This window comes from Coregonus lavaretus, assembly GCF_964263955.1.
Source record: "Coregonus lavaretus genome assembly, chromosome: 37".
Taxonomy (NCBI): Eukaryota; Metazoa; Chordata; class Actinopteri; order Salmoniformes; family Salmonidae; genus Coregonus; species Coregonus lavaretus.
Window position 1 is genome coordinate 26,168,924 of NC_140024.1, and position 143,013 is coordinate 26,311,936.

At 44.7% G+C, this 143,013-nt stretch overlaps 7 protein-coding genes and 1 pseudogene across 12 annotated transcripts in view; 4 read left to right on the top strand and 4 right to left on the bottom strand.

Annotated features, from left to right (window-relative positions):
- The first annotated feature begins 1,784 nt into the window (after nt 1-1,784).
- tp53bp1 (tumor protein p53 binding protein, 1) lies at nt 1,785-30,252 on the top strand. 2 transcript variants are annotated; one of them, XM_084154562.1, is made up of 29 exons: nt 1,785-1,837; nt 2,171-2,391; nt 3,478-3,565; nt 4,174-4,228; nt 4,566-4,633; nt 4,834-4,962; nt 5,343-5,403; nt 7,886-8,061; nt 8,320-8,446; nt 8,719-8,813; nt 8,910-9,097; nt 9,936-11,373; nt 12,041-12,157; nt 13,023-13,214; nt 14,303-14,369; nt 15,090-15,194; nt 18,290-18,647; nt 19,252-19,320; nt 19,782-19,934; nt 20,205-20,428; nt 21,209-21,379; nt 23,128-23,519; nt 24,309-24,668; nt 25,668-25,859; nt 27,286-27,474; nt 28,203-28,297; nt 28,640-28,836; nt 29,370-29,506; nt 29,786-30,252. In XM_084154562.1, exons 2-29 carry the CDS (start codon nt 2,209-2,211, stop codon nt 29,980-29,982), a joined length of 5,823 nt encoding a protein of 1,940 aa, XP_084010688.1. In that variant the 5' UTR covers nt 1,785-1,837; nt 2,171-2,208; the 3' UTR covers nt 29,983-30,252. The 2 variants fall into 2 exon arrangements, with proteins under 2 accessions (XP_084010688.1, XP_084010687.1); XM_084154561.1 differs by lacking the exon at nt 1,785-1,837 and having other exon boundaries at nt 2,141-2,391; nt 4,834-4,977.
- Nucleotides 30,251-58,072, bottom strand: LOC311111748 (gamma-tubulin complex component 4). Its single transcript, XM_084154563.1, has 18 exons — nt 57,911-58,072; nt 57,402-57,530; nt 55,482-55,604; nt 55,338-55,391; nt 54,766-54,822; nt 54,012-54,091; nt 53,434-53,635; nt 52,679-52,844; nt 52,090-52,214; nt 51,847-51,897; nt 51,517-51,622; nt 51,019-51,126; nt 49,220-49,364; nt 47,645-47,822; nt 46,932-47,066; nt 46,464-46,580; nt 44,339-44,478; nt 30,251-30,631 (listed from the first exon to the last, which is right to left on the bottom strand). Exons 1-18 carry the CDS (start codon nt 57,986-57,988, stop codon nt 30,625-30,627), a joined length of 2,001 nt encoding a protein of 666 aa, XP_084010689.1. The 5' UTR covers nt 57,989-58,072; the 3' UTR covers nt 30,251-30,624.
- A 251-nt stretch (nt 58,073-58,323) lies between these two features.
- Nucleotides 58,324-63,534, top strand: LOC311111441 (protein CDKN2AIP homolog A-like). Of its 4 annotated transcripts, XM_084154161.1 has the most exons (5): nt 58,352-58,393; nt 58,913-58,949; nt 59,221-59,470; nt 60,027-60,142; nt 60,759-63,534. In XM_084154161.1, exons 3-5 carry the CDS (start codon nt 59,223-59,225, stop codon nt 61,301-61,303), a joined length of 909 nt encoding a protein of 302 aa, XP_084010287.1. In that variant the 5' UTR covers nt 58,352-58,393; nt 58,913-58,949; nt 59,221-59,222; the 3' UTR covers nt 61,304-63,534. The 4 variants fall into 4 exon arrangements, with proteins under 4 accessions (XP_084010285.1, XP_084010287.1, XP_084010288.1 ...); XM_084154159.1 differs by lacking the exon at nt 58,913-58,949 and having other exon boundaries at nt 58,324-58,393; XM_084154162.1 differs by lacking the exon at nt 58,913-58,949 and having other exon boundaries at nt 58,379-58,407.
- Nucleotides 63,535-76,307: 12,773 nt separating this feature from the next.
- LOC311111926 (cocaine- and amphetamine-regulated transcript protein-like) lies at nt 76,308-77,043 on the bottom strand (the record flags this gene model as incomplete). Its single annotated transcript, XM_084154850.1, has 3 exons — nt 76,308-76,415; nt 76,661-76,744; nt 76,879-77,043. The coding sequence occupies 3 exons, from the start codon at nt 77,041-77,043 to the stop codon at nt 76,308-76,310; spliced, it is 357 nt and encodes a 118-aa protein (XP_084010976.1).
- A 543-nt stretch (nt 77,044-77,586) lies between these two features.
- Nucleotides 77,587-78,480, bottom strand: LOC311111138 (cocaine- and amphetamine-regulated transcript protein-like; annotated as a pseudogene). The gene is made up of 3 exons: nt 78,158-78,480; nt 77,940-78,023; nt 77,587-77,694 (listed from the first exon to the last, which is right to left on the bottom strand). The product of its transcript is annotated as a cocaine- and amphetamine-regulated transcript protein-like (transcript).
- A 32,897-nt stretch (nt 78,481-111,377) lies between these two features.
- LOC311111393 (uncharacterized protein) lies at nt 111,378-113,246 on the top strand (the record flags this gene model as incomplete). The annotated part of the gene is made up of 2 exons (XM_084154109.1): nt 111,378-111,509; nt 112,986-113,246. 2 exons carry the CDS (start codon nt 111,378-111,380, stop codon nt 113,244-113,246), a joined length of 393 nt encoding a protein of 130 aa, XP_084010235.1.
- A 7,207-nt stretch (nt 113,247-120,453) lies between these two features.
- On the bottom strand, nt 120,454-123,959 carry cartl (cocaine- and amphetamine-regulated transcript-like). The gene is made up of 3 exons (XM_084153825.1): nt 123,722-123,959; nt 122,600-122,677; nt 120,454-120,975 (listed from the first exon to the last, which is right to left on the bottom strand). The coding sequence occupies exons 1-3, from the start codon at nt 123,863-123,865 to the stop codon at nt 120,868-120,870; spliced, it is 330 nt and encodes a 109-aa protein (XP_084009951.1). The 5' UTR covers nt 123,866-123,959; the 3' UTR covers nt 120,454-120,867.
- Nucleotides 123,960-125,702: 1,743 nt separating this feature from the next.
- The window catches only part of iqgap1 (IQ motif containing GTPase activating protein 1), a 75,355-nt gene continuing 58,044 nt past the window's right edge, over nt 125,703-143,013 (top strand). The window contains exons 1-2 of the mRNA XM_084154302.1: nt 125,703-125,961; nt 128,247-128,349. Coding sequence (XP_084010428.1) covers nt 125,916-125,961; nt 128,247-128,349 — 149 coding nt within the window. The 5' untranslated portion in view covers nt 125,703-125,915. The remainder of the gene's footprint in view (nt 125,962-128,246; nt 128,350-143,013) is intronic.

Below are 143,013 nucleotides of genomic sequence, written 5' to 3' on the forward strand. Positions count from 1 at the left end.
TCAACCTTCACAGGACAAAGCTCCTCATCCTTCACAGAACATGGCTCCTCAAACTTCATAAGACATGGCTCCTCAACCATCACAGTACATTGTTCGTTCATACCATTTGATTTAGCCATGCTTGACACTTCTCTCACTGCATGTGTTTCATTGTCTCTGTCTGTAAAGGTGTCAACAAAGAGAGAAGATTGAGATGCGTTCTCTTTGTAAAAGTCTCTCTCCGCCCTGAGATTGACAGCTTCGACTTGCAGAGCATCATGTCTGGACTGCAAATCATTTAAGGCCTTCCTCATGACATCACACGATACACAAGTGCCCAGGTCCTGCTCTTCAGTTTCTTCTGCGGTGTCAGCGTCACTGTCCCTCAGGTCAGCACCTCCAACCTCACTCAGGTCAAGGCACTTGTTTTTCACTGCCCTGTCATAGCTCTGCAGTGTTCTTTTGCCTTCTGTCTGAGCTGCGTTCGGACTCGAGGCATAGTCCTCTGGGCGAAGGAAGAGGGAAGGGGCAAAGTCAGGGTGGTCCGGATCCAGGTTTGGTTTCTCTGAAATAAATATGAACTCAAATTTGATTTCAGTCTCTTCAGACAGACACTTCAATTATTTCACTGGAAATGTGGTGTTCTATGCAGTTGCCTGTGTGCATGATGGTTCACCTGTCTTTGACAGTTTACCATACATAACTTCCTTCATGAAAACTCTGTAGCTAGCTAGCTCTTTGTCAGGAAGCCAACCACTGTTAGGGAATGCATCAAACTGACTGGCCAGCAGATCCGACCCGCTTGCTTACAGCTGTACTAGGGTAGGACAGTCTTCCTGTGTAGATTAGTTATGGTTTGGAAAATATACCTCAATCCAGGGATGCGAAATGAGTTGTATTCCGAATTGTCCCATTATCCCAACTGTTACACAGAGAAGATCGAACAACTGCTAGTTTTTTTAATGAGTTGTATTCCGAATTGTCCCATTATCCCAACTGTTACACAGAGAAGATTGTATGACTGCTAAAAACTAGCAGTTGTTCAATCTTCTCTGTGTAACAGTTGTGATAATGGGACAATTCGGAGAACGCATTTCTCATCCCAGGATTGAGTTACGTTTTCTGAGCCATATCTCACGCCGCCTCAGTGGCGTCTTAATCTACACCGGAAGCCTGTCCTACAGTTGTCAGTAAGCGGGTCGGATCTGTTGGCTACGAACTGACCATCAACTTACTTAAACCAAAGTGCCTCCCGCAAATGCGAGAGGAGGTAGTAGGGTGCCAGTCGTTTCCCATTTGGAGTACCAATCTACCACCACCATGGGAACGCAGATCTGGTTCGGGGTCTTCTCTCTTCACCCTTTGTATCCAAGCTTTCCTTTGACTTTGAGCAATTTCATTCTCTCCAGTGGGGAATCGGAAAAATCCTAACCCCGCTCCTTTCCGATATTGGGCCTTGCACCCCCAAACACAACATTGCATTTTGAAGGTCCGTAGCTAGTTGTCCACTTCTGGATAACGTCGACGTTAAGTTAACTAGCTAGCTAACATTAACTAGTTAGCCGATTTCCGAAGTTATACTGCCAGAACAGCCTTGTTAACAAATATTATGATTTCGTGAAATATAGCTAGCTGTAGAGTATGAAGCAAGTTGTTTTATGTTTTACTCCGCAAGCGTCTCACACAGCGTCTTCAAAATGCCAGAAACGTCCTGGACCAATCACATCCATCCTTATGTGTAGTTTTACAGCGAATGGGAGAAAGGGGGATGGGCTTATGGAATTATTGGGGTAGTATTTGGACGACCACGGTAGCTAGCTATACCAAAAGGACGCTAGCTCATATTGTGGTTGCAATCGTAATTATGAAATATAATTTTTTAGCAAACTAGCTAGTTAAGTAAACCATTATTATGCATGGCAATTTTTTTAATGGACTAGCTAGTTGGCTCAACGTTTTGCTCTCAGTCATGTGCTGTGCTCGAGTCTCACTTCATAAATGTAGCTAGGCTAGCTAGTTAGACTAGCAAATTCTGTTGTGGTGTTCTAGCTAGCTAACTATTTATCGGCAGGTGGACTGCAAGTCCATGGCACCACACAGATCGATTCAGTCGTATTATATTGATCAGCTTTACCTAACAGTCGGGCAGTTGTTGCTATAATATCTGCCTTTGCTCTTTGTTTTGGCGCAGCAGCTACGCTACCTGCTGTCCTTGCATGCCATATTCCGATGGATCCTGGCGGAAGTGACCTGGATTCGAGTCTGCCCCATCCCGAGAACCCGTGCCTGATCGTGGAGGACTCCCAGCCCGATAGTGCAGCACTGGAGGACGACCCGGACAGCAGCTACCGCGCCCTGCTCGCCCGCCGCTTGTCCAGCCTGCAGCCCGCCACCTCCCACAGCCCTGTACTGGTGAGTAGCACGGTGTAGCGACAGATCAAGGTAACAAGTGGACATGGGCTTGAACCAGCGACTGTGGTTATGCGGAGAGTACAGTTACAGTAAACCTCCTGTGCCATAATGATCCATGTCTACTGGCAGGAGTAGTACCATAGATGAAGAGAAAGAGCCATAGATGAAAAGATCTCTAGGATATATATGCCTGGGAGGTTGCCCATCTGTACAATTACTTTGCCCTACTTGCACCAATGTCACTTGATGTATCCATAATTCTATGCAAAGATGGTAATTTCTGTGATTGACATACTGCAGCGTGGAAATCAGGAGAGTAGCCACTGAGGACAGACAGCCAGAGCAGGGCTCGAACCAGCGACTCAGAGGGCAAGTACACTAACGTTACATCCTGTAACATAAAGGTCTAGAGACCTTTTGAGAGGCGGTAATATGCTTTCTGGACATACAGGGAGGGGAGACGATAGGAGTATTGTTTTTGTCAATTCCTCCTAGCCTGGTCCCAGATCAGTTTGTGTTTTTGCCTACTCCATTGTCAAGCAAGAGAGCAGAAATGGACTGGCACCCAGGCAAAGATCCTCCTACTACCTTAGAGCAGGAAGAGACTGGCACCCAGGCTAAGATCCTCCTACTACCTTAGAGCAGGAACAGACTGGCACCCAGGCTAAGTTCCTCCTACTACCTTAGTTTGTTGTCTGATGACCTCAAAGGAACTTTGGGGCATATCATCTTAGGTTGGGACATGACATTACTTACCTCTATAAGTCTTAACAACTGATCTAGGACTTGTTTTGTTGTGAAGCTCATATTCATCAATGTTAGAAGTGTGAGGATAACAGATCTCAAGTCAGTTGTCAAGAGCAGAATATCACTTGGCCCAATTTGAATCCTTTGAAAATACATCTCTCCATCCTGCATGCCATGGAGTCAATACTGACACAATTGGATAGGTGACAGCAAGGGTTTCATCACATAGCTTTCACCAATCCAGTCATGTCAGGTCAGTAATTGTCCTACTTCATGGGAATGAGTGATGCCTGTTGTAATTTGAACAGGGCCACTGAATCCAGCCGTCTCTCTCCCCAGGAGCTGATCTCCTCTCCGGCAGGAAACAGATACTCCGAGACAGACAGCCAATCAGAGAGGATCCAGAACAACAATCACAACGGGCCAGGTTGGTCTCTCACTCTGTGACCATAAAGGACAGAGATTGGATACCTGGGGCCGTATGATCAGTTCCCCCTTCCATGTAATTCTATTCACTGTGATCTAAAAGGCCAAACTGATCCTAAATCAGCACTCCTACTCTGATATGTTTGATACATACGGCCCCTCACCATTTGAAGCTGTGGTTCTCTGTATGTGACTGCTGTGATGAGTAACCTTGCCTGGGACCCGAAGAGTTGCATTGGCTCCCCAAGACTATGCTTTGGTTTAGTGGTCTAATGCACTCTTCTGGCGTGCAGGAAACCCGGGTTCGAACCCCATCGCTTACGTAGATTTGGAACATTTAGTGGGGTGTTGGTCACTCCCGATACCAAATGAATGTACCCTCCGAAGCACTAAAAGTCCAGGCCGCTAAGTTTAGGGCACAGCAAAGAGTAAGTGTGGAATTTAAACCCTGGTTTCAACCATTGCAGCTTTTTTCTGAGTAATAACATGCATATAGCCTATTGATAACACTGGTTTCTCTGTGATAGCATTGAAAGCAGTTGATAGCATTTGTCTCCCCATAGCAGACATTGTATTCTGTCTTAAACCTGTTGAATTCATTTTCTTTAGTCAACCAGGAGGAAAGTCAAGTCCTAGAAGTTTGTTCGCTCCCCAATACAAGGAGGTAGGTACTAGGTAAACATCGTCACCAAGATGCAGTGAATTGAAGCATTTGTAAGAGCATTGAGATGTTTGAGGAGTAGGCTGCATTCCAAATGGACCCTGGCCCCTGCCTACTACCTAGACACTCCTGTAGATCTGAGAGGATTGGATAGGTGGATGCAATATGCCGACATTTCCACCTAGCCAATCAGAAGGCAAGATGACGCTATAACACTTATATCTATCCAATCACCTCCAATCTACAGAGGCAGCTATGATGTAAGGGGCAGGCTAGGGGTCGGTTTGGAATTCAGCAAAAATCTGCTTTACGTTGACATCTTGATCCCTGAAACCATCAGGTGTGCTACAGGAGGCATGGCCATGGAGTCTGGGGCGGACTCCACTACACAATGCGCCCAGTCTGAAGGTACAAGCAGTTTTTAACAGAGAAATAAATAACCATCTGAGACATGTCTGAGACAATATACTGTAGCTGTGTAAGCTTTGAAATGCTCCTTGTTGGAAACATTATTTTTAGGCTATACCACTTCTTTGTCATCACCAGTTCAATATTGCATTTCATGAATCATGATTTTGAGCTGTTTATGTTGTGTGTGTGTGTTTTAGGAGGAGTGTCCCAGTTTGGTTTTCTGGATCTTTCTGGGAGCCAGGGTCTGGGTGAAGTGGTGGGGAACAGTCAGGAGGAGGAGGGGCCTACTGCTGCCCAGACAGACAGCCAGAGACACAACAAGCCAGGTAACAATACTACCGGTAGGTCATCTTTACTTCACCTGAGTCCAGGGTCGTGTTTAGTAGGTGGAAAACGTTTGAAACTGGGAGAAATAGGGGGGTAGTACCTGGGTCGTAGTCATTAGGCAACAAACTGAAGTTCTGAGGAAAACTGAGAGGGACTACCTGAACTTGTCCAGTAAGAAATTTGCTTTTATGTCGTTTTCCATAGCAAAATGTTTTGCTACATTGTGCCTAATGAATACGACCCTGAACATGTTCATTAAGAATAAGAACACAGACATTTTTTCCCCCCGTTGCTAAATGTTTTGCTGCAGTGAATAGGACCCAGTTAAAATCAAAGTGAAACATATTTTGTTGACTTGTCATTGTTTTGTTGTCACCAGGTGAACAGAAGAATATGACAACGGGCTTACCTTCAGGCAGTCAGGACAGCAAATCCAAGAGGTGAGAATATCCATCGGTAGGATGCATACCTACAAGATCATATTTTGTCATAAAACCTCAGTGTACCACAAGGGCTCGAGAGTCAAGCTTTAAAGGTCCAGTGCAGTCAAAAACGTGATTTTCCTGTGTTTTATATATAGTACCAGTCAAAAGTTTGGACACTCCTACTCATTCAAGGGTTTTTCTTTATTTTTACAATTTTCTACATTGTAGAATAATAGTGAAGACATCAAAACTATGAAATAACACATATGGAATCATGTAGTAACCAAAAAAGTGTTAAACAAATCAAAATATATTTTATATTTGAGGTTCTTCAAATAGCTACCCTTTGCCTTGATGACAGCTTTGCACACTCTTGGCATTCTCTCAACCAGCTTCACCTGGAATGCTTTTCCAACAGTCTTGAAGGAGTTCCCACATATGCTGAGCACTTGTTGGCAGCTTTTCCTTAACTCTGCGGTCCGACTCATCCCAAACCATCTAAATTTGGTTGAGATCGGGGGATTGTGGAGGCCAGGTCATCTGATGCAGCACTCCATCACTCTCCTTCTTGGTAAAATAGCCCTTACACAGCCTGGAGGTGTGTTGGGTCATTGTCCTGTTGAAAAACAAATGATAGTCCCACTAAGCGCAAACCAGATGCGATGGCATATCACTGCAGAATGCTGTGGTAGCCATGCTGGTTAAGTGTGCCTTGAATTCTAAATAAATCACAGACATTGTCACCATCAAAGCACCCCCACACCATAACACATCCTCCTCCATGCTTTACTGTGGGAAATACACATGAGGAGATCATCCGTTCACCCACACTGCGTCTCACAAAGACACAGCGGTTGGAACCAAAATTCTCCAATTTGGACTCCAGACAATGGACACATTTCCACCGGTCTAATGTCCATTGCTCCTGTTTCTTGGCCCAAGCAGGTCTCTTCTTCTTATTGGCGTCCTTTAGTAGTGGTTTCTTTGCAGCAATTCGACCATGAAGGCCTGATTCACACAGTTTCCTCTGAACAGTTGATGTTGAGATGTGTCTGTTACTTGAACTCTGTGAAGCATTTATTTGGGCTGCAATTTCTGAGGCTGGTAACTCTAATGAACTTATCCTCTGCAGCAGAGGTAACTCTGGGTCTTCCATTCCTGTGGCGGTCCTCATGAGAGCCAGTTTCATCATAGCGCTTGATGGTTTTTGCAACTGCACTTGAAGAAACTTTCAAAGTTCTTGAAATGTTCCGTATTGACTGACCTTCATGTCTTTAAAGTAATAATGGACTGTCGTTTCTCTTTGCTTATTTGAGCTGTTCTTGCCATAATATGGACTTGGTCTTTTACAAACCTTGTCACAACACAACTGATTGGCTCAAACGCATTAAGAAGGAAAGAAATCACACAAATTAACTTTTAAGAAAGCACACCTGTTAATAGAAATGCATTCCAGGTGACACCTCATGAAGCTGGTTGAGAGAATGCCAAGAGTGTGCAAAGCTGTCATCAAGGCAAAGGGTGGCTATTTGAAGAATCTCAAATATAAAATATATTTTGATTTGTTTTAACACTTTTTTGGTTACTACATGATTCCATGTGTTATTTCATAGTTTTGATGTCTTCACTATTATTCTACAATGTAGAAAATAGTAAAAAATAAAGAAACACCCTTGAATGAGTAGGTGTGTCCAAACATTTGACTGGTAGTGTATATTACCACATTATCTGGTTTGAATAATACAGACATTGTGAAAATTATGATAATGCCCTTTTAGCGTAAGAGCTGTTTGAAAAGACCGCCTATAATTTCTTCCTGTTTTTTGGTGGGATGGAGTTTTGGCCTGCCTGGTGACATCACCAGGCGGTTAATTCGTTAATAGACCAATAAGAAAGAGAGTTCCAAACCTGTTTGCCATTAACAGCTAGTTTTCAGTTTTTCCCTCCCCACTTTTTCACTCCCAGACAGTCCTAGCTGGGAAGTTGCTGTTTTCAAAGAAGCTATTTTTGTTTCTTTTGACCATTTTAATTGAAAACAATCACAGTAAGATACTTAATTGTTACCCAGAATGTATTTGATATTGAGATAAAAACGGCTGCATTGGGCCTTTAAAAAGAAGGCTGAAAATGAAAACCTTAATTGGAAGATTCACGTGAATCACACATTGATGTCAGTGGGACATTGGTAGTCGTTTATAAAGCTAGGATTCGGCCCCAAAATGATCGATCCATACCTCACAGATTTACACATGTTAGTTCTGTTGCTCAATCCCAAATCGATTCCTAGACGCTATCTTATGCACCTGTGGAGATCTGGGAGGATTTGATAGATGTAAGCAATATGGTAATGAGTCTATCTTGCCCAATAGCGTAGGTGGAATTTTCATCATATTGCTTTCACATCAACTTCTCTAAGATCTCCAGAAGTAAATGAAAGGCCTAAGAGTTGATTTGGAATTGGGCATTAGTTAAATGAAGTGTCTGGTTCTTCCCCCAGGTCGGAGGTGAGCTCTAGCAGCTCGTCGGAGTCCCTGGGTCGGGCCGGCCGGGAACTGAGTGTCCAGGCTTTGCTCCACTCCCAGGGCCTGCAGGCCTCAGAGGACCAGGATCCCAAAGGGGACGACTCTGAGCTGCTGTCCTCTCAGGAGGACCTCTTCGACGCTGACAGGACAGGTGGGTCATCCATCTATCCACTCACCCAAACTATCTCTCTGTGTTAAAGATATATACTGTCAGGGCTTACAGTACTTCTCCAGTTGGAGCAGCTCTTGTTGGAAGAGGTTAAAAAAGTGTAGTCAGTTGTTCACAAAACAATTTCAAGGAGAGCAGTTATCAACAGTTGACATGAACAACTGATCACAAAATGGACAGGTGTTAATGGAGTTCTCTCTCTCTCTCATTCTCTCTCTCTCTCATTCTCTCTCTCTCTAGGCACAAGGGTGGACAGCACAGTGTCAGAGCCAGAGAACCAAGCCGTGCCCACCCTTACCCCCGCCAACACCCTGCGTCTGCTGCACCTCTCTGGGCAGGGCACCCTGGTGCAGGAGAGCCTATCCCAGTAAGACAACTCTCGCCTCAACACTATACTGCACACTCCCACTGAGTAGTAGTCCTGTTGTTTGGGTTGGCCTGGGTTGTGTTCAGTAGGACAAGGCGTACCAAAGCGTTTTGCAACGAAAAAGGAAAATCTGTGTTAAAATTGGACAAGTTGAGGTAGCACTTTATTGTTTCAAATCGTTTTGTCCCTACCGAACACATCCAGCAATTCTGTGTTGTCCTCCTCAGAGGAAGAATGATTGTTGCATTCATCTTTGCCTTCTCTTCCTATAGGAACTCTGTTGACTTTGTAGCACCCACCCAGGAAAATTTGAGCCAAACACCTTTTATCGTCCCCAGTTCACCGACAGGACAAGAAAATGAAATGGGTAACTAAACTTTATTTTATCCAGTTGACATGTCAGTTGTTTTAGTGTCTATGCTGAAAAATAGAACTCAGTGATACACTTCTGGTAACCCCGCAGGTGCCGATGAACCAATGGACACGTCTATGCCTCCGGAGGACCAATCGGATGGCAAGGAGGAGGAGCCAATGGACATGGACCCAGCTCCTAAGTCACGCCCCTCGGCGTCCACCCCAGTATTCCAGAACTCCCCAGATTTTGTGTTGGAGAGGACCCTCTCTCTGCCTACCCAGCCTGAGTTCTCTCATGTATGTATCTTTACTCCATTGACCAGACAGTGGAAAAAATCTATTCAGTTAGCACTGAACTCAATGGCCGTGTCCGGTTACCCGTTTTTGTGTCCTAAATAGTAGGCTGTTTGGGAATGTGAAAAATAGAATGTTTTATTATATGTGGAATTTCGAAAACGTTGTTTGCTTTAAATGCCTGTATGTCATACTCATGGATTTCCATGTAGTAGGAACTCTCAGACCGATGTGTGTTTGACAACAGCTGATAATCAGATAAGGGGTCGGGCTGTACCAAAATGAAAGAATGGCGGGGGAACAACCAAATTGTGCATTAGATGACGCCTTCTCAGTATGGATGAGCCTAGTATTACGTTTTGACAGTTTAGTCATTTAGCAGACGCTCTTATCCAGAGAGACTAACAGTTAGTGCATTCATCTTAAGATATCTAGGTGGGACAACCACATATCTCAGTCATAGTAAGTACATTTTTCCTCAATAAAGTAAAGTCTGACACACAGTATGTTGATATTTGTTGCTTACTGCTTATGTTTTTACTAAACAGTTTGTTCTAAATAGTATGTAGTATGGTTAGTACATAGTATATACTTTTAGTAAGTAGTAGGCAAGAGCGAGGTCTTTACGTTTCTGTACTGACATTTTACAAGTACACAACTTTCACAGTTTGAATGTATCAATATATGGAGACCAGGGACCTACCTTTACCTCCCCTTATTCTTCACTCATTATGGATTATATTGGTTTATTATGATAATCAAGAATCTCAGTATTCAATCAGTCCTTCTATAGGTTCATAAAACACCATCAATTTAGTGTCTTATTTTTCTCTTTCCAAAGGATGTATTTGTCCCAACCCAGAGCCAAGAGGCTGGAAGCAGTAGCACAGCTCCACAAGAGATGAACAGCAGGAAAGTGACGTCATCATCCCAACCCACATCACTGGAGTCAAGCTCATCCAAAATGGCCGCCGCAGCCGCCCAGCCCAAAGCACCTACAACAACTGACCATGCACGCTCTGTGACGGATTCTTTCCAACTGGAGCTGTCTGTGAATACTCAGAGCTGTAGTCTGGCCCAGCAGGCTTCAATGCAGGCTGGGGGGAAGGATGTCGAGGAGGACAGCCAGGCTACACAGATAGAAGAAGGTCTGGACGGACCCCTACGGAAAGACACCAGTGACTCTGTAATGTCACGTAACAGCCAGAAGAGGGAAAGTAACGGGGTCCCCTCCGACCCAAAAACCTCTGCTATTTTTCCTAAAGTTCCTCAGGTGCCTGACTTGCTGAAGACTAGCGGGGAAAGTGCCAGGAGAGAGGAATGTAACACATCACAGAAGTCTGATACGCACAAACAGACAACCTTGAATGTACGCAGTGTGAATGTAGGTCACGATGGTATCAATGTGACCAAAACAGATAGTTCTCAGAAGCAGACTGCCAAGGCCTCTTCCCCCTCTCCCTCCTCCCAACAGAAGCTTGAAACCATAGACTTGTTAACCCCTAGCAGCTGTGTGCAGGAGACGCCTTCTTCCTCCAATAGCACTCCCTGTAGTTTGGCCTCCCTGTCTCAGTCTCAAGCCCAGTCTGTTTTCTCACAGATGTCTCGCGTGGGCTCAGTGAAGGCTCTCTCGCCGAGTCCAGGTGTTTCTGTAGACTCTAGAAGAGATGGAGGAGGAAGGAGAGAAGTAGGAGAAGCCGGAGGAGGGGGAGTGGGAAGCCCGATAAGCTCACAGAAAAACCAGGACCCGGCTAAATCCAGACAGTCTTTGTCACAGGAGCGTGGAGGCACTGCTACCAACAGCCCCAAGGAGAAAAACATAGCAGATGAAGAAGAGATGGAGGAGGAGGAGGGAGAGAAGCAGCAGGACAGCACATTGGGGCCCGAGGGCTCAGGCCTCTATCTGTCTCTCTCTCAGAGCCAGGTGCTTTCTCCAGAGCCCATGGAGGAAGGAGGAGAGGAGGAAGAAAAACAAGGGAGGTTCCCTGTCTCGCACTCCAGGAGCGAGGGAGGAGGAGAGGAGGAGAGCTGCGGCAGCGTCATTGTGCTGGAGGAGAGCGAGAGGAGCTCCCAGCTCCTGGAGAAGGAAGTGACGTCGCCGTCGAAGATGGGCACGTCTCAGCCAGTGGCAAGCCGGCGGGGGTCGGTGTCGTCAAATGGCACGGGGTCACAGCTGAAGGACACCCAGCGGGTACCAATCGGACTCTCCCAGACTGAAAAGGGAGGGTCTAGGGAAGCAGAGGGGGTCCGTGACAAGAGCCTCAGTGACAGCTCTGGAGGTGAGACGCCTAGATGCCTGTGGAGATATAGGGTGACTCAACAGTGCTTTCTTGATTCCTTTTTTTCCTTCTCAAAACACATTGTAGGAAAAGATCAGAGGGGAGGAACCTCAGACCTTCTTCCCTCAGACCTCCTCCAGTGCGTTTTGAGGAGAGAGGACACGAGGAATCGAGGAAAGACTATTAAGAATCAATGAAGTAGATAGAAGTTTGTTTTTGTCCAATATATTGTGTGTAGACCGAGGTTGGGAGTGGGTCACCAGGGGTATATTTGGGATGGGATGGGATGGGGGGTGTTCCATAAAAAAAAAAGGGTATTCTTATTGATTTAACAGCTTTTGAAGTGATTCAATTAATTAGTAGATCTCCCCCCCCCCAATGTGCTTGCCTTTCTGACCACTGATAGGTGAAAATACTTGATAGGTTTTCATCCACTTGCTTTCATGTGTCCTAGTCCCTTCAGATCAGTGGCCATGAAGGGAAGGCAGTGATGAAAGACTATTGGCCAACTCTATTTAAGTGTATTGTCCCTGCAGTGAATCCATTGGGCTACCAGGACTATATAATCCTTAGTTTTCTATGGCCGATAACTTGTCATTTTGAAGCTATTACATTCAGTTCAGAGATTGTAATGGTTGTTGTTTGTATTAATATTTGTCCTCTGCAGAGATCCCATTCCACTTCACTCTCCCCAAAGAAGGCGAGCTGATTGGCCCTCCTGTGAGTGCCACTCCCCCTCTGATCAGCCAGTTGAAGCAGACACCGAGACACAGCACTCCGATTGGTGGGTTTCTCCCTCTCAGGAAATATTATTTACATTTTACATTTTATTCATTTAGCAGACGCTCTTATCCAGAGCGACTTACAGTTAGTGAGTGCATAAATTTTTCATACTGGCCCCCCGTGGGAATCGAACCCACAACCCTGGCGTTGCAAGCGCCATGCTCTACCAACTGAGCTACAGGAGGCTATTATCACCTGGCTCTCTCCACAGCCAGATTTACTGTGTGAACTGAAGCAAAGTATTCTAACCAACCACCTATACATTCTCACACCTCACTTTACACTCACTCTCTATCCCACCTACCTACCCACACACACACACACACACACACACACACACTCGCCCTCACACATAAACATACAAACTCACCCTCTCTCTCCTATTCACCCACTCAGGTACACACACACACACACACTCTCTCCCACCTACTCCTTTACACAAACACTGTTGTTCTCCCACTCACCTCCACTCATCATTCCAGTATCATGGTTCACTACTAGAATCCCCCAGAGAGGCTCTGATCTGATCCGGAGAGGTTCTGATCTGATCCGAAGGGGCTCTGATCTTATCCGGAGGGGCTCTGATCTGATCCGGAGGGGCTCTGATCTGATCCGGAGAGGATCTGATCTGATCCGAAGGGGCTCTGATCTTATCCGGAGGGGCTCTGATCTGATCCGGAGGGGCTCTGATCTGATCCGGAGAGGATCTGATCTGATCCGGAGAGGATCTGATCTGATCCGGAGAGGATCTGATCTGATCCGGAGAGGATCTGATCTGATCCGGAGGGGCTCTGATCTGATCCGGAGAGGCTCTGATCTGATCCGATTACATTGTGGTGGTCGTTGGCTCTTTTTGTTTTCCTCAGAGATGACTTTCTTCTCTGAGAAGTCTGCGGCGGCGGGTGACATTTCCACGGAGACAGCGATGGCGACCAGCGAAATCATGGCGGGGGAGAGTGGCGAGGACACGGCCGAAGGGGATGATGGGAAACTGAGTTTGCGGATGAAGCTGGTGACGCCTGTGGAGGAGGGCAGCTCAGAGCGCTTCAGCTTGCAGAGTAAGAGCTGTTATAGGCCGCTAATTAATGTGTTATTACCACGTTATTACCTCATTTTTCAAATAACAGAAATAGGACAGCACTCCGGTAAATAAACTTAAATTGACATATTTTTATTGCCGCACAAACATTTCGGGTATGAGCCCTTCTTCAGCGTGCAAGGCAATGGCAATCAGTGTCACAACAAAAACAACACACAGGTGGGCATAATTATAAAATCCCAGTCAGTTTTTATTTATTTTTTATTTTTATTTATTTTATTATTTTACCTTTATTTAACTAGGCAAGTCAGTTAAGAACAAATTCTTATTTACAATGACGGCCTACACCGGCCAAACCCGGACGACGCTGGGCCAATTGTGCGCCGCCTTATGGGACTCCCAATCACGGCCGGTTGTGATACAGCCTGGAATCGAACCAGGGGGTCTGTAGTGATGCCTCAAGCACTGAGATGTAGTGCCTTAGACCGCTGCGCCACTTGGGAGCCCAATGGATTGGCCCAATCAAGAGATCCAAGCAGAGGGAGCTGAGGGGGAAACATGACAATCAAATAAAGATAGACACACAATACATATACATTATGATGTCATTACCTAAAAAAAACTAGAGAAATAACATTCCTCATTAAGGCCTGCTGGGTTACCACGTTATTACCACTGGAATAGAAATGATAGCTGTTGTAATGGTTTATATTACAATGCCTGCTTATAAACAGGTTATGACCACTGTGACATGATATGACCACGTATGTTACCTTTTGGTTTGCCTGTGGATGTTCAAGAGATCTGTATGTTATTTTCTTATGATTCTGTGTGTTGATGCCATAGAGGGGCAAGTGACTATCTTTCAAATGGTACAGTGGTCCATAGAAATTCACAGAAAATGCATACAGCATCAAACAATCTCCAACTATGTACATAGAATTAAAGGGGTTTCATATGACTACTGAAGCATATCCATTGATGTATAGAAATGTGACATCCTCTGCTGACTCACACCTTTACTGCAAGAATAGACGTCTCAGTTTGTTGATTTATTTTGTTCAACCCACAAAAAGCCCAAATGAAACGCTTTTATTTTCCTCCCAGAGCCACCGCTATCAGACGAGGAAGGCTCTGTCTCCAAGGTTACCACCGTTGTCAAGGCTGTAACCAGGTAACCCGCTTTGGATTCTATGCAAGGCAGCCCGATTTCAGACTTTTTCCCCTGCCTGGGATTTGAGCCGTTTCCCAAATGTATTCCTACAACTCATTATCACGATTCAGCTTCATATTTTTTAAAAATATATTTTAGTCATTTAGCAGACGCTCTTATCTAGAGCGACTTACAGTAGTGAGTGCATACATTTTCATACTTTTTTCATACTGGGATGCCTATTTGTACTCTGTACCCCAAATAAGAACCCTGTTGAGAGTATTATAAAAGATGCTTAATACAGTATGTTACAACCATCAGATGCGTAAGTGAATGATAATGGCTGACATTTGCATGTATTTGCATGTATTTGCATATACATGTATTACCTGACTTTATGTCAGGTCATTTGGTTTCCATGGTGTGTTTGTGAGTAGCTCATCCTTTTACCATGCACAGTTGAGTTGACACTCGGGTTACAAAAGTAGTTATGAATTCGCTGGAGGGTTGCTGGCGTCAGTATCCTAGATTCCGTCACCTGCCGTTGTCGAGCAAGGCACTTATCCCCTGGCTGCTCAGGGGATCTCTCTGTGCGTGTGTGTGTGTCGGGGGGGTTTGGTTCAAGTATAAAGACACATTTCCGTTCTTCCCCAAGGGAAATGGAGAATACAGCAACTGCATTGCAAGGCAATTTGATGACATACTATTGGCTTGTTGTCTGACCAGTGTCCCCCTCCCCAGCCCCCTGCCCAGCCCCTCTGTGTTCAGCAGGGTGAGGGAGGCCCACAGACAGGTGATGGAGGACCAGGCCGAGGCCCATCCCAGTGGCCCTGGAACCCCTGTCAGGTAAACAACGTGTATGGCCTCTGACCTGGGTCGTGTTCATCAGGTCACAGTGTGGCACAACATTTTTTTTATGTTGCGCAATGCAAAACTAAAACGAGCGTTTCTTAGTGGATACATTTGGATTGTAGGCTACCTCCCAGTTTCGCACTGATCTCTTCCGCTGCGTGCCTGCTGAACACGACCCTGCTTACTTACCTCATGTCATTTCTGATAACGATGATGATAAGGATAGTTATTTTAAGCACCTTTGAAAACTGTAACGTTTGTCTCTGAACATTTGGTGCCGACCTGAAGTATAGTTTGTTGATTCCCAGTATAATAGCTCCCCCTGCTGGCCATATTGAGAGCCTAGTAGCCACACAAGCCTAATGTCTATAGTGGCCTCAGAGTATCCATTCTGTTTTAAAGTACAGTAAAACTTCAATGAAATACAGTCTCAAATAGCTGCTTGTCCCTTTTAAAATAATATAATAATAATAATATGCCATTTAGCAGACGCTTTTATCCAAAGCGACTTACAGTCATGTGTGCATACATTTTTACGTATGGGTGGTCCCGGGGATCGAACCCACTACCTTGGCATTACAAGTGCCATGCTCTACCAATTGAGCTACAGAGGACCACGTTGTTTGACTTAAGAACAACCTTATAGCAGTTTGAGTACAACAAAGCAGATTTTCAGAGTAATGACAGACAGCACATTAGTAAAGTAACTGACTTGGGACATTAAACCTAAACTGTATGTTGGCATTACATTTTATGTGCTGGATAAATCACAAATCTTCTCCAGTCCACAGGGAACTGGCAACAGTTTTCCTTAAAGGCATGACACCGCAAACAGCTATCAGTGATAGCGTAATTTACTTTCAATTGTGTGGAAACGGTTGGGTTGGTTACTTGAGTTGGACACTAACTCCAACACGAATACCAGACAGCATCTTGTCTCCTCACAATGGACTTCATGAACCTGGAATACATTCAAGATTTTAATGTAGAGAAGTTTGTATTCCAACAAGTGTTTTTTAAATTTGACCCATAATTGACACTAGTTTAATTATACAAGTCGTCAATTTTCCTATCAAATACTGTATATCATATCAGCATACAGCAGAGGAGTATATACTACAAAGCAGGATCAAGGAGTTAGCCAGATAACTTCCCTCAATATTCTGAAATAACTAAGCTTGAAATGGGCTAATTAACTCAACAACCAAACACACAAATCTAAGTTAATCTTTCTAAATGAATCAGAAAATCAACAGTTATTTCTGGTTGTTTATCAAAGTAAGCTGACTAACTCATTGGTTCTGCTTTGTAGTATACCCCTCAGAGGTCCTGAAAGATGTGCCTGCAGGAGGTGTAAGTAATGCCTGCGAAGCACTTATAAATCATACATTGGATTTGTATACATTTTATACACTGCAACTTCAAGTTTCAAAAGTAGTCTACAAACCTGTCCCTTTCTGCGGATCTTGGTTCGTCTGAACTTCTCTCTGTGTTTGACTCTGGGATTGCGGTCAATCTTCTTCCTCTTCGATGTAAGCCCTTTGTTCTTGACCATCTTGTAGATAAAAGCCGGCAGTGGCACACATTTCAGCAAATAAACGCCTGTTTCAAATAAACGCTGGGTCTAAATTAATTGTTACCATGAATTGTTTACGAGGTTTAATGTTTGATTTGTTACATTCAATAATTCAGTAATGATGGCAGTCATCTGTTTTTATCACCAGTAAAAAACTGCTAGCTATTGGCTTCTAACTGCTGAGAACTGCTAGTTAACTGGCAAGCACAAAAACAGTCAACAACTTCGGAGTACAGAACCCTAGAAATCGTCCGATCGTACTCTAGTGGCGAAAGTAAGAATTGCCTAAATTGCACAGTCAAAGAGGAGAACAATTATTGTCAAGGAAATGTTTTTTTTTATTTTTTATATAGAGGCATACTAAGACAAACAATTTGACAGTGTTTAAATGATAACACATCAGTGCAGGAAATGAAGAAAATATATTATAATGCTGGAAGTGAATGCTGGAATTAAACAATTAACTATGCAAATTAGCAAAAGCTGTGTGCATTAAGGAAATAGATGTCTGGCTCAAATAGAAGCCTGTCTCTAATAGAAGCCTGTTGTGTTCAGGGATTTAAGCAAATAAACGTCTGGGCTATTAATTGAAGTTTTCCGGTATGACAGTTTGAGATCAACAAGGGACACTAGTAATGCTGCTCCAATATTGTGTCCATTTGACCTTGACAGCCCTCCACCTGTCCTGGTATATCTTTACAATTCTGGAAGTAGGTTATGTGCGTGCGTGCGAGAGAGACCTACTTCTTAGCTATTTTGGGTACCATTCATGCCCCCTCAGAGAGATGGAGGCTCTGTCTGGTTTTGTCCTGTCGGGGTGTTATAACAAGGTCATTTTCAAGGTGTCCACACCACACACCACAGCCCTAGTTGTACCTGCTCTCTGTCTCTGGCCTACCATTACAGGACTACAGAGGCAATACTGAAACCTTTATTAACATTTGGCAAAGGATGATATCAGCCCTTATATAAGTGCCTTCAGAAAGTATTCAAACCCCTTGACTTTTTCCACATTTTGGTGTGTTACAGCCTGAATTTAAAATGGATTAAAGTGATATTTTTTTGTCACTGGCCTATACACAATACCCTATAATGTCAAAGGGGAATTCTGACTTTTGGAATTTTAACAAATTAATAAAAAATGAAAAGCTGAAATGTCTTGAGTCAATAAGTATTCAACCCCTTTGTTATGGCAAGCCTAAATGAGCGTGATGAGCCAACCTAACCCGGACGACGCTGGGCCAATTGTGCGCCGCCCTATGTTAACACAACAAAAAATGTGGAATAAGTCAAGAGATATGAAAACTTTCTGAAGGCACTGTATATTTATATGTGCATACATGTATTTTCATTAGTCCTGAACGGCCTTTATAGTGTACAGACTCACCCCATCCATGTGTAGCGCCCCTCTGGGTGATGCACGGCTGCCATTTTGGCTCTTGAACGCTCACCACACAATGAAAGTGATTGATTGTGCCATTGACATATGAAATGTCTCTCTCACCTTTCACAGAGGGGAACTGTTCAGCTCACCCTCACAGCAGACAAGCTCCCAAAGACCCGCCATCTCCTCTCCTTCCCTTGGATGCATCAGCCTCCCCAACAGCCAATCGGAGCCCCCCTCCAGCCCCCGCCAGGAAGTGAAGTGTACGTTGCCATTGGGGCTCAGAGAGAAAGCGCCTCCAGCTGAACCATCCACCCCAGGCCGTCCAGCAGTGCCTACCCCACAGACAGGCACCGCAGCTGGGGAGAGAGAGTCGTGTGGGCCCCCGGAGCCATCCACCCCCACCAGAGCCGCTGCCATCAGACAGAGGGCTGTGTCCCAGCAGACAAGCTTTGACAACACCATCTCTCCCAGTTCACCCAGTAAGGTAAGAGCCACTGGGTAGCTACAAGGATATGGTTGATCATATTAAAGGGAATAGAAAGAGATTATGAGATTCCTGTCCGTTATTCTTCTAGCCTAACCGCCCTTCCTCCCCCCCCCCTCTCTCTCTCTCCATCCACCTTGCTTGTCTCATATCCTCATGTTTTCTCTCTGTCTCGCGCTCTCTCTCTCTTCATCCACCTTGCTTGTCTCATGTCCTCATGTTTTCTCTCTCTCTCTCCCTCTCTCTCTCTTCATCCACCTTGCTTGTCTCATATCCTCATGTTTTCTCTCTCTCTCTCTCTCCCTTCATCCACCTTGCTTGTCTCATGTCCTCATGTTCTCTCTCTCTCTCTCTCTCTATCTAACTATCTATCTATCTATCTATCTATCTATCTATCTATCTATCTATCTATCTATCTATCTATCTATCTATCTATCTATCTATCTATCTATCTATCTATCTATCTATCTATCTATCTATCTATCTATCTATCTATCTATCTATCTATCTATCTATCTATCTATCTATCTATCTCTCTATCTCTCTCTCTTCATCCACGTTGCTTGTCTCATGTCCTCATGCTTCCTCGTCTCTCTCCCTCTAGCTCTGTCAGAGAGTGGCGTCTCAGCAGACCAGTTTTGATGCGGCTGGCCCCAGGTCTCCAACAGCCAGCGTAAGGGTCCTTAGTTACCTCACACCTCCTGTCCTTCTTACAATGTCAAAATGGAACAGAAACAAACCATTGTCCCTTCTGCTAGCCCCTACACCTTAACGGTTAGCAGATCAGGATTGGCATCATGTTTGAAATTCAATTCATGAATTGACAATTGCTTATTGTATTTTATGGTTTTATCAAAATCAGGAAGTAAACTGAAATGATCTTTGACAGAATATAAAACTGGATTGACCTTGTAGCAGATCAAGGGCCGTATGTATCAAACGTCTCAGGAGTGCTGATCTAGGATCAGGTTCAACCTGCCTATGTAATCTTATTCATTATGATCTCTGAGGCATAACTGATCCTAGATCAGCACTTCTGCTCTGAGATACTTCATACATACAGCCCCTGATATGTGTAAGCAAAGAACACGTGCTGAGGGTCAAGGGTTAACTCCACCCCCTTCTGTGTGACAGGGCGAGCCAGAGACCCCGCCCTCGAGGGCAGCCGCCGGCCCCGCCCATCGCAGACACGTGCGGACCATTCAGGAAGTGCGGACGACGGTCACACGCATCATCACAGATGTGTACTACGAGGATGGGAGAGAGGTGGACCGTAAGGTCACTGAGGTGGGACCAAGCAAGGCATTTAGCTCATAGGCCTTTACTTTCTCCAACTCATTCTTTTTGTCATTGATTATGCCTCACTTTTGCGGTGTGTGTGTCTTCTCGGTGTGTGTGTGTCTTCCCGGTGTGTGTGTGTGTCTTCCCGGTGTGTGTGTCTTCCCGGTGTGTGTGTGTGTGTGTGTCTTCCCGGTGTGTGTGTCTTCCCGGTGTGTGTGTGTGTCTTCTTGGTGTGTGTGTATGCGTGCATGTGTGTCCCTTCTTTCTGTTCCTCAGGAGTCGGAGGAGCCGGTGGTGGACAGCCGTGTGTTGGACAGCGACATCTCTCCGTGTCGCACCGGCAGCTCCATGACCTCCGGTGACCTGGGTGATGTCAGCTCTCTGTCCTCCAAGGCTTCCAGCCTGCAGCACAGCTCCGGGGGCACCAGCACAGTCAGAGGCCCTGCCCAGAGGGACCCCGACTTTATCATGCCGCCCAGCCGAGGGGCCAAGTCTGCCAGGTACTGTAATGGACATGGGTTTGAATTGGATTATTATATAAAAAAATGTATGCATGCAGTTCCTTTCCTGATCTGAATTGATGGAATTGACCTCCGACATTTCCGTCTAGTGACTGCCTTCTGCCTTCTTGTAATGAGTGGCCCTCAGTCTTTTGTAACATGATTTATATCCATGCTCTGACACTATTTACTGTGCTTATTTCTTAGTCTTAATCTCTGTTGTCTTCGCACTCACATTTGCACACCTGTCAACAACACAAACATGGGAGAAACTAAATCATTCCTATACTAGACAAGGGTTCAGTATCTTTAAGTTCCCTCTTAACCATAGAAATAGAATTACTAGAAGTGACATTCTATGTCTATGCTTTTAACCACTCTCACGTGTTGACAGGTATGCATGCAAATGTCAGTCTTTGACTTTGTCCACTGTCTAACTACCCCTCCGCCACAGCCACAACCCCCCAACCCCCCAACCCAACACCCAGATAAGTTATTCTAAGATCCCCCTATCAACACATATGGTAAGGCCTTATCCACAACTGCTCCCCTACCTGGACCAACCCATGTGGCCACAGTATGGGTGTCCATCATCTGCCCCCTGTCTGCTGTGTGGACCGTCCCTCTCTTGGTAGGACTTGGCCTGGGCACAGATTTAGGATCAGCTAACCTTCCCCCAACCCTAACCTCAACCATCATGAGGAAAAACATAAAACTGACCTTAGTTCAGCTTTTATGGGATGATTCATCCTTCCCTGTCCCTCTACTCTCTGTCTGCAGCCCCAGGAGGGGTAGTGGGCCGCAGCAGAGGGGCCACAGGGGTCAAGTGACGGGGTCAGAGTTCATGGGAGAGAGAGCTCAAGGACTTCATGGGTCGCGGGCCTTCACCCCACTGACGCCCCGCGGAAGAGCCAGGAGGGGCAGGCCTCCGTCCCGCTCACCTCTGTCCAGGTGAGCCCTGTCTAGGGACGCCACTGGAGCTGTAGTGGGTCAGAGTTCCAGAAACACCTAGTGACATCATCAAAAGCAGACATTAGCTGCATGTTCAAACACAACTACATCCACGCCAGCACGTACGTAGCCAATTGTGCCTTCCCAAAATTGTGATGCAACGCGATTCAACTGGTGTGCAACACATGGACACATGGGAGTTGGTTGCTTCCCGACATCATTCAGCGTTCTAAAACGTGTAGGTGCGTGTATGTTTTTTCCAAACTTTGAAAACAAGTAAACCTGAGATGACAGACACTGAGATATATAATGAAACCTTAGCATAGAGTACAGAAATGGCTTTAGAACAAGGATCCTCCAACCTGCTCTTCACAGAGAGCTGCAGTACCGCAGGTATTTGTTATAGACCAGTGTTACTGTCTCTCCAATCCCATACTGTCCCTGCTAACCAGTGTTACTGTCTCTCCAATCCCATACTGGCCCTGCTAACCAGTGTTACTGTCTCTCCAATCCCATACTGGCCCTGCTAACCAGTGTTACTGTCTCTCCAATCCCATACTGTCCCTGCTAACCAGTGTTACTGTCTCTCCAATCCCATACTGTCCCTGCTAACCAGTGTTACTGTCTCTCCAATCCCATACTGGCCCTGCTAACCAGTGTTACTGTCTCTCCAATCCCATACTGTCCCTGCTAACCAGTGTTACTGTCTCTCCAATCCCATACTGGCCCTGCTAACCAGTGTTACTGTCTCTCCAATCCCATACTGGCCCTGCTAACCAGTGTTACTGTCTCTCCAATCCCATACTGTCCCTGCTAACCAGTGTTACTGTCTCTCCAATCCCATACTGGCCCTGCTAACCAGTGTTACTGTCTCTCCAATCCCATACTGGCCCTGCTAACCAGTGTTACTGTCTCTCCAATCCCATACTGTCCCTGCTAACCAGTGTTACTGTCTCTCCAATCCCATACTGTCCCTGCTAACCAGTGTTACTGTCTCTCCAATCCCATACTGGCCCTGCTAACCAGTGTTACTGTCTCTCCAATCCCATACTGTCCCTGCTAACCAGTGTTACTGTCTCTCCAATCCCATACTGTCCCTGCTAACCAGTGTTACTGTCTCTCCAATCCCATACTGTCCCTGCTAACCAGTGTTACTGTCTCTCCAATCCCATACTGGCCCTGCTAACCAGTGTTACTGTCTCTCCAATCCCATACTGGCCCTGCTAACCAGTGTTACTGTCTCTCCAATCCCATACTGTCCCTGCTAACATTCTCCTTTTCCTGCCTTCACTAATCATCTCAATGCAACACAACTGTCTCCTTTACCTGTCTTCACTAATCATCTCAATGCAACACAACTGGCTCCTTTACCTGACTTCACTAATCATCTCAATGCAACACAACTTCCTCCTTTTCCTGTCTTCACTAATCATCTCAATGCAACACAACTCTCTCCTTTTCCTGTCTTCACTAATCATCTCAATGCAACACAACTTTCTCCTTTACCTGACTTCACTAATCATCTCAATGCAACACAACTGTCCCTGTCTAACATGTATGTTTCTTATTTACTATAAAGAACCCAAACTTTAAATCACTACTGGTAGAAATGTACAGTATATAGAACATTACTAGTCTGTTCCACTGGAGAAGTAATGCTGATCTATTCTTTACATAACGTTTCTAAACATATCTGTCTGTAATGTTCAAAACGTTGATGGTGCTCTTTGTCCTATTGACTCTGCCAGGGGTGCCGGCGTCCCGCGTGCCAATGCCCGCGGCCAAGCCCTGTCCTCCTCTGAGGATGAGCCCTACACCCGCCTGTGTCCCACCCCGCGCATCCCAGACAGCCCTGCGGTCCCCAGCCACTCCTCCACGTCTCTCCTCACCACCACCTCCCCAGATGAAGGCAGTCCAGCTGGGAGCAGCTTCGTGGGGCTTCGCGTGGTGGCCAAGTGGTCCAGCAACGGCTACTTCTACTCGGGCCGCATCACCAAGGACCTGGGCGAGGGGCGTTTCCGGCTGCTCTTCGATGACAGCTATGAGTGCGAGGTCACGGGCAAGGACATCCTGCTGTGTGACCCCATCCCCCTGGACACTGAGGTCACGGCACTGCTGGAGGACGAGTACTTCAGCACAGGTGATGCCGTGTTCAAAACAACTAAGAACTCTGAAAAATATGAGGTCAAATCATGACGTCAGTGATCTTCAGGTCGGAAAGTCGGAGCTCTAGAAAGAGACCCGAGGTCCCGAGTTGGAATTCCGAGTTGGATGACCGTTCAAATCGTTTTTTCCCAGTCAGAGCTCATTTTCTTCCTAGTTCCCAGTTGTTTTGAAAGCTCGGAAGTCTGAGATTTCCGAGTTCCCAGTTCTGAGTTCCCAGTTGTTATAAACGCGGCATGAGAGGGGGAGGGGAGAGGACAGATTGTTTACACTCCCAAAGTTTCCACTTGAACAATCCCTGTCATGGATTTAAAAGCAATGGATTGGTTTGGTGTAAGCATTGGCTGGAGGAAGTTTCCCCCATGGTTAAACCCATGACAGGGAGTGTGCAAACACGTGTGGAGAATCTGGATGCTAGACAGGAGAAGAGAGAATGGGGTTAGAATGGGTTTGGAGTAGAGGATAGAATAATGGGACACAACACAGCCCCATGGCTGAGAAGAAGTCAGGCTGTCACTGGAAACTCTTTTCTCTTCATGTGGTTGGCCCTTTTCCCATTTCTGTCTTTAAATGGAAAAGAAGCTCCAACACATTAGTGATCCTGACTCTCTACAAATGTAATGGATCTTCAGTGGAGCGTTAACATCACCAGTGTGCTGTAGTCTCTCTTCAATTCACTATATTGGTTTTCTCCATGTTGCTGATATGATTCTATGTGAATTTGACTGTTTTTCAACCCTTCTCTCTCTTTGCCTTGTCTCTCCAGGTCTAGTGAAGGGCTACAAGATGGAGGGCGAGGAGCTGTTCTACAGTGTGGAGAAGCAGGGCCAGACTACAGCCACTACAGCTGGAGAGAGGGAGGGCCAGACTACAGCCACTACAGCTGGAGAGAGGGAGGGCCAGACTACAGCCACTACAGCTGGAGAGAGGGAGGGCCAGACTACAGCCACTACAGCTGGAGAGAGGGAGGGCCAGACTACAGCCACTACAGCTGGAGAGAGGCAGTGGTACAACCGCAGTTCCGTCATCCTGACCATGGAGCAAGGCAACAGGCTGAGAGAACAGTACGGCCTGGGGCCCTACGAGCCCTCCACGCCCCTGACCAAGGCCTCCGACATCAGCCTGGGTAAGACAACCACAAAGCTTTGAGGACTGACTGAGTTAGAACCACATAGCCGTGCCCTGGCAAGAACCTCAAGTACCCTTTCCACGGCCTCCCGAGTGCGCAGCGGTCTAAGGCACTGCAGTGCTTGAGGCGTCACTACAGATCCGGGTTCGATCCCGAGCTGTGTCGCAGCCGGCCACGACCGGGAGACCCATGAGTCGGCTCACAATTGGCTCAGCGTCGTCCAGGTTAGGGGAGGGTTGGCCGGCTGGGATGTCCTTGTCCCATCGCACTCTAGCGACTCCTGTGGCGGGCCGGGCGCATGCATGCTGACACGGTCGCCAATTGTACGGTGTTTCCTCCGACACATTGGTGAGGCTGGCTTCCGGGTTAAGTGAGCAGTGTGTCAAGAAGCAGTGCGGCTTGGCAGGATTGTGTTTCGGAGGACGCATGGCTCTCGACCTTCGCCTCTCCCAAGTCCGTAGGGGAGTTGCGGCGATGGGACAAGACTGTAACTACCAATTGGATATCATGAAATTGGGGAGAAAAAGGGGTAAAAATAAATACAAATGTACCCTCTCCACACCGAGCCGAGCTGTACTGGCCTGATTATGCTACCACAATAGTTGTTGGAACGGTTCTGGAAAGGACAATGTGAAAATAAATGATTGGACCTAGCACAGTACAGTACAGTCTGGGTTGGGTTGGGTTGGCATGATAATGTTAAAAGGGTATAATGTGAGCACTGCCCAATAAGGAAACATATTACAGTACTACCCTTAAGTTTGAGTTGAGTCATCTCTACTTTTCACAAAGCTTTATAAAGACTCCCAAGTCTCTGTGAAAACAGTGATTCCTTCATACAGGGAGGATCAACTAGTGATTCATCAAACAGAAATGAGGTTAAATGTTAGTGTCATTTCAGTGTCAAGTGTGATGACTTGTGACATTGCTGTGCCCACCCCCACAGCTTGAAATAGAGATCTAATAGAATACATTCTATGGTGGTGTCTTCCACAGATAACCTGGTGGAGGGGAAGAGGAGACGCAGGGGGATCACAGGGGGGGCCCAGGGGACCCCCAACCGCAGCTCGGACAGCCCCCGCACCCCCGGCCCCTCTGGGAAGAGGAAGCTGATCAGCTCTGAGGACAGGGACAGGGAGAGGACCCCGGCTAAGCGAGGCCGCAGGGGGGGAGGAGGACCCAGAGCCGGTACGGAGACCTGGTCACCCTAACCCTGACACCATACCTTAACGCTGACCCTAAACCTAACCTCTGTGTCCAAGCCTAAACTCTCAACTGTAACCTCTAACATTTAGGTTGAACCTAAATGTCAACCCAAAACCTCAAATGCCCAAACCCAGCCCCAGCCTTTTTAACACTAAGCCACAGCCCAAACCTCAACCCCAACCTCAGAGCATAGATCGCTGAGCTAGCCCTACAGACCTGACCCCAGAACAGTGGACTGAGAGCCCTTGGTGATGCTTTGGATAGGTGGAGGCATTTTATACATTCTAGAAATTTACATTTACATTTTAGTCATTTAGCAGACGCTCTTATCCAGAGCGACTTACAGTTAGTGAATGCATACCTATATTGATTTAACATAATATGGCTCAGTGGGGTGCAGAATTTTTAGACTGCTGCAAATATACATTTTAAATGCACTATTTATTAATACAATTGGTTTTAGTCAGTATTGGTACTTTTTTAAATGCATGATTTTAATTCTGAACATAATTATTTTCTGAATGTAATCTGAACTATAAGGGCAGGGCATGCAATGAAAATGTAACGCTATCCCTGATGCAGTGAAAATAATTAAAAACATTGAGTAATGAAGTAAGCTTTATGCAACATCTTTTTGAGTGAGAACCCATTACACCTCTTTGTTTGTCATGGGATTGTTTAATCACCAACATTTTAAATAAACAAAGGTTTGGGATTTTAAATGATTTTCTGTAAAGAGTACTCTTAGTAGTGCTAGATTCTATAACCAGTCATATGAAAGCCTGTGAGTTTGTATTCAGACCCACAAATATATTTTTGACCGCCACGGTACACTGCAACCACCACCCTCTCCTGATAAAATAATAATACATTTATATGCCATTTAGTCATGCGTGCATACTGCATACATTTTATGTGCGGGTGGTCCTGGGAATCGAACCCACTATCCTGGCATTACAAGTGCCATGCTTTACCAACGGAGCGACAGAAGACCTTAGGCTGAGTTGGTATGTGAATAACTACTAATAGACTTGGTGTTGGTCCACGTGTGTAAAGGAGACAGGTAAAGGTGTGTTTTTATAGTATCCACTGTTATTTGCTTAGAGGGGTGTCTTTCCATAAACTTTTCACCCCTTTGAACCACGCACGGATCACCTGTTTTCCTTTAGTTGTTTGAAGGGCTGAACCTCACGTTTTACTGCACCGGTGGTATTCCTGTTCTTCCTCAGTCTGTTATAAAGCTCTTTCGCTTCATAGACCTTTTCTCTCTTGAAATATACAATTCCTACTGTTTCATTAATGGTTTCTAATTTCTGCTGTCTATTTCTCTCTCTCGTTCTCTCTCTCTCTGTTTATGTGTGTCTCTCTGACTGTCTGTCTCCGTCCATCCATCCATCCCTCTCCACAGGTCAGCGGGTTGGTGTGTGTAACACCTCAGGCAGTGGCACTGACCTGCCCTGCGACCATGGTGCCCTGCTGGAGACCCACGGCCCGCTGCCCCAGAGTGCATCTCTCTTCCTGGGCTTTGCCTTCATGCTGACGGCATCGTCAGAGAGCGACCGCCAGACCAACCAGCCAATCAGCGACGGCGAGGAGGGTGAGAAGGCTATGGCCCAATCCCAAATCTACCCCTAAACCCTACGTCCTTGTGGAGATCGGAGAGGATTTGATCGGTATAAGCAATATGGTGAAACTTTCATCTCGCCTATCAAAGGGCAAAGTGGAGCTATTACCAAATTGCATACACCTGTCAAATCCAGTCAGATCTCTAGGGTCTAGGGGTCGATTTTGGATCAAACCCTTGTGTAGTTCCAGACAGTGGAACACCCCTTAAAGGGATAGTTCATTCCAGTGTTCAAATTATATATTGTCTTTTGGGGGTGCCCAACATTGAAATCTTGTGACTTTTTGGGGGAGCCCCACATTTACATTTTAATTCTTATGGGGTCTCTAATTTGTTGTTCAGGGGGTCTCTAATTTGTTGTTCATCCCAATATTAATGTTTGACAGATGAATCATAATCGGCGGAATCCTAACTTTGAGACTTTGTTGTTAATCATTCATTGATGTCAATGGGAAACATGCTAGAAAAATTCAACTGAGTACATGGATCTCAAGTAAGAATTCTGCCCAGGGATCTGGTTAGTTTTAGGCAAAGGTCTTCCACAGTGGTCTGCGCAGCCTCAATGAAATGTATTTAATTAATTTGACACACACACATCCTTTAATGCTTATCTAAATGACAGCTAAAGATCTCTCCATGTGTGTGTTTGCTCTATGACTGTCTATGTTAACACGTTGTACGTTGTCCTTTCCCTCCAATAGAGTACGTGCAGACGGCCCCCTATCACAAACGCTACACTGAGACCCAGCTGGAGGCCGGAGGAGGCTTCATCCTCCAGGACTTCAACGAGGAACAGGTGAGATGGAACACCCATAGAGATATAATTACTTCTGAGCACACTTCTACAGCCATGTCAGTTCTCCTGGAATATGGAGAGAAGCTACAGTAGGGAGGCATTACTTTATGTAGGCGCACTACATCCTCTGCCAAGAGGTCTGCACCTATACAGTATGTCACTGGAGGTAGTGCACTTGCTCTGTAAACAAAGGGTCCCTGGTTCAAGTCCCATTTCAGCAGTTTTTCCCCTCAATTACTCCACTGAAAGAATGGAATGTTTAGCTTTCGTTCTACATATTCCATTTCTACGTCATATTGCCCATCCTGAAGTGTCCTCTCTTGTGATTCCCTCCCTCCGCAGTGCAAGGCGGCCTATCAGAGCCTGCTGATCACCGACCAGCATAGCCGAACCAGGAAGTACCTGCTGTGTGTGGCCAGTGGTGTGCCGTGTGTGTCTCACATCTGGGTGAGGGACAGTTGCAAGGAGGGCAAGCTGCTCAACTACAGGAACTACCTGCTGCCCGCCGGAGTGGGCCCCGACGACCGCATAGTGGAATGGTGAGGATTCTAGTTGCTTCTATCCGAAAATGATGTCAGGCTACTCCTGTCACTATCATATGCACAGGAATATTAATGCAGGCACTTTAAGTCGGCACTCTCAAGTGGTACAAATGTAAACATTGGTAGTCTACTATTATAATGGCATCCACAGCCTATCAATCAATCCCATTTAGCAGTTGTCACAAAGTGCTTTACAGGTACCCAGCCTAAAACCCCCAAAGAGCAAGCAATACACAAGCACAGTGGCTAGGAAAAACTCCCTGGAAAGGCAGGAACCTAGGAAGAAACCAGGCTCTGAGGCATGGCCAGTCCTCTTCTGGCTGTACCAGGTGGAGATTTAAGAGTACATGTGGCCAGATCTGTTCAAACGTTCCTTGATGACTAGCAGGTTAAAACAAATAACCATGGTGGCTATAGAGTGAAACAGTTCAACACCTCAGGAGGCATGCATTCAAAGTGAACAAAACACTTCAAGTATTAATATGGTCGATGTGCTGAGGGGAATGCATTGTGTTGTTTATTTTGATCAGGCATCCGCGCTGCAGCCCGTTCAAGGCCCTGCGGGTCCTGTTGGTATTTGAGAAGCCGGTGGAGCTGTGGTCTGAGCTGCTGACGATGAGTGGAGCTTCCTCTGTGAGACAGCACCAAGCAGACAAGGACAGCTCTGGTACGTATAGCACAGTACAATACATGCTCGCCTGTCCCTTACTAATCATGACCTAGCACTGTGCTTGAAAATAAACAAAACAAACATTTTGGTGTGCCTGTATGGCAACACCCCTAACACTTATTAGCCCTGAAGGTCACGGGTTCAATCCACCTTTTCCACTTTCTGTTTTCCAGCCCAGTTTCTGTTCTACATCCCCCTCTGTTAAAGCCTTGAGTAGAGACAAATGCATGTTCTGGATGTCTGCTTTCATAACGTGTCTTCCGTTTGCGTCAACAGACATTCCTGGGGGCAAGTTTGACGTGGTGGTCACAGACCGCACCTGTCCGCCATTGGTTCTGAAGAGTGTGACATCACAGGAAGTACCCATGGTGTCGCCAGAGTGGCTAATCCACAGTCTGATCTGTGGGGAGCGCCTGGGATACCATAGCAACCCCCAATATCGTCATGACTACACATCCCCACCCTCATCCTAATCCGAGCCTCCAGTCGCACACAAAGGTTTGTTGTAGGTAGAAGATGCCCTTAACCTCAGATCTGGGATCAGTTTCCCAATGCTCAATCATAACCATTATGAGGGATGATATCTGACCCTGTGTCAGTGCTTAGGAGCAACTTGTACCTACACAGACACACCTTCAACCATGTTAAATGTATTGTATCAGTTCTATTGCATGCTTCCGCTACTGTATATAGTTTTAACCTGTCTGTTTTTATGGAATAATAAACTGATAATTTCATTTTAATGATTGTTTATTAGTCTGTTTCTTCATGAAAAGGCACACACAATGATACAGTATTTACAATTTATACAATAGGATACGGTAGGGTAAGTAACAGATGGAAACAACCGGTTCTCAAATCTGTTTGTGCTGTATAGCCAACTCCTACATGATCATACAACGCAAACAGATCTGGGACCAGGCTAGAGGAACCATACAAGCACAGGACAATATGGAATATTAATTGAAACGAGAGTATCAAAGACATTTCAGGACACAATGGGGTTATGCAACAACATACTGATCTTCAAGTCCTTCCATCTGACTTGAAGATAAATGGTCTGGAATGCTTGTGGCTCAAGATCTCATCTGGAAATCCTCCATTTTCTCTCCCAATCAGAAACTGCAAAAGACAGGTATCAGTGTTGAGGGGTGTGTAGGGTGAAGTTCCCCTTAGACGCTGATCTTCGGTCAGTTCTGCATTTGCCCACTATTGGTTAAGGTTAGGATTGAGGGAGGGGAAGCTGATCCTAGATCAGCATAGGGGAAACTTCAACCGGAGTGTTGAGGGGTGCACCTCAACCTGAAAGCCTCTTTTGCAGGGTATGTAGTGTTGTGAAGAAAATAACACAATGCTCTCAGGTATTTAGTGCAGCAACATTTCAATCAGGCTTCTTACCAGGCCACAGTGCCCTCTGACTGGGTATAGTGGAATATTGGGTTTCTACCTCCCCGGGGTGTAGTGTAATGGGTTCCTACCTCCCCAGGGTATAGTGGAATATTGGGTTCCTACCTCCCCAGGGTGTAGTGGAATGGGTTCCTACCTGCCCAGGGTATAGTGTAATGGGTTCCTACCTGCCCAGGGTGTAGTGTAATGGGTTCCTACCTGCCCAGGATGTAGTGTCCGGTTCCTACCTGCCCAGGGTGTAGTGTAATGGGTTCCTACCTGCCCAGGGTGTAGTGTAATGGGTTCCTACCTGCCCAGGGTGTAGTGTAATGGGTCCCTACCTCCCCTTGGTGTAGTGTAATGGGTTCCTACCTGCCCAGGGTGTAGTGTAATGGGTCCCTACCTCCCCAGGGTGTAGTGTAATGGGTTCCTACCTGCCCAGGGTGTAGTGTAATGGGTTCCTACCTGCCCAGGGTGTAGTGTAATGGGTTCCTACCTGCCCAGGGTGTAGTGTAATGGGTTCCTACCTGCCCAGGGTGTAGTGTAATGGGTTCCTACCTGCCCAGGGTGTAGTGTAATGGGTTCCTACCTGCCCAGGGTGTAGTGTAATGGGTTCCTACCTGCCCAGGGTGTAGTGTAATGGGTTCCTACCTGCCCAGGGTGTAGTGTAATGGGTTCCTACCTGTCCAGGGTGTAGTGTAATGGGTTCCTACCTGTCCAGGGTGTAGTGTAATGGGTTCCTACCTGCCCAGGGTGTAGTGTAATGGGTTCCTACCTGCCCAGGGTGTAGTGTAATGGGTTCCTACCTGCCCAGGGTGTAGTGTAATGGGTTCCTACCTGCCCAGGGTGTAGTGTAATGGGTTCCTACCTGCCCAGGGTGTAGTGTAATGTGTTCCTACCTGCCCAGGGTGTAGTGTAATCGGTTCCTACCTGCCCAGGGTGTAGTGTAATCGGTTCCTACCTGCCCAGGGTGTAGTGTAATGGGTCCCTACCTGCCCAGGGTGTAGTGTAATGGGTTCCTATCTGCCCAGGGTGTAGTGTAATGGGTTCCTACCTGCCCAGGGTGTAGTGTGATGGGTCCCTACCTGCCCAGGGTGTAGTGTAATGGGTTCCTACCTGCCCAGGGTGTAGTGTGATGGGTCCCTACCTGCCCAGGGTGTAGTGTAATGGGTTCCTACCTGTCCAGGGTGTAGTGTAATGGGTTCCTACCTGCCCAGGGTGTAGTGTAATGGGTTCCTACCTGCCCAGGGTGTAGTGTAATGGGTTCCTACCTGCCCAGGGTGTAGTGTAATGGGTTCCTACCTGCCCAGGGTGTAGTGTAATGGGTTCCTACCTGCCCAGGGTGTAGTGTAATGGTTTCCTACCTGCCCAGGGTGTAGTGTAATGGGTTCCTACCTGCCCAGGGTGTAGTGTAATGGGTTCCTACCTGCCCAGGGTGTAGTGTAATGGGTTCCTACCTGCCCAGGGTGTAGTGTAATGGGTTCCTACCTGCCCAGGGTGTAGTGTAATGGGTTCCTACCTGCCCAGGGTGTAGTGTAATGGGTTCCTACCTGCCCAGGGTGTAGTGTAATGGGTTCCTACCTGCCCAGGGTGTAGTGTAATGGGTTCCTACCTGCCCAGGGTGTAGTGTCCGGTCCCTACCTGCCCAGGGTGTAGTGTAATGGGTTCCTACCTGCCCAGGGTGTAGTGTAATGGGTTCCTACCTGCCCAGGGTGTAGTGTCCGGTCCCTACCTGCCCAGGGTGTAGTGTAATGGGTTCCTACCTGCCCAGGGTGTAGTGTAATGGGTTCCTACCTGCCCAGGGTGTAGTGTAATGGGTTCCTACCTGCCCAGGGTGTAGTGTAATGGGTTCCTACCTGCCCAGGGTGTAGTGTCCGGTTCCTACCTGCCCAGGGTGTAGTGTAATGGGTTCCTACCTGCCCAGGGTGTAGTGTAATGGGTTCCTACCTGCCCAGGGTGTAGTGTCCGGTTCCTACCTGCCCAGGGTGTAGTGTAATGGGTTCCTACCTGCCCAGGGTGTAGTGTAATGGGTTCCTACCTGCCCAGGGTGTAGTGTAATGGGTTCCTACCTGCCCAGGGTGTAGTGTAATGGGTTCCTACCTGCCCAGTGTGTAGTATAATGGGTTCCTACCTGCCCAGTGTGTAGTATAATGGGTTCCTACCTGCCCAGGGTGTAGTGTAATGGGTTCCTACCTGCCCAGGGTGTAGTGTAATGGGTTCCTACCTGCCCAGGGTGTAGTGTAATGGGTTCCTACCTAACCAGGATGTAGTGTCCGGTTCCTACCTGCCCAGGATGTAGTGTCCGGTTCCTACCTGCCCAGGGTGTAGTGTAATGGGTCCCTACCTGCCCAGGGTGTAGTGTAATGGGTCCCTACCTGCCCAGGGTGTAGTGTAATGGGTCCCTACCTGCCCAGGGTGTAGTGTAATGGGTCCCTACCTGCCCAGGGTGTAGTGTAATGGGTCCCTACCTGCCCAGGGTGTAGTGTAATGGGTCCCTACCTGCCCAGGGTGTAGTGTAATGGGTTCCTACCTGCCCAGGGTGTAGTGTAATGGGTTCCTACCTGCCCAGGGTGTAGTGTAATGGGTTCCTACCTGCCCAGGGTGTAGTGTAATGGGTTCCTACCTGCCCAGGGTGTAGTGTAATGGGTTCCTACCTGCCCAGGGTGTAGTGTAATGGGTTCCTACCTGCCCAGGGTGTAGTGTAATGGGTTCCTACCTGCCCAGGGTGTAGTGTAATGGGTTCCTACCTGCCCAGGGTGTAGTGTAATGGGTTCCTACCTGCCCAGGGTGTAGTGTAATGGGTTCCTACCTGCCCAGGGTGTAGTGTAATGGGTTCCTACCTGCCCAGGGTGTAGTGTAATGGGTTCCTACCTGCCCAGGGTGTAGTGTAATGGGTTCCTACCTGCCCAGGGTGTAGTGTAATGGGTTCCTACCTGCCCAGGGTGTAGTGTAATGGGTTCCTACCTGCCCAGGGTGTAGTGTAATGGGTTCCTACCTGCCCAGGGTGTAGTGTAATGGGTTCCTACCTGCCCAGGGTGTAGTGTAATGGGTTCCTACCTGCCCAGGGTGTAGTGTAATGGGTTCCTACCTGCCCAGGGTGTAGTGTCCGGTCCCTACCTGCCCAGGGTGTAGTGTAATGGGTTCCTACCTGCCCAGGGTGTAGTGTAATGGGTTCCTACCTGCCCAGGGTGTAGTGTAATGGGTTCCTACCTGCCCAGGGTGTAGTGTCCGGTCCCTACCTGCCCAGGGTGTAGTGTAATGGGTTCCTACCTGCCCAGGGTGTAGTGTAATGGGTTCCTACCTGCCCAGGGTGTAGTGTAATGGGTTCCTACCTGCCCAGGGTGTAGTGTAATGGGTTCCTACCTGCCCAGGGTGTAGTGTCCGGTTCCTACCTGCCCAGGGTGTAGTGTAATGGGTTCCTACCTGCCCAGGGTGTAGTGTAATGGGTTCCTACCTGCCCAGGGTGTAGTGTAATGGGTTCCTACCTGCCCAGGGTGTAGTGTAATGGGTTCCTACCTGCCCAGTGTGTAGTATAATGGGTTCCTACCTGCCCAGTGTGTAGTATAATGGGTTCCTACCTGCCCAGGGTGTAGTGTAATGGGTTCCTACCTGCCCAGGGTGTAGTGTAATGGGTTCCTACCTGCCCAGGGTGTAGTGTAATGGGTTCCTACCTGCCCAGGATGTAGTGTCCGGTTCCTACCTGCCCAGGGTGTAGTGTAATGGGTCCCTACCTGCCCAGGGTGTAGTGTAATGGGTCCCTACCTGCCCAGGGTGTAGTGTAATGGGTCCCTACCTGCCCAGGGTGTAGTGTAATGGGTTCCTACCTGCCCAGGGTGTAGTGTAATGGGTTCCTACCTGCCCAGGGTGTAGTGTAATGGGTTCCTACCTGCCCAGGGTGTAGTGTAATGGGTTCCTACCTCCCCAGGGTGTAGTGTAATGGGTTCCTACCTGCCCAGGGTGTAGTGTAATGGGTTCCTACCTGCCCAGGGTGTAGTGTAATGGGTTCCTACCTGCCCAGTGTGTAGTATAATGGGTTCCTACCTGCCCAGTGTGTAGTATAATGGGTTCCTACCTGCCCAGGGTGTAGTGTAATGGGTTCCTACCTGCCCAGGGTGTAGTGTAATGGGTTCCTACCTGCCCAGGATGTAGTGTCCGGTTCCTACCTGCCCAGGGTGTAGTGTAATGGGTCCCTACCTGCCCAGGGTGTAGTGTAATGGGTCCCTACCTGCCCAGGGTGTAGTGTAATGGGTCCCTACCTGCCCAGGGTGTAGTGTAATGGGTTCCTACCTGCCCAGGGTGTAGTGTAATGGGTTCCTACCTCCCCAGGGTGTAGTGTAATGGGTTCCTACCTGCCCAGTGTGTAGTGTAATGGGTTCCTACCTGCCCAGGGTGTAGTGTAATGGGTTCCTACCTGCCCAGGGTGTAGTGTAATGGGTTCCTACCTCCCCAGGGTGTAGTGTAATGGGTTCCTACCTGCCCAGTGTGTAGTGTAATGGGTTCCTACCTCCCCAGGGTGTAGTGTAATGGGTTCCTACCTCCCCAGGGTGTAGTGTAATGGGTTCCTACCTGCCCAGGGTGGTGTGTAATGGGTTCCTACCTGCCCAGGGTGGTGTGTAATGGGTTCCTACCTGCCCAGGGTGTAGTGTAATGGGTTCCTACCTGCCCAGGGTGTAGTGTAATGGGTTCCTACCTGCCCAGTGTGTAGTGTAATGGGTTCCTACCTGCCCAGGGTGTAGTGTAATGAGTTCCTACCTCCCCAGGGTGTAGTGTAATGGGTTTCTACCTGCCCAGGGTGTAGTGTAATGGGTTCCTACCTCCCCAGGGTGTAGTGTAATGGGTTCCTACCTGCCCAGTGTGTAGTGTAATGGGTTCCTACCTGCCCAGTGTGTAGTGTAATGGGTTCCTACCTGCCCAGTGTGTAGTATAATGGGTTCCTACCTGCCCATGGTGTAGTGTAATGGGTTCCTACCTGCCCGGGATGTAGTGTCCGGTTCCTACCTGCCCAGGGTGTAGTGTAATGGGTCCCTACCTGCCCAGGGTGTAGTGTAATGGGTCCCTACCTGCCCAGGGTGTAGTGTAATGGGTCCCTACCTGCCCAGTGTGTAGTGTAATGGGTTCCTACCTGCCCAGGGTGTAGTGTGATGGGTTCCTACCTTCCCAGGGTGTAGTGTAATGGGTTCCTATCTGCCCAGGGTGTAGTGTAATGGGTTCCTACCTGCCCAGGGTGTAGTGTAAATGTTTCCTACCTGCCCAGGGTGTAGTGTAATGGGTTCCTACCTGCCCAGGGTGTAGTGTAATGGGTTCCTACCTGCCCAGGGTGTAGTGTAATGGGTTCCTACCTGTCCAGGGTGTAGTGTAATGGGTTCCTACCTGTCCAGGGTGTAGTGTAATGGGTTCCTACCTGCCCAGGGTGTAGTGTAATGGGTCCCTACCTCCCCAGGGTGTAGTGTAATGGGTCCCTACCTCCCCAGGGTGCCTCCTGACTGGGTGTAGTGTAATGGGTCCCTACCTGCCCAGGGTGTAGTGTAATGGGTCCCTACCTCCCCAGGGTGTAGTGTAATGGGTTCCTACCTGCCCAGGGTGTAGTGTAATGGGTTCCTACCTGCCCAGGGTGTAGTGTAATGGGTTCCTACCTGCCCAGGGTGTAGTGTAATGGGTTCCTACCTGCCCAGGGTGTAGTGTAATGGGTTTCTACCTGCCCAGGGTGTAGTGTAATGGGTTCCTACCTGCCCAGGGTGTAGTGTCCGGTTCCTACCTGCCCAGGGTGTAGTGTAATGGGTTCCTACCTGCCCAGGGTGTAGTGTAATGGGTTCCTACCTGCCCAGGGTGTAGTGTAATGGGTTCCTACCTGCCCAGGGTGTAGTGTAATGGGTTCCTACCTGCCCAGTGTGTAGTATAATGGGTTCCTACCTGCCCAGTGTGTAGTATAATGGGTTCCTACCTGCCCAGGGTGTAGTGTAATGGGTTCCTAACTGCCCAGGGTGTAGTGTAATGGGTTCCTACCTGCCCAGGGTGTAGTGTAATGGGTTCCTACCTGCCCAGGATGTAGTGTCCGGTTCCTACCTGCCCAGGGTGTAGTGTAATGGGTCCCTACCTGCCCAGGGTGTAGTGTAATGGGTCCCTACCTGCCCAGGGTGTAGTGTAATGGGTCCCTACCTGCCCAGGGTGTAGTGTAATGGGTTCCTACCTGCCCAGGGTGTAGTGTAATGGGTTCCTACCTCCCCAGGGTGTAGTGTAATGGGTTCCTACCTGCCCAGGGTGTAGTGTAATGGGTTCCTACCTGCCCAGGGTGTAGTGTAATGGGTCCCTACCTGCCCAGGGTGTAGTGTAATGGGTTCCTACCTGCCCAGTGTGTAGTGTAATGGGTTCCTACCTGCCCAGGGTGTCGTGTAATGGGTTCCTACCTGCCCAGGGTGGTGTGTAATGGGTTCCTACCTGCCCAGGGTGTAGTGTAAAGGGTTAATACCTGCCCAGGGTGTAGTGTAATGGGTTCCTACCTCCCCAGGGTGTAGTGTAATGGGTTCCTACCTGCCCAGGGTGTAGTGTAATGGGTTCCTACCTGCCCAGGGTGTAGTGTAATGGGTTCCTACCTGCCCAGGGTGTAGTGTAATGGGTTCCTACCTGCCCAGGGTGTAGTGTAATGGGTTCCTACCTGCCCAGGGTGTAGTGTAATGGGTTCCTACCTGCCCAGGGTGTAGTGTAATGGGTTCCTACCTCCCCAGGGTGTAGTGTAATGGGTTCCTACCTGCCCAGTGTGTAGTGTAATGGGTTCCTACCTGCCCAGGGTGTAGTGTAATGGGTTCCTACCTCCCCAGGGTGTAGTGTAATGGGTTCCTACCTGCCCAGGGTGGTGTGTAATGGGTTCCTACCTGCCCAGGGTGTAGTGTAATGGGTTCCTACCTGCCCAGGGTGTAGTGTAATGGGTTCCTACCTGCCCAGTGTGTAGTGTAATGGGTTCCTACCTGCCCAGGGTGTAGTGTAATGGGTTCCTACCTCCCCAGGGTGTAGTGTAATGGGTTTCTACCTGCCCAGGGTGTAGTGTAATGGGTTCCTACCTGCCCAGTGTGTAGTGTAATGGGTTCCTACCTGCCCAGTGTGTAGTGTAATGGGTTCCTACCTGCCCAGTGTGTAGTATAATGGGTTCCTACCTGCCCATGGTGTAGTGTAATGGGTTCCTACCTGCCCATGGTGTAGTGTAATGGGTTCCTACCTGCCCAGGATGTAGTGTCCGGTTCCTACCTGCCCAGGGTGTAGTGTAATGGGTCCCTACCTGCCCAGGGTGTAGTGTAATGGGTCCCTACCTGCCCAGGGTGTAGTGTAATGGGTCCCTACCTGCCCAGTGTGTAGTGTAATGGGTTCCTACCTGCCCAGGGTGTAGTGTGATGGGTTCCTACCTTCCCAGGGTGTAGTGTAATGGGTTCCTATCTGCCCAGGGTGTAGTGTAATGGGTTCCTACCTGCCCAGGGTGTAGTGTAAATGTTTCCTACCTGCCCATGGTGTAGTGTAATGGGTTCCTACCTGCCCAGGGTGTAGTGTAATGGGTTCCTACCTGCCCAGGGTGTAGTGTAATGGGTTCCTACCTGTCCAGGGTGTAGTGTAATGGGTTCCTACCTGCCCAGGGTGTAGTGTAATGGGTCCCTACCTCCCCAGGGTGTAGTGTAATGGGTCCCTACCTCCCCAGGGTGCCTCCTGACTGGGTGTAGTGTAATGGGTCCCTACCTGCCCAGGGTGTAGTGTAATGGGTCCCTACCTCCCCAGGGTGTAGTGTAATGGGTTCCTACCTGCCCAGGGTGTAGTGTAATGGGTCCCTACCTGCCCAGGATGTAGTGTAATGGGTCCCTACCTGCCCAGGATGTAGTGTAATGGGTCCCTACCTCCCCAGGGTGTAGTGTAATGGGTCCCTACCTCCCCAGGGTGCCTCCTGACTGGGTGTAGTGTAATGGGTCCCTACCTGCCCAGGGTGTAGTGTAATGGGTCCCTACCTCCCCAGGGTGTAGTGTAATGGGTTCCTACCTGCCCAGTGTGTAGTGTAATGGGTTCCTACCTCCCCAGGGTGTAGTGTAATGGGTTCCTACCTCCCCAGGGTGTAGTGTAATGGGTTCCTACCTGCCCAGGGTGGTGTGTAATGGGTTCCTACCTGCCCAGGGTGTAGTGTAATGGGTTCCTACCTGCCCAGGGTGTAGTGTAATGGGTTCCTACCTGCCCAGTGTGTAGTGTAATGGGTTCCTACCTGCCCAGGGTGTAGTGTAATGAGTTCCTACCTCCCCAGGGTGTAGTGTAATGGGTTTCTACCTGCCCAGGGTGTAGTGTAATGGGTTCCTACCTCCCCAGGGTGTAGTGTAATGGGTTCCTACCTGCCCAGTGTGTAGTGTAATGGGTTCCTACCTGCCCAGTGTGTAGTGTAATGGGTTCCTACCTGCCCAGTGTGTAGTATAATGGGTTCCTACCTGCCCATGGTGTAGTGTAATGGGTTCCTACCTGCCCGGGATGTAGTGTCCGGTTCCTACCTGCCCAGGGTGTAGTGTAATGGGTCCCTACCTGCCCAGGGTGTAGTGTAATGGGTCCCTACCTGCCCAGGGTGTAGTGTAATGGGTCCCTACCTGCCCAGTGTGTAGTGTAATGGGTTCCTACCTGCCCAGGGTGTAGTGTGATGGGTTCCTACCTTCCCAGGGTGTAGTGTAATGGGTTCCTATCTGCCCAGGGTGTAGTGTAATGGGTTCCTACCTGCCCAGGGTGTAGTGTAAATGTTTCCTACCTGCCCAGGGTGTAGTGTAATGGGTTCCTACCTGCCCAGGGTGTAGTGTAATGGGTTCCTACCTGCCCAGGGTGTAGTGTAATGGGTTCCTACCTGTCCAGGGTGTAGTGTAATGGGTTCCTACCTGTCCAGGGTGTAGTGTAATGGGTTCCTACCTGCCCAGGGTGTAGTGTAATGGGTCCCTACCTCCCCAGGGTGTAGTGTAATGGGTCCCTACCTCCCCAGGGTGCCTCCTGACTGGGTGTAGTGTAATGGGTCCCTACCTGCCCAGGGTGTAGTGTAATGGGTCCCTACCTCCCCAGGGTGTAGTGTAATGGGTTCCTACCTGCCCAGGGTGTAGTGTAATGGGTTCCTACCTGCCCAGGGTGTAGTGTAATGGGTTCCTACCTGCCCAGGGTGTAGTGTAATGGGTTCCTACCTGCCCAGGGTGTAGTGTAATGGGTTTCTACCTGCCCAGGGTGTAGTGTAATGGGTTCCTACCTGCCCAGGGTGTAGTGTCCGGTTCCTACCTGCCCAGGGTGTAGTGTAATGGGTTCCTACCTGCCCAGGGTGTAGTGTAATGGGTTCCTACCTGCCCAGGGTGTAGTGTAATGGGTTCCTACCTGCCCAGGGTGTAGTGTAATGGGTTCCTACCTGCCCAGTGTGTAGTATAATGGGTTCCTACCTGCCCAGTGTGTAGTATAATGGGTTCCTACCTGCCCAGGGTGTAGTGTAATGGGTTCCTAACTGCCCAGGGTGTAGTGTAATGGGTTCCTACCTGCCCAGGGTGTAGTGTAATGGGTTCCTACCTGCCCAGGATGTAGTGTCCGGTTCCTACCTGCCCAGGGTGTAGTGTAATGGGTCCCTACCTGCCCAGGGTGTAGTGTAATGGGTCCCTACCTGCCCAGGGTGTAGTGTAATGGGTCCCTACCTGCCCAGGGTGTAGTGTAATGGGTTCCTACCTGCCCAGGGTGTAGTGTAATGGGTTCCTACCTGCCCAGTGTGTAGTATAATGGGTTCCTACCTGCCCAGTGTGTAATATAATGGGTTCCTACCTGCCCAGGGTGTAGTGTAATGGGTTCCTACCTGCCCAGGGTGTAGTGTAATGGGTTCCTACCTGCCCAGGGTGTAGTGTAATGGGTTCCTACCTGCCCAGGATGTAGTGTAATGGGTTCCTACCTGCCCAGGGTGTAGTGTAATGGGTTCCTACCTCCCCAGGGTGTAGTGTAATGGGTTCCTACCTGCCCAGGGTGTAGTGTAATGGGTTCCTACCTGCCCAGGGTGTAGTGTAATGGGTTCCTACCTGCCCAGGGTGTAGTGTAATGGGTTCCTACCTGCCCAGGGTGTAGTGTAATGGGTTCCTACCTCCCCAGGGTGTAGTGTAATGGGTTCCTACCTGCCCAGGGTGTAGTGTAATGGGTTCCTACCTGCCCAGGGTGTAGTGTAATGGGTCCCTACCTGCCCAGGGTGTAGTGTAATGGGTTCCTACCTGCCCAGTGTGTAGTGTAATGGGTTCCTACCTGCCCAGGGTGTCGTGTAATGGGTTCCTACCTGCCCAGGGTGGTGTGTAATGGGTTCCTACCTGCCCAGGGTGTAGTGTAAAGGGTTAATACCTGCCCAGGGTGTAGTGTAATGGGTTCCTACCTCCCCAGGGTGTAGTGTAATGGGTTCCTACCTGCCCAGGGTGTAGTGTAATGGGTTCCTACCTGCCCAGGGTGTAGTGTAATGGGTTCCTACCTGCCCAGGGTGTAGTGTAATGGGTTCCTACCTGCCCAGGGTGTAGTGTAATGGGTTCCTACCTGCCCAGGGTGTAGTGTAATGGGTTCCTACCTGCCCAGGGTGTAGTGTAATGGGTTCCTACCTCCCCAGGGTGTAGTGTAATGGGTTCCTACCTGCCCAGTGTGTAGTGTAATGGGTTCCTACCTGCCCAGGGTGTAGTGTAATGGGTTCCTACCTCCCCAGGGTGTAGTGTAATGGGTTCCTACCTGCCCAGGGTGGTGTGTAATGGGTTCCTACCTGCCCAGGGTGTAGTGTAATGGGTTCCTACCTGCCCAGGGTGTAGTGTAATGGGTTCCTACCTGCCCAGTGTGTAGTGTAATGGGTTCCTACCTGCCCAGGGTGTAGTGTAATGGGTTCCTACCTCCCCAGGGTGTAGTGTAATGGGTTTCTACCTGCCCAGGGTGTAGTGTAATGGGTTCCTACCTGCCCAGTGTGTAGTGTAATGGGTTCCTACCTGCCCAGTGTGTAGTGTAATGGGTTCCTACCTGCCCAGTGTGTAGTATAATGGGTTCCTACCTGCCCATGGTGTAGTGTAATGGGTTCCTACCTGCCCATGGTGTAGTGTAATGGGTTCCTACCTGCCCAGGATGTAGTGTCCGGTTCCTACCTGCCCAGGGTGTAGTGTAATGGGTCCCTACCTGCCCAGGGTGTAGTGTAATGGGTCCCTACCTGCCCAGGGTGTAGTGTAATGGGTCCCTACCTGCCCAGTGTGTAGTGTAATGGGTTCCTACCTGCCCAGGGTGTAGTGTGATGGGTTCCTACCTTCCCAGGGTGTAGTGTAATGGGTTCCTATCTGCCCAGGGTGTAGTGTAATGGGTTCCTACCTGCCCAGGGTGTAGTGTAAATGTTTCCTACCTGCCCATGGTGTAGTGTAATGGGTTCCTACCTGCCCAGGGTGTAGTGTAATGGGTTCCTACCTGCCCAGGGTGTAGTGTAATGGGTTCCTACCTGTCCAGGGTGTAGTGTAATGGGTTCCTACCTGCCCAGGGTGTAGTGTAATGGGTCCCTACCTCCCCAGGGTGTAGTGTAATGGGTCCCTACCTCCCCAGGGTGCCTCCTGACTGGGTGTAGTGTAATGGGTCCCTACCTGCCCAGGGTGTAGTGTAATGGGTCCCTACCTCCCCAGGGTGTAGTGTAATGGGTTCCTACCTGCCCAGGGTGTAGTGTAATGGGTCCCTACCTGCCCAGGATGTAGTGTAATGGGTCCCTACCTGCCCAGGATGTAGTGTAATGGGTCCCTACCTCCCCAGGGTGTAGTGTAATGGGTCCCTACCTCCCCAGGGTGCCTCCTGACTGGGTGTAGTGTAATGGGTCCCTACCTGCCCAGGGTGTAGTGTAATGGGTCCCTACCTCCCCAGGGTGTAGTGTAATGGGTTCCTACCTGCCCAGGGTGTAGTGTAATGGGTCCCTACCTGCCCAGGATGTAGTGTAATGGGTCCCTACCTGCCCAGGGTGTAGTGTAATTGGTCCCTACCTCCCCAGGGTGTAGTGTAATGGGTCCCTACCTCCCCAGGGTGTAGTGTAATGGGTCCCTACCTCCCCAGGGTGTAGTGTAATGGGTCCCTACCTCCCCAGGGTGTAGTGTAATGGGTTCCTACCTCCCCAGGGTGTAGTGTAATGGGTCCCTACCTCCCCAGGGTGTAGTGTAATGGGTCCCTACCTCCCCAGGGTGTAGTGTAATGGGTCCCTACCTCCCCAGGGTGTAGTGTAATGGGTTCCTACCTCCCCAGGGTGTAGTGTAATGGGTCCCTACCTCCCCAGGGTGTAGTGTAATGGGTTCCTACCTGCCCAGGGTGTAGTGTAATGGGTTCCTACCTCCCCAGGGTGTAGTGTAATGGGTCCCTACCTCCCCAGGGTGTAGTGTAATGGGTCCCTACCTGCCCAGGGTGTAGTGTAATGGGTCCCTACCTGCCCAGGGTGTAGTGTAATGGGTCCCTACCTGCCCAGGGTGTAGTGTAATGGGTCCCTACCTCCCCAGGGTGTAGTGTAATGGGTTCCTACCTGCCCAGGGTGTAGTGTAATGGGTTCCTACCTGCCCAGGGTGTAGTGTAATGGGTCCCTACCTCCCCAGGGTGTAGTGTAATGGGTTCCTACCTGCCCAGGGTGTAGTGTAATGGGTCCCTACCTGCCCAGGGTGTAGTGTAATGGGTCCCTACCTGCCCAGGGTGCCTCCTGACTGGGTGTAGTGTAATGGGTCCCTACCTGCCCAGGGTGTAGTGTAATGGGTCCCTACCTCCCCAGGGTGTAGTGTAATGGGTCCCTACCTGCCCAGGGTGTAGTGTAATGGGTTCCTACCTCCCCAGGGTGCCTCCTGACTGGGTGTAGTGTAATGGGTCCCTACCTGCCCAGGGTGTAGTGTAATGGGTCCCTACCTGCCCAGGGTGTAGTGTAATGGGTCCCTACCTGCCCAGTGTGTAGTGTAATGGGTTTCTACCTGCCCAGGGTGTAGTGTAATGGGTCCCTACCTCCCCAGGGTGTAGTGTAATGGGTTCCTACCTGCCCAGGGTGTAGTGTAATGGGTCCCTACCTCCCCAGGGTGTAGTGTAATGGGTCCCTACCTCCCCAGGGTGTAGTGTAATGGGTCCCTACCTCCCCAGGGTGTAGTGTAATGGGTCCCTACCTCCCCAGGGTGTAGTGTAATGGGTCCCTACCTGCCCAGGGTGTAGTGTAATGGGTTCCTACCTGCCCAGGGTGTAGTGTAATGGGTTTCTACCTCCCCAGGGTGTAGTGTAATGGGTCCCTACCTCCCCAGGGTGTAGTGTAATGGGTTCCTACCTCCCCAGGGTGTAGTGTAATGGGTCCCTACCTGCCCAGGGTGTAGTGTAATGGGTTCCTACCTGCCCAGGGTGTAGTGTAATGGGTTTCTACCTCCCCAGGGTGTAGTGTAATGGGTCCCTACCTGCCCAGGGTGTAGTGTAATGGGTCCCTACCTCCCCAGGGTGCCTCCTGACTGGGTGTAGTACTTGTTGTAGTCCAGCCTGAGCAGCAGCTGAGCCAGGTCAGAGTTGATCTGGTGGTTTCTGACACTGGACAGGATCTTGAAGAGCAGGAAGGACTGACGACTGAAACCCTGAAATTACAGATGATGTACTTCAGTTTGCATTGGCCATTTAGCACCAAAGACTAAACAAGCAATTACTATATATTATATATACACAGTACCGGTCAAAAGTTGGGACACACCTACTCATTCCAGGGTTTTTCTTTATTTTTACTGTTTTCTACATGGTAGAATAAGACATCAAAACTATGAAATAACACATATGGAATCATGTTGTAACCAAACAAGTGTTAAACAAATCAAAATATATTTTATATTTGATTAACTATTATTCTACAACGTAGAAATTAGTAAAAATAAAGAAAAACCCTGGAATGAGTAGGTGTGTCCAAACCTTTGACTGGTACTATATATATACAGTGAGGGAAAAAAGTATTTGATCCCCTGCTGATTTTGTACGTTTGCCCACTGACAAAGACATGATCAGTCTATAATTTTAATGGTAGGTTTATTTGAACAGTGAGAGACAGAATAACAACAAAAAAATCCAGAAAGACGCATGTCAAAAATGTTCTAAATTAGGGAGATAAGTATTTGATCCCTCTGATGACTTAGTACTTGGTGGCAAAACCCTTGTTGGCAATCACAGAGGTCAGATGTTTCTTGTAGTTGGCCACCAGGTTTGCACACATCTCAGGAGGGATTTTGTCCCACTCCTCTTTGCAGATCTTCTCCAAGTCATTAAGGTTTCGAGCCTGACGTTTGGCAACTCGAACCTTCAGCTCCCTCCACAGATTTTCTATGGGATTAAGGTCTGGAGACTGGCTAGGCCACTCCAGGACCTTAATGTGCTTCTTCTTGAGCCACTCCTTTGTTGCCTTGGCCGTGTGTTTTGGGTCATTGTCATGCTGGAATACCCATCCACGCCCCATTTACAATGCCCTAGCTGAGGGAAGGAGGTTCTCACCCAAGATTTGACGGTACATGGCCCCGTCCATCGTCCCTTTGATGCAGTGAAGTTGTCCTGTCCCCTTAGCAGAAAAACACCACCAAAGCATAATGTTTCCACCTCCATGTTTGACGGTGGGGATGGTGTTCTTTGGGTCATAGGCAGCATTCCTCCTCCTCCAAACACAGCGAGTTGAGTTGATGCCAAAGAGCTCCATTTTGGTCTCATCTGACCACAACACTTTCACCCAGTTCTCCTCTGAATCATTCAGATGTTCATTAGCAAACTTCAGACGGGCCTGTATATGTGCTTTCTTGAGCAGGGGGACCTTACGGGCGCTGCAGGATTTCAGTCCTTCACGGCGTAGTGTGTTACCAATTGTTTTCTTGGTGACTATGGTCCCAGCTGCCTTGAGATCATTGACAAGATCCTCCCGTGTAGTTCTGGGCTGATTCCTCACCGTTCTCATGATCATTGCAACTCCACGAGGTGAGATCTTGCATAGAGCCCCAGGCCGAGGGAGATTGACAGTTATTTTGTGTTTCTTCCATTTGCAAATAATCACACCAACTGTTGTCACCTTCTCACCAAGATGCTTGGCGATGGTCTTGTAGCCCATTCCAGCCTTGTGTAGGTATACAATCTTGTCCCTGACATCCTTGGAGAGCTCTTTGGTCTTGGCCATGGTGGAGAGTTTGGAATCTGATTGATTGATTGCTTCTGTGGACAGGTGTCTTTTATACAGGTAACAAGCTGAGATTAGGAGCACTCCCTTTAAGAGTGTTCTCCTAATCTCAGCTCGTTACCTGTATAAAAGACACCTGGGAGCCAGAAATCTTTCTGATTGAGAGGGGGTCAAATTCTTATTTCCCTCATTAAAATGCAAATCAATTTATAACATTTTTGACATGCGTTTTTCTGGATTTTGTTGTTGTATTCTGTCTCTCACTGTTCAAATAAACCTACCATTCAAATTATAGACTGATAATTTCTTTGTCAGTGGGCAAACGTACAAAATCAGCAGGGGATCAAATACTTTTTTCCCTCACTGTAGATGCGTGCCAATGGGTTTTCGAAAGGCTATTGCTAGCAGACAGAGCCTCACCTTGACCAAGATGTCCAGTTGGGCTGTTCCTCTCTCATCCAGCGGAGCCACGTTCTGGCTGACCAATGAGCAGAAGTTATGACACAGCTCCAGGATCTCATTCAGACAGTGGAACACCTGGGGTGGGAGAGAAGACAGTGGACGAAATTCAAAAATGAATGGCCAACTATGGCTAAGTGGTCACTCATGGCTGAATCCTAATTTGATATCAGTGTTGTTGTTAATCTCCAACTGACATCAACGCATGATTAGCACACAAGCGCAAGACCATGTTCAAGGTTGTCTTCATTGCAGTCGCGTTGCGCTATTGGGTCAGGGAAGGGTTTACCTTCTCAGGAACCATATCAACGTGATACGGCAATCTGATCATCTGCATAACGTGACTGCAATAAAGAATACCTGCAAGTGGCCTTAAAAGTTACTGCTACATTGTATTCATGTCAAATGCTAATAAATTGAGATGCTAACCGGCTTGAGCAGGATGAAGGACTGTGCTAGCAGGTTGCTAAGGAAGTGGTCGTGGGCCAGCCGGATGCTCTCAAAGTCTCTGGTGGAGTTGATCTGCTGCAGCAGCTGAGAGAACTGAGACTCCAGCACGTCCACCTGAGGGAGGAGGGAGAGGAGGAGCACAGCCATGTTTGATATATTACACCAACAACAAGATCATTCATAGCCTGGTCCTAGAAATAGATGTGTTGTCTTGCCAACACCTTAGAGCAGGCTATACAGATCTGGGACCAGTAACAAAAAGAGGAACTGAGCAGCAAAAAAATATGTGCTTGGTAGTTCTAGAACAAAGAAAGGTATGCTTGTTTGCATTAATATGCCCATGGTAAAACTGAGTGTGGTACATTCAGCCTCTCAAATTCCCTCCCAAAGCTGAATAAGGCTGTATAGTTTTATACCTGTTCATGTCTTTACTACTGCTCTCTATTCTTACAAACAGACCAGATGCACTGTACAGTACTTAGTCTTTGGATGTACAGATCACTCACAAATCACACGTGGTTGTGGTTCTGTGTGGCTCAGTTGGTAGAGCATGGCACTTGCAAAGCCATGGTTGTGTGTTAGATTCCCACGGGGGACCAGTACAAAAAAGTATGAAAATGTATCCACTCACTGCTGTTAGAGTGTCTGCTAAATGACGAAAATGTAAAAATGTAATTTCTACATAGAATCACCTGTAGGTAGTACTGCAGGTTGTCCACCAGGAAAGCCATGTGGTTGCGTAGCCTCCACTTGACAGCGTCTGTCTGGTTGGATTTGAGGTGTTTCCTCTGCATCTGTAGAGCCCAGCAGTGCTGCAGCTCAGACTGCACCCGCCGCACACTCAGCAGGTAGCGGAATATTACATTATACCTGGGGGACAGGACACGGTCGTAGATATTACATTATACCTGGGGGACAGGACACGGTCGTGGATATTACATTATACCTGGAGGACAGGATACGGTCGTAGATATTACATTATACCTGGGGGACAGGACACGGTTGTAGATATTACATTATACCTGGGGGACAGGATACGGTCGTGGATATTACATTATACCTGGGGGACAGGATACGGTCGTGGATATTACATTATACCTGGGGGACAGGACACGGTCGTGGATATTACATTATACCTGGGGGACAGGACACGGTTGTGGATATTACATTATACCTGGGGGACAGGATACGGTCGTGGATATTACATTATACCTGGGGTACAGGATACGGTCGTGGATATTACATTATACCTGGGGGACAGGACACGGTCGTGGATATTACATTATACCTGGGGGACAGGATACGGTCGTAGATATTACATTATACCTGGGGGACAGGACACGGTCGTGGATATTACATTATACCTGGGGGACAGGACACGGTCGTAGATATTACATTATACCTGGGGGACAGGACACGGTCGTGGATATTACATTATACCTGGGGGACAGGACACGGTCGTGGATATTACATTATACCTGGGGGACAGGATACGGTCGTGGATTTTACATTATACCTGGGGGACAGGATACGGTCGTGTTGTTTTTAGCTGATAGGAGTGGAACCCGGTGTGGTCGTCTGCTGCAATAGCCCATCCGTGACAAAGATTGGCGAGTTCTGCGTTCCGAGATGCCGTTCTGCACACCACTGTTGTACTGCGCCGTTATTTGTCTGTTTGTGGCTCGCCTTTTAGCTTGCACAATTCTTGCCATTCTCCTTCGATCTCTCTCATCAAGATGTTTTTTTGTCGCACCATTCTCGGTAAACCCTAGACACTGTTGTGCGTGAAAAGCCCAGGAGGCCGGCCGTTTCTGAGATACTGGATCCGGCGCGCCTGGCACCGACAATCATACCACGCTCAAAGTCGCTTAGGTCACTCGCTTTTCCCATTCTAATGTTCAATCAAACAGTAACTGAATGCCTCGATGCCTGTCTGCCTGCTTTATACAGCAAGCCACGGCCACGTGACACACTGTCTGTAGGAGCGATCCATTTTCGTGAACGGGGTGGTGTACCTAATATTCCATTGTCTGTTTGCACAAACATTTGCTAATGGATATCACTTTATGTTAAAGGTTGAGTCAGCGATGCACAAAGTAAAAAGCAATATCGTGTCGATTTCCACAACTACTAAGAGCATTGAAGCGCGAGGCTAAACTTCTCCACTGTTACCGGTCCTGCAGCTGTTACCTGGTCAAAAGTAGTGCACTATATAGGGAATAAGGTGCCATTTGGGAGGCAGCCGTTGCCTGCTGTAGAATACTCACTTCTCCAGAACGGCAGGGGTGAAGAGGATGTGCAGGGGCCACTGGACCTTGTAGGCCAAGCCCAGAGCAGCCCAGCCCGTAGGGGGCACCTCCCTGGGGGAGGACTCCTGTGGGGGAGTGGCCCCTTCCCTGGTCCCTGTGGCATCTGAGAACACAATCATACTGTTAGCCACAGGATGGCTCCATACCAGAGTATTTGAGCGGTTTGAAATCCCAGTCATGGAACAGTCTTTGTGCACCACCCTGGCGCTCAACATCCTTTCCTGTCTGCTAAAAAAAAAAATAGCTCAGGGCTCACAGAAAAAAAACTGCCTCTCCAAATTCGATCCATTCATTTTTTGTTTAAAAAGATAATTTAACAAACACCCCATCTACTTTTGTGACTGTGTACCCTTTGTTTTTGAAGTAGACCATCGTAAGAAGTTTCAACATAGGCTACTAAACAAGGACCTGTCTAGGTGATAGGCTATGTGGCCACTGTGTTAAAAAACTAATAGCTTTTTCGCTAATCTATTGATGATCAGATACTTCAGTTGTAACTGGTTCTGTTGCTCTCACATTTGACAGTTGACAGACAACTTTAGCACTGTTACAAACTTAAACTCCTCTTTTTTTTAACAATAGCTTGTATAGAAACCAAAACTTCTCTGGTGCTGCTGCATGTGCTCATTGGTTGTCTTGTCATCAATTACACAAGTTGTGACATATTTCTTGGTGGACTCATATCAACAGCTCTGGGCATTAGTGGTGGGGTTAGGCTAAATAAATACAACATAATAGGCCTAATTAAAAGAACAGTGATGAAGGAAATGAAAAATGGTGGGCAGAGCATGGCCAGAGGTTGTGGCTGAGCATTACAGGAGAGAAGGCCGACGCTCCTACATTTTTAAAATCATTACACACGCTCCACTCCTCTCTCCACTCTGCTCACATCCTCTGATCCACTCCATAGCATTGTTCACAAGATGGCACAAACTGGGTAGAAGACATAGACGAATGGATCATCCCAAATAGCACCCTATTCCCTATGAAGTGCAATACTTTTGACCAGAACTTTGTGAAAAGTAGTGCACTTATGTGGATTAGGGTGCGAAGTTCAGTAGCCTTCTTTTCTCATCTGCTTTCCTTCATCTGCTTTTTAAAAAAGATAACAGGTGAAACAGGTGACTTCCCAGTACAGATCCACCAGATTGCCTTCTATCTCGTGTTCCCAGGTTATAGCAGAAGCAGATGACAGAGAGAAGATGAAGACGGGCGTCCATTTTAGACTGTCTTACAGTTAGCCACAAGATGGCAGCAACTGGTTACAAAACAATATACTGGAGAACACAGCTGCCGGTCCCAATATGTTCCTTACCCCTTCCCCTTGGCCCTGACCTTTCCATATTTACAGATCTGAATGGTATAAAAAGGTATAAGCAGTGTCATGGTGGACTTTCTGCCATATTGGAAGGGTAAGTTAGGGCCATGGGGGAAGAGGTAGTAGGGAGCAGGCCTGTGTTCAAATACTATTTAGGGTATTTAAATTACATTTCAAAGTAAATATTTTCTTTTAAAATACAACTAGCTGAATATTGGAATGTATTTGGAAATACACTTGGAAAGTATTGGCATGTATTAGAAAATACACAGAAAATAAGTATTTCAAAAACAAATACTCAAATAAAAGTATTTGAACCCAAGTCTGGTAGGGAGTGAAGAGAGAACTCCAAGCAGCGCTGGTTAAAAATACAGTTAGACCTCCTACACTCCTAGTGGAGGGTTTCGGCTCCATTGAAAAGCCTCTCTGAGGAACAAACCTTTGCTCTCCTTCCCCTGGTAGTCGATGGTGAGGTGCAGGAGAGGCAGGAGGTTGTCGTCGTCCAACAACACCTTGTGAGCAGCCTGCTGAAAGGCCACATTTACGTCTGTGGAAGGGGTGGAGAAAACAGCCATAGTTAGATACAAAGAATAACTGCAATAGACATGAGGCCTGTTCATACTCTTCTACACTGCTTCCTTCCTTCCTTGGAATAACAACAATCAGAAATGATCGGGTTGGTGAAAGATATTTACTGGAACCCCTACTTTGATCTAGCCACAGTGTTAGATCAGTGATCACTTCAAGGAAGGGAGGAAGTTAGGATGCAGTTTAAACTGCAGTTTGACATATTCCAACAGGACCATGGTTTGTGATTGAATAAAGGGTGAATTTTCCATAAAATGAAGTTGGCCCTTAGCGCTTAGTGCATTCTACCTCCTATAAATCAAGTTTAGATATCTGTTCGAGTAAACTGATCCTGGATCTGTGAACGTACCGTGTTCAGTGACAGCTGTGGGCGGGGTCTTGAGCATGTGCTGAGCGTGGTCAATGAACACCTGGTACAGCTCGCCACGGCCCAACAGGTAAAAGTCCTTTATGATCTACAGGGAAAGAGAAACGGCGTGTTTGACGGGGTCAGTTTGAACAAGGCGAGGCACAGAATCACTCATCTTGATCACATGATGAGAAGTTATTTGAGATCCAAGGGGATTTATAGATCAGTGATTCTGCTCAGTCCGACAGCAATGTAGTCGAGCTCAAACATGCACACTAACAATCTCAAATCAACTCTAAACTGTCACAGCTAGATAGTCCAAATACAAACCTTAAGTTGCCCCAGGAGATCGGATTCCTCCACCATCAATGTCCACAGGTGCTGCAAATAGAAGGATACATTGGTTAATCAATTGTTTATTGGAATCCCATACCGATGTTATTGAGATGAATGTAGCCCTAACATCACCTGAATAGAACAGGACCTTGTTGTCCAGCTCATAGTGGGAAGTTGCAGCAGTCATTACAAACACATATCTGACATTTCCTAGATATGTTGAAGTGCCAAGCCCACCTCTGCCACGGTGCTGCGGATGCCGTCTATGAGGTTCTCAAAGTCCACTAGGCTGAAGAGGGGCTGCTGTTTGAGACGGTGCAGCTCTGTAGCAAACATGTCCTCCTGGTGCTTCAGTATAGAGCCTGGACACAAACACAGACAGAGGGGAAAGGGAGGAAAACATTATCCATCAAAGATCTTCCAAAATCTTTCATTACAAGTCCAATGTGGATCTCCTGAAGTGATATTGTCGCAATATGTTAGATTGAAGTAGTGTTTGGCGAGCTGTTTTGGTGTTTATTTGTTGTTGATGTTTTTAGAGAAGCGTAGCAACCAAAGCAAACCAATTAGATGCCAAAATCAGAAATAATGCTAACAAGTTGTCAAAGAACTTCTAGTAAGGTAAGCAAATGATTGAGGGTGAAAACCCAGAAAACAATCACTTCTTCCTCACTCTACTGTTTCCCTACTGCAGCTAAATCACAATAGGTAAAAACATCAGCTTGCTAAAGCTAGATGACTAACAAGTCAATGTAAAACGCAGCTACAGTAAATGTGAAAGGAAAAAGCACATAAGAAAAGGTAAATGTGTGGACCAGGTTCTCACCAGCTCTGGACGGGCTGTGGTTGTGGTTCTCAAACATCTGGACGGACTCCCCCACGAAGAGGATCTTCTCAGCCACGCGGATGGGGATGTAGGAGGGCAGCATCTCAGCCCGCAGAGAGAACTGCTGCAGGGACGGAGCCAGCATGTTCTCTTCTTCTATCAGCCTCTACAGCGGAACACAGACAACAGCATCGTTCATTAGGGCACGCAACGGAAAACACTTTCAAACAGAAAAAACGAAATTGAGCATGTCTTATTGGACCAGTCTGGGTACTCACACCCTGTTTCAGTTAGTTTTTCCCTGCCTTGTGAACATGACCAAATCAGCCTCCTGAAGCTGACTTATAAGTACATACACATGACTTTTAGATCTTATCCATCCTACAATCTTTACTCCAACAGCAGTGGTGCAAGCTTTACACTAATGCAAGCACTTCAAATCCAAGTGGACAGATAAAGTGACAAGGTATGGAGTAGGATGAAATTACTCATTGACACTGATCTTAGGTCAGCTTTGCCTCCCCACCCCTGATGTTTAAGATTAGGATTTGGTGGGAGATATAAACTGATCCTGAAGCTGTGCCCAAGGGCAACTTCTACCCGCCATCTCACCAGATCCTGTAGTTCTCTCAGCTGGAAACATGGATGCAACTGCCCATAGACGCTGATCTAGGATCAGTTTTGTCTCTTATCTTAGCTCAGCCAGTTAGGGGAAGATAAAAGCTGATACTGAATCTTTGCATAAGGGCTCTCACCAGGTCCTGTAGTTCTTTCAGCTGTTTACCGCTGAGGCCTCCGATCCCCAGGTCCTCCTCGTCATCCTCCTGGTTGGCGGCGGCCCCTCCAGCGCTGGGCCCCTGCTTCACATAGAACTCCTCACTCTGGTCCAGCAGCAGACCGTGCAGCATCCACGCAGCCAGCTGCTTGTACATCACCCCGTGGCACACCGCCAGGATCCTGGGTAGACAGACAGACAGCAGAGAGATCCTTTATGTTGTGTTGCTCTAAGAAACACCATCCAGGTATCATTAAAGATTCAAGTGTTTATGTGTAGCAGGATATGACATATGTCATGGGAATAATTTATCCAGGGGTGAAATAACGATTTAGAAAAAAAAGCACCCCGGGATCTTACCATTGTAAAATCACAGAGAATTCAAAACCCCCTTCAGGTTTTTCCTGGAAATATGGTATGCATATTTCACTTTGCAGCATCAGTTTCAGGATGACACCACACATGCAGCATATATCCAAGTAAGAGCATAAACATGCATAAAGCTTCTATAAGAGGCTAACTTAACTTTTTCAATCAAATGTGGTGGCCGTAACTTACTTCTCCAGGGCCATGCGTACAGGGGGCAGGCCTCCACAGCTGTGCTTGTACACCGTCTCCAGGATCTGACAACCGTGGATCTAATTAGGACAGACAGGATATGACCTCATTTCCATATTCCACACTAATTGATTGAACCGTATCTACCCATCATGCACTCTGCTCTGAGCGCTGTGACACCTTTATGCCCCTGTGCTACAGCAGCCACCATGGTGAACTTTAAATACGTGGGAGAAAGATAGATTTACATTTTTCTGTGACAATACCAAGGCACTTCAGAAATGCGTTGACCCTCGAGTTTGAGAACATAAATAGTTTTTGGAGGGTGCTATGGGTGTATGAAAAGTGCTTTATGAGTGTCTTAAATAATTTCCTCCAAGGTAATTGTGTGATTTCTCAGTCATATCAGAAGGCGAGTGAATACTTTTGTCTCCATTGTAATGCCCTTACCTTCTGGGACTGTATTGTCTCCATTGTAATGCCCTTACCTTCTGGGACTGTATTGTCTCCATTGTAATGCCCTTACCTTCTGGGACTGTATTGTCTCCATTGTAATGCCCTTACCTTCTGGGACTGTATTGTCTCCATTGTAATGCCCTTACCTTCTGGGACTGTATTGTCTCCATTGTAATGCCCTTACCTTCTGGGACTGTATTGTCTCCATTGTAATGCCCTTACCTTCTGGGACTGTATTGTCTCCATTGTAATGCCCTTACCTTCTGGGACTGTATTGTCTCCATTGTAATGCCCTTACCTTCTGGGACTTTATTGTCTCCACCACCACCATAACAGAGGGAAACAGCAACTGAAACTGGAGAAGAACAACATGATTACATTAAATTACTAGGATATATTGTTACATTAATATTCATGACATATTGAAAGATACAGTGGTTCTTCTGACTGTAGGTGTGAAAGTTCACATTTAATGATGGAATCCGCATTATGGGAAACAGCGCCACTGTCTGGATTGGCCGATGTGGATGAAAATCCAGCACTTGAAGAAAGAGGAAATTAGGAATATATGTATAATTAGTTAACTACATGTACAGAACATGGGAGCGAAAGTAGAAGTCTTTTGATCCGTTAGTTTACTCCAATCAGGGGAGGGGTGGAGGGGTGACAGCCCCCCAGCACCTTTTTATTGTTTTTGTTTTGTGGACGAAATGGAGGTGAGGTGCGTCGAGCAGTGTGGTAAAAAGAAAAGTGCATTACATATTCTGTTGTTGTATCTCGCGTGCAATGATGTCCGAGGGAATTCTACTTCAAATGTATAACAAGGAAATCTAAATCAGAAAAACTATAAAAAACAGTAACCGCCATTACCTGATCCAGCATATAATTCACATGAGATATGGAGAGATGCGGGTCGCCAAGAAACTGCAATGAAGAGGAAAGTGGTGGGATTGATTATCACTTTGCATTGTATTAATTAGTGCTACAATGCATTTTGTAAATTATCTTCGCTACCTCTTGTTCGAGGTCCAGGAGAGCCTGTCTATAAGGCTGTAGCATTGAGTCCAGTCCTGTGCAGAAAGCCCGCAGGTAAACCCCATTAAGTCCAGCCTGGTTTGGCTGAATGGAGTGGTGCTCCTGCAAAGTACAATAAGGGCTTGTTAAGACTATAGTATTTAGCTATATCTGATAAGTATTTGAGGTAATACTAGTACATCTCAATCTAAAAAAATTCAAAAATATAAACCCATCTAGGGGGAGGTTTCCCGGATCCAGATGAAGTGTAATCCTGGACTAAAAAGCATTTTCAATGGAGATTCTTAATTGAGTTGGCTTTTTAGTCCAGAGAGGTATACTACGAAACAGGTTTGTTACCAAAGTAACTCGGGATAACCGGTCATATGAAAGTGCCTCACCTTTTAGCCAGGTACATTTCTATGGCAACAAATCGTTCAGAACTAACAATCAATCAATCAATCAATCAATTTTATTTTATATAGCCCTTCTTACATCAGCTAATATCTCGAAGTGCTGTACAGAAACCCAGCCTAAAACCCCAAACAGCTAGTAATGCAGGTGTAGAAGCACGGTGGCTAGGAAAAACTCCCTAGAAAGGCAAAACCTAGGAAGAAACCTAGAGAGGAACCAGGCTATGAGGGGTGGCCAGTCCTCTTCTGGCTGTGCCGGGTGGAGATTATAACAGAACCATGCCAAGATGTTCAAAAATGTTCATAAGTGACAAGCATGGTCAAATAATAATAACTAACCTGCTCCGGGGTAGGCTAACTCAGGGCTAACTCTAGTTATCCCGAATTAAGTGTCTGATGACGCATTCAAAACAACTGTCAAATCATGACATTAGTGATCTTCAGATCGGAATGTCCGAGTTTTAGAAAGAGGCCCGAGTTGGAATTCCGAATTGGGTGACCATTCAAATAGATTTTCCCCAGTCTGAGCTAATTTTTTTCCAAGTTCCCAGTTGTTTTGAACGCACTGAAGTCGGAAGTCGGAGATTTCCCAGTTCCCAGTTGTTTTGAACGCAGCATGACCCATGAGTTGAGGACCAACGTAATCAGACTCAGAGTCCCTCACTCTCGCAAAGATTGCATCACCATCCCCTTCATTTGAAGAAAACGAGCTATTAAATATTTAATTAATCAAACGTTTCTTGTGTAAAAAAATAAAAAATAATATTAAAATACCCATCACATTACACATTTATCAATGACAAGATGCATTTGAAAGTTAATGTACAGTAAAACCTTTGTATGACTATACAATTATATTATTGATAGGAGTGGGGAAAAAAGGTGCTTCAAAGAAGGCATTAACAATACGTAATAAAATAAAGATGTCACTTTTAGCCTATTTCACATCATAGCCTGCTGAATTTGCAAGATAACTTATCTTTCATGTTAATTTAGGCAAAAATTAAAATGTGGCACTGACTCTCCCATGGATTGATGGTTTCAGCATTGTCTCAATGAAGAGTTTGGCGTTCGACCAGCAACATGTGACATACACGCGTAGTTACAGTGCAAGCCTGCTATAGTTAGCGGTAGACGGACAAGCAACATCCACCGTCGTAGTACGGATGAAGCCTGAGCTGGAATGTGAAGCGAACTGAAGCTGGCTAGCTTTATAAAAGCTTGAGCAGATCTAGCTTCATTCGTAGTCTACCCCTCAGGACTGGGCTCCTAATCTGTGTCCGGGAAACCGCCCCCTAGAGCCATAGGGTGAATTTCAAAAGTCTTTCCTCAAGTCCTCAAAATGTCAGAGATAAGCAGGGAGAGCATTAGAGGAGAAGGAACCCCAGATATCTTTCAATGCTCTCCTCGCTTCCCCCTGATGTTTTGAGAAGGATGTGAGAAGAGGAAAATACTTCGCAGATTCGCCCATGCTTTTGACACTCCATCATCTGGGTATTTATCTCACCTGCTGGTGGACATGGCCTGTGTGTTGCTCTATGAACTCTGTGAAGCGAATGTAATCGGATCCCAGTTTGCAGAGGCGGTTTAGGACACTGGTTTCACTGGGATGGAGAAAGGGCAGGTCCTGGGAGACCTACAGGAGAAGCAGAGGTTCAATGAACCCTTATTCATAACTCCTTAACATTACATTCATGAGCTATGGTTTAGTTAGCTATATGTACATCGTGGAGTTGAGATAAACTCGGCTAAAAGGTTCAGTAGGATGCTTTTGTATGTCACACTTATCACCAGCCACTAAACAAATCTATAGTGAAGTGTACATGCAACAACAGAAAGAAACTAGTGATGGGTGCCAATAAAAGCAGAAAACAAAGCAATTCATAAGGTTAGTAGCTAGTTGCACTAGCTATCTAACGTTACTTGAGAATTTTTTTTTTAACACAGCTAGCCAGCTTCTTGCAGCAGTGTTTTTACTTTGTAGAGCTAGCTCTGTAGTTAGGTACCCCGATATACCTGTAAACCTGTCCGTTTGTTCCATGTGAATATAGTCCCAGGGTATCCACTTAAAGCCAACAAGAGCTCATGAATCATTTTAATTCACTTAATATCGGCAATCAGATCAAAGTTGACATAAATTGCAGTGTTGAACCTGTCATTCAATCACAACACCGCCGATTCTTCCGCCGCCGCAACTCGATGACGTTTCAATGATGAGAGTGAAGAATTATGGAAATTGTAGTTTTTCCTTCGGATTCCGCATAAGTTAATGAAACGTTTTCTTCACTTGTACGATTGATTAAGCTACTGTAGTGATCACTATTTGCGATCTAAAAAACCCTACATGTATCAATTATCTCTAAGTAGCTATATCTTTGATAAAAAAACGGTGGTATCTGTTGTTGCACAATCGTGTGGAAGTTGTAGTTCGACAGCCAACTTGTTTGCATCACTGGTCATGACTCATGTAGCAACGGCGCTGCCTGGACAGCTTCAGAGGTTAGTTCTGAACTGTATGTTTGATATCAATAAAACATATTCTGCAACTTTGTATGATATAGTTATCCAGTAAGCTATATGTTGCTAAAATAAAGCTAACGTTAGCGTAGTGCAGCCACCAACATACATTTGTTGTGTTTGCTAGCTAGGCTAATACCCGGCGTTTGTTTTAGAGTCTTATGCTAATTTAATGCTAGGTAACTAGCTATCCACGTTGGAGGATGGCTAGCTATGTACAATGTATTAAGCCGGTTGATGTTAATCACTGAATGATTTGTTTGAATGAACTTCTGATTAGAAGTTAGCTAGCTAGTAACAACAGAGACGGTAACGTTAGACAACTGGCATTGCAACAAACCAACATTGACTTCCGTAATAGAGCGGTTTTCTAATTAGGCCCTACTACGTGATAATTGTTACGCTATAATCACAAAGAATAGATGCCAGCAGTGACTTGAAAAGATGTCAGAAGACGACTACTTCAGCTTCCGTAACGTTATAATATTCCCTCTTAACAAGGAGCTACAATCACACAGGTGCTGCTGACAAATTGCAGGTGAGGTGTCTGGCTATAACCATATTTCTATCGCGCTAACTGTCATAGAAGAGCAACAGCTTCCAGTTCCTGATGAATATGTTGATGCCGTGCTGCTAGAAAAACATGAGAGACAGAACACATAAAATACACTGGACTTAGTGTGGTATATAATTTACCATCAGATCAGCTGATTTGATTTGCGTCTTGAGAAGCCTGTATTTGCCTCTAGTCACCTTAACACTGATATAGTCTAACACATTGTGTCCTGTGTCTCTACTCTGAGTTACAGTGATGGCTGAGGGGAGGACTGGAGAGGACATTGTTTCAGAGTACCTGGACCAGAACCCTCACCTGGTCGAGTGGGTGGAGTCGCTCCGAGGAGTGCATGAGACCAACAAGCAGTGGCACGCCAGACGAGAGTTTTTCCTGAGGAACATGGAGACGTTCCCCACAGTCCAGCCGGGCTTCCCCAGCCCCAGTCTGGACAGGCTGCTCTCACTGTCCATATGTTGGGCCAACCACGTCTTCTTGGGCTGCAGGTATGTGTATCGTAGCCTGGTCCCATATCTGTTTGTGTGGTCTTGTCAACTAGATCTCGAACAGGCTATGTTTGAGGAATGGATAGAGGAACTTTGTTTTAATGGATTTCAATGTTGAGTTTTACTGTAATATAATTTTCACACTTCACACAAAATGTATGCACACACTACTGTAAGTCTCTTTGGATAAAAGCATCTGTTAACTGGCATATACTACAGAGCTGAGCTGAGCTGCACTGGCCTGGCTATGCATCCACCATAGTAGTTGAAACCCTGCTGGAAAGGACAGTGTGAGAAGGAAATATCCGAGCCAGCACAGTATGGTTGGGGTCAGCACTGTTGATAGTGTGAAAAGAGTATTAGTTAGTTACAATGGGGGGTGCTGCTGGTGCTCTTCCATAGGTTCTGGTTTAACATATATTCTCCAGTTTGGACCAACCAGAATGGAAAAACTACTACAGTATTCCAATAAAGTAAACCAAGGTAAAACAACAGGAGACTAGGGTCAACTGTCCTAAGGGGACATTCATCTTCTTCTGACTGTGTTGTTTTGCAGATACCCTCAACCTGTCATGGACAAGATCAAGGAAATGGCAGAGGGAGTGGTTGTCAATGATGCTCCAGTTCGAAAGACGAGAGATGAAATCATGGGGAAAGGAAAGAGGACTGCAGGTATGATTCAGCTGTGTACATACTTGTCATAACTTGTTTGTATTACTTTTTTCCCCCTTCTACTTTTTATTACTACTTGTTATCTAGGACTTTGTATTTGGCATTTGATTCTTGATTGATATTGCACTGCATTGTTAAGGAGAGTTAGCAAGTAAGCATTTCACTGTACCGTTTACACCTATATCCTGTGCACTTGACCAATGAACTTTGATTTGATTTGGATTGAATTTGAAACTATTTGAAAGTTTAGATTTCTTGTATAGTTTGTAGAGTCCAACTTTAAACGTTTTAATTGACGCTAATATTATAGCCCTACTAAAGAAAAGTTGAGTTTGACCAATGGTCTGTCTTTGCTTCAGGGTTGTACAGTATGGTTAACTCATGGCAATACACTGAATGGCAATTACTGTGATAACAGATGCTTTATACCCGTTTCTGTATATTTGTAAGACAATTAAAGTGGGAAAAGTTCTGTACTTCTCCATCAAACATACTGTACATTGTTAAGGTTAGATGAGTCGATGAGTCATCCCTGCAGTATTTTTTTCTGCTGCTTTTGCCAGTGTTGCCCGGGAAGAATCCCATCTCAGTTGTCTTTTATCTTGCTGATTCTCAGGGGGCGGCGACGACGACAGCTGCGTAAAGCGGACCAAGCCTGGGAACCCCTTCAAGCAGGGCCCGCCCCCGCAGGCGCCTGCCGAGCACCAGCCCTTCTTCAACCGCCTTTACAAGGCTGTGGCGTGGAAGCTGGTGTCTGCAGGGGGCTTCGGCCCCAACCTGGACCACTTTGAGATCCTGCGTGCCTGCACCGAGTCATCCAAAGAGAGCCTGAGCTGCGTCTTCGTGCCCCTGAAGGACATCCCCGACCTGCCGGCGGCGCGCACCCAGAAGGAGGGTCAGGTGTGCGAGCTGCGCTGCCAGACAGTCTACCTGGGCACGGGCTACGGGCGTGACGAGGCGGCCGCCAGGTCCATGGCATCCAAGGAGGCCCTCAAGGCCTTCCAGGGGCACAAGGTGATGGTGAAGATCTGCCGGCGGCGGTTCAATGGGAGGGACGTAGAGGATCTGGTGCTGCTGGATGATCAGCCCAGGAACCCGGGCTTCCCTCCCGCTATCAGCTACCCCTTCCAGCCAGAGCAGCAGGGGGACGGGCCGTCGTAGCACAGCCATGAGGCATAGAGGATCCTCCGGGGGCCTTTCCAGGGTCGTGTTCAGTAGGCCCCAAAATTGAGTAAAACGGGGACATAGGGATGGGGGTTTGAAATAATTTCACAATTTGAATAGTATAATGAATTTTTGTCAGATATTTGAAATTTAGTTTTTTACCTGAGCACTGCTGCGCGATGGAGAGAGGCTGGCGCTCTATTGCTGCAGCTGCAGAGGGGCAAGCAGATGGAGGGTGAGAGACAGACGCCAAGGCAATTCAATGTTATTTATCATCGTATATAACAGTGCTTGTCTTGACTGGAGTAGCCTAGAGAAGCTAGCTAGTTAAGCTAGCCAGCTATAGCTAGCTAGGCTAATTGAGGCCACATGCTGCGCTTTTTCCCCAAACCCATTCAGATAAAACAGCCTATCTGTTGGTTGCATGTTGTAGCCTACTTCTCATTTTGCTAACTTTTAATTCTGTAATTTTATTCCATCTTGCATTGCATTAGTGAACTTTCATTCCACTTGCTACACATTGAGCCTGTTTGCCGCTTTGATTGGCCAACATAAACAACAAGCTACACATGTGAAGGTTACTGGTTGGCTGCCGTCTTTTTATGGGGTGCACCGTGCACGTCATAAAAACTACATTGAAAAGTTAGTTGTTTTATTAAATTAATAATTTGACATGTCATGCATGGTATATCCTTGTATGTAACAATGTCACATGGATATTTTAATTTAGAAAAAGCAGTTTCTGTGTAAAATTGGCCTATATTTATTTTCTTCTCGCAAAATTGTATATGCATACAAGTATTCGAATACTAACGTCCGTTCGAATATTCTAATAACCGTGCACATCCCTAATGGGGAGGAACTAACTCTCCTGGACTCATTTCAGTTTTCCGTTCCAAAACGTTTTGCTACTCTGTGCCCTGGTATTTAGAAGTTATGTGGGTTTGAATGGAGCTGCTCTATGAGTCATACAGTACCACTGTGTGCACTGAATGGATGGACTTAATGCATCATCACCACCACTTAGTAGTTTTTACGCTTTTATTATTCTTGAGTAGCCTATACCCAGTTCTTGTTCCATAGGTCATTTGGATTCCTTCAGAGTGGGGATTGTAAGAAGTTTAGACCCTTTTAGTATCGGTTGTGCCTGCCTGCTGCCTACCACAATGGAGAAATGTACACAGGTCGTAAGGGTGTGGTTTACAATATGTCACTACATTTTCCCTCCCTTTGTTTGGGTCTATAGTCACAGCATGCACTTTCCTTCTATGTCCTCTGTAGTTCAGTGCTCCGGGGTGAAGTTCCCCCTAGGTACAGATCTAGGATCAGCTTCCTCTCCCTCAATCCTCACCTTAGCCATTAGTGGGGAAAATGCTAAACTGACCCAGGATCAGCCTCTAGGGGCAACTTAACCCTACACCTAGCTCAGGACTATGGTGGATGTGTGCGGCTGCACTCGGTCTGACCCTCAAGCCATTTAATCAGCTATCTGATTAACAACCCGACCACTAGACAAGGGACATTTCTACCGTTTATCAATACCATTAATAACATGCAACTAATGAACCCTGTGTGGCTCGTCATTAGAGTTTTCTATTGATGCTTCAAATCTCCCTGAGTGATCGCATTACAAATATTATCATTTTTTGTTTAATGAAGTTACAATGTTAGTCATGGAGTGAGAATGAAGTATACTTTTGATCATATAACACAGGCTCTAGTATTTAAAATGCAGAAGTCCTCTATGACAGAATAATTATTTGAACTGTTATTTTCTGTTCACAGTAGAATGCATTGTCACTATTATAACTCAGTGTGTTTGTCTGGATACAAACGTAGACATCTTGTTTAGTTCCTCTACATGATCTAGATCTTGTTCATGATGGGACTTTTACATTCATTTAAAACCACTTTGTTCTATTTTGTGTGAGGAAAGCTGTTGAGAAAATGTTGGCTTTTGTTATGTTTATTCATTGATTCAATTATTCTAAAGGAGATGATTGGTGTTAAGCCAGGTTCATAGAATTGTATGATATGATGTTTGATAGTGCTCGAGTCTTTACATTAAAAAATCATTGATGGGAGATTGCTGCTGTAATGTTTTGCTTTTCAAAGCTGAATGACATGAAAAGGGTTGCATTGACGTGTAAATGGCCACAATATTTAGTGACACTGTACATTTCTATAAGCGGTCCCTGTTTCTATATTTTTGTAAATAAAAATAATTTAAAGAATGTTTGTCGTCCAATGATTGGGTCTTATCCACACTGACATGTAGAGGGTGGAACACATTTATCAAAGACTAGAACATACAGTGGGGGAAAAAAGTATTTAGTCAGCCATCAATTGTGCAAGTTCTCCCACTTAAAAAGATGAGAGAGGCCTGTAATTTTCATCATAGGTACACGTCAACTATGACAGACATAATGAGGAAAAAAAATCCAGAAAATCACATTGTAGGATTTTTTATGAATTTATTTGCAAATTATGGTGGAAAATAAGTATTTGGTCAATAACAAAAGTTTCTCAATACTTTGTTATATACCCTTTGTTGGCAATGACACAGGTCAAACGTTTTCTGTTGCTGTTGCTGGTATTTTGGCCCATTCCTCCATGCAGATCTCTAGAGCAGTGATGTTTTGGGGCTGTCGCTGGGCAACACAGACTTTCAACTCCCTCCAAAGATTTTCTATGGGGTTGAGATCTGGAGACTGGCTAAGCCACTCCAAGACCTTGAAATGCTTCTTACGAAGCCACTCCTTCGTTGCCCGGGCGGTGTGTTTGGGATCATTGTCATGCTGAAAGACCCAGCCACGTTTCATCTTCAATGCCCTTGGTGATGGAAGGAGGTTTTCACTCAAAATCTCACGATACATGGCCCCATTCATTCTTTTCTTTACACGGATCAGTCGTCCTGTTTTCACAGTATTATTCCAAATTCATATATATACAGCGGGGAGAACAAGTATTTGATACACTGACGATTTTGCAGGTTTTCCTACTTACAAAGCATGTAGAGGTCTGTAATTTTTATCATAGGTACACTTTAACTGTGAGAGATGGAATCTAAAATCCAGAAAATCACATTGTATGATTTTTAAGTAATTAATTTGCATTTTATTGCATGACATAAGTATTTAATACATCAGATAAGCAGAACTTAATATTTGGTACAGAAACCTTTGTTTGCAATTACAGAGATCATACGTTTCCTGTAGGTCTTGACCAGGTTTGCACACACTGCAGCAGGGATTTTGGCCCACTCCTCCATACAGACCTTCTCCAGATCCTTCAGGTTTTGGGGCTGTCGCTGGGCAATACGGACTTTCAGCTCCCTCCAAAGATTTTCTATTGGGTTCAGGTCTGGAGACTGGCTAGGCCACTCCAGGACCTTGAGATGCTTCTTACGGAGCCACTCCTTAGTTGCCCTGGCTGTGTGTTTCGGGTCGTTGTCATGCTGGAAGACCCAGCCACGACCCATCTTCAATGCTCTTACTGAGGGAAGGAGGTTGTTGGCCAAGATCTCGCAATACATGGCCACATCCTTCCTCCCCTCAATACGGTGCAGTCGTCCTGGTCCCTTTGCAGAAAAACAGCCCCAAAGCATGATGTTTCCACCCCCATGCTTCACAGTAGGTATGGTGTTCTTTGGATGCAACTCAGCATTCTTTGTCCTCCAAACACGACGAGTTGAGTTTTTACCAAAAAGTTCTATTTTGGTTTCATCTGACATTCTCCCAATCCTCTTCTGGATCATCCAAATGCACTCTAGCAAACTTCCGACGGGCCTGGACATGTACTGGCTTAAGCAGGGGGACACGTCTGGCACTGCAGGATTTGAGTCCCTGGCGGCGTAGTGTGTTACTGATGGTAGGCTTTGTTACTTTGGTCCCAGCTCTCTGCAGGTCATTCACTAGGTCCCCCCGTGTGGTTCTGGGATTTTTGCTCACCGTTCTTGTGATCATTTTGACCCCACGTTGTGAGATCTTGCGTGGAGCCGCAGATCGAGGGAGATTATCAGTGGTCTTGTATGTCTTCCATTTCCTAATAATTGCTCCCACAGTTGATTTCTTCAAACCAAGCTGCTTACCTATTGCAGATTCAGTCTTCCCAGCCTGGTGCAGGTCTACAATTTTGTTTCTGGTGTCCTTTGACAGCTCTTTCGTCTTGGCCATAGTGGAGTGTGACTGTTTGAGGTTGTGGACAGGTGTCTTTTATACTGATAACAAGTTCAAACAGGTGCCATTAATACAGGTAACGAGTGGAGGACAGAGGAGCCTCTTAAAGAAGAAGTTACAGGTCTGTGAGAGCCAGAAATCTTGCTTGTTTGTAGGTGACCAAATACTTATTTTCCACCATAATTTGCAAATAAATTCATTAAAAATCATACAATGTGATTTTCTGGAAAAACAAATTCTCAATTTGTCTGTCATAGTTGACGTGTACCTATGATGAAAATTACAGGCCTCTCTCATCTTTTTAAGTGGGAGAACTTGCACAATTGGTGGCTGACTAAATACTTTTTTTCCCCACTGTAGATTATGTCCCAATTACAGTGGCTTGCGAAAGTATTCACCCCCCTTGGCATTTTTCCTATTTTGTCGCCTTACAACCTGGAATTAAAATTGATTTTTGGGGGGTTTGTATCATTTGATCTACACAACATGCCTACCACTTTGAAGATGCAAAATATTTTTTATTGTGAAACAAACAAGAAGTAAATACTTTATAGAGCCACCTTTTGCAGCAATTACAGCTGCAAGTCTCTTGGGGTATGTCTATAAGCTTGGCACATCTAGCCACTGGGATTTTTGCCCATTCTTCAAGGCAAAACTGCTCCAGCTCCTTCAAGTTGGATGGGTTCCGCTGGTGTACAGCAATCTTTAAGTCATACCACAGATTCTCAATTGGATTGAGGTCTGGGCTTTGACTAGGCCATTCCAAGACATTTAAATGTTTCACCTTAAAACACTCAAGTGTTGCTTTAGCAGTATGCTTAGGGTCATTGTCCTGCTGGAAGGTGAACCTCCGTCCAAATCTCAAATCTCTGGAAGACAGAAACAGGTTTCCCTCAAGAATTTCCCTGTATTTAGCGCCATCCATCATTCCTTCAATTCTGACCAGTTTCCCAGTCCCTGCCGATGAAAAACATCCCCACAGCATGATGCTGCCACCACCATGCTTCACTGTGGGGATGGTGTTCTCTGGGTGATGATAGGTGTTTGGTTTGCGCCAGACATAGCGTTTTCCTTGATGGCCAAAAAGCTCAATTTTAGTCTCATCTGACCAGAGTACCTTCTTCCATATGTTTGGGCAGTCTCCCACATGCCTTTTGGCGAACACCAAACGTGTTTGCTTATTTTTTTCTTTAAGCAATGGCTTTTTTATGGCCACTCTTCCGTAAAGCCCAGCTCTGTGGAGTGTACGGCTTAAAGTGGTCCTATAGACAGATACTCCAATCTCCGCTGTGGAGCTTTGCAGCTCCTTCAGGGTTATCTTTGGTCTCTTTGTTGCCTCTGATTAATGTCCTCCTTGCCTGGTCTGTGAGTTTTGGTGGGCGGCCCTCTCTTGGCAGGTTTGTTGTGGTGCCATATTCTTTAAATTTTTTAATAATGGATTTAATGGTGCTCCGTGGGAGGTTCAAAGTTTCAGATCTATTTTTATAACCCAACCCTGATCTGTACTTCTCCACAACTTTGTCCCTGACCTGTTTGGAGAGCTCATTGGTCTTCATGGTGCCGCTTGCTTGGTGGTGCCCCTTGCTTAGTGGTGTTGCAGACTCTGGGGCCTTTCAGAACAGGTGTATATATTCTGAGATCATGTGACAGATCATGTGACACTTAGATTGCACACAGGTGGACTTTATTTAACTAATTATGTGACTTCTGAAGGTAATTGGTTGCACCAGATCTTATTTAGGGGCTTCATAGCAAAGGAGCTGTAGCTCAGCTGGTAGAGCACGGCGCTTGTAACGCCAAGGTAGTGGGTTCGATCCCCGGGACCACCCATACACAAAAAAAAAATGTATGCACGCATGACTGTAAGTCGCTTTGGATAAAAGCGGCTGCTAAATGGCATATTATTATTACATATGCATGCACCACTTTTCCGTTATTTATTTTTTTGAATTTTTTGAAACAAGTTACTGTTTTCATTTCACTTCACCAATTTGGACTATTTTGTGTATGTCCATTACATGAAATCCAAATAAAAATCCATTTAAATTACAGGTTGTAATGCAACAAAATAGGAAAAACGCCAAGGGGGATGAGTACTTTTGCAAGGCACTGTATCTCACCTTCCTGCCAAAGTGTGCACTTGTTAACTTACCTTCTCTGATTTTTAAAGGAAATTACTGATCGGCCCATAACAAATATCTTAAACTCCCACTAGCCCATGCCTCCACCAATCCAATGTTTTTAGATTTGTGTGAACGAGTGCACACTTCAGGAGAAAGGAAATGTTATTGGGATGCACCCACAGTTTGGGGTGATTATGGTAAGGTTGGGTTGCCATCAAGTCTTTGGGGTTTTAATTTTGATAGTTGTAGCCTTATTGATTATTCACTGATAGATTATTTCAATTAATCCATACAGGTTTTGGAGAGGTGCAGGGGGCTGCCACACTTGGCGCCTGGGGAGCTGTTGTTGTAGGGTGTTAAGTGCCTTGCTCAAGGGCACAACGGTTGCTGGCTCGTCTCCCTAACCACTAGGCTACCTAGGCCCCATGTAGTATGTCTCAAGCATAATGACTCAGGGTAATGAAAACACATGCTAGGATATATTGAACATACAATGTTCTTGCCATCCACTTTCTCCCATTATAGTCCCAAGAGTCTGCTACTGATTGACAAGTAATTGTGCCTAGTCGCTCTCCCTGACATCTTCATTAAGTTTTTCTCTCAATAGCCATAATAATTATGTAATAGATGCACCAATCAAAATGAATTTTGAGTCACCGTTGGTCGACTCCTTATTCCCGTTTAATAGGTGTTAGTTGCTTTACAAGCCAAATCAAGTCATTATAAATCTTGATGTTGATTTAATTGGCATATTGGTGGCCGACCTCATCCTGACCCACCGCTGTCTAGTCTTGTATCACCACCATAGCGTTTCCTTCAGGTTGTTGTAGCACTGCTGGAGAGTCATGAGGTGTTTACGCTACTCACAGCTAGTTAACCCACCACCATAGCGTTTCCTTCAGGTTGTTGTAGCACTGCTGGAGAGTCATGAGGTGTTTACGCTACTCACAGCTAGTTAACCCACCACCATAGCGTTTCCTTCAGGTTGTTGTAACACTGCTGGAGAGTCATGAGGTGTTTACGCTACTCACAGCTAGTTAACCCACCACCATAGCGTTTCCTTCAGGTTGTTGTAACACTGCTGGAGAGTCATGAGGTGTTTACGCTACTCACAGCTAGTTAACCCACCACCATAGCGTTTCCTTCAGGTTGTTGTAACACTGCTGGAGAGTCATGAGGTGTTTACGCTACTCACAGCTAGTTAACCCACCACCATAGCGTTTCCTTCAGGTTGTTGTAACACTGCTGGAGAGTCATGAGGTGTTTACGCTACTCACAGCTAGTTAACCCACCACCATAGTGTTTCCTTCAGGTTGTTGTAACACTGCTGGAGAGTCATGAGGTGTTTACGCTACTCACAGCTAGTTAACCCACCACCATAGCGTTTCCTTCAGGTTGTTGTAACACTGCTGGAGAGTCATGAGGTGTTTACGCTACTCACAGCTAGTTAACCCACCACCATAGCGTTTCCTTCAGGTTGTTGTAACACTGCTGGAGAGTCATGAGGTGTTTACGCTACTCACAGCTAGTTAACCCACCACCATAGCGTTTCCTTCAGGTTGTTGTAACACTGCTGGAGAGTCATGAGGTGTTTACGCTACTCACAGCTAGTTAACCCACCACCAGCGTTTCCTTCAGGTTGTTGTAGCACTGCTGGAGAGTCATGAGGTGTTTACGCTACTCACAGCTAGTTAACCCACCACCATAGCGTTTCCTTCAGGTTGTTGTAACACTGCTGGAGAGTCATGAGGTGTTTACGCTACTCACAGCTAGATAACCCACCACCATAGTGTTTCCTTCAGGTTGTTGTTGCACTGCTGGAGAGTCATGAGGTGTTTACGCTACTCACAGCTAGTTAACCCACCACCATAGCGTTTCCTTCAGGTTGTTGTAGCACTGCTGGAGAGTCATGAGGTGTTTACGCTACTCACAGCTAGTTAACCCACCACCATAGCGTTTCCTTCAGGTTGTTGTAACACTGCTGGAGAGTCATGAGGTGTTTACGCTACTCACAGCTAGTTAACCCACCACCAGCGTTTCCTTCAGGTTGTTGTAGCACTGCTGGAGAGTCATGAGGTGTTTACGCTACTCACAGCTAGTTAACCCACCTCCATAGCGTTTCCTTCAGGTTGTTGTAGCACTGCTGGAGAGTCATGAGGTGTTTACGCTACTCACAGCTAGTTAACCCACCACCATAGTGTTTCCTTCAGGTTGTTGTAGTACTGCTGGAGAGTCATGAGGTGTTTACGCTACTCACAGCTAGTTAACCCACCACCATAGCGTTTCCTTCAGGTTGTTGTAGCACTGCTGGAGAGTCATGAGGTGTTTACGCTACTCACAGCTAGTTAACCATGGAATATGTTCCTTTAGATATACACTGAGTATACAAAACATGAAGAACACCTGCTCAATATTAGGAAGGTGTTCCTAGTGTTTGGTATACTCAGTGCATAATACTTAATGAGTGAAGGAAAAATGATGTTTTAGCACAGCGTGGTTACATACCATATGTATGTAGCATGATTGTAACAACATGGCATGAACACATAAGGTCAACAAGGCATTGAGGGTAATTTGGAATGAGCATTATTAGGATGTGATGGGGAATTTAATCTGATGGAAAAGTTTTCTGTACAACCCACAGATGGTGTTTCATAGATAGCAATAACACTCACATACATGAGTACATCTTACCCTTGACAATTTGATAAGTCAAATCTTTTAAATGTATCTGTCTCACTCCCTATCAAATAAATACATATACCAAGGTCAGAACTAGCAACAGAGCAAAATACTGCATGGAAGACAATGCTGTGTATAGGTTATGTAAATAAGCCAGCTGCTGCATAATTTGCTATGTGATCTGATTTCTTTGGCTCAAAACAGCCCACTTGTCTTTTTTTTTTTTTTTTTTTTTTACATTTTAGCAGACGCTCTTATCCAGAGCGACTTACAGTAAGCGACATTTTCATACTGGCCCCCCGTGGGAAACGAACCCACAACCCTGACGTTGCAAGCGCCATGCTCTACCAACTGAGCTACAGGGGACTTTATTTGTGTTTTGGGCTTAAAATGACCCGTATTTATCAAGCTCCATTATTAACTACCATGTTTGCCCTCACATCTGAAGTGTCAGCCCAATAGTTATTTAAAGGCCCAGTGCAGTGAAAAAATGGATTTTCCTGTGTTTTATTTATATTTCCATACTAAAAATTATGATAATGCCCTTTTAGTGTAAGAGCTGTTTGAAAAGTGCCTGAAATTTCAGCCTGTTTTGGTGTGCTGGAGTTTTCCCCTCCCCACTCAGACCACTCCCAGACAGTCCTAGCAAAATTCTTGCTTGAGAAATTTATCATTTCTAAGAAGCTATTTTTGTTTATTTTTAACCATTTTAATTGAAAACAATCACAATAAAGGTACTTAACTGTTACCCAGAAATTATTTGATATTGAGATAAAAACAGCTGCATTGGACCTTTAACCTTTAAAGTGCCATGAAAACATTCCATCATTATCTACAGATGAAAAAGCATCATACACAATTCCAAATACAATATCCACTAATATCCTGAGGACCTTTGGGCTGTTGCCATCAGGCCCTGCTGCCTTATATGCTGAGGATATATCTCAGCTCACACATGCCCCGGTCAGAAGTGTTCAAAAGGAGGGAGTTGTCCTTATCCATTGTCACTCTAACTGGAGAGACAGGTTTGGGAGATTTGTTTGCGATGCGAAATCATTGAGATTGTCCCACTGTTGGGCGTCAATTTAACTGGTGGGACCTGGGCCCCAGTCTCCCACTCGGGAAACCAACGTGATTTTAAGTTGCAGGCAGGGCTACCTCAGCATGTCCAACTCACCTTCACTTCACCTGCTCTCAATAATAATCAGAAAAGCCACAGTATGACCACTAGGTGGACTTCATAAGACATGCACTAACAATATGCTAAATCAGTGTCAGTTCAAGTAAATGTAATAGTGCATTATTTTTTGGGGGCTTGAACTCACAACCTTCTGCACAACAACACTCGCCACTCTGAGCCAACTCCTGTGCTCTGTTGGCTAAGATGTATGGCTTTGAGTGGAATGTGTTCTTGTGCCAAAGACTGAGAGTTTGAGCTCCGCCCTGGGCAGAACTAAATGCACTCTGCCAGTGGCGTGTATTCATGGATGCCAAGGGAAGCCAGGCTTCCCCAAAAAACTGCCAATCAGCAGTGAGCTAAACTAAGTGAGCTCAACTGTGAATGGTCCAGGCACACAAAAAAAAAGTGTCAAAGGAAGCAAGCCAGTTTGGATTTGGCGTCACTCCTATCAAATGGCATTGAGAGCATATGTCATCGACAGAATCAACTTGAATTGTTGCATCTCGTTGTGTTGTTTTCCTCCGGTGGCTAGCTAGCTAGCTAGCTAAAATTGGCCCGTTCCTAAATTAGCCATGGATGGAGATAGGGATTTGGATTTACTTAATTCTCCAAATGGCGATTCTGATCCAACCATTAATTCATACATTGTGACCCTGGCCTGAGAGCATGGATGTTCAATATGTAGCTAGATTTAGAAGATTACTGTTAACTAGCTAACATTGCCCATGAAAGGAAGTTTGTCTAGCAAGCAAACATTTTAGCCAGGTAAAAAATACAAGCGTGTACTGATGTAATAGATTGTTTTGTCAACATGAAAGAGAGGAGGATGGCATTGGCGTTTCTCTACAAGTAGGGTGAGTCAACATGTTTTTTCTACTTGCATACACACACACTCACACAGAAATCAGAACCATGGACAGCGACGTTATATTTTGCTTACCTTGATTGGACTAAATTGTTTTTGGTATCTTTCAGTTGCGGCCTGTCATTCAGGGTTTTGAGCTACACCTGTTTAGCTCAAAAAATTATAACAAAAAAAGATATACAGTACCAGTCAAAAGTTTGGACACACCTACTCATTCAAGGGTTTTCCTTTATTTTTACAATTTTCTACATTGTAGAATAATAGTGAAGACATCAAAACTTTGAAATAACACAAATGGAATCATGTAGTAACCAAAAAAGTGTTAAACAAATCAAAATATATTTTTATTTGTGATTCTTCAAATAGCCACCCTTTGCCTTGATGACAGCTTTGTACACTCTTGGCATTCTCTCAACCAGCTTCACCTTGAATGCTTTTCCAACAGTCTTGAAAGAGTTCCCACATATGCTGAGCACTTGTTGGCTGTTTTTCCTTCACTCTGCGGTCCGACTCATCCCAAACCATCTCAATTTGGTTGAGGTCGGGGGATTGTGGAGGCCAGGTCATCTGATGCAGCACTCCATCACGCTCCTTCTTGGTAAAATATCCCTTACACAGCCTGGAGGTGTGTTGGGTCATTGTCCTGTTGAAAAACAAATGATAGTCCCACTAAGCCCAAACCCGATGGGATGGCGTATCGCTGCAGAATGCTATGGTAGCCATGCTGGTTAAGTGTGCCTTGAATTCTAAGTAAATCACAGACAGAGTCACCAGCAAAGCACCCCCACACCATAACACCTCCTCCTCCATGCTTTACTGTAGGAACTACACATGCGGAGATCATCCGTTTACCCACATCACGTCTCACAAAGACATAGTGGTTTGAACCAAAAATCTCCAATTTGGACTCCAGACCAAAGGACACATTTCCACCGGTCTAATGTCCATTGCTTGTGTTTCTTGGTGTAGCAGTGGTAAGGATTCACTCCATGCTGCTGAAAAGAAAGCTCTGCTGTTGGGACAGCTTTATGTAGGCCCTAACATTTTGTGGGCACCTTTTGTCACCATTATAGTGCAATTAATGTATTGTTTAGTGTTGTGTTGTGGCTTTGCTGGCATGCATTAAAACAATTTGGGGGGAGTTTGCCCCACCAAGATTTACATGCTAAAATCGCCACTGGTATATTTTAGTTGTCACTGGACTAAGCATAGGTGATTTGATGATGTTGAAATGTTGAAGTTGAAATAGTGCTGGAATAGTGGAGGAAGCTCCTGTTTTCTTTGCGACTTGCAGCAACACTCTCAGTAGTTCTAAATCAATAGTTGTTTAGTGGCCCGAAAATGTCGGAAACATTAACTTGCTTGACCATGCTGTAGGTCATGTAACTGTTTGTTACATGCAATATGCTTTGTGGACTTCACCAGACAGAAGTTGCTCTCCGGTTTTGTGATGAAACAAAGGTGTGGTTTAATTTATTCTGCTACTGTGTCTTCGTATTGTCTCAGCCTTCAGGCCTATATATCACGGTTGCAAGGCATATGAACTAACAGGTTATAGAGCAAAGAACGCAATTATCACAACACATAGGTTGTAAAATTGCTTTTTTTTCTGGCTTCCCCAGTGATTTTACCTACGAACCGCTACATGTTAAATCATAGAGACATATACAGATATCACATCTGTTGTAGGCCTACTTCATTGGAGGAGTTATATTTTATTTGTCTCTCCACTATTGACTTAACATTGTTTATGACCAGGCTCTTTGCAGGAAAGTAAGTTAGATGTGCGTCAGTGCATGCCATTAACATTGCCATCAGCAGGTAACTTTCAGATAATGGTCCTTCTTCCAGTCTCATTCATCATCACCGTCCAGAGTGGGCTTCTCGGTGTGTGCATCCATCAGACTATACTGTCAACCAGAGAGTTCCCCCTCCAGCGATCTATTAAATATTAATGAACATAAAGGAAACGAATGTGTAGAGAAGGAACACCATGTGGGTGTTTCACATGGGGATGTGTGAAACTCTGGGCTCGAGCCTAGGTATGAGCCGAATCAGGAAGAAGCGGTACTCGCTAGGCAAGCTGCGTGACGTCCGTTACGGATGGTGCCATGACTCGGATCTGCAGTTGCGCTCAGATCAATGCTGGGGTTGCTGTGGAGTAAGTTTGGGGGGTGAATGTAGCACATGGGTATGTGTGAAACTCACTCCATAGCCTGAAGTGTCCCCACTTGCGCCGCAGAATGTCTTACTTGCGACTGGAGAGACGCTTCAGGAGGGCGGACGGTGTGTTTGAAAGGCAGGCGCCAAATAGACCGAAATAACATTCTGTGAGTTTCCTGAGGCAGAGTTTATTTGTTGTAGAACGCAACACATTTATTATTAATGAGACGTGGGCCCATCAGGGAAGAGAGAGGAGAGGAATCAGAGAGACATCCTGGACAAGTGTGAGGGATGGAGGGCCCGAGAAGGAGATGGAGAGATCAACCGCAGTGGGAGAGCCTTGGAGGATGGGTAACATTTTAGCTATTTGGGTATGTGGTGTTGTGAGGCAGGTGGGATGGAGATGGATGTATAGAGAGGTAAGGGAAACACAGACTGAGGTGAGACTATGTTTGAGAGATTGTCACACATACTGTATACAGAGAACTTTAAACAATCCACAACTGTGATCTATGTCAGCAATCCTACCTACTGCCTTACAACACCTGTCTTGGCCGTCACCGATTGCGTGTATGTAATTAGCTGATATGGTAAAACTTGTTTAAGGCTGTGACCTCACAGCCTAAAAATGGCCTACTATTCAGTCCTATGTTTGAATCAGAAAGAAATATTGGTGTGATAGTATGGGAGAGGATGTGTTCCAACTGGCACCCTATTTCCTATACAGTGCATTACTTTTGACCAGAGTCCATCAACAACAACTTGATTTGCCTTCATCAACAACTTGATTTGCTGTTTCATGTTTCCCTTGTAATTGCACCTAAAATCCACAACATATTTTGCAAACACCAACTTTCAGGTTTGTGAACCACTTTGGGTGGTACAGAATGGAAATATGGTGTTTAAAATCCTCAAACCAGCTTCAAACACACAGTTTTGGTGCATTACTTTTTGTAATTAAAGGGTTGGAATTCTCCCTCTCTCTCTCTCTCTTTGCATTGTTGTGAGGTAACCAACAATGCAAAGAGCGAGAGCGAGAGAGACTGTTGACACCCCAAAAAAGCCTGGAGTGACACCAATGCTTCTATGGAAAAACACCACAAGGGTTGCAAATAGTTCAATAACACACTTATTTATTTATGTTTATCCACTTCAAAACCATAAAATATTCTCTACAAGTGTAACTATTGCAATTATATAACTTGTATTTATCTTAAGGAAGGTAGTGTAAATGTCTAAAGCTCTAAGTAAATACTATTTATTAGATAAAACACATTTTTATACACTACTATTCTGTTTATGTCTGGCCATATCTCCACTTGGCCTAAGAAATGCTATTTAATTCTCAGTCCAGACAAGACTCCGCTCTTATGAATCCATGTACTTCATGACTAATGTTATTGGTAGGTATCCCAGTACATCGACCTTATTTTTTTACTTCAATAGTTTGTAGGAAATAACCCATACCATTATCGCATACAGCATTGCGCATCATCTTTATGCATGTGGATCATGACATTCTTGGAGCAAACAGAGACCACTCAGGCTGCTTTACAAAACAAGATAGAACGCTGTTTATTCATATCACAACTCATTTTTGGTTACAGAAACATCCAGTTGAAAATAAAATATTTCATAAGTTCAAAATAAGCCTTTTTGGGGTTTGGACAATCTTTCAGAATGCAACCTGTCACTCTCCCGATAATCGTATATTGTAGTATCATAACAATACTACTATCACATGTCGTTCTGATGTAACAGTTTTAGTTTGCCATCAATTTACATTCAGACCGATTCAGACCAATTCAATTCACAAGCACTTGAGCAGGTAAGAGTTGCAGAATGCTCCGCGAGGACAGTCGCACATTTTGCCGATTCTCGCGCCCTTTCTCACTGCGCACTGCTCTCCAACGTCGCACTGAAAAGAGAAGGTAAACAAAATAAGACCGTGTGTGACATTTTTGCCAACAGATGCAAAGGTCTATGGGGCCATATCCACCTGTCACCACATCAGATCACATCATCCACAAAACATGGCACATTAAAGCATTTAGTAAAAGTTAAAATGTTGAAATTTAGTTTTACGCGCCAGTTTAGACAATACATTTTTAGAAGTATAGGTCTTTCCACTTTTAGAAGATTCGTTCAAATTGTTATATTTACCGTAGGGACTTGGCCGAATTTATTTTCCCAGAATGGAAGTCTCTTGGTCTGCAGCTTTTTAAGAACGTCATGTAGTGCTCCAAGCTGTGGGAAATATGGAATATGGACACATTAGAATGAGAAATCCTTCCAAAGCAGACCTCTCCAATAGACAAACAGCTAATACTAATCAATCAATAAAGTCGCACGTTTTACTTTTAGCCTAGATAGAAACTTACCAGTTGCTTTTCGTTGGTCAAGTTCGGATCTTTGGGGTAGAAGTCTCTCACACTTCTTGTGTCGAGGTCCAATTCGGAATCCGAATAGTCCATTTCAGCACTAAGAACGATAGACAGCAACACCGCGCAAACCACCGCTCTGGTCCATAGTCTGGAACTTTCCATGGTCCTTAAGAGATTGCGCACAGCAGAAGATATCTTTCGTCTCCAAGAGGTCCTGTTCAAATACTCCAGTTACCGCAATCCAAACACCTTTTATCTGTTTACAGACTCCATGTACTTCATGACTAATGTTATTGGTAGGTATCCCAGTACATCGACCTCATTTTTTTACTTCAATAGTTTGTAGGCAATAACCCATACCATTATCGCATACAGCATTGCGCATAATCTTTATGCATGTGGATCATGAAATTCTTGGAGCAAACAGAGACCACTCAGGCTGCTTTACAAAACAAGATAGAACGCTGTTTATTCATATCACAACTCATTTTTGGTTACAGAAACATCCAGTTGAAAATAAAATATTTCATAAGTTCAAAATAAGCCTTTTTGGGGTTTGGACAATCTTTCAGAATGCAACCTGTCACTCTCCCGATAATCGTATATTGTAGTATCATAACAATACTACTATATCACATGTCGTTCTGATGTAACAGTTTTAGTTTGCCATCAATTTACATTCAGACCGATTCAGACCAATTCAATTCACAAGCACTTGAGCAGGTAAGAGTTGCAGAATGCTCCGCGAGGACAGTCGCACATTTTGCCGATTCTCGCGCCCTTTCTCACTGCGCACTGCTCTCCAACGTCGCACTGAAAAGAGAAGGTAAACAAAATAAGACCGTGTGTGATATTTTTGCCAACAGATGCAAAGGTCTATGGGGCCATATCCACCTGTCACCACATCAGATCACATCATCCACAAAACATGGCACATGAAAGCATTTAGTGAAAGTTAAAATGTTGAAATTTAGTTTTACGCGCCAGTTTAGACAATACATTTTTAGAAGTATAGGTCTTTCCACTTTTAGAAGCTTCGTTCAAATTGTTATATTTACCGTAGGGACTTGGCCGAATTTCTTTTCCCAGAACGGAAGTCTCTTGGTCTGCAGCTTTTTAAGAACGTCATGTAGTGCTCCAAGCTGTGGGAAATATGGAATATGGACACATTAGAATGAGAAATCCTTCCAAAGCAGACCTCTCCAATAGACAAACAGCTAATACTAATCAATCAATAAAGTCGCACGTTTTACTTTTAACCTAGATAGAAACTTACCAGTTGCTTTTCGTTGGTCAAGTTCGGATCTTTGGGGTAGAAGTCTCTCACACTTCTTGTGTCGAGGTCCAATTCGGAATCCGAATAGTCAATTTCAGCACTAAGAACGATGGACAGCAACACCGCGCAAACCACGGCTCTGGTCCATAGTCTGGAACTTTCCATGGTCCTTAAGAGATTGCGCACAGTAGAAGATATCTTTCGTCTCCAAGAGGTCCTGTTCAAATACTCCAGTTACCGCAATACAAACACCCTTTATCTGTTTACAGCCGTAACCGATGTCTGTGGCTTCCGTTGTGCCACCTTAACCATAGATTTTTCATACGTAAGCGAGATGGCGTGGGTGAGTCATTGCGTAAAGTTGGCTGGCTTGTCATTGCGTAAAGTTGCGGGCGCTCCTACAAGGCATAGCCTACTCTCTTTTTTTTTTCTTTTTTTTTGACGACATGAGATGTTTTCTATGACATGGTATGTGCCAGAAATAGCACCTCGATATTCATGCTGGACGGGATGACGAGGTCCATTTGGAGAGGGGTCAGTTTTTGGCAGAGGAAAGACGGAAGAAACAGTGTACCTCAGGTAGAGCATGGCGCTTGCAACGCCAGGGTTGTGGGTTCGATTCTCACGGAGGACCAGTACAAAATGTATGCACTCAGAACTGTAAGTCGCTCTAGATAAGAGCGTCTGCTAAATGACTCAAATGTAAATGTAATGTAAATAGTTATGCTATATCAGTGTAAAGATAGTAGCGTTGCGCGTTAATTACTAGTGTAATTGCAAAAATCCACCATTGTACCTGGTCATTGGATGCAAACTTTTATAGCCTATAGAATTGACGATCTTATCAAATAATTACACCCGTTTCATTGTGTATTTTGGACACATTACAGATGACACCATGAACGTAAAAAAAAAATGTAGGCCAATAGTTTTAGTTATCTCTGGTGCCATGTGCGGTGAGGCTGCTGTGCTGTACATTTTTTGTCCCATTTTCTCGCCAAAAAATCATGGCATCCAGAAATCAGGATGTCTTTGTGTGTCATCTCTCCTCTCCTTCTGTTTGGAGACTTGGGTTGGGAAACAGACTAAACTGGTCAGAACTCCACATGACGCACTAGCCTACTCATCTTTAACCATTCTGTGCATTGAGACAATTAACCACAACACAAGCAGCGTTATCGTGTAGAGATGATCATTAGAAATATTGACACAGATCACAGACGGGTATACTGTGTTGCTGTGTTACTGTTACATTATGTTTTGTTTTTGATCATCTCGGTTTCTGACGGCAGCATCAAGTCTCTCCGGGTTCGGAGCTGGCTATTCACGAAACATCCGAACATCTCTTTTGATCTCTTATTTCCGCGATATCCCCGTTTCCTCTCTGTCAGCCCGAGACGGAGATGAGGACTAGAGCGCTTTGATTGCGCTGGGGCTCTGCGCATTTGTGTGAGTCACTCCTCTATTTTCCAATTACCGACTTAGACGCCGGATAGGCCTATTAAAAACAAATGTTATTCACAACAGATAAAACACATGTTTATTAGCAGTGGTGGGAAAAGTACCCAATTTTTCATAAGCTACTTGAGTAAAGATACCTTAATAGAAAATGTCTCAAGTAAAAGTGAAAGTCACCCAGTAAAATACTACTTGAGTAAAAGTCTAAAGGTATTTGGTTTTAAATGTACAGTGGTGGAAAAAGTATCCAATTGTCATAATTGAGTAAAAGTAACAAGTAAAAGTAAATGCTATAGGAGACATCAAATTTCTTAAATAAGCAAACCAGTTGGCACAATTTTTATTTTTAATTATTTATAAATCATGGACAGTCAGGCGCAGGTTCCCTATGGTCCCACTCAAGCCAATTTCAAGAATTCAATTGTTATTATTTGTGATCGGTTTGCGTTGCTTTTATTGAATGTAGGCCTACAGAAAGATGTCTTTGCATTTGTGTTGAGTTGTGATGTTTTGCATTGTGTTGTTGCCATAGTTTTATTCAACAACACATCAGCTGCTAGAAGAGCTTCTCCTCTCATTCAGATATTTCCTAACTAGACCCAACAACAAAGCACCAATTAACCTACAAATGGAAGGTCAAGGAAATTAAACTTTTTATTGATCATGGAGGCAGCCAAAGCCAACCCACATTCTGGGAAATTCAGATAATTAGAACCAGATTTCTGTCTAGACCAAATAAATCAACATTGGCTGTATACATAGCGCCTACTTCAATCCATCAATGAAGAAGGCGTCAGGCACTGACTGCAAAACTTAGTCTGGGTATTCTTTTTAGTGCAGCAATAGTAACTACTCCATATATGCTTTTTAAATCTACAATTGAATGGAAAAGTTTCAATAGACAAGACTCTACTGTAATCACTTTTCTTTCACTTCATTTGTATAGATCTGTCACACACACAACACAAAAAGAATACCAACAAACAGAACAGACACGACAAACACAGTCGACACCACACAATGTCATATATAGAGCTCCAGCCCATGATATTGATTGATTGATTTTGTGTGTGTGTGTATGTTTAGGAGTGCAACGGAGAAGAGACAAGTGAAAATACAGTGGAAGAGTACAAGAGAGAGACAGGATTGAGGTTAAAGGTTATCCAACTTGTTTACCCTGAGTGAAGGATTCTGTTATGATGGTATGAAGGTACACTGCCTTTCTCAGCTGTGTGTGTGTATGTGTTACTGCCTGTGTGTGTGTGTTACTGCCTGTGTGTGTGTTACTGCCTGTGTGTGCTAGTGCCTGTGTGTGTGTGTGTTACTGTGTGTGTGTGTGTTACTGCCTGTGTGTGTGTTACTGCCGGTGTGTGTGTTACTGCCTGTGTGTGTGTGTGTGTGTGTGTGTGTGTGTGTGTGTTACTGCCTGTGTGTGTGTGTTACTGCCTGTGTATGTGTTACTGCCTGTGTGTGTGTATGTGTTATTGCCTGTGTGTATGTGTTACTGCCTGTGTATGTGTTACTGCCTGTGTGTGTGTGTTACTGCCTGTGTGTGTGTGTGTGTGTGTGTGTGTGTGTGTGTTACTGCCTGTGTGTGTGTGTATGTGTTATTGCCTGTGTGTATGTGTTACTGCCTGTGTATGTGTTACTGCCTGTGTGTGTATGTGTTACTGCCTGTGTGTGTTACTGCCTGTGTGTGTATCAATGTTGTCTTTGAAGTCAATTCCCAACTGAACGGTGCTGCTGTTGTGTAGGAGAACTCATTCTTCATGATTTCCTCCCCTAGTTATCCCTTCCTTCCCTCCTCCTTCTCTCTTCCTCCCCTCTTCCTCCCATTATCCTTCCCATCTTCCGCCCCTCAACCTCTAATCTTCCTCCCATCTTCCTCCCCTCTTCCTCCCCTCTTCCTTCCCTCTTCCACCCCCTCTTCCTCCCCTCTTCCTTCCCTCTTCCTCCCCTCTTCCTCTTAGCTTCCTCCCATCTTCCTCCCCTCTTCCTCTTAGCTTCCGACCATCTTCCTCCCCTCTTCCTCCCCCCTTCCTTCCCTCTTCCTCTTAGCTTCCTCCCATCTTCCTCCCCTCTTCCTTGCCCTCTTCCTTCCCTCTTCCTCCCCCTCTTCCTCCCCTCTTCCTTCCCTCTTCCTCCCCTCTTCCTCTTAGCTTCCTCCCATCTTCCTCCCCTCTTCCTCTTAGCTTCCTCCCATCTTCCTCCCCTCTTCCACCCCTCTTCCTCCCATCTTCCTTCCCTCTTCCTTCCCTCTTCCTCTTAGCTTCCTCCCATCTTCCTCCCCTCTTCCTTGCCCTCTTCCTTCCCTCTTCCTTCCATCTTCCTCCCCTCTTCCTCTTAGCTTCCTCCCATCTTCCTCCCCTCTTCCTCTTAGCTTCCTCCCCTCTTCCTCCCCTCTTCCTCTTAGCTTCCTCCCATCTTCCACCCCTCTTCCTCCCCTCTTCCTTCCCTCTTCCTTCCCTCTTCCTCTTAGCTTCCTCCCATCTTCCTCCCCTCTTCCTTGCCCTCTTCCTTCCCTCTTCCTTCCATCTTCCTCCCCTCTTCCTCTTAGCTTCCTCCCATCTTCCTCCCCTCTTCCTCTTAGCTTCCTCCCCTCTTCCTCTTAGCTTCCTCCCATCTTCCACCCCTCTTCCTCCCCTCTTCCTTCCCTCTTCCTTCCCTCTTCCTCTTAGCTTCCTCCCCTCTTCCTCCCCTCTTCCTCCCCTCTTCCTCCCCTCTTCTATCCCTCTTCCTTCCATCTTCCTCCCCTCGTCCTCTTAGCTTCCTCCCATCTTCCTTCCCTCTTCCTCTTAGCCTCCTCCCATCTTCCTCCCCTCTTCCTTCCCTCTTCCTTCCATCTTCCTCCCCTCTTCCTCTTAGCTTCCTCCCATCTTCCTCCCCTCTTCCTCTTAGCTTCCTCCCCTCTTCCTCCCCTTTTCCTCACATCTTCCTTACATCTTCCTCCTTTCTCCTTCTGCTGGTGTTTGTTTTATTGAGACTCCCAAATCCCCTCCCTTTGTAGCCTTTCTCCCCTGTGTGTGTGTGGGTGCGTGTGTGGGTGTGTGCGTGCGTGTTTGTGTGCATGTGTATGTGTGTGTGTGTGTGTGTGTGTGCGTGTGTGTGTCAGTAGGGTCTAATTATCAAGCCAATAGGACTTTGCGCTGCTGCCATTGATTCTGCGTGGGAGTGGATGATTACGTCCTTCATGCCTCAGATATTTAAATGTTGTTTAGTCTCTCACAGTAGAGGACAATCATAAGATCTGGGCTCAAACAAACACAAAGAAGATGGCTGAGTCCCAACTGGCAGCCTATTCCCTATAGGGCTTTGCTCAAAAGTAGTGCACTATATATACAGTATAGGGAATAGGGTGCCATTTGGGACGCAGACGAAGAAGACGGCATCCTGCACTGCACCGAGCTGCTGCGTCATGGCAGAGGGAGTTGGAACAAAGCTAGAAATCTTGTCTTTAGTGGGCATAAACTTGGACTTGCGCCGCACGTCTTTCTTGGACATCCATGTATGATTCATGAGAAGGTTCAAACTACTGTATGCTCACACACACACACACACACACATCACACACATCACACACACACACACACACACACATCACACACACAAAGAATAAAATAGTATGGATTTACTTATCAAAATAAAGTTTTGAATGAAAATACAGGTAACTGCCAAAATAAAGGAAAGCACCTTCTTTCAATATACAAAGTATATTGAAAGAAGGTGCTCCCACACAGGTGTGGTTCCTGAGTTAATTAAGCAATTAACATCCCATCACACACACACACACACACATACACAGGCTTCTTTATCTGGATCCCCATTAGCTGATGCCGGGGTCCAATTCATCTCTGATCAGTGAGTTGGGTTTTTAGTTCAGTTTAGTTTTATTTTGTACATGGCAGCTAAAAGCTGGGTTGGTAGTCAATTGAGTGTGATGTAACCAAAGTTACAAGTTGTTTGGGAAGCTCTGGGAAAAGTAGACTTTCTCCATGTAAGAAAGTTAGACATCTGTCTCCTCTCTAACCTTGCTGCCTATTTCTGTGACACCTCTTGAGTTTTGCTGTGGTGAATCTGTGATTACCTGCCCCACCAGGTCAAATCTGTCTCCTCTCTAAACTTCCTGCCTAGCTTTGCTGTGGTGAAGCTGTGATTACCCACCAGGTCAAATCTACCCTACCCTCATCTCTTCTCCTTCATCTGCACTGATTGGAAAAGACTTGACAGGCAGCTCATCATCAGGCTGGCTTACATCTGGTTCTTTCAGATAAGAGCAATCAAGGAGAGGAGATGAGGATAGGAGCGGTTATGGAGCGGGCCAAGAGCTTCAAGTTCCTTGGCATCCACATCACTAAGGACTTAACATGGTCCACACACTCCTGCACAGTCGTGAAGAAGGCACGGCAGCGCCTCTTTCCCCTCAGGAGGCTGAAAAGATTTGTCATGGGCCCTCGGATCCTCAAAACGTTCTACAGCTGCACCATCAAGAGCATCTTGACTGGCTGCATCACCGCTTGGTATGCAAAATGCACCGCTCTTGACCGCAAAGTGCTACAGAGGGTGGTGCGGACAGCCCAGTACATCACTTGGGCCGAGCTCCCTGCCATCCAGGACCTCTACAGTGCATTCGGAAAGTATTCAGACCCCTTCACTTTTTCCACATTTTGTTACGTTACAGCCTTAATCTAAAATGGATTAAATTGTTTTTCCCCCTCATCAATCTACACACAATACCCCATAATGACAAAACAAAAACTGATATTTTGAAATGTTTGCAAATTTAAATAAAATACAAAAACTGAAAAATCACATTTACATAAGTATTCAGACCCTTTACTCAGTACTTTGTTGAAGCACCTTTGGCAGCGATTACAGCCTCGAGTCTTCTTGGGTATGATGCTACAAGCTTGGCACACCTGTATTTGGGGAGTTTCTCCCATTCTTCTCTGCAGATCCTCTCAAGCTTTGTCAGGTTGGATGGGGAGTGTCGCTGCACAGCTATTTTCAAGTCTCTTCAGAGATGTTCGATCAGGTTCAGGTCCAGGCTCTGGTTGGGCCACTCTAGGACATTCAGAGACTTGTCCCGAAGCCACTCTTGCGTTGTCTGGCTGTGTGCTTAGTGTTGTTGCCCTGTTGGAAGGTGAACCTTCGCCCCAGTCTGAGGTCCTGAGCTCTCCGGAGCAGGTTTTCATCAAGGATCTCTCTGTACTTTGCTCCGTTCATTTTTCCCTCGATCCTGACTAGTCTCCCAGTCCCTGCCGCTGAAAAACATCCCCATAGCATGATGCTGCCACCACCATGCTTCACCGCAGGGATGGTGCCAGGCTTCCTCCAGAAGGTTTCATCAGACCAGATCATCTTGTTTCTCATGGTCTGAGAGTCCTTTAGGTGCCTTTTGGCAAACTACAAGCGGGCTGTCATGTGCCTGTTACTGAGGAGGGGCTTCCATCTGGCCACCCTACCATAAAGGCCTGATTGGTGGAGTGCTGCAGAGATGGTTGTCTTTCTGGAAGGTTCTCCCATCTCTACAGAGGACCTCTGGAGCTCTGTCAGAGTGACCATCGGGTTCTTGGTCACCTCCCTGACCAAGGCCCTTCTCCCCCAATTGCTCAGTTTGGCCGGGCGGCCAGCTCTAGGAAGAGACTTGGTGGTTCCAAACTTCTTACATTTCAGAATGATGGAGGCCACTGTGTTCTTGGGGACCTTCAATGCTGCAGAAATGTTTTGGTACCATTCCTCAGATCTGTCCCTCGACACAATCCTGTCTTTTTAGTAAATTTGCAAAAATACATATTTAATCAATTTTAGAATAAAGCTGTATAATATAACAAAATGTGGGTAAAGTGAAGGGGTCTAAATAATTTCCGAATGCACTGTATATCAGGCAGAGGAAGACCCGAAAAATTGGCAATGACTCCAGCCACCAAAGCAATAGAATGTTCACTCTGCTACCGTCCAGCAAACGGTACTGGAGCATCAGCTCTAGGACCAACAGGCTCCGAGACAGCTTCTACCCACAAGTCATAAGACTGCTGTATAGCCAGACTGCTAAATAGTCAATTAATGGTACCAAACTATCTGCACTGACCCTATCTGCACTGACCCTATCTGCACTGACCCTACGCACACTCACTAGACTATGTACTGTATGCACACCATATACACACTCACTCACATGCTACATTGACACTCCCCCACAAAACCTACACACATTCACACACACTACATACGCACACACACATAACACACACATGCATACAGACACACACACACACTCTCTCTCTTACACTCATCATTTGCTGCTGCTACTTTGTCCTTTATTTTAGTCTTATTATTATCTATCTTGATGCATTGTCACTTTACCCTTCCTTCATGTACATATCTACCTCAAATACCTCTTACCTCTGCACATTGATCTGGTACTGGTACTCCCTGTATATAGCTCCACATTGATCTGGTACTGGTACACCCTGTATATAGCTCCACATTGATCTGCTACTGGTACTCCCTGTATATAGCTCCACATTGATCTGGTACTGGTACACCCTGTATATAGCTCCACATTGATCTGGTACTGGTACTCCCTGTATATAGCTCCGTTCTTGTGTATTTTATTTGATTCCTCGTGTTACTATTTTATTTGTATTATTATTATTTTTTAACTCTGCATCGTTGGGAAGGGCTCGCAAGCAAGCATTTCACGGTTGTATTCGGCACATGTGACAAATACAATTATATTTGATTTGAGGACAGACTAGGGAAAAGCCTTAGACATACTGTATATAGGTCTTTGTGAGAGAACAGGCGGCAATAGGAGTGAGAGCGGAAAGATGAAGGATGGAGAGAGGTGCAGAGAGGTGGAGAGAGGAGGGAGAGAGGTGCAGAGAGGAGGGAGAGAGGTGGAGAGACGAGGGAGAGAGGTGCAGAGGTGGAGAGAGGAGGGAGAGAGGTGAAGAGAGGTGCAGAGGAGGGAGAGAGGAGGGAGAGAGGGGGGAGAGAGGTGCAGAGAGGTGGAGTGAGGAGGGAGATAGGTGGAGAGAGGTGCAGAGAGGCAGAGAGGTGGAGAGAGGAGGGAGAGAGGTGCAGAGAGGTGCAGAGGTGGAGAGAGGAGGGAGAGGTGCAGAGAGGTGGAGGGAGAGAGGTGCAGAGAGGTGGAGAGAGGAGGGAGAGAGGTGCAGAGAGGTAGAGAGAGGAGGGAAAGAGGTGCAGAGAGGTGGAGAGAGGTGCAGAGAGGCAGAGAGGTGGCGGGAGGAGGGAGAGAGGTGGAGAGAGGAGGGAGAGAGGTGCAGAGCAGCAGATAGGTGGAGAGAGGAGGGAAAGAGAGGCAGAGAGGTGGAGGGAGGAGGGAGAGAGGTGGGTGAGAGGTGCAGAGAGGCAGAGAGGAGGGAGAGAGGAGGGAGAGAGGAGGGAGAGAGGTGCAGAGAGGTGCAGAGAGGTGGAGAGAGAAACAAACGGACTCATATCAAGAGAGGAAGAGCGATCTCAGTACAGTGCTTTAATTACAGCTGGCCATGACACTGTCACCAAGGTGCCTCATTAGTACAGGGCCCATCACTGCCACAACACGCTTTTTATGGACCCTGACGTAAGAGAGGGAGGAGGAGGAGGACACGAGGGGAAAGTGAAGATGCTCCTCAGGTCAATCAATTGCTCTGTCTGTGATCTCCACTTTTTCTCCTCCTCTCTCTCTGTCTCTCTTTTCTCTACTTGTCTCTCTCTCCTCGACTCTCTGTCTCTCTGTCTCTCTATCTCTGTCTCTCTCTCTCTTCCTCACTCTCTCCAATGTCATTGTCTACAGGCCTCTAACATGAAGTGTTGTGATGTCTTTAAGGGTTTTGTTGTCAAGCAGAGTGCCAATCAACACACCCACGCGCACACACGCGCGCGCACACACACACACACACACACACACACACACACACACACACGTTTTGTGTTGATACCAGCTATGACTCACACCTAATTGGTAGATAGCAAGTGAGACAAGAGAAGCCGTATCCATGCAGATATATGCACTAACGACTATGTTGGCATGCTCGCATGGACAGCCAACAATTTCCTTTTCCAGAATGGGATGGCATATTCCTCAGACATCTGCAATAACTACAGCCTGGTGTCTGTGTGGATTATTTCCTGAGTGGTTGTCATGTCTATTGTGTTCTGAATGAATGACTCATAGGAGTAACTGCCCTGTTGTCTTAGTGCCAGTTTGAGCTGTGATTTAGACACTGTTTTAAGGATCATCCCCCCCTCTCTCGGTCTCTGTCTCTCTCTCTCTCTCTTTCTCTGTCTTTCTCTCTCTGTCTCTCTCTCGCTTTCTCTGTCTTTCTCTCTCTGTCTCTCTCTCGCTTTCTCTCGCTCTCTACACACAGAAAACAAAGCAGAGTGTATAGTTACTGTGACTGCTGCAGCGCAATGGTCTCTCAGGGCCTCCTCTTCTCTCTGATGACGTGGACGTGGATTAAGGCCGCCCCCCACACCTCTTTGATTCAGAGGAGTTGGGTTAAATGTGGAAGACACGTTTCAGTTGAATGCATTTATTTGTGCAACTGACTAGGTATCCTCTCTCTCTCTCTCTCTCTCTCTTTCTGCCTCTCTCTCCCCCCATATCCTCCCTGTGAATGCCTGCTCTATATGTTTGTGAGAGTCTCACCTTTCCACAGAGGGTCCATATTAGTGTGTAGCCCAAACTGTTCGGACGCTACAGACAGAATTTGGCATATCGGTTGTACCGACTTCAGACGAGTCCCAAGACACTTGTGGGGGTCGTAGAGCAAAATGGAGAACACCATCGTGTTCATGAGAGTCTCATCTTTCCATAACAGTTGTAGGCCAAACCATTTGGAGTCTACAGACGATTTTGTGAGAAGACAGATTTTGGGGATGTCAACTTTCAACTTTCACCGCAGATGCACTGCAGATGCAGAAGTGCGACATCGGCGGATACTGTATCTCTACTTTAAACGGACTGATTTTTATGGAGATGTTTGTATTATGCCAATTAGATTGGGTTGGTGACCAGTGATGTAGGGTAGATGGATGGATGCTTGTTCATCTTATCAAATGTTTATCATAGTTGGGTTGGAACAAAAGCCCACTGGGCACAGAAGTCAGTTCAAGGTCTAGTTTTGATTTAGATTTCGTTGAGTTGTCAACTAATGTGATTTTTTTTAAAATCACCATGTCATTGGATTTAGGTGAAAAGTTGAGTAAAAAAAGATGAAAGGCCCTTATGTTGATGACTTTTTACAAATCCAATCGGTTTTCCATGTTGATTCAACATCATCACATAGATTTCTTTGGTGGAAATTAGGTGGAAACAACTAGTTTTTGCCCAGTGGGGCAGCCCTCCAGCACTGCTGATGACCATTGTGAAATTATTTTGCCAGATGTTGTCTGATCATTAGTAATTACAGTTGATTCATACAGGCCACTTGAGTTCCCTTCAGAGTCCGATCAGAATCATTTGTTGAGAGCTGACAGTGTTAGCAGGAAGTGTAATTCCAACACAATATAGTCACTACCCAGGCTTCCATCCAACCTTTTTATGGGAGTAAAGCACATGTTGGATAAAACATGTAATGACAGGCCTGATGGAAGCAGCATATCTGTTGGTCAACTTTCCAAATGTGGACAAAACAAAATAGGTGGGATCTTTATATATTTTTTCTTTAACTCATTTAAATTGTATGGAAATGTAATGCAAAAGTCAGGCACAGCCTTTTATCCACAACCAGTCAATTTGATGGAAACATCTCTGGTGGGAAAATTCACATATTGTTTTTGTATGCAGATTTTTGAATATTCACATGAAAATCTGTCAATTGGATTGAAACCTATCTAATGAACAACAAATGATGACAAGGGCTGTGTCCCAAATGGTACCCTATATAGTGCACTACTTTTGACCAGATCCATATGGGTCCTGGTCAAAAGAAGTGCACTACAAAGCTAATATGGTGCCATTTGGGAAGCAGATTACATCCACTATTGCTGACTGATTAACTTGTGCTGAATTGATGGTCTTGAATTAGTTTACTGATGAGTGACAACATTTTTAACATTGTTCTGTTATTAAAGGTTCAATCTACAATAGTTACTGATGTTCAATGGTCATTTCAATGAATGATAAAGATATACCCATTGATTCCTGAACAATATAACTTGCGGGTGGGGCTCCCGTTTTGCTGGAAAACATATAACAGATTGTGGCTTTAAGATATTAATAACTTGAAGGTGAACAAATTATTGAATGAAAAGCATCAAACGTCTTTTCAATAGAAAATAAAGAAAACATGAAGAAAACATGAAGAAAACGTCAACAGAACTAATCCAATTACATCCTCAGCGCTCTGCAACAACTGACCCTGAAAGCCAGGGAGGTAAACTTTAGATTGCGTAACATGCCCTGACACTGTTTATTACTCTCTTATTTTCCTCCAATCCCCCTTTTTATATTTTCTCTCAGCTAACTTTGCCTTGAATCCTGACCCATTTCATGTTCTCAGGCTGCTGGTAATGTCTTCCTGTCAAAACCAATCTCCTCACTTTTGGCAGATGTTTTCTTCTTGTGCTTTATATTTCTCTCTCTCTCTCTCTCTCTCTCTCTCTCTCTCTCTCTCTCTCTCTCTCTCTCTCGCTCTCTCTCATCCTCTCTCTGTCCTCTCAAACTCTGTGAATCTCTTTCTGTGTTCTCTCTCTCTCGCTCTCTCCTCTCTCTCTCTCTCTCTCGTTGAAACCCTCTGTATATTTGACATTCTCTGCGTCTTTAGTGCTTTAGTGCATAATTCAGAGAGAAAGAAAAATATGGCCTCTCACAGTCGAGTGGGTGGAGGCTATGATTAATGCTTAGCTTTGACAGCTACCAACATTAAATCATAACATTGAGATCTTTAAAGCCTGCTTAATGAAGCCAAACACCATCTGTTGAGATGCTTAATGCGTGGGTAGGTAAAGTGTGTCTATAGCTGTGTGTTTGACAACGCTTTATTATTCTGAATAATACTCGTCAAACACATGGGTCAAGAATGGAATGGCATATCATAAGAGCCTGCCTTGTTGGAATAGATAGACTTGTTAAATTTGGGTAAGCAGTTGTTCCTCGGCCCCTTTCTAATAATGGCAAAGAGAAAACAAAAACCAACTCATGACAGAGAGAGAGAGAAAAAGAAAGAAAGAGGGACAGCGAGAGAGAAAGCGGGAGAGATACCTCAATCCACCCCTTCCTTGTCCTCTCATCAGCCCTGAGGCAAACGGAGCAGTGCCGGGTTCATTGGATCAGTGCACGTGTACACTCAGACCTACTCCCCTTGTCGGCCCTGCAGTCCCTCACCACTGGCCTTGTGCGTCATCTTGAGGTAATTGAGGGTTCCGTGCTCGGAACCTTTCTGTCAGCCTCCACAGCTTGGTGTTGTTATTATTGTTCCTAAAAACAACAAGCTTATTTCTGTATTTGCACTATATGGAAATCTTGGCGTCACAGGAGGTTGGTGGCATCTTAATTGGGGAGGACGGGCTCATTGTAATGACTGGAGTGGAAGAAGTGGAATGGTATCAAATACATCAAACACATGGTTACCAGCTGTTTGATGCCGCTCCATTTTCTCCATTCCAACCGCTATTGTGAGCCGTCCTCTCACAAAGTCCCACCCAAAACCGTCCTCCCACAAAGGCCAACCCAAAACCGTCCTCCCACAAAGTCCCACCCAAAACCGTCCTCCCACAAAGGCCAACCCAAAACCGTCCTCCCACAAAGTCCCACCCAAAACCGTCCTCCCCTCAGCAGGCTCCTATGCTTGGCGTTGAGTGTGACATTAAGCTTCTGTAATATTGATGAAACTCTTCCTCCCCTTTCATGTATGTTCATGCACACACACATACACAAATGCACACACATGCTGTACATGCACACAAACACACGCGCACCCACACATTCACTAACCCACACACACAAAATCACACATGCATACCCACACACACACTGCAACCTTTTTAATTCTCATAACCTTTCACATTCAAAGGTTAGGGCTCTCCACAGCACATTAAACACGTGACAGGAGAGGTGACATGGAAGAAAAGATCAGAACATGTCAAACAAAATGTGTTGTGGTGAAGAGGGAAAGAAGACAAACAGTCTCACTCACACACACACACACACACACACAGACTGACTGACTGACTGACTGACTGACTGACTGAGTGAGTGACTGACTGACTGATTGTTTTTGGGTGGAACTTTCCTTTAAGCAATTAACATCCCATAAAGCTTAGGGTCATGTTTAAAAATTCCCAGTTGCCCATTATTTAGCAACCATGGCTATAAGAGATCTCAGTGACTTTGAAAGAGGGGTCTCAAAAGAGCATAGGGGGTTTAAAGGGTGTTTGTGTGTGCGTCAGTCACTGGATCTCAACCCAATTGAACACTTCTGGGAGATTCTGGAGTTGCGCCTGAGACAGTATTTTACACCACCATCAACAAAACACCAAAATGAAGGAATTTATTGTGGAAGAATAGTGTCGTATCCCTCCAATAGAGTTCCAGACACTGTAGAATCTATGCCAAGGCGCATTGAAGCTGTTCTGGCGGCTCATGGTGGCCCAACGCCCTATTAAGACACTATGTTGGTGTTTCCTTTATTTGGGGATTTACCTGTATGTAATTTATTTATATTTTTTGTATTTTGTATTGTATTTTTATTTTTTTTAGCAGACGCTCTTATCCAGAGCGACTTACAGTTAGTGAATACATTTAAAAAAAAAAAAAATTATACTGGCTCCCCGTGGGAAACAAACCCACAACCCTGGCGTTGCAAACGCCATGCTCTATCAACTGAGCTACATCCCTGCCGGCCATTCCCTCCCCTACCCTGGACGACGCTGGGCCAATTGTGCGTCGCCCATGAGTCTCCCGGTCACGGCCGGCTGCGACAGAGCCTGGATACGAACCAGGATCTCTAGTGGCACAGTTAGCACTGCGATGCAGTGCCTTAGACCACTGCGCCACTCAGGAGCAAATTTTAATATATTGGTAACCATTTTATAAAAGCAATAAGGCATGTGAGTCAGTGCTTTTTGATGAATATAGTCACAGCAGTGGAGGCTGCTGAGGGGAGGACGGCTCATAATTAGGGCTGGAACGGAATGGAATGGCATCAAACACATAGAAACCATGTGATTGATGTATTTGATACCATTCTATCTATATCGCTCCAGCCATTACCATGAACCCATCCTCCCCAATTAAGGTGCCACCAACCTCCTGTGAGTGACAGGTAAATGGATTGATTGGCCCTCTGCTTTGCGTCAGGCCGAACAACACCGTTTACCTGCAACTATATTCATGATATAGCACTGCCTCTGACAAAATTCTAAAAAGCACTCCCACTTCTGAGTTAGCTTGTTGCAAGTGTGGGGAAATAATTAATAAAAGGAAAAACCTGCACACTGCTCTTGCCAGTATCACTTCTGTAGCCTCTTTAATCAGAAAACCTATTCAGCTTGCAAAAAGGGTCTGGAAAACATTGATTACACCCCCCCCCCCCCCCCCAAATTGCTTTTATAATAGCAATTGTTCAAACCCCTGTTTGAGTCAGTTATACACCAAGTGAGCCGTAAGTAGACCAGGACAAACATAGCCAACCCCAAGACATAGGAACTGACTAACGCTAAGTTTCATTTGACATTTAAGTAATGAAACTTCCCCTGAGAGCTCCGTTGCTAATCACACTGAAGGTGTTTGCGTTGAGTTGAGTAATTCCATGGATATAAACTTTATTCCCCACTAATTGTCTTACCTCCCCATCTCTTAAAATAACAAGCATTTATGGAAATGTCATTCTGAGTCATTGTAATTCTGATAAAATTCAAGGAAGCACCATCTACTCAGATATTGCCTTTGGACTTATTTTCCCCTGGAGGTAGACTGTGACAGGCAGTTGAACTGGGTCGTGTTCATTAGGCACCAAACCGAAGAAAACAGACTGAAAAGGGGAGGGACTACCTAATGTTGTCCAATTAGAAACACTTGTTTTCATTTTCCGTTGTAAAAATGTTGCTACAGGTACCTTCATTCAATTACCACAGTGTTACTGCTATGATAATGTGACCAATTCACACTAACATAATTGCTTACTTTGTCCCTCGATTAAAGGCTCTGACTGGCCATTTGAATGAGTTACTTCTGACCAGGATGTTAGTCTTTCACCCATTTATAAAGTCACATTGACATTAGTTCATTGACCCTGGCAAGGGAGAGTTGGGATGTGCAAAAAACACATTTCCAATTCACTCATGCATATTAATACACACTTGCATATGTGTGAAATATGACAAATATAAGCACCCATTGGATATTTATAGAGAGAGCAAAGGTCATGATTTCAATCTGATCTGAGAACAGACAGGTCAGGTGAATTTCTGCCAACCTGGATGACCTGCTCGCTACACCCTGGAAGATTCTCAATTGCATAGTCCTCGCGTCCTCTCTCGTCGCATCCTCTCTCCTCTCTCCTTCTCAAAACCCATTGGAGGAGAAGGACAGAGGGTTTTGAGGAGACGGGGACAGAGGAGACAGGACACGAGGAGTATGCAATTGAGATCTTCTAAATAAATAAAAAGTATAATCTCTCCTCTCCTCAGGAAAAAGATATCTTGTTCTTTCCCGTTTATTCCAGTCCAGTCCCTTCTTAGCAATGCAGTTGAAGGAAATTAGACAAGGAGCCTTTTAGACTATTGAAATACCATTGGACTAACCACGGGGGCAAAACCACAACAATCAATCGCCCGCAGCCACCTCATATCTACTCCATTCACTCACTTTATCGATCACTCTCCACTGACTCACTGGGAAAAACCAAAGCCCTCATTAAAAAGTCCCCGTCCAACAAGCCTCCAAAGTACTTAGAGACAGTAAATAATTAATATCAGGGGAGAGGTGTTTATTAGAGTTCGTATAATGACTTGCATTATTCACGTAGACCCAGGTATTGAGGTAATGTCTTACTTTCACAATGTCTTACAGTCACATTATAATCATTTCTTGGTTTGGGGTATTACCCCTGGCCCCAGAGGTCGTTAGTGACCTGGTTTAATCTCCTCTACTTGGCTTTGATGGAAGACCATGGCCACGTTCCAAATGGCACCCTATTACGTACATAGTGCACTACTTTTATCTAGGCCAAAGGTAGTGACTAGGGAATAGGATGCCATTTGGGCCACAGACCATGTTTCAGACTGCAGACGCTTTCTGTCTGGTGGGAAATAGAGTCGGACGGACGGTGCCCAGAGAGAGAAACACAGGAACAAAGAGGCCATTGATTAAAGTGAATCACATGATTAAAACCAAAATGTCTTCATTTGCTTTTGGCGAGTGAAAAAAACACCAAATTGGTCTTTGCCAAATGCCATTAATTTATTAACATAAATAAATTAAATAAAACATGATAAAGGTAAGACCAATACTTCTGCCGAGCCTATTATAATGTGTCTAGACAGAAGATAATTTAAACTACAGTAAGGGAAACTTTAAACATCCATGCACAGTCACAGCATAATCCTAAAACTCATTTCTCCAGTGTCAGTGATATAGATTATGTATCCTCCTTATATTCTTGTATGTTCTTAAAGATAACTTCGATATTTGGGGATTTGGGATTTTAATTACCTACTTACCCAGAGTCAGACAAACACATGGATACAATTTTCATGTCTCTGCGTGCAGTTTGAAGGAAGTTGAAGGTAGCATATTGTTAGCTTAGCACAATTGCTGAAAGTCTATGGGTATCTACTAGCCAGCTCCTCTCAAAAGTAGGGAAGAACTTAAATGAGGTCACCCAAAGCATGACAAAACAGTTTTGCCAAAATAAGTTAACTCTCATTTGTCACTTTTTGTCCCTTCTTGTCAAAAGTAGTTTTCCTCAACATTTGACATCTTTATAACCTCAACATCTTTATAACCCAGCAAAAAACATAGTTTTGTATTAATTTATTTTTTTACATCACATAAGTGTTTGGGGTGGAATTATTTTATTTTACATATATACAGTGAGGGAAAAAAGTATTTGTTCCCCTGCTGATTTTGTACGTTTGCCCACTGACAAAGAAATTATCAGTCTATAATTTTAATGGTAGGTTTATTTGAACAGTGAGAGACAGAATAACAACAAAACAATCCAGAAAAACGCATGTCAAAAATGTTATAAAATGATTTGCATTTTAATGAGGGAAATAAGTATTTGACCCCCTCTCAATCAGAAAGATTTATGGCTCCCAGGTGTCTTTTATACAGGTAACGAGCTGAGATTAGGAGCACACTCCTAATCTCAGTTTGTTACCTGTATAAAAGACACCTGTTCACAGAAGCAATCAATCAATCAGATTCCAAACTCTCCACCATGGCCAAGACCAAAGAGCTCTCCAAGGATGTCAGGGACAAGATTGTAGACCTACACAAGGCTGGAATGGGCTACAAGACCATCGCTAAGCAGCTTGGTGAGAAGGTGACAACAGTTGGTGCGATTATTCACAAATGGAAGAAACCCAAAATACTGTCGATCTCCCTCGGCCTGGGGCTCCATGCAAGATCTCACCTCGTGGAGTTGCAATGATCATGAGAACGGTGAGGAATCAGCCCAGAACTACACAGGAGGATCTTGTCAATGATCTCAAGGCAGCTGGGACCATAGTCACCAAGAAAACAATTGGTAACACACTACGCCGTGAAGGACTGAAATCCTGCAGCGCCCGCAAGGTCCCCCTGCTCAAGAAAGCACATATACAAGCCCGTCTGAAGTTTGCCAATGAACATCTGAATGATTCAGAGGAGAACTGGGTGAAAGTGTTGTGGTCAGATGAGACCAAAATCGAGCTCTTTGGCATCAACTCAACTCACCGTGTTTGGAGGAGGAGGAATGCTGCCTATGACCCCAAGAACACCATCCCCACCGTCAAACATGGAGGTGGAAACATTATGCTTTGGGGGTGTTTTTCTGCTAAGGGGACAGGACAACTTCACCGCATCAAAGGGACGATGGACGGCGCCATGTACCGTCAAATCTTGGGTGAGAACCTCCTTCCCTCAGCTAGGGCATTGAAAATGGGTCGTGGATGGGTATTCCAGCATGACAATGACCCAAAACACACAGCCAAGGCAACAAAGGAGTGGCTGAAGAAGAAGCACATTAAGGTCCTGGAGTGGCCTAGCCAGTCTCCAGACCTTAATCCCATAGACAATCTGTGGAGGGAGCTGAAGGTTCGAGAGCGCCGGAGGAGATCAACGGGAGGAGACGTGACACAGCCTAAAACCCCAAACAGCAAGCAATGCAGATGTATAAGGACGGTGGCTAGGAAAAACTCCCTAGAAAGGCAGAAACCTAGGAAGAAACCTAGAGAGGAACCAGGCTCTGAGGGGTGGCCAGTCCCCTTCTGGCTGTGCCGGTGGAGATTATAACAGTACATGGCCATTAAGGCCAGATTTTTCTCCAAGATGTTAAAACGTTCATAGATGACCAGCAGGGTCAAATAATAATCACAGTGGTTGTAGAGGTTGCAACAGGTCAGTACATCAGGAGTAAATGTCACTTGACTTTTCATAGCCGGGCATTTAGAGGTTGAAATAACAGGTGCGGTAAAGAGAGTTTAAAACAGCAGGTCTGGGACAAGGTAGCATGTCCGGTGAACAGGTCAGGGTTCCATAGCCGCAGGCAGAAGTATGGAGCAGCAGCACGACCAGGTGGACTGGGGACAGCAAGGAGTCATCAGGCCAGGTAGTCCTGAGGCATGGTTCTAGGGCTCAGATCCTCCGGGAGGGGAGGGAGAGAGGGAGCATACTTACATTTACACAGGACACCGGATAAGACAGGAGAATAACACCAGATATAACAGACTGATCCTAGCCCCCCGGGACATAGACTATTGCAGCATAGATACTGGAGGCTGAGACAGGGGGGGTCGAGAGACTGTGGCCCCGTCCGACGATACCCCCACCCACTTTGCCAAAGCACAGCCCCCACACCACCAGAGGGATATCAACAGACCACCAACCTACTACCCTGAGACAAGGCTGAGTATAGCCCACGAAGATCTCCTCCACTGCACGGGCCCGAGGGAGCGACAAACCGGACAAGAAGATCACATCGGTGACTCAACCCACTCAATTGACGCACCCCTCCTAGGGACGGCATGGAAAGCACCAGTAAGCCAGTGACTCAGCCCCCGTTATAGGGTCAGAGGCAGAGAATCCCAATGGAGAGACAGGAACCGGCCAGGCAGAGACAGCAAGGGCGGTTTGTAGCTCCAGTGCCTTTCCGTTCACCTTCGCACCCCTGGGCCAGACTAAACTCAATCATAGGACCTACTGAAGAGATGAGTCTTCAGTAAAGGTTGAGACCGAGTCTGCGTCTCTCACATGGATAGGCAGACCATTCCATAAAAATTGAGCTCTATAGGAGAAAGCCCTGCCTCCAGCTGTTTGCTTAGAAATTCTAGATACAATAAGGAGGCCTGTGTCTTGAGACCGTAGCGTACATGTAGGTATGTACGGCAGGACCAAATCGGAGAGATAGGTAGGAGCAAGCCCATGTAATGCTTTGTAGGTTAGCAGTAAAGCCTTGAAGGCTAGCACTGGAGTAATATGATCAAATTTTTTTGGTTCTAGTCAAGATTCTAGCAGCCGTGTTTAGCACCAACTAGTTTATTTCGTGCTTTATCCGGGTAGCCAGAGAGTAGAGCATTGCAGTAGTCTAATCTAGAAGTGACAAAAGCATGGAATAGTATTTCTGCATCATTCTTGGACAAAACGTTTCTGATTTTTGCAATGGTACGAAGATGGAAGAAAGCTGTCCTCGTCAAAAGAGAGATCAGGGTCCAGAGTAACGCCGAGTTCCTTCACAGTTTTTTTTTTAGACGACTGTACAACCATCAAGATTAATTTTCAGATCCAACAGAAGATCTCTTTGTTTCTTGGGACTTAGAACTAGCATCTCTGTTTTGTCCGAGTTTAAAAGTAAAAACATGATTCCATATGTGTTATTTCATAGTTTTGATGTCTTCATTATTATTCTACAATGTAGAAAATAGTAAAAATAAAGAAAAATGAGTAGGTGTGTCCAAACTTTTGACTGGTCCTGTATTTTTTTGAATAAATATATTTATTTATTTTGTATTGTACGAGCACTGTAGTGGACATAAGGAATCGGTTGATAATAAATCTGGAAAATGTGGGTACCGTAGGCATAAACATAGTTGGCGGCTCTGCTGTCCTCTACATTTATAAACAATATATTATTTAGCTCTCATTTAATGTGAAAAAATGATTACACTGCTCTGAAAACTCACCAAACTATTCCTGGGATATTTGCTTACTAAAAGCAATTTGAATAACAAACTCACAAAAATTATAATTACACAATAACACACCTTTCTTCATACCATAAAATGTGCTAATTGTGTTAGCAGCCATTTTGAAAAACTAGGAGGAGAAAGTTATCCAGGTCACACGTGATATCACTGAAAAGCCCAGAATGTCCTCTCAAAGCTACAACAGGTCCAAACAGTGGCATGTATGGCCTTTAGAGATATGGACCAAAAACGAATATCCATTAAAGGGGACAACAAGAAATTGCTGGGTCTCAGGAGGAAATCAGTCGTTTCTAAGTTCAGTAACGTCTGGTGAGTTCCCTCCAAGGTATATTTGTAAACAAACAGCGCCCTCTATTGGTCAGAAAACAGAATACAGCAACTCAGTCAGACCATACAATGAATAGCAGCAGCAGTAAAAGTGAAATAGGAATAACTAACCAATCACTTTTGAAGATGGATCAACCAAAATGTCCTGTTCATAATATTTGAGAGAAATTATTTGATTTGTAAAACCTCGTTTATAATCTTCTGCTTTTTAAGATATTAGTAGTGCTGAGCAATTAGTGCTTTTTGAGGTCGGTTCGGTTTCGGTTAGATTATATAAATAAAAAAAATCATGGTTTTCGGGTTGACACACAATAAAATGCTGGTAGTGACTGCCCATTACTGCTAATCACTTATTCTAATTTATTCACATTTCAGTTGTTGTGTATATTACATTTGTTTTATTTGATGACTTTATTATTTAATTCCAAGTAATAATAATATGCCATTTAGCAGACGCTTTTATCCAAAGCGACTTACAGTCATGCGTGCATACATGTTTATGTATGGGTGGTCCCGGTGATCGAACCCACTACCCTGGCTTTACAAGCGCCATGCTCTACCAATTGAGCTACAAAGGACCAAGTCTCTATAGGATTGCTGCTTATGCTGTCTAACAAAATATTGGCCTGTTGGAAACTACAACTCCCTACTAAATCGCACAGTTCGTCAAGAGAAACTGTGTAATGTGCGCAATGAGCTCACAGAAAAAAACGAACAAAATGGAATTCAAATAACTGAACCAACGTCGGTCAATTAGTTGTTTAAAAAACGAAAAATAACCAACGTTTCGGTTAATCGCTCAGCACTAGATATTAGAGCAATGAGCTTGAGAGGATATGTTCTTCTATATATATCAATAAGAACAGTATATAGGACGACTGAATATGATTGCATCTAGCTACTCAACTTACAGTATGTCAGGTTAGAAAGACACAAAGTTATGTCATAAAAATTGACATAAAGTAAAAAACTTGACAACTTAAATACAATACACACTTGTGGGATATGAGTATGGCCACAGAGTGGCAGTGGTGTCACAGAAAGGGAAGGTTCATTAGAATTAAGCGTTCATATACCTTATAACAGACAGTCGTACCCCCAGCTGAACTAGCTGTCCCAGAGTGCTGTGCAGCATTTGGAGGCCTGTGCTAATGCCAGACAGGTGTCCTCGTACCTTTCCTGGAAGCGGCTGATGGATAGTCTTGTCAATCAAAAAAGTGAGCCAGCCCAAGAGGCCTAAACTGGTTATCAAGGAACACAGCACACTCCCACAGAATCAGCAGCAACAGAGGAAGCCCACCACCTGTACATCAGATGACAGGTGGCAACAGAGCAGCCAACCAGAGTGAAGGAGGAGACCTCCGCTCACCCAAGCGCTTCCTCAGTGGCCCCCTCAGCCAGAAAGAAGAGGTCGCAGAGTCACTACTATTCATATTGATATGCATACAAAAGGATTGGGGTCAATTCTGGAAGTAAACTGAAATTCCAATTCCAAATGTATCTCCTAGAGAGGCATTGAGGAAAATTGGAATTGGAATTGAAACGATAGTTTACTTCCTGAATTGACTGAATTGAAAAGGAATTGACCCCAACCCAGGCAAACAAACATGAGCATACATTAGTCAGTCATGTGTTTTTATTCATCATTTTGAGAAGTAGTTAACATTTTAGAATGAATACATTTGGTAGATAGTTTTCCATTATTCTGACCTCCCCACATTATAATCAAAGATACTGGTAACTAACCCAAGATACACCACCGGTGAACAAGCAAGGAGGAGGGCAGAGCCAAGCACGAGCTAGTGAGACCTACTGGTGTGTTCTAGCAGGTATTTGCATATTTCCATTAGGGAAAGCCTACTCTGTGAAGTGCACATGTGCAATAACTCCATTCGCCATTGGACTCCTTCTAAACAAATTTCTGAAACTTTTAGAAAGGGTCAAGTCTACAAAACTCAGTGCACTCTGTTCGTAACATATTCTAGTTTTGGGAACAGAAAACTGAATTGAGATTGGATTTTTCATCGATTAGAACATTTGCAGAATGTCGGCCAAGTTTAATCTAGCTCTGTCTCCCTTCACGCCAGTGGACTTCCTCTCATCACCTTCACGCCAGTGGACTTCCTCTCAACACCTTCACGCCAGTGGACTTCCTCTCAACACCTTCACGCCAGTGGACTTCCTCTCATCACCTTCACGCCAGTGGACTTCCTCTCATCACCTTCACGCCAGTGGACTTCCTCTCATCACCTTCACGCCAGTGGACTTCCTCTCAACACCTTCACGCCAGTGGACTTCCTCTCATCACCTTCACGCCAGTGGACTTCCTCTCATCACCTTCAGGCCAGTGGACTTCCTCTCATCACCTTCACGCCAGTGGACTTCCTCTCATCACCTTCACGCCAGTGGACTTCCTCTCATCACCTTCACGCCAGTGGACTTCCTCTCATCACCTTCACGCCAGTGGACTTCCTCTCATCACCTTCACGCCAGTGGACTTCCTCTCATCACCTTCACGCCAGTGGACTTCCTCTCATCACCTTCACGCCAGTGGACTTCCTCTCAACACCTTCACGCCAGTGGACTTCCTCTCATCACCTTCAGGCCAGTGGACTTCCTCTCATCACCTTCAGGCCAGTGGACTTCCTCTCATCACCTTCAGGCCAGTGGACTTCCTCTCATCACCTTCACGCCAGTGGACTTCCTCTCATCACCTTCACGCCAGTGGACTTCCTCTCATCACCTTCACGCCAGTGGACTTCCTCTCATCACCTTCACGCCAGTGGACTTCCTCTCAACACCTTCACGCCAGTGGACTTCCTCTCATCACCTTCAGGCCAGTGGACTTCCTCTCATCACCTTCAGGCCAGTGGACTTCCTCTCATCACCTTCAGGCCAGTGGACTTCCTCTCAACACCTTCACGCCAGTGGACTTCCTCTCATCACCTTCACGCCAGTGGACTTCCTCTCATCACCTTCAGGCCAGTGGACTTCCTCTCATCACCTTCAGGCCAGTGGACTTCCTCTCATCACCTTCACGCCAGTGGACTTCCTCTCAACACCTTCACGCCAGTGGACTTCCTCTCATCACCTTCACGCCAGTGGACTTCCTCTCATCACCATAATTTGTGGTGAGTGGACGTTCTAAATGGATACTTCAGATTTATACATCAGTTGAGACATCTGGCTCCTTCTTCTCTCTGTGTTATAATTGGAAGAGGAAGTGTAAACTCTAACATAGTCTATTAGCTAGAAAGGAAACTCCAAACATATTTCCGCTAAGTGCAGCTTTAGCTGGTTAAACAAATGTGTTGGCAAAAATGTATGTTCAAGTTAAGAAAGCTTACCAGCAGCCTTTTAGCGGGTGTTTTTTCAAAGCCCATGTCAGATACTCCAGTGAGTGTTTTAGCTCCAGTGAGTGTAATTTGGTCAATATTAGGAGTTGAGAAATAAAGTTGAGAAAGAAGGTATTCTCCTATTTTCTACTGTAGGTATGCAAAAAATGTTTTTATTCTGTTGTTGCTAGCGATATTCATAAAAACATTTAAATATGCTTTGTTTTTTTAATCCATATTTTCGCGGACCCCCGGTTGAATACCCCCGCCATACAGTGTTCAAATATTAGCTCTGAGTGGAGTGACTGTGTAAAAACCAACTCGCTTTTACAAAGAAACTAGAATGATCCAGACCAGGAAACATAATAAAAAAGAATGTTGGCTCGTATTGGTCAGGGGTGAGTTTCCCAAAAACCTAAAGATCATCTGTAGCATCATTCCTTCATTGCCTACCAATCTTAAAGCTATGTACCAATTATCCCCCATGCCTCCCAAAGTGTGCACTTATTCACTTAACTGCCCATGCCTCCACCAATCCAATTCTTTTAGATTTGTGGGAAGTAGGGAACGAGGGTACACTTCAGGAGAAAGAAGACATTATTGGGACGCATATTATGTTCATGCATAATATAATAAGATATCCTTTCTCCTGAAGCGTGCATTACTTTTTCTATATTTTTACCAGAATAGTACATTAGAGCTTTCAATACCGGAGACAGTAAAAATCAGTTGAATTTAATAGAAGGTGTTAAATGGAATGCTATGAACGATTAATCAACAAACTAGTGGAGGTCAACAGAAATGTTTAACTTTCCCTCTAACTCGTGAGAGAATCGGTTTATGTGTAAAAGTAACGACTGTCGACACAGCAGAGAGAGACAGAAGGGGGGAGGGGACAGAGAGAGGAAGAGAGAGGAAGAGTGAGGAAGAGAGTGAGAGAGAGAAAGAGAGAGCGAAAGCGAGAGTACTGTGTACTGTAGCCTTAGTAGATTACCTCATCAGTATAAGATATGAAACCTCTTTTTCCTCTTTACTGTTTTCCCCCTCAGGTGGGCTGGGATAGCTTCCAAATGATTACATCTGTGAAAAACACTAAAAAACACAAACCATTAAATATGAAAGATTATACTGCTGAGCCACCCTGTTGTGGCATCATACCTCACATACACATTTGTAATCTAAGGTTCTCTATATTGCATTTACGTCACACTGTTAACAGAGGTTTGTCCCTCAGGCACAATCACATGACAAATCCATGCTATCTATGCTACCGAAGAAAAGAAAAGGAAATGTATTCAAAATGCCTACAGTCCATTCACTTTCAATTCCAATTGGATTTTTCAAATGGATGCATTACCATTTTCTACCTTCTTTGTTATTTCAAAGCTCCATCTGCTCACTATGATAGTACAGAAGGGTACTAAATTAATTTTTTAGACTCAGAGGCTATACAGCAACTGATGGATCATTTGCACAAGTTCTTTTCATAAGCGCCCAGCAGCAGTAATTTGAATTGTTTAACGTTTGCTCTGAGAGTACGTTGGAACATCGAAAGGCAGTGCATGATGGGAAACTGACTCTAACAGGTTTATTATTACATCATGTTTGTTTAATCTCAGACCGATGTGTAAGATCATCCTTTCTAGAAGTTTCGCAGCGTGACTTGTGATCAAAAGGTATAGTTAAAACTTCTTAAAGGGATAATTTACGTTTGTCAAACGCTTTTCAGACCTCAAGCGTTATCTAAAGAGTGAAGTTTTTGAACATCTTGGCATGGTTCTGTTATAATCTCCACCCGGCACAGCCAGAAGAGGACTGGCCACCCCTCATAGCCTGGTTCCTCTCTAGGTTTCTTCCTAGGTTTTGCCTTTCTAGGGAGTTTTTCCTAGCCACCGTGCTTCTACACCTGCATTACTAGCTGTTTGGGGTTTTAGGCTGGGTTTCTGTACAGCACTTCGAGATATTAGCTGATGTAAGAAGGGCTATATAAAATAAAATTGATTGATTGATTGATTGAAGTCCATATACACGTCATCTGTTGTGTAGATAGATGTACACCAGCAGGCCTTGCCATCCCAAATGAACAGGAAATAATTTATACCATAAATCCAATATTAGGACATTCTTAGCAACTGAGTGTACATTTCTCTTCACCACCAGCAGATGAGAAAATCAGCTTTCCTTAAGTATGATCTAATTTATTTTGTATAATTACATATAATTTGGTTATATTATATCAACTTTAAAACATTGGACAAGAAGAGCTAAGGGTCTATCTTTTCCTGAGGAAATTCTGCTGTATTAAAACAAATCTCTCGTTGACTGTCGTTTGTGACGCAGTTACGCAACATTATGGTTCTGGCTTTCCGAGATTACATTAAAACACATGAACCTAATTAGCCTCAACATGCCATTGAATTACAGGCTTTGTCGCAAATTGCACCCTATCCCCCATTTGGGACGTACCCAAAGTCTTTAATTCCATTACAATGTTTACTAAAGATTGGCTTATCACACCCTATGGAAATTAATAACACAATGGAATTAAAAACTTGCCACATGTATCTGTGCTGTAGAAATGGCTTTGAAAATTGAATAACCATATTATCCAAGTCATGCACCTCAATGTCCGAGGGCTGTGCAATCCAAACAAAGCTGTTCTTGTTAAATGCCTTAAAAATAAAGAGAGTTGCACACCGTTGTATAAGCTCCCACTAATTTATTCGGTAAACCACCAACGTTTCAGCATCAGCGTGCCTTCTTCAGGGACTTTTCTTAAAGGCCTTGTCACCAATGAATGAGAGATACTCTGAACCTTTTTGTCAATATATGTGGCATAAATGTCGAGACCTCTTGGGAGAAGAAGTATTGTGTCTACAAGGAGGCTATACTATTGCCTGCTTAGAAACAGAATGGGGAGAACATACATTTCATATGAATTTCCAATACACAGGGAAAAGTGAAGGGTGAAGAAAGAAGCCTTACTGTAAGTGACCAAATTCTTCAACTGGTCATTTAACTTTTTACAGATACATTTCATTTATTTATTTTCATACAATCTGCACATACTCAAATCATACAGAAACCAGAATTACAGTTAATCAACTGTTAGTTAAGATAATTCCCTTAACATTTTTCACACTATGCCATGCTGAAAATTACCATTGACACAATGTACACATACCACCAGGCTATCAGAAGTGAAGTAGTTGGATGATGGTGGTCTTGTGAAACTTCGTGGTTTAGACCTACAGGAAGCTTGCTCTTCTCTGGGGTGGGGGGGGGGGGGGGGGGTACTGTGGTCTCTGAACCTCTGGATGTTGTCCTCTGTGTGTGAGAACTCCATCTCAGCATGTCTCTTCCTGAGCTCAGCCACCTCCTGCTCCAGTTGCTCCAGGAGTCCTTCAGCCTGACTCACTTCAGCCTTCTCTTGGGCTCTGATCCTTCACTTCAGAGTGCCTTCTCTCAATGGAATGAATCAGCTCAGTAAAGATCTTCTCACTGTCATCCACAGTGCTGTTAAGATACACAGAAAGAGAAGATGAATACATTTCAACCAGCCCACTCACTCACTCTGGACCCCGGACATATTATAGACATAATACATTGAATATACAAAATATTAGCAACACCTTTCTAATATTGAGTTGTGCACCCTGCCTATGTGTGAGTTACTTGTTGCTCTTTCTCTGGGTTCCATGTGTCTCACATAAAGTAAATATTCTCGTGGCAGGCCAGACCTCAAGTAAGAACATATAGAGGTCACTGTCTGACCGACTTGAGGTCAAAACAAGCCCAGAATGACATGTTTTCATGGCACCATCCCACACGCTATCTACACTGAGTGTACAAAACATTAGGAACACCTTCCTAATATTGAGCTGCACCCCTTTTTTTCCCCTCAAAACAGCCTCAATTCGTTGGGGCATGGACTCTACAAGGTGTCTAAAGCCCTATCCCTCCAGCTGCAGCTGGGGGAGAACTCGGACACAGAGAGAGACGTCTATGAAGAGCTCCTCACACAGGCTGAGATCCAGGGCAACGTCAACAAGGTCAACTGTGAGTCAGACACACACACACTTACTTTATTCTGTACACTCAGTGGACAAAACATTAAGAACTCCTTCCTAATATTGAGTTGCACCCCCTTTTGCCCTCAGAACAGCCTCAATTAGTCGGGGCATGGACTCTACAAGGTGTTGAAAGCGTTCCACAGGGATGCTGGCCCATGTTGACTCCAATGCTTACCAGAGTTGTGTCAAGTTGGATGGATGTCCTTTGGGTGGTGGACCATTCTTGATACACACAGGAAACTGCGTGAAAAACCCAGCAACATAAACTGGTGTGCCTGGCAACTACTACCACACCCCGTTCAAAGGCACTTAAATATTTTGTCTTGCCCATTCACCCTCTGAATGGCACACATACACAATCCATGTCTACATTTTCTCAAGGCTTAAAAATCCTTCTTTAACCTGTCTCCTCCCCTTGATCTACAATGATTGAAGTGGATTTAACAAGTGACATCAATAAGGGATCATAGCTTTCACCTGGATTCACCTGGTTAGTGTATGTCATGGAAAGAGCAGGCACTCTGCTTACAGTTGTGCCTAAGAACAGCCATTAGGCGTGGTATAATTAAGCAATAAGGCCAAAGGGGGTGTGGTTAGGCGTGGTATAATTAAGCAATAAGGCCCAAGGGGGTGTGGTTAAGCGTGGTATAATTAAGCAATAAGACCCAAGGGGGTGTGGTATATGGCCAATATACCACAGCTAAGGACTGTTCTTATGCATGACACAACACGGAGGGCCTGGATACAGGACTTAGCCGTGGTATATGGCCAATAGAGAGATAACTTTCGTTTTCCTTGTTTGTGCTGAGGAATAGGAGTGGCCTCCACATGATTATTTTGTAGCTTCCTGGTTCTATGTGTTTGCAGTGTGCAATCAGTGCCTACAGGGGGGCAATTGAGTTATCCTTCCCCTGTTACTGTTATTTCTACTGTGGCTGAGACTGTTTCATCATGGCCTTTATGTTTATCCATCGTACACAGATAGCAGATCTACTCCTGTAGACTTGGTGGCTTTGAGTTGTGTCACAGTGCATAGCAGAAGTCCCACTCCTCCTCTCCATGTCCTCCTGACCCCAATAGTTTGCATACAAGCACTCCTGCCCTGTTGTGTGCTATGTACAGTACAGCATTAGAAGAGTAATATTGTAGCAAAGTCAGTAGACTCAATGCAGGGATAAGGGGAAATCAATGAGACAGTTATTTCTGTATATTTCACTGGGGATAACTATTCAGACACCCTAGATAGTGTATTTAAGGACTAATGTCTTTGACCTATCGAAGAGCACAAGCACTGGTAATAAGTTAGTCCTAAATATTTCAAAAACTAAAAGCATTGTATTTGGGACAAATCATTCACTAAATCCTAAACCTCAACTAAATCTTGTAATGAATAATGTGGAAATTGAGCAAGTTGAGGTGACTAAACTGCTTGGAGTAACCCTGGATTGTAAACTGTCATGGTCAAAACATATTGATACAACAGTAGCTAAGATGGGGAGAAGTCTGTCCATAATAAAGCACTATTCTGCATTCTTAACAGCACTATCAACAAGGCACGTCCTACAGGCCCTAGTTTTGTCGCACTTGGACTACAGTTCAGTCGTGTGGTCAGGTGCCACAAAGAGGGACTTTTCTCAGAATTGCAATTGCTCAGAACAGGGCAACACGGCTACCCCTTGGATGTACACAGAGAGCTAACATTAATAATATGCATGTTAATCTCTCCTAACTCAAAGTTGAGGAGAGATTGACTTCAGCACTACTTGCATTTGTGAGATGTATTGACATGAATGCACAGAGCTGTCTGTTTGAACTACCAGCACACAACTCAGACCCCCATGTATACCCCACAAGACACGCCACCAGAGGTCTCTTCACAGTCCCCAAGTCCAGAACAGACTATGGGAGGCACACAGTACCACATAGAGCCATGACTACATAGAACTCTATTCCACATCAAGTAACTCATGCAAGCAGTAAAATTTGATTTAAAAAAACAGATAAAAATACACCTCATGGAACAGTGGGGACTGTGAAGCAACTCAGTAGAGTAGAGTAGGGGCCTGAGGGCACACTTAATGTGTTGTTAAATCTGTTGTGAATGTATATGAAATGTTTTAAAAATTGTGTAACTGCCTTAACTTTGCTGGACCCCAGGAAGTGTAGCTGCTGCCTTGGCAGCAGCTAATGGGGATCCATAATAAATACAAATACAAACAGGTTTAGATTGATCAGTTGTAAACATGTGTAAGGGTTGGTGTGGGGTGTGACCCAGGTGCGGTGCAGGATAGACAGTAGGCAGTAGGCAAGGATGGTGAAACAAGGATCTTTACTGGTGGTCCAAAAGCCAGGATACAAAACAACGGACTATTCACGAAAACAAATGAGGAGCACATAGGTCTCCAAAAAACAGGCTGACAGCAAACAATACGAAATACTAACTCTGACTGGAAAAACACAATGACACAGGGAGAACACTTCTCGAGTACCTGTAACTCCGTCACGTGATCCGACACTGATACGTACTGCTTGAAATCAAGGAACTAGCAGAGAAAACTGAGCAAGGGAACACAGGGAAGTGAGGGCATAAATACACAAGTGAATCAGATCGACACAGGTGACATCAATAGGCAGATAATTAGTCCCGACTGTGAGTAAGGAGGTGCCTAAGGTTGTCGGAGGATGACACCTAGTGGGTCGCTCCGGAACTGCGACCCACTCCTGTAACAAACATGCATTGTATTTGCTAACACTTTATTTTGCTTCCCATATAGTATTAATCAGATATTTACATAATTATATAAATAGAATTGCATAACTATGCAATAATAAACCAATAATTCAAATGTTGTTTCCACTTGTACTTGTGTTCAGTGGGTTTAGTCTTACATAGTTGTAATTAGCTATTTTGGCATGATTGAGAAACCGTCATTATGGCAAGAAGCCTTGAGTCATAAAACTCTTTACCTAATCATTTAACTTTCTACAGTTACAAAGGTTAACTGACAAACATAATTATCCCTTTGGGCCATTTCTAAATGACTCTCTTTCTTCACATTTAGTGCTCATAAATGAGACCTAGGCTGCAATATGTTTGTATTAGTCAATAAGTGTTTATCTCCAGGGGTGAATAAAAACTATATTGTCAGTACTGTTTGGTTACTCAGGACAACAACCAATATTTACTGTCGGCACTCAGTACTTCAATGTTTTCCTGTCACAGGGTGACATTAAAATTGTATTGTTTGGAGTTTTCAAAACACACCAATGGTCAAAGATGTAAAATCTATATTGCTGTAGTTTATTAATATAAATGCAACTACAACAAACTGAATGTCATGCTACTCTTTTATATAGGTGGAAACAACAGTACTTCAAAGCATCCAATAACCTGTATATTACAGTGATGTTGCTTGTTGTAAGGAATCCACCAAAAATAAAAAATAAAGTAATTATTGATTGATTATAATATAATTACCCTTTTAGCATGTAATGTCTAAGTGAATATCAGATTGATACTATAGCAGACTTAAAAATATAGTTACCAATGCAATACAACATATTTCCTGTTACTAGTGTTCCTGTTACTAGGGTATTTCATCTGTTTTAAGGTCCATTCTCTTTCACCTTTGTTCCAGTATTACTCTTCCCATGCTGTGTTGTAGTAGCACAGAGCAGGTCAGTAGTGTGTGTATTCCATCTATTGGGGATCAGGACGTATAGAATCTTCTGTTGAGTAAGAAAGACACTGACCAGGAGGATTGGGACCACTGTGCTGCACAATGGAAAACTCAAAGCCAGCCAGTCTTCAGGAGTAGATCTGCTCTTATCATGACAAACTGCTGGAGGTTTCCTGTCGTACCAATCAGCAGTGTATCTGTTATCTGTGTACGATGGATAAACATTAAGGCCATGATGAAGCAGTCTCAGCCAGAGCAGACAAGACAGAGTAAGAGGGGCAGGATAACTCATATGCCCCCCTGTAGGCACTGACTGCACACACATTGAACCAGGAAGTGACATAATAATCATGTGGAGGCCACTCCTATTCCTCAGCACAAACAAGTAAAACAAAAGTTATCTCTCCTACTCGGCTGCACAGTTTGTTAGTGTGTCGTATCAAAATGGCAGAGGCATTTTTTCAAGATCAGGATTCCTTCAGCTGTTCAATCTGCCTGGATCTACTGAAGGATCCGGTGACTACTGCCTGTGGACACAGCTACTGTATGGGTTGTATTGAGGGCTGCTGGGATCAGGACGATCTGAAGGCTGTCTACAGCTGCCCAGAGTGCCGACAGACCTTTGTCTCAAGGCCTGTTCTGAGCAGAAACACTTGCTTGCTAAAATGGTGGATAAACTGAAAAATATTGGTCTTCAAGCTACTTCTCCTGCTCACTGTTATGCTGAACCAGGGGGATGTGGAGTGTGATTTCTGCATTGGAAGAAAACACAAAGCTGTCAAGTCCTGTCTGGTGTGTCTGGCCTCTTACTGTGAGACCCACCTCCAGCCTCACTATCAATCTCCTGCTTTTAAGAAGCACAACCTGGTCGAAGCCTCCACACAACTACAGCAGAAGATCTGCTCTCATCATGACAAACTACTGGAGGTTTACTGTCGTACTGATCAGCAGTGTATCTGTCTGCTGTGTGTAATGGATGACCATAAAGGCCATGATAAAGGCCATGATACAGAGGACTGAGAAACAGAAGCAGGTGGGGGGAAATCAACAGAAATCCCAGCAGAGAATCCAGGAGAGAGAGAAGGAGATGCAGAAGCTGAGACAGGCTGTGGACTCTCTGAAGGTGAATCTACAAAATATACATTCAGTATATGCATTTTATTTTAAGGCACAGATACATTGAAAACATTGACACATTGAATCATCAACAGTCAGATGCATTTCACCATCATGCTTTAGCTTGCACTAAATTGCAGCATCAGTCCTTAGATTTCCATTATAAAAGTGAGAAAAGAGTGAAAAAGAAAATACAGGGAAACTAAACAACAAACTAAAAGTTCCCAAGTGGTTCCATCCTTGCTGTTATTTAGACCAGTGTTTTTCACTTTTTAGGGGGAATTCATTAAAGGCCCAGTGCAGTCAAATGTAATTTTCCTGTGTTTTATAAATATTTCCACACTACAAGGTTGGAATAACACTGTGAAATTGTGAAAATGATGGTAATGTAAGAGCTGTTTGAAAAGACTGCCTGTAATTAGTTCAGACTGTTTTGGTGGGATGGAGTTTTGACCTGCCTGGTGATATCAATTTAGTTAATAGACCAATAAAAAAAAGAGTTCTAAACCTCTCTGCCAATAACAGCTAATTTTCTGTTTTCCCCTCCCCACTCAGACCACTCCCAGACAGTCCTACAAAATTATTGCTTGAGAAATTGCTTTTTGCTAAGAAGCTATTTTTGTTTATTTATTTTAATTTTTGTTGAAAACAATCACAGTGAGGCATTTTAATTATTACCCTGAAATTATTTGATATTGAGATAAAAATGGCTGCATTGGACCTCTTAATACTAGGCACATATTTGTCGAATAGAATAGAATCTCATTTTTATATATTTCAAGTATATGTATAAATATATACATGTCAGTGCATTCGGAAAATATTCAGACCCCTTGACTTTTTCCACATTTTGTTACGTTACAGCCTTATTCTAAATTTGATTTTCTTTAAAAGTCCCTCATCAATCTACACACAATACCCCATAATGACAAAGCAAAAACGGGTTTTTAGAAATTTTTGCAAATTTATTCAAAATTAAAAACTGAAACACCTTATTTATATAAGTATTCAGACCCTTTGCTATGAGACTCGAAATTGAGCTCAGGTGCATCCTGTTTCTATCGATCATCCTTGAGATGTTTCTACAACTTGATTGGAGTCCACCTGTGGTAAATTCAATTGATTGGACATGATTTGGAAAGGCACACACCTATCTATATAAGGTCCCACAGTTGACAGTTCATGTCAGAGCAAAAACCAAGCCATGAGGTCGAATGAATTGTTCGTAGAGCTCTGAGACAGGATTGTGTGGAGGCACAAATCTGGGGAAGGGTATTGTGTGTAGATTGATGAGGATTTTTATTTATTTAATCAATTTTAGAATAAGGCTGTAACGCAACACAATGTGGAAAAAGGGAAGGGTTCTGAATACTTTCCGAATGCACTGTATCTATAATATTTCCATATTGGGGTCCTGGTGAAAGCTGAGTGAGTGGGCTGGTTGAAATGTATCCACCTTCTCTTTCTCTGTGTATCTTAACAGCGCTCTGCACAGGCAGCAGTGGACGACAGTGAGAAAACCTTTACTGAGCTGATTCGCTCCATTGAGAGAAGGCACTCTGAAGTGAAGGAGAAGGCTGAAGTGAGTCAGGCTGAAGGACTCCTGGAGCAACTGGAGCAGGAGGTGGCTGAGCTCAGGAAGAGACATGCTGAGATGGAGGAGTTCTCACACACAGAGGACAACATCCAGTCCCTCCAGAGGTTCAAAGACCACAGTACCCCCCCCCCCCCCACTACCAATTAGATATCACAAAAAAGGGGTAAAAATAATGATTTTTGAATTTCTTACCCATCCTCTCTCCCACACACATACAACATCTGTAAGGTCCCTCAGTCAAGTATTGGATTTCAAGCACAGATTCAACTACAAAGACCAGGGAGCTTTTCGAAAGATAATAAACGGCAGTGATTGGTAGATGGGTAACAATAACAAATCAGATTTGGAATATCTCTTTAAGCATGGTCTAGTAAATAAGTATGCTGTGCATTATATATTAAACCACCAAGACACATCAAAGATACAGTCATCCTTTTGAACTGAGCCGCAGGACAGGAATGAAGCTGCTCAGGGATGGGATGGCTGTGATGGGAGAAAACTGAGGATGGATTAACAACATTACTACAAAACCATGGTGCTTGCCTACGGAGCTGTGAGGGGAACGGCACCTCCTTACCTTCAGGCTCTGATCAGACCCTACACCCAAACGAGGTCACTACGTTCATCCACCTCTGGCCTGCTAGCCCCCCTACCTCTACGGAAGCACAGTTCCCGCTCAGCCCAGTTAAAGCTATTCGCTGCTCTGGCACCCGAATGGTGGAACAAGCTCCCCCACGACGCTAGGACAGCGGAGTCACTGACCATCTTCCGGAGACATTTGAAACCCTACCTCTTTAAGGAATACCTGGAATAGTATAACAGTAATCCTACCCCCCCATAAAAATAAATAAAAAAACAAGTGGTTGTCCCACTGGCTATCCTAAGTTGAATGCACCAATTTGTAAGTCGCTCTGGATAAGAGCGTCTGCTAAATGACTTAAATGTAAATGTAAAAATTGTAGTGACTCCACAATCATGACTTAAATGACAGAGTGAAAATAAGAATACAAATATACTGAATCAAAATATTCAAAAACATGCATCTTTTATCCAACAAGGCACTAAAGTAATACTGCAAAAAAACACAGCCTAAATGCAAAGCCCTATCTTTGGTGCAAATCCAACACAACACATCACTGTGTAACTGCCCTCTTATTTTCAAGCATGGTGATGGCTGCATCATGGTATGGATATGCTTGACATCGGAACTAAATACTTAGTTCCGTCGGCAAATACGGGATGGAACTAAGCACAGGCAAAACCCTAGAGGAAAACCTTCTTCAATCTGCTGGGAGAGGAATTCACCTTTCAGCAGGACAATAACCTACAACACAAGGCCAAATCTACACTGGAGTTGCTTACCAAGAAGACAGTGAATGTTCCTGAGTGGCCAAGTTACAGTTTTGACTTAAATCTGCTTGAAAATCTATGGCATGACTTGAAAATTGCTGTGTAGCCATGATCCCCAACATATTGACAGAGCTTGAAGCATTATGAGACTTACCCAAGAAGACTCACAGCTGAAATCGCTGCCAAAGGGGTTTCTAACATGTATTGACTCAGGGAGCTGAATACTCATGCAACAACTATATTGTAGTTATTTAATTTCTATCAATCTTTAAAATAAATATATTTTTTCTTCCACTTTCACATGACAGTACATTATGAGTATTTTGTGTAGATTGTACAATTAAATCCATTTTAATCCCACTTTGTAGCACAATAAAATGTGAAGAAATACTTTTGCAAGGCACTGTATATAGCCATTGATTCTTGAAGAATATTACTTATAAATGCCACATAAACTTAGTTAATTGTCTTACCCCATCAGAACCCAGAATATAAGCTTGTTTTAATTGTAAACAAACACTGTAAAAAAAGTATACACAAACACTGCTTTAAAACAATAATATAATAATAATAATATCTGCTCTGTACTATGACACAACTCAAAGCCAGACAGTCTCCAGGAGTAGATCTGCTCTCACCATGACAAACTGCTGGAGGTTTACTGTCACACCGATCAGCAGTGTATCTGGATCCAGTGACTACTGCCTGTGGACACAACTACTGTATGGGCAGTATTGAGGGCTGCTGGGATCAGGATGATCTGAAGGCTGTCTACAGCTGCCCAGAGTGCCGACAGACTTTTTGTCCCAAGACCTTTTCTGAACAGAAACACCTTGCTTGCTAAAGTGGTGGAGAAACAGAAGAATACTGCTTTTGGAGTTGTTCCTCCGGATCAATATCTTAGCTACTTAAAATAACTAACAGTTGATTAACTGTAATTCGGGTTTCTGTATGATGATATACATTTCAGTAACCTTAAGATATGTAAAAATTGTATGAAAATCAAAGGTATAAATAAATTAAATGTATCCGTAAAAAGTGAAATGACCAGTTGAAGAATTTGGACACTCAAAGCTTCTTTCTTCTGTGTATTGGAAATTCATATGAAATGTATGTTCTGCCCATTCTGTTTCTGTACTAAGCAGGCAATAGTATAGCCTCCCTGTAGACGCAATACTGCTTCTGTCAAGAGGTCTGGACCTTTATGGCACAGGAGGCAGTGTGCTTGCCCTGTAACTACAGGCTCGCTGGTTGAAACTCCACTATGGCGGTTCCCCTTGATCACTACAACATTAGTGCTAGTCTGACTAAGACAGTGAGAGGATGGAACCCTGCCCTCACTGCCAGTATGATAGCCTCTCCTTGCTTTAACATGATTAGCACAGTCTCAGTCTGGTCCCTCCTGCCTCCATTGCTTTGACAGGAGGCCAGGCAGTGGCGTGATGCGTGTGACAGATGTTAGCGAGCACATGGGTCCTGTTGTGTCCCATCACCAGGCCATCACTCGAGAACTGATGTAATAAGAGAGGTTGTGAGAAAAAGAGATCTAGGCTATGTTCAGGCAGATTGGAGCCACGTATATAGACACTGTGTAGTGAGGCTAACTAAAGACAAACAGGTTCAAATTAGAGAAACGAGGGTAGTAGTTGTCTGTCTGCCATCTTAGGATAAGTCAAGGCCAACTGTTTCACCAAAGATAAGTCGAGGTGAGGACAGCATACGGGCAGTGAATTTTCACATACTTTCAAAGAGAGAATTGCTGGCGAGAAGAAGAGAGAGACCTATTGCAAAAGGTGCATTAAAATCATATACTGTATGTTGATTATTGCAAAAAGTGTGTAAAGATCCTATGTTTATAAAGTAGCTAGAGCTCTCATCGTTGTAGAAGGTTCTCCAGAATGCCCGGAGACATTCATATGCATTTCAGCGAGGGATCGCACCAACCCATTTGGCTGGGCAGTTTGTGTGATTGACCATGAGGGAGGCAGAGATTGCACCACCCCATTTGCATGCTTCACAGTAAACAGAATGGATCTTACTTTAATCTTATATGAATTTCATATGTGAAATAGATTATTCTTAAATAAATCAGATTTGTATATGATTTTATATATATATTTTGACATACCTTTTGAGAGAGAGAGAGAGAGAGAGAGAGAGAGAGAGAGAGAGAGAGAGAGAGAGAGAGAGAGAGAGAGAGAGAGAGAGAGAGAGAGAGAGAGAGAGAGAGAGAGAGAGAGAGAGAGAGAGAGAGAGAGAGAGAGAGAGAGAGAGAGAGAGAGAGAGAGAGAGAGAGAGAGAGAGAGAGAGAGAGAGAGAGAGAGAGAGAGAGAGAGAGAGAGAGAGAGAGAGAGAGAGAGAGAGAGAGAGAGAGAGAGAGAGAGAGAGAGAGAGAGAGAGAGAGAGAGAGAGAGAGAGAGAGAGATTCTCATTCGCTTTAGGATACCCAGTCTGGATATCAGGATGCCTGGTTTCCCATTAACCAGATTCCCATTTTTCTTGACACCTCCAATCCCAACAAATACATTTGTCGACACACACCCCCCAGACAAATACATTACGATGACACTCCTTAATAATGTATTGCTCACAGCGTCAAATATCCCAAACAGAGCAACATTCAGCCATAAAGATCTTTATTGACGTGTTTTTTATTGCACACTGAAATGGTGCATCATGGTTAGATAGGCAGTACCATGGGGTTTGTGCTTGACTCACTATTCTTTTCCCCCAAGGCAAGAAACCAGGGGATCTTTAAATGAGCTTTCTAACATGACCATCCTTTTATGGACTTGTGGATGGAGAGACTCTGAATTGCTGGGATGTGCACTCAATGCAGTCTGACAGCCAGGTTATGGCCCACTGTGTTTCAGACCTGGGTTCAAGTAGTATTTGTTTTCTTTCAAATACTTTGAGGGTTTGATTGAGCCAGTCTGGAGTGCAAGATTGGTAGAGGCCACAGGATTTGCATTTCTGGGACTATTTCATTGGTTCCATTACGCCAGAAAAACTCAATGAAGTAACGCTAAAGTATTTGAAAGGAAACCAAGACTATTTGAACCCAAGTTCTTTCTGTTTAAAGATGTTGTGCATTTTAATGTTTGACCTGAATATTTACAGTAATGATGCATTATAAGAGGGTTTGGCTCATATCACAGCAGGAGGATATGGGTTCATTTCTGGTCACACTGTGTAGTACCTGATGAAACAGTGAATAAACAAACATTATACAGTGTCCAGAACCACATGCACATGGCTCAATAACCATGGTCTATGGAATGAGGGGTATCAACCAGGAATAAAAAGGACGGTCATTTTTCCTAATCCATAAGAAAGCTTCCATACTTTCCACTGTTGTAAATATGTGTATGCATGTCACTGTCATTTTTACAACAACAAATTAAACAAATTGACACCCAATTCAGTTACATTGACAACTGAATTAGGCTGGGATTCAATCCAAGGTGCGTTATAGAGCAACACACTGACAATGCGCTTTTACAAAGGCAATTTTACAGACGTTTGCGGAGATCGCATTCACGGAAAACAATGCGCATGTTGGTATTTTGGTATTTTATTAGGTTCCCCATTAGCTGTTGCAAAAGCAGCAGCTACTCTTCCTGTGGTCCACAAAAAAACATGAAACATGACATAATACAGAACATTAATAGACAAGAACAGCTCAAAGACAGAACTACATACAACTACATACTACATACATTTACCACATACATTTATGCTTTACATCTCAAGCATAAATTACCTTTAAAGGTCAAGTGCAATGCGCTGCTCTATAACACGGCTTGGATTGAATACTGGCCTAAGTCTATTGAGCGCAGTAGTGTTTTCACTGAAAAGAGAAAGATGACACTGAACTGCACTACCTGAGCCAGGCTGCTAAACAAGATGGCCGACTTTGCCCATGTCACATACTTCTTCTTCGGTATTATGGAGGTCAGCAAACAAATGATATAGGTGCATGCTGCCACCTACTGTTCTGGCTGTATATCAGCCTATTATTCTGTAATATGAATTCATTCAACTTTGTGAGAGAAAATAAATCCCTACCAACTAACCCTACATCCATTAAAACCTCACCACTATTTCACTACTTTGGCCCTATTTGATCCTATCCCAGGCCAACAGCCTGGGAGGAAGGGACACTATCATTCAAATCTGGGTCTTGAAAGGGAACTGCATCTTCAGACAATATTCCCTGCAATTTTTCAGCAGTAAAAGTCCTGGCGATCCAAAAACATTTCTCTGCATTCACAATTATGTAAACTTTATTTGATTTCTTGTTAGTTTGACTTGTGCAATTTATCACCTGCGCAATAAACACAACAAAATCCACCTTCTTCACTATCAGTACTTCAGGATCCCTCAACTGATGAACAACACTTTCTGCAGGCTGCGGGGCATCCATTGCCATTTCTTCCTCATTTGCACTCGCTCCTCGCACTGCCTCTGCATAAGAGACCTGGTGAACAGCCCAGATTCTTGCTACTTCAACCTCCTTCACCCTTACAGGGCATTCCTGGAACTCAGGAACGTGGTTCCCACCACAATCTCACTGCGTATCTCATATACCCCAGCTTTACATCTGTGGGAAGAGACTCTTCAACAAATAGCAATAGCACCGATAGGCTTTCCTCTTTCCTTCCATTCACCATACAGTTAAATCGTAATACATCCACTACTCCTGGTACATGGTATATTTTCAGCCTCAATTTCCACCGCAACGCCAGAGATTACACCTTTTACCTGTGCTCTGTTCAGAAAAGCTAAACTTTGAATTATACTCCGATAATTCCCAGAGATACAATGCACTTTCCTTTTGTTCTTCTGACACAATAAATCAACACCATACCGCTCCTGGTCACTTTGATTGACACCACCTTTCCCAGTGCGTCCTCCACCATCTCCTTGAATGGATCTCCCAAAAACACATCTTTATCCATGAAACGAACTCCAACAAGGAACGAGGCATTATTAGATCAAGGCCTATCTTCATGAACAACTTTATCCCGTTTTGCTCCATTCCTCAACACTACAGTTTTCCACTCATTTCCATTAACGTTACTTAATGCGTCATCCGACTCAAACAGTGCTTCTGCTTCTGCCATCTTTCCCTCAGTTTGGACGCCAAGAAGACGACCTCCCATGTCACATACTCATTCACATGTTTAAATGAAAGGTGGGAGGCTGTAGTACTGACAGAATGTTGTCACTGAAAACGACAGCTCCTTTACACATAGCTCAGGCTAGCAGTCGTGCTGTACTGCCTGTTGTTACAGTGGCAAGCAAATAGGTGATGCAAATGGGTTTTGTTTGTGATACCCATGTAAATATTTGCTATGGCCAGGAGCAGCCCTCGGGTTACAGTTGTCTCATGGAACGATGGCATTGAATTGTATTGACATTTACTAGCTAACAGAATCATATCCAACCTCGTCATTAGTTTATATAATGGTTGGTTTCCGCTGTGCACTGAAATATGTCCTAAAAGGCTGGGTTGTGTTTATTAGGCCATACCGTTGCAAAACATTTAGCAATGAAAACGTTTCTTATTGGACAAGTTCAGGTAGTCCTACCTCCCCTTTTCACTCTGTTTTCTTCAGTTCTGTACCTAATGAACACCACCATGGGTCCTATTCATTGGAGCACATCATAGCAAAATGTTCAGGTAGTCCCTCCCTCCCGTTTTCTTCATAATTAACATTTCCTGGATCAACACAGGACACTGGACTGTGAGACTCACATAGATTGTGTTACATGATAATTCCAGCTATGACATTAACAGACTATAGTAGGTCTATGTGTTGAAATGTTTTGTAATTTTGTTCTTAATGATAGCTGGAAGGCATCTTATCTTAACTTGAATGATTTCTTTAGGTCACAGTTTGATCCCAAAATTACATTTTTGCATATTTTTGCATTTCATTATTCTCTGGTGTGGATAGTATCTGAGTTATTCAAATAATAACTCTGAATCCAAAACAAGTGAGATGACCAATATGTTTATTTATTTGACAGTCTAGAGTGCACATGCTGTAAATGTTTTCTGGGTTACAAAACCCCTCCATGCTCCTCTTTAAATGGAAACTACTTTATCAACACACAAGAACAAAACAAGAAAAAACGCAAGTGCCATAATGTTGGCCTACAGCTTGTGGATGCTGCATAGCCCTTGAGGTTGTGGACATAGTGGTTTGTCCCAAACGCACCATATTCCCTATATACTGCAATCATTTTGACCAGAGCCCTTGGGGACATGGTCAACAGTAGTGCACCGTAAAGGGAATAGGGTGTCATTTGGGACGCAGTTGATGATAGAAGTTGATGATGATATTCCTCTGTCTTGGCTGGAGCGTTGGTTGCGGTGGTTCTACAGTGAAGTGTTTCTCCCTGAAGGAGTTTAGAGACATCTGAGGAGGAAGGAGTTGCAGCTGCTGACCCTGCCGCAGTCACAGAGCTTCCCAATGCGGGGTCCATGCCTCAAGGCACACCGGTCACCCATACCACACTGAGAGACAGAGAGAGAGTGAGGGAGGGGGAGGGAGATAGATAGAGAGAGGGAGAGAGAGAGTGAGGGAGGGGGAGGGAGATAGATAGAGAGAGGGAGAGAGAGAAAGAGAGATAGAGAGGAAACACAAAGTAGCTTTATCACAAAACTCAGTCCTTAACTTTTAATTAGAAGAGAAAGAGTTACTCAGCGATGGTAATGAAAGTTCTAATTAGTTTGATGTATGAATGAAGAGGTGTTTGGTGGTCCTTCAGACTCCTCCTCCTTTCAGTTAATTAGACTTAGGGCTGCTATCTTGATCAGGCTGTATAATTGCACTCAAATCAAAGGCTGCTGGCATTTCTCCACTTGCATTTAATTATACTGACAACTTATACTTGCTAATTGATTCTACATAAACTTTAAATTGAACTGCATTGAAATGGTTCACAGACTATGATACAGAGTGGGAGAAACATGGGGGGCTTAAAGGGGGCGTTCAGAATTTTACAAAAAAAGCCAAATGGCCTGTAACATCAATCAAAATATGGAGTTGATTTGGGGTGATTTGGCAATTTAAAAAAAAAACAGCTCACATGCCACTTTTACCTTCATTGAGTGTTAGCTTGTAGTGGCTATTTAATGAAAACCAAACCATGGATTACAGCTTCTCCTGACCCATGGACTACTTTCAGGGTGAGGAACTATCTAACATCAAGTTGTAAAATCCTAAACTTCCCCTTTAATAACAGGCACTGTTCACCAGATATGCTACCTTGTCCCAGACCTGCTGTTTTCAACTCTCTCTCTCTACCACACCTGCTATTTCAACCTCTAAATGCCCGGCTATGAAAAGCCAAGTGAAGTTTACTCCTGATGCACTGACCTGTTGCAACCTCTACAACCACTGTGATTATTAATTGACCCTGCTGGTCATCTATGAACGTTTGAACATCTTGGAGAAAAATCTGGCCTTAATGGCCATGTACTGTTATAATCTCCACCCGGCACAGCCAGAAGGGGACTGGCCACCCCTCAGAGCCTAGTTCCTCTGTAGGTTTCTTCCTAGGTTTCTGCCTTTCTAGGGAGTTTTTCCTAGCCACCGTGCTTCTACATCTTCGTTGCTTGCTGTTTGGGGTTTTAGGCTGGGTTTCTGTATAGCACTTTGTGACATCTGCTGATGTAAAAAGGGCTTTATAAATCAAATTTGATTGATTGATTGATCCGCATTTTGTTCCAAATAAATAAACTCTTACAATATGTTTCAGCAGTAAGGCCTGAGGGGGTGTGGTATATGGCCAATATATCACGGCTAATGGCTGTTCTTATGCACGACGCAACGCTGAGTGCCTGGATACAGCTCTTAGCTGTGGTATATTGGCCATGTATCACAACCCCCCGAGGTGCCTTATTACTATTATAAACTGGTTACCAACATAATTAGAGCAGTAAATATAAATGTTTTGTCATACCCATGGTATACAGTCTGATATATCACGGCTTTCAGCCAATCAGCATTCAGGGCTCGAACCACCCAGTTTATAACACCCCTTTGATACTTGAAAAGTACTGATGATTTTAAATGCAGTCATAGCCTGCATTTGGGCAAAAATAACGTTTTAAACAGGAACATATTAGGACTCACAGGAGGGATCATGCCTCTCTTCTCAGTGGAAGGCAGATGGCTCTGCATCTTCACTAGAAGAGCCTCCATCGCATCCACCTGGGACACAGAGTAAAGGAAACAGGGTCAATGGAATTTCTCATTGCTTTTCTCAAGGAGGGTTTTAAAATCTATACTCTTATATGACTGCAATTTCCCCATGAGTTTATGTACTACCTAATGAAAATGTCAGTGTTATAGAGGCTATATTTTAGTTTTCAGAAGATCCTTTGAATAATCTATAGGCTAAATCAGATTACATTTCAAGGAAATCTTGTGGAACTCTATCTCTTCAGGTGTCATTCATTTGACATTTAGGTTCAACCAGGGATGGAAATTAAGATAGCCAGCTAGCCCGAGGCCAGTACTTTTCAGACCGGGCTGGCAAGTGCACTAAATCTTTAACTTCCATCCCTGTGTTCAACCATGGATAAAACTGATGGATAAATTGGATTCTCACTGACACTTTTATCAGGACGAACTGCAGAAGAAGGTTATGTTGTCCCATAATCCAATCATGAGCAAACATTTAGATTGCGAATTATATACAGTATATATATATTTTTTTACCCCCTTTTTCTCCCCAATTTCGTGATTACGATCTTGTCTTATCTCTGCAACTCCCCAACGGGCTCGGGAGGGGCAAAGGTCGAATCATGAGTCCTCCGAAACATGACCCGCCAAACAGCGCTTCTTAACATCAGCTCGCTTAACCCGGAAGCCAGCTGCACCAACTGATGACCGAAGTCAGCCTGCAGGCGCCCGGCCCGCCACTAGGAGTAGCTAGAGCGTGATGAGCCAAGTAAAGCCCCACCGGCCAAACCCTCCCCTAACCCGGACAACGCTGGGCCAATTGTGTGCTGCCCTATGGGACTCCCGGTCACAGCCGGTTGTGACACAGCCTGGGATCAAACACCAGTAGTGACTTTGCAACACTGTGATGCAGTGCCTTAGACCTCTGTGCCACTTGGGAGGCTGATATCGAATTATATTGATTTAGATTTAGATATTAAATTGATAACCAGTATTGCATGAATATATTGATCAGGACAGACATGATAGGCTAGCCTGAAACAACAAAAGTGATTCCCTATATGAACTTACAAGTTCTTTCTCTGCGGCCGCGGCCGCGGCGGACTTCTGCGCTCCAAAGTCCTCTGCGGAAACTTCCTGCGACGCCTGGCCTCGGCACATAACGAACATCAGGCCGATGCACAGCAGTCGGAGCAGCACTCCTGAGCTATCCATGGTTCTGAAGCTGTGCGTCGTAAATGCTGTGCGGTCGTGGCGGCAATAAGAGAGCGCAGTGATCAGAGCGAAGGGTCGAAAGTCCAGAGTGCGTAAATGTGCAACGGACTGCCGGACCTCTGCATTTATACAAAGCGAGTAGCCCCGCCTGTAAGGTAATGTAGCTGGGTTGCCAGACCCATAGCGAGGAACTCCAGTCTTTAATGCATTTTGAATGGTTTGAAGGATTACTCTTAATTGTGATTTGAACTGGTGGGTTCAAATCCCACACGTTACACTTGCATCCCGTAGCTTCTTATTTTGTCCATTATTCAGACTTGTTACCGATTTAAAACCTCTCTATTTATAATTGTATCTTATAAAGTTGTTTTTCACTCTGTTGCAAGCCCCACCTCAATATATACCTAATTAAATGTCGTACTGCAATTGTAAGCTACTAAATACAATGTTCCTTGTAGGGGCCATTTCTCTCGTTGAATGAGACCAATACAATCCCCAAATAGAATTTCAACGGTGATTTCAACTGAGTTGGAGATCAATTGTGATTTCAACACAATTAAAATGTCTAATCACTGCAATCCATTGCAAAACAACCCAGTGTCTAATTTTCCCTTCACAAACCTAATATACAGTGCAATAGAGAAGGGAAATGTTCTAATACTGAAGCTAATATAATAATAATACTACTACTACTAATAATAATAATAATAATAATAATATAAAAGCTCCATTCCTCTTTGACTTTATACATTCTTGCTCACAGTTTAACACAAAGAGAAGAAATGCAGAATGTACGTCAGTTGCATAGAAGATAGCATAAAAAACACTTACTAATATACATACATAATCCAGGACATACAAAAATAATAATGATACCATTTTTTTCACTGGGGGGGTCTGGCTCACAGAGCTATTACACACACACACACACACACACACACACACACACACACACACACACACACACACATTGGGGCGTTGTAAGGCAACACTCATCTGTTCTGGCCCATTCATCTCCTATTGATTCCTCGTCTTAATTAAAGGTGTGTGATATGATACGCCGCAGGGCAATGTCCAGCACTCACTTGAATATAATATGCAATTAAAGCTTGGTTTTATTTTCCTTTAACTCTCAGCAGCATGTCTTTATTGTCTTAATAATAGACAACCCACTGGCATACCTTTCGGCCTGCACCTTCCTCAGTGTGCGTATGGCTCTGACTGGCTCGCCCCGAGTCTCTCTGGACAGATTAAGGAAATAATTTGCAATTCCTTAAAAAGAGCACTCCAGTGAACTCAATTGTGTTGTTCCTGTGTCTTTATCTATCGAACAATGACCTCTTATCTATTCTGCAGTAGATCACCACCGTTGAACTGTGTTGCAGCTCGTTGCTTGGTTTCATAGTAGAGACATACATTTACTGCACAACTGTATTCCCAGGGAATACTGTAAGGTAGAAAACTCAGTAGTCTTAGAACAGCATTTACCAAATGTTGGGTAGAGACAAATAGGCTGTGGCTGATACCGTTTGTGTCTAAGCTTACATCGGAGTACTGACTATAAAAATTGGGTTTGTTTACTTGGGTCTGGGTCACTACTACAGTGAAGAAGTATAGGTGGGTCCCAGAACCGAACACTCGGGAGAAACGCTCACCTTCTATTTCAGAGTCGGGGCAACTTCACCATACAATGTGTAGTGTGCTTTAAGGAAAGTCCTTTGAGTGCCTGTAGAAGGCAGCAGATGGCGCTGCGCCTGCAGTTTCGCCGAGTGGCTGCTGATGGGTGTTTCCTGGAACGCATACTTTGGTTTAGGATTTAGGAAGGAACACACACCCCAGTGACATCAGTTAGGTTTGAAGAAAAAAAAAGTCTCAGCTCTCGTCTCAAACAGTGCAGTGGAGCAACAAGGGGGCCGAGAGCGCCTTCCCGACTTTTTCAATTATATAGCCCACAAAGAGAACTGGACGAAACTGTAGGCTATCATCTCAGCTACTATAATTTGACCTAATCAACTCGGAGAGTGAGGATTATAACACTTAGTCAGAGAAGATGTCAACCTCAGACGAGGCAGACGGGCTTCGGCCGAGATATGGGTGTGAGTATCTAAAAACTTTTCCTGCTCGCTCACCTTTTGATCTTATTTTACCTCCGTTTACAGAAGTTTAACAATTAGTTAATTGTTTTAATCAATACATACATTTTCAAATGCGTTTTTTCGTCTTCTTTCTATTTATATTCATGTGTTTGACTTTGGTTTGACTTTTGACAGCGTGGTAGGTAGGCTCTGACTTCCGCGTTTTCATCTACATCGGTTATAATATTGCATTTTTACGTAGCTACATCGAATGAAGTTAACCTACATTGAATTTGGTCGATGCAATCCGGGATCCTTGGGACGTCATTGAAGTAATTGAATTTAAAATGGTAAGGGTTAAAGTTAGGGTAAAGGTAGGGGTTAAGTTTTTTAAGGTAGGGACGTCTAGGGTAGGGACGTCCCAAGGATTGCGGATAGCACTAACCCACAGAATTTTTACATGTTTGCATTTTTCACAGTAAATGATAAAATTGTTGTTTTCTTATAGGGAATCGAAGGTAGCAAGAAGATGCAATAGTTGACTGGTTTACCTGGTCGATTCATTGGAATCTATTGATCGCCTACTATAGTCTATTGATATGTAAACTAGTAGCCCCATATAGTACCCCATCATTGATGATATTAATAAAAACATTTACATTCGGATATTGTCTTTTTTTATTGTATTTTATAAAATAATTATAATTTTTATATTTTGTTTAAATTTGTGATTTTATGAACTTTGAAATCATTCTGTATAATGAAAAGTGTGTTACAAATGTAATTTATAATAATAATAATTTGTATAATTATAATTATTATTAGTGGTGAACTAGACTTGCCTGAGTCAGTCAATAGCCTTGGCCTAAGGTTGAACCATAACACTTACTTACTGGGTTGTCAACTGCATTGAAGATTACTGCAACTGTAAATTACCAAATAGTTTGATAAGTTTACCAGGCTAATACATGAGTTTAAGGCTGCTCAATAATAGTCATTTTAATCATAGTCAGTAGAATAAAACCCCACAATAAACTCCTGGAAACTGTAAGTGACAATTTTTAGACCTTTCCATTTTCCATTCTCTAATGGTCATGTAGCCTAGGTTATAATTGACATGCTCGTTATTCAGAAGGCCTAGACCATCAGAAGGAGGCTGAAAGAGCTCTTATAATAAGAGCGCTCATGTCCCCTTTATTTCTCTCCCTCCCAGCTCTAAAAATACATTACCGTGCAGGCGGGAAGATGTGGGCCTATCCAGTGTAACCATTTCGGTCTCTCTAGCCTAGGCCAGTGGATCCCAACCAGGGGTGTTAGGACCCCTGGTGGTACTTGGCCTATCCAAAGGGGGTACGTGAAATGAGACCATAGGCCTACTGGTAAAATGCACATGAGGGGGTACTTCAGGGGTACTCCTGGCAGAGCGAAATTCAATTGGTGGTACAGTAACCGAAAAAGGTTGGGAACGCAGGCCTAGGCCCTAGCCCACACCACGGAGCTTTGTTTTCCTGCAGAACAAGTTAGAATTATTACTCGCAGTATCTCCAAGTTCTTTGTAAGAAACTCCTGTGCATTTCATTTGGCATATTTGCTGGATCACTTGAAGTGATAAGAACCATTTTCCACAGAAATGAAAAATGTCAAACAAGATGTTTAAACAAAGTTGGTATAGGCTAGCCTACATTTAGCTACTGTGTGACTAAAGCTAAGTTGGCCTCCCCCGATCAGTAACCCTTGAATCATCTCAATATGTGGAACTGGTGGTGAGGCCAAGTTCTAACCAGACTGGGAGGGGTTGGAGTAGCCTAGCACTGGGGACTGTTCACCATGACAGCTGAGCAGAATCAGCCTGTGAATGAATGAACACCTGATTTCTTGAGTCAATTTACATTTTTGTGCTTATGATGATGGCCAACACAACTATGCCAGTTTTGATATTCGGGATGGATGTGATTTGCTAGACAGTCTCTACCCCTCCTACATGCAAAATGAGAAGTCTCACTGTTAATTTGAAGGGAAGTTCTTGAATAAAAAATAAAAAAATCTTCCCTACTTGTTTGTTTGTGTGTGTGTCTGCAAATCTGTGTGTGTTTACTATAAATCTGAGTGTGAGCTAGACTCAACTCAGTGTGTGTACTGTGAACATTTGTAAATTCATGAGTGTTTCCTGTACAGCTATGCTGTTATTTACATTTTAGTCATTTAGCAGACGCTCTTATCCAGAGCGACTTAGAGTTAGTGAGTGCATAATTCTTTTTTTTTTCATGAGCAAAGCTAGTATTCACCTAGTGTGTGTTGTTTTCCAGCCGTTCTGGATGGTGTGGAGCGACTCACAGCAGAGGAGATGGACGAGAGGAGGCAGCAGAACATGGCCTACGAGTACCTCTGTCATCTGGAAGAGGCTAAACGGTAAGAGAGAGAGTTTCATTAGTTGGTTATTGCCTTTTTTTTGGGGGGGGGGGGGGCAGGTATAAAAATGAATAAAAGCAGACAAATACAAATTCTGCCGGATATGTACCTGGGGGAGACTTCAACCTGCAGTGGGAAAGGAAGGGAAATGTCTCTCACCACAGTCTGTGAAGGACAAAGAATGCAAATAGTCTGCAATTGATCCACACTTCCAATGTGAGAGAATACAGAAGTGTTCTTAGAGAGTCTGGAGCCCTACAGTGGGGAAAAAAGTATTTAGTCAGCCACCAATTGTGCAAGTTCTCCCACTTAAAAAGATGAGAGAGGCCTGTAATTTTCATCATAGGTACACGTCAACTATGACAGACAAATTGAGATTTTTTTTCTCCAGAAAATCACATTGTAGGATTTTTAATGAATTTATTTGCAAATTATGGTGGAAAATAAGTATTTGGTCACCTACAAACAAGCAAGATTTCTGGCTCTCACAGACCTGTAATTTCTTCTTTAAGAGGCTCCTCTGTCCTCCACTCGTTACCTGTATTAATGGCACCTGTTTGAACTTGTTATCAGTATAAAAGACACCTGTCCACAACCTCAAACAGTCACACTCCAAACTCCACTATGGCCAAGACCAAAGAGCTGTCAAAGGACACCAGAAACAAAATTGTAGACCTGCACCAGGCTGGGAAGACTGAATCTGCAATAGGTAAGCAGCTTGGTTTGAAGAAATCAACTGTGGGAGCAATTATTAGGAAATGGAAGACATACAAGACCACTGATAATCTCCCACGATCTGGGGCTCCACGCAAGATCTCACCCCGTGGGGTCAAAATGATCACAAGAACGGTAAGCAAAAATCCCAGAACCACACGGGGGGACCTAGTGAATGACCTGCAGAGAGCTGGGACCAAAGTAACAAAGCCTACCATCAGTAACACACTACGCCGCCAGGGTCTCAAATCCTGCAGTGCCAGACGTGTCCCCCTGCTTAAGCCAGTACATGTCCAGGTCCGTCTGAAGTTTGCTAGAGTGCATTTGGATGATCCAGAAGAGGATTGGGAGAATGTCATATGGTCAGATGAAACCAAAATAGAACTTTTTGGTAAAAACTCAACTCGTCGTGTTTGGAGGACAAAGAATGCTGAGTTGCATCCAAAGAACACCATACCTACTGTGAAGCATGGGGGTGGAAACATCATGCTTTGGGGCTGTTTTTCTACAAAGGGACCAGGACGACTGATCCGTGTAAAGGAAAGAATGAATGGGGTCATGTATCGTGAGATTTTGAGTGAAAACCTCCTTCCATCAGCAAGGGCATTGAAGATGAAATGTGGCTGGGTCTTTCAGCATGACAATGATCCCAAACACACCGCCCGGGCAACGAAGGAGTGGCTTCGTAAGAAGCATTTCAAGGTCCTGGAGTGGCCTAGCCAGTCTCCAGATCTCAACCCCATAGAAAATCTTTGGAGGGAGTTAAGTCCGTGTTGCCCAGCGACAGCCCCAAAACATCACTGCTCTAGAGGAGATCTGCATGGAGGAATGGGCCAAAATACCAGCAACAGTGTGTGAAAACCTTGTGAAGACTTACAGAAAATGTTTGACCTGTGTCATTGCCAACAAAGGGTATATAACAAAGTATTGAGAAACTTTTGTTATTGACCAAATACTTATTTTCCACCATAATTTGCAAAAAAATTCATTAAAAATCCTACAATGTGATTTTCTGGAAATGTTTTTCTCAATTTGTCTGTCATAGTTGACGTGTACCTATGATGAAAATTACAGGCCTCTCTCATCTTTTTAAGTGGGAGAACTTGCACAATTGGTGGCTGACTAAATACTTTTTTCCCCCACTGTATAAGGAAACAGGGGCCTGTTTTGTATTCCAGTTCCAGTGTTGCATCTCAGCTATTGCAATGGTGTTTGTTGTAATCGCTGGCATGGGCTTTGCATCAGAGTGTGTGTGTGTAACTACTCTCTATCGGACTTCCCTGTTAAGACTTTAATTGCCTTGTCATTCTGTTGTTGAGGAACAGATAGTTGGAATTCTCACATACTGCTGAGATCAACGATGGTTGGCAATGTGATCTTGAATAGAAAACCTTAATAGTGTTGTAGATTAAAACAAGGTTTAATGAACGGTCATTCAAGGTAAAAGTGTGTGTGTGCATGTGAATATCCTTGTTCCATTCCACCATATGACGCACCTTACTACCTGTTGTGCTAGCCTGGTAGTACACACGTCAGTATTTTATGAAACATGTTGACTTGTGTAAGGTTAGACATGTTTATGTCCTTTTCAGTCATAATGCTCCCTAGTTCTCACATTTCATATCATTTTAGGACTGCCTTATTTGGTGGCGATAATCGCTCTGCTATTTGTATTAGCAATCCCTCTTGAGGTTTTTGTATGTGTGTTGAAACCTGCTTGCAGTGCTGCAGTTTCCCCATTAGATGCTGTTTACTTTATGCTGTTTACTTTCTCCCTGTATAATATGTATTTGGTACCAGATCTAACATGCTATACACATTCATTAATACCTGCTCACTGTCGTGTGATGTTTGAAGTGTTCGATACTGTAGAAGTATAGAAAAGAAAAGTGTGTTTAGTGTGTTGTGGTGATGAAACCTAAAGTAGCTAGTGGCCTTGGTTGAGAGGACTCTGACACACACACACACACACACACACACACACACTCCTAGGTCCCTCAGTGGACTCACACACTCAGAAGAGGAAGGAGTGAACGAGACAGGAAGTGACTAAGTCTCTGTTGAGTTTAGTGTCTTCTGCTGTTGCCACAGAAACCCCTGGCCGTCATAGCAACGGGTTCCGGTGTGAGTTTTTGTCTGTCTGTATGTTGTGGATATTAAACAGCAGTGTATGGTTAACTGCTGCAGTACAATGGTCTCTTCAGTCTTCTCCTCTTATCTTCCTGTTCTCCTCTCCTCTCCTGTGCTTTAGTGCTGACTAGTAGTTCTCCAAACATGGCTTGACAAATATATTGATAAAGAGGTGAGAAGAGCCTTATGTCATGGTTAGCCTAGGCCCTATGGTAAGTCTACATACACCGGTTTCCAAACACCTCTGAAGTTGATGTCTGTGGTTCTCATGCAGTGTCGTCCCTACGGTGTCTTTAGCAGATGAGGTATCGCTAGCTGGTTAGCCTAGCACCAGAGTGAGTGTTGTGCGGTGACATCACCCTGCCTGAGAACTAAAGTAGTGTCACCCTAACTCAACCAAGACTAAGGTTTGGTATAGCGATTGGTTAGAAGTTACAACGCTGCTAAGTGAGTGTGAAGTTCTATGAAGTGCAGAAAGTCCCGCGTTGACACCCAGGTCAGGACAGAGACTGGACTTACTCTGTTGCATATAATGAGACTCTTGATACATACAGCTCCTCATAGTCAGGTGCTTTTTGTTGTACAATGTCAGGCTGGGGAGAGAGTTGTGTCCCAAATGGCAACCTGGCCCATACGGCTCTGGTCAAAAGTAGTGCACTATGTAGGGAATAGGGTGCCATTTAGGACTCACACATAGAGAGAGAGAGAAAGAAAGTGCGTGTCAGGTGAATGAGAGCAGCCGACAGTCAGCCAGGTGAGAACTACTAGCTTGTGAACATCTCAGCCTGCAGGGCTAGTGCTGGAGGCAAGGAATGCTTGGAGCTTGTGCTCATGAACGGGATGTGTGGTATGACAGGAATGCTTCTCGCACAGGTGCACAGATAGGCACACAATGTGTATGTGGACATGTGAGTGATGACTCTCTCTCTGTCTCGCTGTCTGTGTCTCTCTCCTGTCTCTCTCTCAATTCAATTTAAGGGCTTTATTGTCATGGGAAACATATGTTTACATTGCCAAAGCAAGTTAGGAGACCCATGGGGCGGCGCACAATTGGCTCAGCGTCGTCCAGGGTAGGGGAGGGAATGGCCGGCAGGGATGTAGCTCAGTTGGTAGAGCATGGCGTTTGCAACGCCAGGGTTGTGGGTTCGATTCCCACGGGGGGCCAGTATGAAAAATAAATAAATAATGTATGCACTAACTGTAAGTCGCTCTGGATAAGAGCGTCTGCTAAATGACTAAAATGTAAATGTTAAATAATAAACAAAAGTGAAATAAACAAAAAAATGGACACACAAAAGTTCCATAATAATTAAGACATTTCAAGTGTCATATGTCTATATACAGTGTTGTACATTTACATTTACGTCATTTAGCAGACGCTCTTATCCAGAGCGACTTACAAATTGGTGCATTCACCTTATAGCCAGTGGGATAACCACCATGTTTTTTTTGTTTTGTTTTGGGGGGGGGGGGGGGGGGGGGTAGAAGTTTATCCTATCCCAGGTATTCCTTAAAGAGGTGGGGTTTCAAATGTCTCCGGAAGGTGGTGAGTGACTCCGCTATCCTGGCGTCGTGAGGGAGCTTGTTCCACCATTGGGGTGCCAGAGCAGCGAACAGTTTTGACTGGGCTGAGCGGGAACTATGCTTCCGCAGAGGTAGGGGAGCCAACAGGCCAGAGGTGGATGAACGCAATGACCTCGTTTGGGTGTACGGACTGATAGAGCCTGAAGGTACGGAGGTGCCGTTCACCTCGCAGCTCCGTAGGCAAGCACCATGGTCTTGTAGCAGATGCGAGCTTCAACTGGAAGCCAGTGGAGTGTGCGGAGGAGCGGGGTGACGTGAGAGAACTTGGGAAGGTTGAACACCAGATGGGCTGCGGCATTCTGGATGAGTTGTAGGGGTTTAATGGCACAGGCAGGGAGCCCAGCCAACAGCGAGTTGCAGTAATCCAGACGGGAGATGACAAGTGCCTGGATTAGGACCTGTGCCGCTTCCTGTGTAAGGCAGGGTTGTACTCTCCGACTGTTGTAGAGCATGAACCTACAGGATCGGGTCACCGCCTTGATGTTAGCGGAGAACGACAGGCTGTTGTCCAGGGTCACGCCAAGGCTCTTCGCACTCTGGGAGGAGGACACAACAGAGTTGTCAACCGTGATGGCGAGATCATGGAACGGGCAGTCCTTCCCCGGGAGGAAGAGCAGCTCCGTCTTGCCAAGGTTCAGCTTGAGGTGGTGATCCGTCATCCATACTGATATGTCTGCCAGACATGCAGAGATGCGATTCGCCACCTGGTTATCAGAAGGTAATGATGTGCAAATAGTTAAAGTACAAAAGGGAAAATAAATAAACATAAATATAGGTTGTATTTACAATGGTGTTTGTTCTTCACTGGTTGCCCTTTTCTTGTGGCAACAGGTCACAAATCTTGCTGCTGTGATGGCACACTGTGGTAGTTCACCCAAAAGATATGGGAGTTTATCCAAACTGGATTTGTTTTCAAATTCTTTGTGGGTTTGTGTAATCTGAGGGAAGTATGTGTCTCTAATATGGTCATATACACTGCTCAAAAAAATAAAGGGAACACTTAAACAACACAATGTAACTCCAAGTCACTTCTGTGAAATCAAACTGTCCACTTAGGAAGCAACACTGATTGACAATGCATTTCACATGCTGTTGTGCAAATGGAATAGACAACAGGTGGAAATTATAGGGAATTAGCAAGACACCCGCAATAAAGGACTGGTTTTGCAGGTGGTGACCACAGACCACTTCTCAGTTCCTATGCTTCCTGGGTGATGTTTTGGTCACTTTTGAATGCTGGCGGTGCTTTCACTCTAGTGGTAGCATGAGACGGAGTCTACAACCCACACAAGTGGCTCAGGAAGTGCAGCTCATCCAGGATGGCACATCAATGCGAGCTGTGGCAAGAAGGTTTGCTGTGTCTGTCAGCGTAGTGTCCAGAGCATGGAGGAGCTACCAGGAGACAGGCCAGTACATCAGGAGACGTGGAGGAGGCAGTAGGAGGGCAACAACCCAGCAGCAGGACTGCTACCTCTGCCTTTGTGCAAGGAGGAACAGGAGGAGCACTGCCAGATCCCTGCAAAATGACCTCCAGCAGGCCACAAATGTGCATGTGTCTGCTCAAACGGTCAGAAACAGACTCCATGAGGGTGGTATGAGGGCCCGACGTCCACAGGTGGGGGTTGTGCTTACAGCCCAACACCGTGCAGGACGTTTGGCATTTGCCAGAGAACACCAAGATTGGCAAATTCGCCACTGGCGCCCTGTGCTCTTCACAGATGAAAGCAGGTTCACCCTGAGCACATGTGACAGACGTGACAGAGTCTGGAGACGCCGTGGAGAACGTTCTGCTGCCTGCAACATCCTCCAGCATGACAGGTTTGGCGGTGGGTCAGTCATGGTGTGGGGTGGCATTTCTTTGGGGGGCCGCACAGCCCTCCATGTGCTTGCCAGAGGTAGCCTGACTGCTATTAGGTACCGAGATGAGATCCTCAGACCCCTTGTGAGACCATATGCTGGTGCGGTTGGCCCTGGGTTCCTCCTAATGCAAGACAATGCTAGACCTCATGTGGCTGAAGTGTGTCAGCAGTTCCTGCAAGAGGAAGGCATTGATGCTATGGACTGGCCCGCCCGTTCCCCAGACCTGAATCCAATTGAGCACATCTGGGACATCATGTCTCGCTCCATCCACCAACGCCACGTTGCACCACAGACTGTCCAGGAGTTGGCAGATGCTTTAGTCCAGGTCTGGGAGGAGATCCCTCAGGAGACCATCCGCCACCTCATCAGGAGCATGCCCAGGCGTTGTAGGGAGGTCATACAGGCACGTGGAGGCCACACACACTACTGAGCCTCATTTTGACTTGTTTTAAGGACATTACATCAAAGTTGGATCAGCCTGTAGTGTGGTTTTCCACTTTAATTTTGAGGGTGACTCCAAATCCAGACCTCCATGGGTTGATAAATTTGATTTCCATTGATAGCTTTTGTTTGATTTTGTTGTAAGCACATTCAACTATGTAAAGAAAAAAGTATTTAATAAGATTATTTCATTCATTCAGATCTAGGATGTGTTATTTTAGTGTTCTCTTTATTTTTTTGAGCAGTGTATTTGGTAGGAAGTTAGGAAGTGCAGCTCAGTTTCCACCTCATTTTGTGGGCAGTGTGCACATAGCCTGTCTTCTCTTGAGCCAAGTCTGCCTACGCCTTTCTCAATAGCAAGGCTATGCTCACTGAGTCTGTACATAGTCAAAGATTTCCTTAATTTTGGGTCAGTCACAGTGGTCATGTATTCTGCCACTGTGTACTCTCTGTTTAGGGCCAAATAGCATTCTAGTTTGCTCAGTTTTTTTGTAAATTCTTTCCAATGTGTCAAGTAATTATCTTTTTGTTTTCTCATGATTTGGTTGGGTCTAATTGTGTTGCTGTCCTGGGGCTCTGTGGGGTCTGTTTGTGTTTGTGAACTGAGCCCCAAAACCAGCTTGCTTAGGGGGCTCTTCTCCAGGTTCATTTCTCTGTAGGTGATGGCTTTGTTATGGAAGGTTTGGGAATCGCTTCCTTTTAGGTGGTTGTAGAATTTAGCGGCTCTTTTCTGGATTTTGATCATTAGCGGGTATCGGCCTAATTCTGCTCTGCATGCATTATTTGGTGTTTTACGTTGTACACTGAGGATGTTTTTGCAGAATTCTGCATGCAGAGTCTCAATTTGGTGTTTGTCCCATTTTGGGAATTCTTGGTTGGTGAGCGGACCCCAGACCTCACAACCATAAAGGGCAATGGGTTCTATAACTGATTCAAGTATTTTTAGCCAGATCCTAATTGGTATGTCAAATGTTTTGATCCTTTTGATGGCATAGAAGGCCCTTCTTGCCTTGTCTCTCAGATCGTTCACAGCTTTGTGGAAGTTAACTGTGGCGCTGATGTTTAGGGGTATGTATAGTTTTTTGTGTGCTCTAGGGCAACGGTGTCTAGATGGAATTTGTATTTGTGGTCATGGCAACTGGTCCTTTTTTGGAACACCATTATTTTTGTCTTACTGAGATTTACTGTCAGGGCCCAGGTCTGACAGAATCTGTGCAGAAGATCTAGGTGCTGCTGTAGGCCGTCCTTGGTTGGGGACAGAAGCACCAGATCATCAGCAAATTGTAGACATTTGACTTCAGATTCTAGTAGGGTGAGGCCAGGTGCTGCGGACTGTTCTAGTGCCCTCGCCAATTTGTTGATACATATGTTGAAGAGGGTGGAGCTTAAGTTGCATCCCTGTCTCACCCCCCGGCCATGTGGAAATAAATGTGTGTGTTTTTTGCCAATTTTAACCACACACTTGTTGTTTGGTCATGGATTTCATAATGTCGTATGTTTTCCTCCAAACACCACTTTCCATAAATTTGTATAGCAGGCCCTCATGTCAAATCAACAAAGCAAGACTTTGCCTTTGTTTTGGTATATTTGTTTGTCAATTAGGGTGTGCAGGGTGAATACATAGTTTGTCGTACGGTAATTTGGTAAAAAGCCAATTTGACATTTGCTCAGTACATTGTTTTCGCTGAGGAAATGGAAGAGTCTGCTGTTAATGATAATGCAGAGGATTTTCCCAAGGTTGCTGTTGACTCATATCCCACGTTAGTTATTGGGGTCAAATTTGTCTCCACTTTTGTGGATTGGGGTGATCAGTCCTTGGTTCCAAATATTGGGGAAGATGCCAGAGCTGAAGATGATGTTAAAGAGTTTAAGTATAGCCAATTGGAATTTGTGGTCTGTATATTTTATCATTTCATTTAGGAAACCATCAACCCCACAGGCCTTTTTGGGTTAGAGGGTTTGTATTTTGTTCTGTAGTTCATTCAATGTAATTGGATAATCCAGTGGGTTCTGGTAGTCTTTAATAGTTGATTCTAAGATTTGTGTTTGATCATGTATATGTTTTTGCTGTTTGTTCTTTGTTATAGGGCCAAAAAGATTGGAGAAGTGGTTTATCTATACATCTCTGTTTTGGATAGATAACTCTTCGTATTGTTGTTTGTTTAGTGTGTTCCAATTTTCCCAGAAGTGGTTAGATTCTATGGATTCTTCAATTACATTGAGCTTATTTCTGACGTGCTGTTCCTTCTTTTTCCGTAGTTTTATTTCTGCATTGTTTTAGTGATTCACCATAGTGAAGGCGTAGGCTCAGGTTTTCTGGGTCTCTATGTTTTTGGTTGGATAGGTTTCTCAATTGCTTTCTTAGGTTTTTGCATTCTTCATCAAACCATTTGTCATTGTTATACATTTTCTTAGGTTGTCTGCTTGAAATGTTTAGATTTGATAGGGAAGCTGAGAGGTCAAATATACAAATCTCTCTCGCTCTTATATATGCAAAAGAGGCCTTTGTGTTATCGGTACCAGTCATTGCCATGCATTGCAGTGTTTAGTTCTATAGCTGTCAGTTCTGCCTGATGGTATCAGAGGAGATATTTGAATATTGCTCATCTCTCACAGGTTGACCACTGTCTATTTGAGGAATTTCCTTGGTGGCCAATGACAAATGACCAATAGACGTAGACATACTGTGTGTGAAATAGGCCTACAGTTGCATGTTATTTGAAGAGTTGTTCAGGACTTTGATTCAGGAGTACAGTATTTGTTATTCTCTTTATGACATCACACAACAACCATGTGAATGGGTTTTTCCTCTTCATCTTCTGTCCTTTTTAGTCTTGTTCTCTCTCCCTTTCTCTCTCTGTGGGTATGCACTTTCCTGCATGTTATTGGTTTACGTGAGGGGCTGGCTGAGCTTTCTCTGCCCCCACTTCAATCTGATACTACATCTGGAGAGAGTAGTTAGCAGTAAGCTTCTGGGGTGAAGTGGTGAAGATGCTCTGTGAGAGGGTTTCCTCTTGGATATAAAGCGGCTGATGCCTAACGTTAGTCAGTTGTACAACTGAATACATTCAACTGAAATGTGTCTTCCACAGTTAACCCAACCCCTCTGAATCAGAGAGGTGCGGGGGGAATACCTTAATCGACATCCACGTCATCAGTGCCCGGGGAGCAGTTGTTGTTGGGGGTTAACTGCCTTGTTCAAGGGCAGAACGGCCTTGCCGGCTCGGGGATTCGAACAAGCAACCTTTTGGGTTACTGTCCCAACTCTCGTAACCAATGCTCGTAACCAACGCTCTAACCGCTAGGCTACCTGTGACCAGAATACCATATCACTAGTTATGTTAGTGTGTATAGACATGACAGGTAGATACTGTATCTAGATCAGCCATGAATTTACATTTCAAGTGTGCACATGCTACAATAGCACGACTAAACTACATTGATCAAAACAAAGCTAATTGAAATGTGCAGCTGTTTAAGGCTCCACCCACTGTTTCTGTATTGCTAGTGTCTGGTTGTCTAATCCCGTTCTGGTATGGGGGCATGCAACATCATCAGTTGGAGGTTGGGTGAAATCTGAAGACAACACTAGGTTTTGATCTTGTCAGGATTTGATTGGGTTGTGTTCACTAGGCACCAAATGGAATAAAACGTATTGAAACAGGGAGGGACCAACGCATGGACTTATCCAATAAGAAACAGTCATTTTATTTTTCTGTTGCAAACCATTTAAAAATCATTATTTTGTGGCCTAATGAACACAACACTGGTAAGCCAGCTCCTAACCCTGAATTGAAGTGCTTCCCTCTGTCATCTTAAACCTGTAAGCTGGCCCTGTGAACTGACAGCCTAGCACGTTCATTATTTTTACTGTGTACTTGTGACAGTTAGAATGTGTGTTAGTGAAAGTGTAAGATAAGGACCAGTTTTCCTTCCCCTTTTGTGTGTGTGTGTGTGTGTGTGTTTAGCCTACCCATGTACCCTCTACATGTATCAGCAGTAATTGTGGAGGAGGGGCCTACCTACGTTTAACATTTAATAAGAGGTTTGGATAGACAGTACATGAGTCTACTGGGAGGTCTACCCTGTATATACCTGACATGGCAGCACAGACCAAAGCTGAACCAGCGAGATATAGAACTGTGAGAGAGAAAGACAATTCGTTAAAAGTGAGGCTTAGTACGTTTTTATTTTGGTTTTTTTTTATTTTAGATTTTTTTTTTTTGTGATTTTTTTATTTTTTTTAGTCATTTAAATGTATCCAGAGCGACTTACAGGAGCAATTTGGGTTAAGTGCCTTGCTCAAGGGCACATCGACAGATTTTTCACCTAGTCGGCTCGGGGATTAGAACCAGCAACCTTTCGGTTACTTGCACAACACTCTTAACCACTAAGCTACCTGCCAGTGTTTACATGTAATGAACATACAGCTAACCAGTATGAGGCATGTTATGTTTCAGCTGCCAGTGTTTACATCTCAGAACTATGTAGTGTTCTAAATCATAGTGTTCTAAATCATAGTGTTCTAAATCAGTGTTCTAAATCATCATCCTCTCTCCCTTCACTACAGTATACTCACTGCACTTTATTTACCACCTTATTGCTGTGTGTGTGTGATTTCTCTCAAGCTGCTGCTATTCGTGGTATTTGCCCTCCCCTCTGGTGTGGTGCCTGGTGCTCGTACACAAAACTGGTCTTTTTAGAGCGGAGAGAAGGCAGGACACAGACACACACACACACACACACACACACACACACACACACACACACACACCACACACGCTCCAGCCAACCATGTCTTGCCATAACTCCGCTGGGGCAGATTCCATCTGTGTGTTGCGTACTGCCCTCCTGCTGTTGACAAAGATGCACAAGTGCTATACTATGTGGAGTCTAATGTGCATAGGTCTTTGATACCCTATGGATTTTAGAGGGTTAAATGCACCGTCTTGCAGGCATGTACAAGAACATCAATACACACTATTGTGTTGTCTACTGCTATTTGGCTTTCAGCTGCCATGTAATGAACATACAGCTAACCAGTATGCTGCATGTTATGTTTCAGCTGCCAGTGTTTACATGTAATGAACATACAGCTAACCAGTATGCTGCATGTTATGTTTCAGCTGCCAGTGTTTACATGTAATGAACATACAGCTAACCAGTATGCTGCATGTTATGTTTCAGCTGCCAGTATTTACATGTAATGAACATACAGCTAACCAGTATGAGGCATGTTATGAATATATTTGCAATTGGGTTCTTTTAGTCAGTTAGTGAATTTTAGATCCACTGTCTCCTGTGAAAGGGCCTGTAACTACAGTATGTAACCATGTGACGTTAGAGCCTGCTTTGTTTGACAGAGCTATGTAGAGAAGTTTTGGTGAAGAAAAGGAGGGATGTGTTTAGTGGCAGTAGAGAAGTATTGGTGAATGAAAGGAGGGATGTGTTTAGTGGCAGTAGAGAAGTATTGGTGAATGAAAGGAGGGATGTGTTTAGTGGCAGTAGAGAAGTATAGGTGAATGAAAGGAGGGATGTGTTTAGTGGCAGTAGAGAAGTATTGGTGAATGAAAGGAGGGATGTGTTTAGTGGCAGTAGAGAAGTATTGGTGAATGAAAGGAGGGATGTGTTTAGTGGCAGTAGAGAAGTATTGGTGAATGAAAGGAGGGATGTGTTTAGTGGCAGTAGAGAAGTATTGGTGAATGAAAGGAGGGATGTGTTTAGTGGCAGTAGAGAAGTATAGGTGAATGAAAGGAGGGATGTGTTTAGTGGCAGTAGAGAAGTATTGGTGAATGAAAGGAGGGATGTGTTTAGTGGCAGTAGAGAAGTATTGGTGAAGAAAAGGAGGGACGTGTTTAGTGGCAGTAGAGAAGTATTGGTGAATGAAAGGAGGGATGTGTTTAGTGGCAGTAGAGAAGTATTGGTGAATGAAAGGAGGGATGTGTTTAGTGGCAGAGAAGTATTGGTGAAGAAAAGGAGGGACGTATTTAGTGGCAGTAGAGAAGTATTGGTGAATGAAAGGAGGGATGTGTTTAGTGGCAGTAGAGAAGTATTGGTGAATGAAAGGAGGGATGTGTTTAGTGGCAGTAGAGAAGTATTGGTGATTGAAAGGAGGGATGTGTTTAGTGGCAGTAGAGAAGTATTGGTGAATGAAAGGAGGGATGTGTTTAGTGGCAGTAGAGAAGTATTGGTGAATGAAAGGAGGGATGTGTTTAGTGGCAGTAGAGGAAGAGAAGACTTGCAGAGTGAATGTGTGTGTGTGTGTGTGTGTTACATCATACCTTTCTGACAGTGAGTTACTGTATTGCTGGAGAGCTCTCCCTCCCTCCCTCCCTCCCTCCCTCCCTCTCTCCATCTAATCTTCCCTCTTCTCTACAGTAGTACAGTATAGTTGTTGCAGCCGTCAACATAAGAAATGTATTGCTCTCACGCCCTCCCTCCTTCCCTCGATCCCTCCCTCCATCTCTTTATCTACACCTCCTTCTCTTCTCTCTAGTTGTACAATCATTTTATCGCGCTCCCTCCCTCCTATTTACCTCTTCCCCTCTTCTTTATCTGTGGACAGTATATTCCTCTTCTTTATCTGTGGACAGTATATTCCTCTTCTTTATCTGTGGACAGTATATTCCTCTTATTTATCTGTGGACAGTATATTCCTCCTCTCTCTCTCTCTCTCTCTCTCTCTCTGTGTGTACAGTATATTTGTTTAATCCTTCCACGTGAGAAACAAATTTGAATATATTTTTAACTACAGTAGCTTAGCTGTACTAAACCACCAATCAACAAGAGACAGACACAACATAGTTTCATGCAGGTAATGAACGCAGTAAATATCCCAGGTCTCTCGCTGTAGTCATGAAGGAAGTCTACAGTGCTAAATGGCCAGGACTTTCTCACACACTCTAAAAATCAGGGTTGTGTTCATTAGGCACTCAAACAGGGAGGAGACTTCTTTGACTTGTCCAATAAGAAACACACATTTTAGTTTTCCAGTGCATAACATTTTGAAAAGTTTTGCTATGTTTGTTCCCTAATTAGTGCTGAGCGATTCACCGAAATGTTGGTTATTTTTTGTTTTTTAAACAAGACCGTCGGTTCAATTATTTGAATTCCATTTCGTTCAGTTTTTTTCAAACCGAACCGACCTCAAAAAGCACTAATCGCTCAGCACTATCCCCAATGAACAGGACCCAGTGCTTCTCAGTCAGCCCAAGTTCCCCTTTACAGAGGCCTTTTTCAAGTCATTTCCTGTTTGTCTTTTCCAGGCTCACTGGAGTATAGCAACTGCATAGAGGATGATGTAATCGCTGGGCTATTCTAGAGAACAGAGCAGCAAGTAGATGAAGTAGTAGAATACATCTAGGGCTTTCATGAAATCAAACAGTTTGGATAACATAATGATATCATGATGACATTATGATATCATCTCTTCAGGTGGCTGTTGTTGTGATATCATCTCCTCATGTGACTGATGTGATATCATGGTGATTTATTATTCTGACATATCAAATTGAGGTAGTAAAATCCTTAGTCATTGTTCTGTAAAGTCTGTTAATATTTGTGGTGGCTATATGTCCAATGGTCACATCGTAATTTAATTTTTATTGTCAAATTTGAAGGTGCAACATAGTCCTTTTTGATTGGCCCTTAAATTTGAAGCTGCAACGTAGTCTTTTTTGAATGGCCCTTAAACTTGGCCTGGTAATATTGTCCTGTTTGATTGGCCCTTAAATTTGTCCGCCTCTGTTGGTCACCTGTGGGTGTCACTGGTTGCTTGGCAACAACAGTGAAAGCCTAACTGTCAGTAATGACAGGTTCTGACAGTGTCCATCCTACAGTATATGCCTCCAAGGGAGAGATATGGAGGGAGAGGGAGAGAAAGAAAGGAACTGAGCGAAGGGGGAGAGATGGGATATTTAGAGGGAGAAAGGGACA

Excerpts from the sequence above, each read along its gene's own strand:
- tp53bp1 (XM_084154561.1), top strand. The coding sequence starts at position 2,209 with ATGGATCCTGGCGGAAGTGACCTGGATTCGAGTCTGCCCCATCCCGAG. Across the intron at positions 18,648-19,251 it reads CTCCCAGTTCACCCAGTAAG|CTCTGTCAGAGAGTGGCGTC; the intron begins GTAAGAGCCACT and ends CTCTCCCTCTAG. Across the intron at positions 27,475-28,202 it reads AATCAGCGACGGCGAGGAGG|AGTACGTGCAGACGGCCCCC; the intron begins GTGAGAAGGCTA and ends TCCCTCCAATAG.
- cartl (XM_084153825.1), bottom strand. The coding sequence starts at position 123,865 with ATGGATAGCTCAGGAGTGCTGCTCCGACTGCTGTGCATCGGCCTGATG. Across the intron at positions 122,678-123,721 it reads CGGCCGCAGAGAAAGAACTT|GTGGATGCGATGGAGGCTCT; the intron begins GTAAGTTCATAT and ends TCTGTGTCCCAG. Across the intron at positions 120,976-122,599 it reads AGAGAGGCATGATCCCTCCT|TGTGGTATGGGTGACCGGTG; the intron begins GTGAGTCCTAAT and ends TCTGTCTCTCAG.
- LOC311111441 (XM_084154159.1), top strand. The coding sequence starts at position 59,223 with ATGGCTGAGGGGAGGACTGGAGAGGACATTGTTTCAGAGTACCTGGAC. Across the intron at positions 59,471-60,026 it reads CACGTCTTCTTGGGCTGCAG|ATACCCTCAACCTGTCATGG; the intron begins GTATGTGTATCG and ends GTTGTTTTGCAG. Across the intron at positions 60,143-60,758 it reads GAAAGGAAAGAGGACTGCAG|GGGGCGGCGACGACGACAGC; the intron begins GTATGATTCAGC and ends GCTGATTCTCAG.
- LOC311111748 (XM_084154563.1), bottom strand. The coding sequence starts at position 57,988 with ATGATTCATGAGCTCTTGTTGGCTTTAAGTGGATACCCTGGGACTATA. Across the intron at positions 55,605-57,401 it reads CAGGCCATGTCCACCAGCAG|GAGCACCACTCCATTCAGCC; the intron begins GTGAGATAAATA and ends TGTACTTTGCAG. Across the intron at positions 51,623-51,846 it reads ATCTCCTGGGGCAACTTAAG|ATCATAAAGGACTTTTACCT; the intron begins GTTTGTATTTGG and ends CTTTCCCTGTAG.